The following is a 144179-nucleotide window of genomic DNA, read 5'->3' as shown; positions in this document are numbered from 1 at the left end:
GCTAAATAGTTTTGTTTTCACGGAAGTTGTCATCTTCCCCTCTTTTTTCCTCTTTTGTTTGCCTCTTTGGGCATCCACTTTGTTTTTGTTTTTATTCAGTTCCCTTTCTTTTTTTTTTTTTTTTTTTGTATTCATACTTGTTTCCTTTCTCTTGGTTTTCTTTCACTTTTGGCCCTTTCTTTCCATTTTCTCTCTTCCTTTTCTCTCCTTTTCCATTCTTTCCTTTACTTTCCCCTTCTTTTTTTCTTTTCCCCCTTTTCCTTTTTTTTCTATTGTCCTGACAAAGTTCACTGCACAAATTTTAACAGGGTGGGGAAGTCGCCCACCCTTAGCTACACCACTTTGTGTTACCACATGATAGTCAGCCCTTCAGTAGCATTCTTCATTAGGTCGATGAGAATAATTATAAATAAAACTAGATGGCACAGCTGTGCTTGAGCATATACTATTACATTATAGCACATTGCATGGTCATAGTCTATCAATCAAGGTTTATTATCTGCAAGGTTTATTAAAGAGTCAAAGTATATCATTGGTTAGAATTATATGAAACGTAACATGTAATGTCTTTTAGCAGCGATACACTAGGTTCAGACAGAACCGTGATAGACTGGTGAGCCCCGCCCCCATAAGTTCTGTCACCAATAAGCCAAGACTAATCACATACACGGGTGATCACTCTCCAATTACAGGCATTATAGTACAGCCAATCATGTCAAACGAGTAATGGTTGGATGCTTGGATTATCCCTCTACATCTATGTAAAATGAAAGGAACCGGCACAAACTGATCATTTTGTGATATGTAACAGAGCTGACAACACCATCATGGCTAAGCACATCTGTCATTGGAGTATCCCTTGTAGACTTTTAAGCTATATAGGTATACCACTGGTTTTATATTTGCTTATATTTGTGTGTGGTGAGATTCCAACCGATAGTGGACAAGACAAAGATGAGGTGACCTGTGAGCAAGACTATGAAGCGGACATGAATAACAGCTTCATATGTGAAGTGAATTGCTCATTTAACTGTATCTGTACCTTGGATAATGTCACCATAATCAGTAATTGTACTGATGGAAATGTGTCTATGACTCAAGTGCTGTATCCAACTGATGATATGTATGCACTTGACTGGCATGGCAGTACTTTGCATAGTGTAAAACCCATGGCACTTAAAATGTTTGGCAGCTCCCTACAAATACTGAATCTGAGCGGTATTGCATTACATGAAATACAGCCTGGAGTGTTTGAAGGACTGACAAATCTGGAGTGGTTATACTTGGAAAACAATGCATTGCAAGAGATACAGCCTGGTGTGTTTGAAGGACTGGCAAGTCTTGTGAAGCTATCCCTGTCCTACAATGCATTGCAAGAGATACAGCCTGGTGTGTTTGCAGGACTGGATAGTCTGGAGTGGTTATTCCTGTATAATAATACATTGCAAGAGATACGGCCTGGTGTGTTTGAAGGACTAGATAGTCTGCAGCGGTTATACCTGCCTTACAATGCATTACAAGAGATACAGCCTGGTGTATTTGAAGGACTGGCAAGTCTGCAGCAGCTATACTTGCCTTACAATGCATTGCAAGATATACATCCTGGTGTGTTTGAAGGACTGGGAAGTCTGGTGTATTTATCCCTGTCCTACAATGCATTGCAAGAGATACGGCCCGGTGTGTTTGCAGGATTGGCAAGTCTGCAGAAGTTATACCTCTATAACAATACATTGCAAGAGATGAAGCCTGGCGTGTTTGAAGGACTGGCAAGTCTGGTATTGTTATCCCTGTCCTACAATGCATTGCAAGAAATACAGGCTGGTGTGTTTGAAGGACTGGCAAGTCTGCAGCAGTTATACGTGCCTTACAATACATTACAAGAGATACAGCCTGGTGTGTTTGAAGGACTGGGTAGTCTGCAGCGGTTATCCCTGTCCTACAATGCATTGGAAGAGATACAGCCTGGTGTGTTTGAAGGACTGGGGAGTCTGCAGCGGTTACATCTGCATTACAATGCATTGGTAGAGATACAGCCTGGTGTGTTTGCAGGACTGGCCAGTCTGCAGAAGTTATATATGTATAACAATACATTGCAAGAGATACAGCCTGGTGTGTTTGAAGGACTGGCAAGTCTAGAGAGGTTAGATCTGGATAACAATACATTACAAGAGATACAGCCTGGTGCGTTTGAAGGACTGAGTAGTCTGGAGTGGTTATCCCTGTCCTACAATGCATTGCAAGAGATACAACCTGGTGTGTTTGAAGGACTGGAAAGTTTGGTGTTGTTAACCCTGTCCTACAATGCACTACAAGAGATACAGCTTGGTGTGTTTGAAGGACTGGAGAGTCTGCAGCGGTTATACATGCCTTACAATGCATTAAAAGAGATACAGCCTGGTGTGTTTGAAGGACTGGATAGTCTGCAGTGGTTAAGTTTGAATGGAAATTTCTTAAGTGAGCTAGTGCCCAACATTTTTGGACCGCTGAGGAGCCTACAATTTTTGTGGTTAGAAAATAACACCCTACACTTTCTCCATCCTAACACATTTCAAAACCAAACCAGTCTGAAAGAGCTGAGACTTGATCAAAACCAACTTCAATACCTTCCTAAAAACATTTTTGACAGTCTCATTCATTTACAGATTCTAAACTTGTCTCATAATTATTTGGATCAAATTCCAATACTGTCAAAGTGTACTTCTTTAAGAACAGTAAGCATCCAAGCTAACCCACTGCTGTGGATACACAGTGAAGTATTTTCAGGGTTGAATAATGAAACAGTCTTGTTAGTCACCACTGCGGCAACTTGTTGTTATGCATCATCTGTCCAGTGTGAAAGTGATGAGTCACCCTCTCCATTCCTAACATGCGAGCGCATGTTGGTGTTTGACCTTATTCGAATTGTCATGTGGTTTATGAGCATTATAGGCATCTTTGGAAATATGTATGCACTTTACACCAGATTTAGGCACAGGCGGGAAAGTAACAAGGTCCAGTTTCTTCTCATCACAAACCTCTCTATATCTGATCTCACTATGTGCATATACCTTATCATTTTGCTTTCAGTAGATGGGTATTATGCAGATTTTTTTCCATCTCATTCCGAAACCTGGCGAAAAAGTGTGCTGTGCAGATTTGCTGGAGCAATATCTGTATTATCTAGTGAGGCTTCAGCTTTCTTTATAACACTTATAAGCATAGATAGGTTTCTGGGCATTAAGTACCCATTTGGTGGTCGACGCTTGGGTACAACATCATCTCGATCTATAGTAGGCATGCTCTGGTTGGTTGCTATCAGCTTCAGCATTGCCTCATTTGTATTCTCAGGGACAGATTCTGATTGGTATAGAAATTCAGAGGTTTGTGTTGGACTGCCAATTTCAAACCTCAAGGTTTATAATGAAAGTTTTACTGCCATTAAGGATGATACCAGACAAGACGTCTATGATGAAATATTTTACTACACAAACAACAACCTTGATTCTACAAAAGTGACCATGTACTTATCCACAGCCATGTTCACTGGTGTCAACTTTGTCTGTTTCTTAGTAGTGGGTTTCTGTTACATGAACATTTTCATCACTGCTAGAAAAACTAGCAAAGATTGCGGACGTTCTCGGCAATCAGAGGAAGAAATACGAATGGCTATGAAAATATCTCTTCTTGTCCTCACAGACCTTTGCTGCTGGATACCTATTGGCTTTGTATCGATCCTTGTCCAGGCTGGGGCAGTAGAAGTTAGTCCTACAGCTTATGCCTGGATAGCAACATTTGTTCTGCCGATCAATTCCACCATCAACCCATTTCTGTACACCTTTGCAGGGCTTTTATTTAACAAAGAGAAATGCCCATGTTGTAAAAAACAGACGTCAAGATGAGAACATCCCAATGCGGGAAATTATGGTCGAGGAAATTAAACTGAAAAAAAAAAAGACAAAAGAAAAATTCGCTACTTGCAGACAAAGTTGAGGTAAAAGTGAAAATAACATTGTTGTACTCATGGCATAAATTGCATCCAATTATAAACTATGTGTATTTTTTCTCTCAAAAGAGAGTATTGTTACATATTTTCTTTCAGTTCATGTTCTGCATGCTAGTCATAGGCTTCAACATACAAAAGTCCAAGTTTTGAGATATGTTCTCAAAATATCAAGAGAGATCTCAAGAACCACTGACCCAGTACTAGGCTTGTTTGTACTCATTTTAATGCATTTTTTATGCTGAATCGAAATATGTTATTAAAAATGTACAATTCTAAAATTTATGAAATTTTCAAGAAACTTTGGAACTTGTTGTCTGCAGTCGACACCTGTGTGGAGAGGGTTAGAGACATTTTTGCCTCGGTCACAACTTGTGCTCATGTGTTAGGTAAGGATGGGTTATTATAACTGTAAATGTGATTTTGTGCATCATATACTTCTTAACCAGAAATCATTCATTCATCAAACAATTTAGTTGTTCCTAATTTAATTCTAATTTTGTTTGTTATTTAGCTTTAGTTTGTATAGATGATGTGACTTCTGACGTCAATGCCTGACAGTATGCGCACGCATCATCACAATTTCCATTGTTTTTTGCCTGACAGTATGCGCGCGCATCATATTTTGTTCAGGGCTCGTGTTTTTAAGACTCCCGCCACATCACAATAAGACTATTAAACAGTGTAGTGGTTGCATGGGGTTTATTCAAGCATTAAAATATACCAGTCCCTTGCCTTTGTTGATAAACATTGAGGTCACCTCATCTATACATTGTATTTTACTGTAAATGTTTTAATAAATATTAGGCCTACTCTGTACGTTTCTAATTATATTGTTATATCGGGCCGTTTCTGCCTGATATACTGTGAAGCTCCAAAATCTTCTTTCTTAGTGTCAGGGATCATTTTCCCTGAGTTCCAGTTCAGTCGGAGCAACTTTAAATTTGACCAGACCTTTGACCTCAAATGACCTTTGCGGTTTCATAAGCCCCAAGTGCCGGGGATTGTTTTTTACAGCCTGATCTGAGCAACTTTAAATCTGACCTGACCTTTTGATCTTGGATGAATGTTGCGGTTTCAAACTCACCAAGTGTCAGGGATCAATATCCCCTAAGTTTCCCTCAAAGTCAAAGATCAAGTCAAATTTAAAGTTGCTCCGATCAGGCTGTAACTCTGCGAAAAAAATCCCTGGTACTTAGAGAGTATGAAACCGTCAAAGGTCATCTGAGGTCAAATTCAAAGTTGCTCTGATTGGGTTGCAACTCAGGGAAAATGATCCCTGACACTTGCGGAGTATGAATCTGCCAAGGTTATCCAAGGGAAAAGGTCAGGTCAAATTTGAAGTTGCTCCGATCAGGCTGTAACTTGGGGGAAATAATCCTTGACACTTGGGGAGTATGAAACTGAAAAGGTCATCTAAGGTCACAGGTCAGGAAAGGTCAAATGTTAGAATGGGCCTGATTGGGCTTAAATGTGATGCAAATTATCCTTGATTTGAGGGAGCATGAGTATCAACTTGAGTTTACCTAAGGTCAAAGTTCAAATGAGGTCAATCAGAAGCCACTGCCTAAACCATGTTTAGGGTTAATATGATTTAAAACACAATTAATATGTGACATGATCAAGGGAAATGTTGCCTAATGTTGCTAATACCTATTTTGATTTTTCACAAAAAAGTGCTCAAATTTTTTTTGTTTCTTATTGCTCTCAGCAACTGATAAATGAAGTACACTACAAGATTCCTGGCGACGTAGTACCTCTGCTGCAATGTTACTTCGCGGCTACTACCGCTGCTACTACCGAGTACCCAATCCCTTTGTGGCCGACGTTGGTACTACACCAAAGTACCAACGTCGCCACCATACTGTAGATACCCCGTAGCAAAGTACTTACATCGATACTCCGCCATGCGCCACCTAAGAGTCAACTCGATGCACCGAGTAGGTGACTTATAGGCACACCATAGTCGGGGTACTTCAATGGCCCTTCAGCGGAAGTACCTGCACAGTAACCGCATACATGGTGTACCCATGTGTCAGCAGTGAAGTAGCAGTGAAGGTACTCACCCGCGAGGTACTCCGTCGCCAAAATCATTCGATCGTAAAGTTCATTGACTTCAAGGCGCTGCGCCTATGATACAACTACTGCGGCCGACGCTGCGTTCAACAAGGTTTACACGAACGCGTTGAAGTGGAATTATTAATTTGTTATGATGGATGCAATAATGCTTGTTGCACAATGCAGTTTTTCCCAGACGCCGGCGACAGTGTTATATTATAATCCCGCCCGTTTTTCTTTTGTTTTCCGTTTTGTTCTGTTAAGAAAATAACACTTTAATTTGTTAATACCAAATTACCATCATCATTGTTGTTATGTTAATAATGTTTTAGCATGTTACCTAGACCGATGTTATGTGAAGAGTTCCTGTTTTAAATTGCCTTGTTCCAAAACCTGCAGATTGTTATTTATTTTCTTGTGCTTTGATTTTTGTATCGGTTTTATGTTTGTTTACTTGGTTGGTTAGTTAGCCGTTTGCTTGACTGGTTGCTCAGCTTGGTTGTTTTTCATTTGTAATTTTTATCTTATTTAATTAATTAGGCTATTTAGTAAGTTTATTATTTTTCAGAAATGTTTAGAAAAGATTGGAATCATGTATTTTATTAACATGTTCATATGTTTTTTATTCATTAAATCATTATTTGCTTTAGTTATTTACTCATTTATTTATTACCTATTTATTTATTTGGTTAGTTATTTACTTATTTATTTATGTAGGCCTACTTATAAATTTACTTTTTCTTTACTTATTTCACTATTTTTTATTTGGTTGTTTATATACTTATTTATTATCTTCACTTATTTATTTACTTACTCATTTAGATATTTATTTACTTAGTTGCTTATTTACTTACTTGGTTATTTTTTTATTTCCTTGTTTATTTACTTACTCATTTAGTTATTATTTACCTAATTATTTACTTATTTTTATGATTAGTTGTTTACCAATCTCCTTATTTATTTATTTATTTATTTACTTCAAGTTGGGTAATTATTTAATAACTTATTTATTTGTTTACCTATTGCCTTATTTATTTACTTACTCCTTTAGTTAGTTGTTTACTTACTTATTTACTTATTTATTTACTCATTTACTAATAGGCCTAGGCCTACTTAACTTATCCGCTTAAAAATGCCCCAAAACAAATAAGAAACATAAATCAAGAACATATTAATCAATATAAATCAATATGGCAACAAAAACAAATAAGAAATGGCAACCCGCTTGCCCCATTTTTTCTTGCCAGAGTACCGACGTCGGTACTCAGCTGCATATTACCTGGCAGGTGAGTACCAGTGTCGGTACTCAGGAGTACCTTCAAAGTACCACGCCACGAGGTATTCGCGAGATGCAGCCGGCTTGCTGGGCCACAAGGGTCTAGTGGCCGACGTGGGTACTCGAGAGTAGCAGCGCTGCTACTCTCATGAGAATCCCGTAGTGTAGATAGGTGTCTTGACTGGAATTCATAAATAAGTTACTGTATTTTTAAGATTACACCGTTGGTTTTCACAGTAACGGTGCAGCCGGTCCCTTGTGTGAGTGGTCTAGCTTTCTGCAGATGTGTCTCTAATTTCATCAGTAGAGATAGATTGAAGTGACTTAACTGATATAAAAAATTTTAAAATTGAATATTTTTGACATGAAGACCCCTTTCCCTCGATCATGCCACATGCAAGGATCGCAAATGAAAGATGTGAGTTTATTTTCCCTAGCATACCTGTTTTGAATGCATACGGACTGTCACCTGTCCGTATAAGTTGCTCTTATTCAGGAGCTCTGTGCATCGAATATGAACCACCCGCGGTTTCTCTATTGATTCCAGAAATTTCCATCTGATGGTTTTGTAACGATTACCAGACACCATTTCCTATACAGAAAAACGACAAATATATTATGTTAGTCATACTAAGGCCGACAATCATCTCAAATGTTCCATCCAGCGTTCAAAATAAGCACCAGCCACTGGCCTGTAACTTTTTGGCCTGGCCAGTAACTTTCCTGATTAGCAGACTAGTTCCCGGTAACTTTTTAAAGCTCAAAGTAACTTTTAAAATATTTATGAATGCATCGTCAATCTGTCATTAATTATTAAATCACTTACAATGCACAGTATAATGTAAGTTTTTTGATCCTAAAAAATCCTGATCTTGCAAGAAACATTTCAACGATTAAACCGCCGCTTTGATTTGATCAGCCTAAGTTTTATTCTGTACATTATATTTAGAACCAACATATTTTGCATACTTGATTTGTATTCACGAGATACCCGTTTTCAAAATGCTTTGGTTAGTGGTTCTCCGTAACTCAATGCTTCACGTGTAGAAGAGTAGGCAAGACAAGTCACGATATGAACTCTTTTGTGATCACGCTGTATAAAATAAAAAGCACTACATCTTGCAGTATACTTTTTCATTATTTTCATCCCGAATCATACCCCGGCTTAATTTCCATTTAAAAGCTCTAAAACGTTTCACTGAGGGTCTGTAACTTTTCAGAGATACAGACCCGGCTGGCCTGCAACTTTTTTTCTAACACTGGTTCCAACCGACATATTTCTAACACTGGTTCCAACCGAAAACCAACCACAGATTCCAATTAAAATCCACATATCCCCTATGGAAGACATGACCTTAATCTCCCAAACAGGGGGTGTAGATTTCAAATGCAGTCCCCATTCAGGTAATCCCATTTGAAATTCACACTCCCTGTATGGAAGATTAAGGTAATGTCTTACATCTAGGGGCTGTATGGATTTCAACTGGACTAGTGCATTATGCAACTACATGTAGATGCAGACACAATAAATGTCATACTGATAGTGATTCCGACTTGTTAGGTATAGATACAAATTACTTTGATCTTTTGATCGACCATCAATGCTTGGTAGATCCTTATTTATGAAATTAATTAATTTACTATTGTTAATTGTGATAAAATAGTAATTTGTACCTGTAGTGATATTGGACAATACAAATTTAGCGTTAATTCTGACTAATAACAAGCATCGAAGCAGCATTGACGGTCGATCCAAAGATCAAACAAATTTATTTCTGGTGCCTTAATGATATGACTATCTAAATGACTGTTGTAAAACTTACTGGGAAACATTTCTCAGTCACCAGTGAATGCAGGAGATTCTTGTTGAAACTGCAGCAAAAATATAAAACAATACAAATACACTGATAAACTTTAACAAAATAAATTATTAATAAAAAAAACTATAAAAATTACTGTTATTTATTTACAAATATGACACAAATATTAGATAAAATAACTAAAATTCATTTATAGGGTATATTGCTGATAGCGATTGATAGGCAAGAATGATGCATGCTGGGAATGAAAAGGGTTAAAAAAAAGATCAAATTTGAGCCCTCTTCATTCCCAGCATGCATCATTTTTCCTATCAATCGCTATCAGCAATATAACCTATAATGATCATACATTTTGGCGTGAAGTAAACTTACTTTTGCAGTGCATTATGGGCATCTATGAATATCTGTTGAGCCTGCCAGGCAAATTCTGAGTTGGAGTACTCGGGCTCGTACTTGCGGATTTTACGCATGCTGAGGTGCGCTTGTCCTGCGTTCTTCACCCTCTCTAGCCTTTGTTTGGCACCCTGCAAGGATAAATCACATTTGAAAATGTAAAAGGATATTATTTACACCAAGTGTAATTACAAACCTGACATTTTAACCACTTGGACACTCATCATCATCATCATCCTTCGGCTGTGGAGCAGGCGACTACAAGTTTTCTCCAGCTACATCGGTCTTGAGCCATTGCTGATAGTTGACCTTGACTCAGCATGCTGTCCATATCCCCCAAAAGACACTGGATGTATTTCCAGAACAAGGTTCGTTGCCGTCCGGGTTTCCTCTTGCCATGAGTTGGACATACAATGCATACTGTTTTACTGGCTCATCATCAGGCAAGCGGAGTATATGCCCTACAAATTTCAGTTGACAAGTCCTGGCTTTCTAAACAAGTGACGCTGTCTCTGTCAATATTGTACATGTACATGTAGATGGTAGAATTTGGTACTCTGTCTACTCTTTTGGTGTTCAGCATAATACCGTAGCAGGATGTGCCAAATGAGTTGATTTTATTTTCCATATCCTTAGAGATAACCCACGACTCACAGCCGTATAGTAAAACTGTGACTCGGGTTGTGTGAAACAGTTTAACCTTGGTGGCAATTGGGATGGTAGGACTTTTCCACAGTTGCTCTAATTTCCAGAAGGCTGTCCAGGCAAGAGCTTTCCATCTCTTCAGGTCACTAGCACTGGACCCCATCATGTTTGTGTGTGGCTCATGTTAGCCACTTAATATACCTCCATATTATTTCGCTATGCGCCCAGCAAACTATGACTTAACATGCGTGGTTGTGCAACTCGTTGTGCCAAAACAGCGCTGTGTACGCAAAGCCATTTACCGCTCATACTTAAAAGATGCAAATCATTGTTAATTTTGGGCTTTTGCCGAAATATGCCGGAGATATATTTTAATACCACTTAAAAGTGGTCTCCTTGAGGGTTAAATCAAAATGGTTGGATTTGCCATAGCGTTACGTATGGTGCAATTTTGAGTCTGTAATCTTTGAGTACAATCTCTTTGGCTCTGTTACAAACATAACCTACCTCTTTTGACACTGATGATGATCTGCCATCCCCTTCAGGAGGCACATACGGCTCAAATACATCACCTACAGGCAGAACATGAAAGCAACATTATAATAAAACAATCATCTCATATTGGTACAAAACATTGTATTTAGGACATAATGAATGTTTGGGTTGATTTGTATGGATTTGACAACCCTGAATAACCCAAGAAAGCCTCTTCTGAAGCTTATTTCTGTTGGTGTCCATTAGAACACCAAGGTGGGTTGGTACAGTCAGCAGTTAACTCACAACTTTTCTTGAAACTGACTGCAAGCTATAGGCATGGCTCTTCTATACATAGGACCGACAGTTTAACATCCCCTCCAGAGGACGGAATCATATCATGGTTCATTTACCCAACTCTAAATGCACCATGGGGGGAGCGGAAGTCTGAATTTAATCTACAGATGTTGCCAACTAATTTCAAGGTCACTAAATAACCTAGTAGGCGTCAATATTTAAGCGACTCCTGCTTATTTTTTGTATACATTTGCAGTGGAGCAAGCAGATATACTGCAGTGCATGATGGGATAATCCCTTCAGCTGTTGTGGGTAACATGTCTATCTCCTCATGGCTCATTTAACATCAATTAAGTAAGTGAACAATGAGAGGAATCGGTCTTTTGGAGGATATTACACAGATAGCGTGGACCAGTTGTCCTAGCAACGATCGATTTTGATGCCACACTACGGAGGGGTCATATTTTTCAAATAAAAATCTAAAAAACCCTGATTTACGGGAGTAATTGAAAGTTGAAATGAGGGATTTTGTGTACATTTTCAATGGCCTGTGCAGTTCCATTATGGTACTGCAAAGTATTTAATGGGATACTCCTTTCAGCTGCTGTGGATCTTACCAATTAATTTCGTATTTGGAAGACTTCCTGTGCTTGTGGCCCCTGAACATGTTTAAAACAAATCTGCCAACAGGAGGTTTTGCTTCAAACATGTTCAGGGGCCAATAACACATAGGGTTTTTCCTGCCCAGCGACGATTTGAACCTTTTCCCCCCAAATCAATACCCAAACAAGTCTCCACCACCCCTACCTTTAACCCGAGACCTCACAAACCAAAAGTGGGTACCCTAACCACACCGCCACATTCTCTACTTACTTGTACATGTGATAGTAATTGGCCTTGATGTATCTGGCATGCCCATTTTATTCCTGCATGTTTCAATGCATACATCATGGCCTCATTAGGGTTCTTCCTATGTTTGGCTTGCAATTCCAACTTCTCCCTATCCTTCTTTGTCAGCATAGCTTTCTTGCGACGTTCACCTTTAAAACGTTCACTTCCTGACACACATTTGGTGGGAACTGAACACAACACCGGAGTGTACGGGGTGAGCAGCTGTCTTCCGACTTGCAGGGCAGCTGCAGCCGGAGTCATCATCTTTAACAAAAACAACAGAAGGTTTGTAAAAGCACAACCACATTCAAAGTCACTTTATCCCCATGAGACACAGTGTCATCGCCCCAATATCTTCATGGTAGAAATCGCCATGGTAGGTTGAATCCACAGCCATGCATGGCCATTTTATTCCGACCTTATGAGACGCATAATTAGCCAAGTGACCTGACTAAGGCTACTGGCAATAGCCGGGGTAATTGATTTCTCGCTGTGTGAGTAAGCTTGTATACGACATTGCGGTCAATGGTCATACTGCCTCCACTGGAGTAGTGAGTGCAGCTATAGCCTGCGCGCTGTAGTCCCTACAGGACCAACGCAATATAAAATTAGAATTTTGGTCAGATTTCAAGACGCACAGCCTTTTCTCAAGACGCAAGCTAACGACTATCATATCTGTTCAACACATATTTTCAAGTGTATGAGACCAGATCTGGTTTCTTGAGACGAAATCATTTACGGGAGATATTCATCATTTTCTACCCCGGAATCCGAAGATTTTCGTCTGATATCAAAATTGTGCATTGCAATTCATGTGTATCGATCCCGGGTATTTATTTTAGTATCTCTGCTGCACCAAATAATTATTAGCCAGGCGATGTCGGTGTGTGAGAACTACTTGCCTATTGGTCAAAAAGAAGTTTTCATTATCAATTGGACCAATCAGCAATATTGTTAGAATAATTTCACCATGTAAAATAATTGGGGTGAATCATTTACAAAGCTCCATACTGATTGGTGATTAAAGTGAAGATATCACATAAATGACCAATCAGAGGCAATGTTAGGTACCGTAGTGCTCAGGGAGGTAAATGAGAAAATCATCCAAAATGAAAGACATTTTAAATGCTGCTGCAAAGAACTAGATTCTAGAAACCTCTGGAGTGTACAAGCTATCACACTATTGTGCCAGATTCGTCTTTCTCCAAATAAAATATGCAATAAGTTGTTTTCACTCCAAGTCCAATGCATGAACGGATGTGACGTGGCCCCGACCGAGAGAATATAATGAATAAAAAAAACCTGTTTAGGGGGTACTTTGGGGGGAGGCGATAAAACCTGTTAAGGGTGATTTTGAAAAACAGGGTAGAACCTGTTTAGGGGTGTTTTTAAAACCGTTGTTCACGCATGTGTACACCAATTAATAATATTGCTGATTGCCCCCCCCCCCACCCAGCCAGGCAAAATGTGTTAAACTTAAAGGTTTTGCCTCTCATACCTAGGCTATTAATTTTAAAGGACCAGACTTTTTTACTTGCACCCTGTATATATGCACCACAACTTTGACAACGCGCTATGCACTAGAGCATTCTAAGTTATTTCCTTGGCTCTACGTACGTACCAGACATAGACTGTAAGGTACTAATTTCGAGGAGCATAACAAACACCAAATTGGTGTCATCTGACATAACAAACACCAAATTGGTGTCGTATGACCTGACATGCATGCATTCTTTTGTCGCGAGTTGACATGGTCTTTCAATCCGTGCCGAGTGTCCTTGGCAGACTTGACTATGGTATGCTTAGGTATGCTAGGTGAATTCAAATTTGCCATCAAATTGCATCATTTTATATATCAAATTAAAGCCCTTGAGTAAACTAAGCCAAAACTGAAAACCTTTTTTTTCATAGCACTTTCTGTAGCAAAGTTACATCTTGTTAAAGATTGACTTTCATCAAAAAGATTCAGCTAGCAAAATTCCCCAAAACGGCATTTCGTGGGGTGTTTCTAGATCTTAGTCTCATGGCGATGGCAGCTTTTTTTTAATGGAACTGCTATCAAAATCCTCTAAAATTCCATGCGACTTGATTATCACCATAAAAATCATATATTTGGGTCAAGTGAAGTATAGAAAACATATTTATGTAGGTTTCGTCACCCACCTATTCTCGAAAAAATTCAAATTTCTATGTAAATATGCATTGTGTTGGGGCCCCGGTCTCGGCGAATTCGCTGACTAATAAATGTGTTAACTAAGGTTTGCCTAGGTTATAGGTAACCCAGGCAAACCTTAGTTAACACATTTGCTAGTCAGTCAAATTCGCCGACAATGTCAATGCATTTTTACATAGAAATTTAAAATAACTTGCACGAAGAAAGAAACCTACATAAATATGTTTTCTATACTTCACTTGACCCAAATATATGATTTTTTATGGTGATAAGTCACCCAAGACATGGAATTTTAGAGGATTTGGATAGCATTTCCATTAAAAAAGCTGCTATCATAATGAGACTAAGATCTAGAAACACCCCGAAATGCCGCTTTTGGGGAATTTTGCTAGCTGAAACTTTTTGATGAAAGTCAATCTTTGACAAGATGTAACTTTGCTACGGAAAGTGCTATGAAAAAATGGTTTTCAGTTTTGGCTTTGTTTACTCAAGTCAAGGGCTTTAATTTGATATATAAAATGATGCAGTTTGATGGCAAATTTAAATTCACCTAGCATACCTATAGGTTACCTAGTATGCTTCAGTGGTCATGAAAGGATTCAATAGATAACCTGGCTCTGCCCCACTAATCCCCAGCTATTGTCTGAAATTGCACCTCGGAAGATATATCATAACAACTCAGTCCCCAAATGATAGTCATATAACGACCAAAAGATAAATGACTGACTATCATTGAGGACTGAGTTCCGCAGTCTACGTACGTACATGTAGATGATGTAAAGTTGTTTTCTTTAAACTTCCGTGGTCGTGCCTGTGTGTATCGCGTACACGAGCGTAAACACAAAAGCAATAAACAATCACGCCGATTGGCTGATCATTGCATTTGACAACAAGCCGGCTGACCCATTGGTCTTCGTCGCGGCGCGTAGTAGGCGACCTTGTCACTTAAACGCGATCGCAATTCACCAGCGCGTATCCGGACCACGGAAGTTTAAAGGAAACAACTTTAGTCTAATGCAAATGCATGTCACGGTTTCCGAATTCTGTTCTTGACAATTTCAAACTCATTTCTTGAGCAATTAAAGTGCTCTCATTACATTTGATTGGTAAAATACGAGGCGGACATTCTTAAATTTTACAGGATTATGTTTTATAACATTATTATTTATTGTTTGAGCCACAAATACCTGTACTTTTCGTGCACATGATGATACGCATTGCCTTCCTATGTACGTCGCCATTTTTGTTACTACTTTCCATGCACTAGATTGATAATTAATAAATTGCCTATAAATCGGATCTAAAATACAGAAAAATAATATATTGTAAAGTTTAAATAAAATATTATGATTATAATGCTGCTACAATTATTTTTACGTACATTTATGATCGTAATGTTGTTAACAAAGAATATATTTTGTCTTTTCTATATAAAGTTACAATGTGCCACTCCATTGCACGAAGTCAGGATGGCCGAGCGGTCTAAGGCGCTACGTTCAGGTCGTAGTCTCCCCTGGAGGCGTGGGTTCGAATCCCACTCCTGACAAATATTTTTGCATCTCTTCAGTATTGATTCTTTTCAGTATTCTCAGTTTATTTATTTAGAAACTGAGCTATATTGAAAATAACTAATATTTCTTTTTTTACCTCTTGTTCACTCAATTTACATGTTTTTCTTGTACTTTTTTACATCTCCGATATTTATTCAAGTAAAAAAAATGTAGGCCCTACAAATTCACAAGTCTGGGCATTTCAAATTTTGCCAGCTTTTATTATATTTTGAAATTGATTTTGATAATTGGTTTCTATACTAAAGCAGGAAAGTTTCCTAATAAAAGATATTATAAATTGTGTTTTCCGAAAATTACTATGCATGAAAATATGTACAAAAATGGGCTATATTATCACAGCATATAGGCCTACAAGGTGTCCCAAAAAAGGTTACCCCGGTACTATTAAATGTAGAAAATGAACCGCATTTTACGAGGGTACAACATTAACAAAACACTGTCATTTTTTCAGGTATTTATTCATCCTTCTTGTATAAATTGTCTGCTAAATTTCAACTCAACTTAACTTATGAGCGCAAGATGACATGGATCAAAATATTGTACAACGAAATTTGAACACAAGCACATCTTTGTTTTCTATTTTTCTCTTATTTTTTATTATTATTTGTTCTTGGTTGAAAAACGTATTGCAGTAAAGAGCCATATTCACAATTAAATATTACACATCTTTTATATATAGAGCTTCTTGACTCTCTTGGTGGTAAAAATAAGGAAAATGGTCATGAGAGAAGAACACTTTTTGGTGAAGGCATTTCTGCCATCAACATAACGAAATTAATAACAATTTGCATTTAGGCTTTGTTGTTGTTTTTTCATTTTTTTGTATTTTAATTGGAGCTGGTGGGGAGAGAAAGCATAAAATACATTCAGAAAAAAATACAAATCGAATCAAATATCAAGACTCCATTTCAAAATCATAATTATAAAAACCAGACAATGAGCAGGTTCAAAGACCCACTGAAGGAAGACGAAGAAACAGAGTCCTGGCCGAATCCTGTTGTTTTGGCTTTTACATAAAACATCCAGTGGTAATTAACAAATAATCAGAAACAATCACTACAAAATCACAATCCAATCACAAAAGAAATCACAAATCATTAACAATAAATTTGCACATGAGTTGAAATACACAAATTAAAAAATCAGTCAAAAATGTGTGAATACACTTATTAGGCCTACATGTAGATCATGCAGCCACCAAAACACATAAATTATAAATCAATTCTCCGATTTGCGGAAATCATGGTTAAGAGTTTGTTTTTGCCCTTAGCAATAAAGTATTCTGTCACCCTATTTAACATAGCTCTATAGTGGGGTTTTATTCTGAAATCGCTGCACTGTGTTATAAACTGTAAGTAAGAATACTGACTGAAGTTTCGAAACTACACTGAACAAGTTTAATTATCTGTTCAACAGAAAATATACTGCGCAGTCTGCCATGCTATTATAGTGAACCTCTTCAAATGACCCGCCAAGTTAGTCTCGCGGCCAGACTGTATGTGGCTATCACGAACATAGGAGGATCGACGAGTGTCAGACCGACGCAAACTGGCTGTGTAGGAGACTACCGCCAAGTGTATCGGGGCAGTGAACCTCGTGTTGCATCATGTCACGTAAACATGGTAAACACCTTGCTTAGGAATGCGTGGAATGCGGCTAAATACGCATGTTGTGAACTTGACACCGTGACCCGCTACGAAACTCCCGGGATGAAAATACTTTGGTGGTGGGGGTGATGGAACCTCGGACATCAAACATAAGTTTTTGATCCCCTCTAAAAAAGGGTGGATTTTTTTTTGATCCCCCTTCATGTCCTAAAAAGAAACCATTAACAGTGGCATAGGGTACCTGCAGGGAATATGGGACCATTAAGGACGTTTAGCTTATTTGCATAAAAACTAAAGAAGATATGCCCACAAGAGATTGTTATGATGAACAACCTGTCCTTTAAGATTAATAAAACAGGCAATGTTACCTTGTTTTTATGTTTGTTTGGACGCTATGACGTCAAAATGACGTCATCGTCAAGTGTCCCATATTACCTGCTGCATGTGCAGGTAATATGGGACACTGTGTTATCTATATGGTGAAAATCAAAAAGTTCAGAAAATCACTCTTTTGTTCTAAAAACATTTTTGTTACATGATTTTGAATGTTAAATGCAAATTTCTACAAGAAAATTTAATTTTCTAGATAGTTTTGCTTTTCGCATTGACAATGCACACAATTTCCTATGTGTCCCATATTACCTGCACCCATTCAGTTGAAAATCAGAGAAAATAATCATTTATAAAGGAAAGTACCACTTGTCAGTGGAATTTTACCTGCTGATAAGCTTAACCCATCACCTAAAGATCATAAAAATGACAAATGCCCCTCAGTACCAGAGTTTTTGGATACACAATCATAAAATGTGACGTCATTGATTTTATATCAGGCCAAAAAACGACATAATTTTTGGGCAATTTCACTCTTTTTGGCATTGATTTCCAAGAGTTTGATACACAGACTCCAAAACTGCATTTCTAGAAGCACAATTGATGTCTCTAAATACTTAACAAATCAACTTAAAGTGTTTACCTTCTCTAAGCTACTTTTTGTTAAAATGATAACAGGTGTCCCATATTACCTGCTGTCCCATATTACCTGCAGCTACCCTAGATTTCTTTTTGACATTGGGGTTGGAGAAAATTTCTCCAGTGAATCCAGCTGAGCACCTTTTGCCGACAAAATAAGTTTATGGTATACAAATGCGCGTGAAGCGCACAAAAAACTGATGCCGTATTGAAGCTAAACTGGTGAAATATAGTACAAAACCGGAATTAATTTGCGCGAAGCGCCAAAAAATTGGCACTTTTTAGTTTAAAATGACCAAATATGATGAGATGATTGTATGGACCATCCGCCTATCAAAATATTGGTGGGATTTATTCCCCCATCCCCCAGGATCTACTCCTATGGTCATTAACTCATTAGCTAAAAATTACCGTTTGGAGTTATTACCCAGTAGGCCTACTCATTGGAGTCATAGTGTTACACCCAAATTGTAAAGTGCGCACATTTTGTTGATTTGTAGTTCGAGATTACAAAATTGAATATAGGGCCTACAGGCCTACTTTATAACATTCATGCACGCCGAGCGCGCAAAAATTTTGGAATGCCTTCTCGTAGGCTACATTTTACCACGGAATTTAACCCTCAAATTTTTTTGATCCCCCCTATTAACCCGGGGGGGCCACTCAAATATGACAGTGTACGCATGCGTGACCAAATTTTTTTCAAACACCCCCTAAACAAGTTTTACCCTACCAGCAAATTTAGTCCCTTAATAAGGTAATTTAGTGTAGAATTTACCCCCTAATGAGTTTTTGGCTGGTGAAAATGCAACAAATGTACCCTTTTTGGACTCATAATATACCAAAAATTTGAAAAGGTACCCTAAACAAGTTGTCCAGTTTCAGAAAACTACCCTTATTCTTGAAAATCACTGTTTTTTAGACCCTAAACGCGTCACGCGCGTAACTTGCCTTGCCTAAAACTTCATATAGGCCTATCCCGGAGGCCTATCTGATCTTGTGGTCCTTATTTCCAAAAATTCATTAAAATTTGACTTTTATTTCCAATATTAGAACTAACTAGAAGATTAGGCTCCGGGATTAAGCTTGTTGGCAAAATATGATACTATTATTACCCCCCCATGAGTGCTTTTTCTGTGGAATTGGGATTTAATAATAGGCTAGTGCTTGTAAATTCTGATCATTTGGCAGGCCTTGGAACACAATTTACAGCTTTAAAAGTTAAAAAAAAATCCTACCTGCCCTAATTTTCTTTAATGTTACGCCAATCAAACAATTTTTATTTTTAGGCCTTTTATAATGATGTGCTCCTTACCAAGAAAGGAATTTCCCAGACGAGAAGAACTGCAAGACCATGGCAGCCCCCATGCGAAATTTTCATGCGCTTGGTTGCTGGGTTCGATATAGGCTGATTTCTTCTAAAATAGACACAATTTGCAGACAGATCAAACACTACTGTACACCTACATTTGGCGGTAAGTTTGTTTTGTTTTAATGCACCCAGTATATCTTTTTTTCTTGAAGGAAAATCATCATGATCATGTCAGAGAGTGAGAGTGCAGTGTACATGTATTGTAGTAGTAGACTGCACTGCCAGTGCCACATAAAGGCGCAGGATTGGTCATTGCACAAATAGCCTTCAATTGCAAGAAAGTGTGCAATTTGTATAAATAGCACAAATTGCACAAATAGCCAGTTGCTTAAGCAATTTTCACAAATTGCATAAATAGCCACAGGTGTTGCAATTTGTGGAATTTATGTCAGTAAATTGCACCTAATAGCCTACAGTTGCAGGAAAGTGTGCAATTTGTACAAATAGCACAAATAGCAACGTATGTAAGCAATTTTACAAATTGCATAAATAGCCACAGGTGTTGCAATTTGTGCCATTTATGTCAGTCAATTGCACAAATTGCCTACAGTTGCAAGAAAGTGTGCAATTTGTACAAATAGCCATGCACGTAAGCAATTTTTACAAATTGTAGAAATAGCCACAGGTGTTGCAATTTATGCAATATATAAAAACAATGAGGCCAATATCTGAGTTGCTTCCAGTAAGTGCTATTTGTGCAATTTGTGCAATTGGTGGAAAGAAAATTTAAGGAAGAAATGGTGTACGTACGAGGATGTTTATAAGCAAAAAAAATCCGTCAACAACCCTAATTACGGTTACACTCAACTTTTCCGGGCTCGCGCTGCGCCATTTCTTTCGAGAACCGCTTTCATATCATCATCATCATCGTCATCGTCATCGTCATCGCATCATCATCATCATCATCATCATCATCACCACCATCATCATGCATCATCATCATCATCATCATCATCATTATTGAGTCATCATCATCCTAGGCATCATCGAGTCATCATCATCCTAGGCATCATATCGAGTCATCATCATCCTAGGCATCATCATTATAGTCAAAAGCTGCGTCGGCAGTGTGATGATATTATATACAATTCATCATCCTGAATCTGAGGCATTGACGCAGCTCGGTCCCATTGCTTTCGAGAACCGCCTTATTACAAACCGAGAAAATTTAAGGAAGAATGATACGCACGAGGATGTTTAGAAAGAAAAACAAGTCCGAAAACCGCCCTAACACTAACATTAAACTTTTCGGGCTGCCTTAATCATCATCATCATCATCATCATCATCATCATCATCATCATCATCATCATCATCATCATCATCATCATCATCATCATCATCCAACATCATCATCATCATCATTATCATCATCATCATCGTCGTCAACATCATCATCATCATCATCATCATCATATTCATCATTATCGGAGTCATCATCATCCTAGGCATCTTATCGGAGTCATCATCATAGTCCGAAAACCGCAGTAACTACGGTAACACTCAACTTTTCGGGGCTCCCCTAATTTCAATATCGCTAATAAAATGACACCTTCATTCATTTTGTCATTATGCTTAGGCTTGGTTGGGGAATGCTAATGCACAAAATTTCCGGTTTATTTAGCCCTTATTCCAGCTAATAGCGTAATCATCGTCGTCATCATCATTATCATCATCGTCCGCCGTCTCACATCATCATCATCATAATCATTATCATCATCATCATCATCATATTCATCATCATATTCATCATTATGGGAGTCATCATCATCTATGCATCATATCGGAGTCATCATCATCCTAGGCATCATCATTATATCCAATCATCCGAGTCATACTTAATTTGAGGCATCGGCATCTTGTCATCCTCATCATCATCATCCTAGGCATCATACGGCAAGTCCCACCGGCGAGTTAAGATTTTTACGGCAAGTCCTGCCGGCGAGAAGTTCAAAATTGCATAAATTGCACAAATTGCTGACGGCTAGAAGGGACTTGGCGATCAATGTCATAATTGCTTATATAGTCGGCACGTTAAAGCCCTTTCCACCAATTGCACAAATTGCACAAATAGCGATCATTGGAAGCAACTAGGATATGAGAAAAATAATCTAAGTTCAAAATTGCATAAATTGCACAAATTGCTGACGGCTAGAAGGGACTTGGCGATCAATGTCATAATTGCTTATATAGTCGGCACGTTAAAGCCCTTTCCACCAATTGCACAAATTGCACAAATAGCGATCATTGGAAGCAACTAGGATATGAGAAAAATAATCTAAGTTCAAAATTGCATAAATTGCACAAATTGCTGACGGCTAGAAGGGACTTGGCGATCAATGTCATAATTGCTTATATAGTCGGCACGTTAAAGCCCTTTCCACCAATTGCACAAATTGCACAAATAGCGATCATTGGAAGCAACTAGGATATGAGAAAAATAATCTAAGTTCAAAATTGCATAAATTGCACAAATTGCTGACGGCTAGAAGGGACTTGGCGATCAATGTCATAATTGCTTATATAGTCGGCACGTTAAAGCCCTTTCCACCAATTGCACAAATTGCACAAATAGCGATCATTGGAAGCAACTAGGATATGAGAAAAATAATCTAAGTTCAAAATTGCATAAATTGCACAAATTGCTGACGGCTAGAAGGGACTTGGCGATCAATGTCATAATTGCTTATATAGTCGGCACGTTAAAGCCCTTTCCACCAATTGCACAAATTGCACAAATAGCGATCATTGGAAGCAACTAGGATATGAGAAAAATAATCTAAGTCCAAAATTGCATAAATTGCACAAATTGCTGACGGCTAGAAGGGACTTGGCGATCAATGTCATAATTGCTTATATAGTCGGCACGTTAAAGCCCTTTCCACCAATTGCACAAATAGCGATCATTGGAAGCAACTAGGATATGAGAAAATAATCTAAGTTCAAAATTGCATAAATTGCACAAATTGCTGACGGCTAGAAGGGACTTGGCGATCAATGTCATAATTGCTTATATAGTCGGCACGTTAAAGCCCTTTCCACCAATTGCACAAATTGCACAAATAGCGATCATTGGAAGCAACTAGGATATGAGAAAAATAATCTAAGTTCAAAATTGCATAAATTGCACAAATTGCTGACGGCTAGAAGGGACTTGGCGATCAATGTCATAATTGCTTATATAGTCGGCACGTTAAAGCCCTTTCCACCAATTGCACAAATTGCACAAATAGCGATCATTGGAAGCAACTAGGATATGAGAAAAATAATCTAAGTTCAAAATTGCATTTACTTCTAGCTATTTGTGCTATTTGTACAATTTATATATGTGGCGAAATGTAAAATTTCCCTATACCTTAAGTATAGGAAATTTACTAAAACAACCAATCCTGCGCCTTTCTCGCCACTGATGCCCAGTCAGTCTAGCTCGAGATACTCTAGCTAAAATACAGGTTTACATTACTATCTTACATTATCTTGCTGTATTTCAGCTAGAGCTCCAAACGACAAGCTTCCGGGTTTTTTTGGAGAACAATACTGTTACGTAAGATGAAGAAGAAACCCGCCTCGGAGCCCGCCCTACTCATTATTTCATTGTACTTATTGCAATTTACCTCCACATATTACGTAATCAACACAAAGCTTTTGTGAGGATTAGTGAGTGGATAAGAAATTGACAGTGGAGGATACTGAAGGACACGCCGATTGTTAGTTGTCAATCATGAATTGCCTCAACGTATTAATATTTTACCGCATGGCATTCCGCAAACACCAAGACAAATTATGCCGTATTTTTCCAAAGATCATCTCATATGAAGTAAGCTGAATGCGATCTGTACTTTTGTAACATTCCGATCGCTTTTGATCACCTATTATCGGCGAATTTGCTTGAAAACACGTGAGTTCATGTTGTGTAAACATAATTAGCATAGACACAAATGAAATTACGATGCAATACAATGCAATTTGAATGCGCAGCAGATCTATAGAAATAACGTTGCCCGGTTTTATGCAGAATTAGACCCTGTCTGAGTCAGTCCGAATAATCAGACCCAGAACAAAACTGATGCCCTCGGTCAGTAAACTAGGGCCATACATGATACATGTAGCAAGGTAGACAAATGTGGTGTGGCCATCACAAATGTCGGGTGGCCAAAATGCCAAATCCCGGCGCGATGCCATTAATTCAGTTGGCCCAATACAGGACCAAGTGCGCGCAACTATTGAACTAACAATGGCATGGAAACGGCCGCGGTACATAGACCAGTTTCGGGCTCGTACTGGCGTCATACCGTCAGCCGTGTCCGGTATTGCCAGAAGTAGACCGGTATAAGCCATTACTGGGCCAGTTTCTTAATGTTTGCTGGGATATGCCCAAATTGAAATAAAAATATAACTTAGTCAAGTCCTAAGACAAACCAGCGGCGTAGCTGGGATTTTTTTCCAGGGGGCCAAGCCTGTATGGGGCAGGGCCCAAACTAGGGGGGCGGGGGCCCAAATAGACAATTTTGCCAGGCTTATTGATAATAATCGTATGGTATTGCATATCGTATGGATTCCAATATCTCTCTTTCCCTCCTCTCCCTCTCTCCCAGACATAGACCGTATTAAAGGTACTAATTTCGAGGAGCATAACAAACACCAAATTGGTGTCGTATGACCTTTGACAATGCATGCATTCTTTTGTTGAGAGTTGACATGGTCTTTCAATTTGTGCCGAGTGTCCTCAAGTGGCAGACTTGACTATGCTTCAGTGGTCATGAAAGGATTCAATAAACGTCTGCCCCACTAATCCCCAGCTATTGTCTGAAATTGCTCACTCGGAAAATATATATTATAACAACTCAGTCCTCAAATGATAGTCATATAACGACCAAAAGATAAATGACTGACTATCATTGAGGACAGTTCCGCAGTCTACCTCTCTCCCCTCTCTCTTCTCTCTTTTTTTCCTCTCTCTCCCCCTCTCTTTTTCCTTGCACTAGAGGGCAGGGGCCCAAATAGGCAATTTTTGCCAGGGGGGAGATCCCCCCCTGCCCCCCGGCAGTTACGCCACTGAGACAAACATAACAAAATATCTCAAAATATGTAGTATGATTATTATCGCACTGTGTACAGACAAGCTGTACTTATTTTTTACTCTGGAACCTATAGTAGACATGGTAGATGATTGTATTTTTGAAGTACAGTCAACAGTACCGGGATGATCACCTGCTCTTTTCGAATAAGCCCTTTTGCAATTTCAGAACAGTGCATTGTGTGTAGGCCTATTAAATATAATATCCATGAAAAGAATTGGAGATAAACACAGTGACTCATGCTGTATATAGGTATGCTAGGTGACAGGGTTTGATTTAAATGGTGTCGTGGAGCAAAATGCTCCCCATTTTGGACAACCTGCTACACAAATTTCAGCTTGTATAGCAATTTTTTACAATGTAAACATATGCTAATATTATAAGAACATCGCCTAAATAAGGTTTTTGCTAAAAATTGCTACGCAAATTTTTCCGAGTAAATGGAACCCTGCTAGGTGAATTCAAATTTGCCATCAAACTGCATCATTTTACATATAAAATTAAAGCCCTTGAGTAAAGAAAGCCAAAACTGAAAACATTTTTGTCATAGCACTTTCCGTAACAAAGTTACATCTTGTCAAAGATTGACTTTCATCAAAAAGATTCTGCTAGCAAAATTCCCCAAAACAGCATTTAGGGGTGTTTCTAGATCTTAGTCTCATGGCGATAGCAGCTTTTTTTAATGGAACTGCTTCAAAATGCGTCTAAAATTCCATGGCTCATCACCATAAAAAATCATATATTTGGGTCAAGTGAAGTATAGAGGTTCTCTTCCAGAGGATTTTCATGAATTGATGAGGGAGGGAGGTGTTTTTTTTTTTCAATGTAAATTGGCATTGTCAGTAGTTTTCGGTCTCCAACAGTGCTCGAGGTCAGTCGAGGAAACGATGAGGCCCTTTTTTTTTTTTTCAAATGTGAGATTCTGAGGGATAAACCACCCTAGAGTACCACAAAAAGACTTAGAAGTGATGCTTGTTCTCTAATAAACTTATTTGTATGTATGAAGATTTCATAAATCATTCCAAAGTCTAAAAAAATTGAAAAATCTAAAAAAAAAAAAAAAAATCTGACAAATCCCAGAAATTGAGGAGGAGGGGACGAGAACCAAAATATTAATTTTACACGGCCTAAATATGCATTGTGTTTGGGCCCCGGTCAGGCGAATTTCGCTGACTAGCAAATGTGTTAACTAAGGTTTGCCTGGGATACCTACAGTATATTTCAATGAGAGTGAACTTCGCACTTTAAAAAAAAATGCTACCTACTTGTGTTTTTCACATTCTCTGGTCCAGATGTCTTCTCAATACTTGCGTATATGGTACTAAGTATTGATTGTGATTGTTTCAAATGGCTAATCTTGTAAAAGAAAAGAAAAATCACAGGGGATTCCTTTGAGTCACAGTTCATTCACACGGCCGTCAATGGGGGGAGATTGGTTCTGTTTATCTCTTGTCGAAGAACTGTGTGACGATGTCTGAGCATGCGCAGTTGCAATTTTCCGAAATTACGAAAGGGCTAGCCTGTGACGCGTACGTTCTTTTACGTGCACACTGCATAAAATGTCATACATGTACAGGCCTTATATTAAGTATGCCTGGACCAGGAGCTAAAATGAGCTCCTGGTCCCCCCAAAGGCTCCTGGTCCTATAGTTTGTAGTGTCAAATATTGGATACACTAGGAGCCAAAACTGGGCAACCATGGGGTAAAAAAAGCCTGGGTGCCTGGTTAATATAAGCCTTGTACATGTACACAGGACCGACGGCTTAAAGTGCCCTCCGAAGCACTAACAAGTAGAGTGAAGTGCCCTAAATGGCTCAAGGAGAGCCAGCCGAGATCAGGCGGACCTCGGATTTGAACCCTCAACCTCGACCCTTGGATTTGGATTCACAGTCCAACGCCTTAACCGCTATTTCTTGCCCCTTCCCCCAAGGGCTCATTATTATTGCACAGCCTTACTACAATTGTGGCTGCATCAATGATCAATCTAGTCACACCGTATTATTATACACACTGGCACACTCATTCCTGCACCGCTCATGGACAAAGTCCCTCGGCTATACATCCACATGTGGATCCTAGTAGAAGTAGAAGAAATTTGTTACATCATGAATGATAAACATGTATATTAATATTTTGTAACCATTCTGAGCCTTATGGGAGTGGGTGGAGCTAGGATATTTTAGTGCTGGGTGGCATTTGATGAAAATCATGCATATTTGGCAATTTGTTGTCAAAATTGACCAAATTCTTGACTAATTCAATAAAATTTGGCAATTTTGGACTCTGATGAGTGGTGGGCTCCAGTGCCAAAATTGCAGCTGAGTGGTGGGCTCCAAAACCAAGTGGTGGGCTCTGCCGCCCACTGTAGCTACCACCCTGGGTGGCGCACAATGCTTGTTGTAATGTAATGTGATGTGATGTCTGATAGTGAAAAACACACACAAAAAAATCTTCATGTTTTCAGAAATCTCATTGTTTTACAGGTGTACAAGGTAGCAGGCAGAACCAAGATGGAAATGGAACTAAGCCAGATGCATTCTGGGACATGATGGAATGTCGTCTAGACCAAGCTTCACATAGCTTACTACTTCAGGTCCCAAAGAATGTCTCCATAGATGATGTACAGCGATATGTGGAAGATGAGGTTGGAAGAATATCATATTGCTTCCCATATTCACAGAAGCAATCGGAGGTATGCTTGTATAAAATTAAAATGATGATATACGAGTGGATATTCATACGTAGTGGTAGATAAAATGAATTAAAGTTTTAACTTCACCATCTGCTGAAGACGCTAGTCGGACTAGTGAAAACGTTCCAGGTGAGCGAAAAATAGTGTAGTGTTGAAGTTAAAAACTTTAATTCATAAAATGATGATGATGATGATGATGTTAATGATGATGAGGTATGATTATATAAAATTAAAATGATGTGGAATTAGTTAAGTCCAAACACATTGCATGCAAAAGCATGAAGGATGTAATGTATGTGTATGAATAACATCTGTTGAGCAATTTGATTGGTGTGCAGTTATTTATATCTAATCGGCAAACTGAAAAGTGGAGGTGAAAGATCATTATCATTTCATTTAAAAACAAGAGGAATAAAATTGGACCCAAATTTGAACCTTGAGGAACTCCTGATGTAAAGCCCGATCCCGACTCCACATTGCAGCGCGATGCGATGCTTTTAAAACATTGCAGCATCGCACGATGAAATTAAAATGTACATTTCAATTTCATTGTGCGATGCTGCAATGTTTTAATTTTCACTGCTGAGCTCGTAAAAACCTGGCTCAGATTACAGTTTTTGTTGTATTGCTGCATCGCATCGTGCTGCGATGTGGAGTCAGGATCAGGCTTAACTGGTACCTACCTCTAAATAGAACTCTCTGTAATATGACAAATCACAGCAATTTGTACATTATATGTTAGGCAAGGTAATCTGAAAGAATAACATGTAACTATTCCTTCCTATACATGTTCATTAAATATTTTCCTTTTGTGTTTTGTATTTGTTATACTAATAGGGAAAAGTCAAGCATTATGCTCTATTGGAAATGCGTAAACACCACGCAGTGGCAACTCTCTTGAAGAAATCAACTCAGAGGGATTTCCTCAAACATAGCAAGGCTCAAGGGAGAAGTAGGAGCAAAGACTCGTCTTCAAATTGGGCAGAAATCAACAGAGTTTTGGAAGAAAGAGTACTCGCTAAGGATCTGAATAAAGCAGAAACTGTAAGTATTTGAGATATAGGCAAATGATATAATTGGTTAAATTTAAAGAAAATACGATGAACATATGTGACCTGCTACCACATAATTAGCGTAAAGTTGCAAGTTGGTAGTTTTGAGACATCTTGGCTGCTGAGTCAATGTTTTTTGTTTGCCGCACACCTGTACAGGTCAGAAGTATGTCCTTTTTGGTGCATGAACCATTGTGCACAAACAACATACAGACATACATTATTGTTTTGAACATGTGCGTGTCAAACAAAGAACTCCAACGCAGCAGCCAGGACGTCCTGAAACCAGTGATCGATTTTCGTATATTTTTTTGTGTAGCAAAGAATGCTACTCACTTTCAGATTTTAGTAGCAATTCCAAAATTGTGAGTAGCATTTTGCAACATGCTAATCCTGAATGTTCCATTTTCAGTTCAAGTCAGTGGCCAGTGATCGATTTTTGTATATTTTTATGTGTAGCAAAAAATGCTACTCACTTTCAGATTTGAGTAGCAATTACAAAATTGTGAGTAGCATTTTGCTACGCTAATCCAGGTAAATCGAACACTGCCTGAAACTATACCAACTTTTGGCTTTACGCTCATTTCGTGGTAGCAGGTCACACTACTTTTGATCATATTTGTACAGCTTCACCTTGGAAGTACTATCAGGATGTCAATAATTAAAGCCAGCATTATTAGAGTAGATGTTGGTGACCTTTTAAAAGGTCAAAACGTTTGAAAATGGTGGTGTTTGTATGTGCACACATTAAAATTGACTGAATTTTACACACACAAAACTTATGGGAATTAACTTTGCCATCATCGATTTCCTACCAGAAGCCATTAGATTACCCACAATACTCATAGGGGGCCCATTACCCACTAGTGCAGAAACAGATAGGTACAAGAGGAATTGATTACTTCCAGTGACATAGCCAGGACTTTTTCATAGAGGTGGGGGGGGGGGTAATTAGGGAACAAATGTTGTTAATTTCACCTGCCATCAAATGCCAGAGTAAACTGAAATTATACCTTCTAAACCTTCCTAGGATTATGATGTTTTTGACAGTAGAATCACTGACATAGACTGTATTTTGAATGTTTATGCTTGTAAATTCCCATTTGTAACTTTCATTTCATAATTGTAATAAGCGCCCCCCTGAATCGAATATGGTACTAAGATTTTGGATGAGAAATTACATAGCTTTGTTATTTTTTTTCAACAAAATTGTAGATTTCTGAGCAGCTGAAAATCTTCCACGAGAAGCACAGGTTACAAGAAGCTGAGGTGCGTCTTCGCTTTCTCCTCTGTGTACTACTAGAAGAGACCTTCCAACACGTGCTTCCTGATTGCCGTGTCTACCCCTTTGGGTCATCGGTCAATGGGTTTGGAAAGCGGAACTGCGATGTAGACATGTATTTAGATAGAGCGTTACCAAGAGGGATTGTTCCTGTGAGAAAGGTAATTGGGCTATTCCAGGTGAAATAAATACACCCCCTGGAAGATATTCCAGGTGAAATCCATACATGTACACCCCCTATGGAAGATGTGACTTTAATTTTCCACTTAGGGAGTATGAATTTCAAATGGGAATTCATTTTGAATCTACACTCCCTGTGTGGGAGATTAAGGTCATGTCTTCCATAGGGGTGTATGGATTTCAACTGGAATTGCTCATTGTGTAGTATAATTACTGGGCATTTGAGAGATGTTGACCTACAATCATTGGTGCGAATCGAAAAGTTTCAAATTCAGGCTGATTATATATGAGTGTAAGATGGCCGAGCGGTTTTAAAAGGAGTGCTGTCAGCCGGGAGAATACGATCGGCAAGGGTTCGAGCCTTGTCCTTGACTTAGGTGAGAATTCTCTTCCTCTCCCAAAATGTTCCGAAAGGTCGGAAATCCTGCAATTGCGTTCAGTTACACCACAAAATGTAATTGTAGAATTTCTTCTATATACTGTTTAGCATGTGCAGGTATAAGCAGTGTATGTGCGACGTCTCATGGTTCAGAAGCCATGTAAAGCCGTTAGTCCTGTGTACAGGACAAGTCGCCCCTGTGTTTGACAATCCGTTGTAAATGTTTTTGCTGCTTTTGTGTATAATTTTCTGGTTTTTAATTGGTAGTTTTTAAGATGTACTTTTAAGGTTGTAATTTTAAGTTTTATCTTTTGTAAAGCGCCCAGAGGCCTTTTGGTGTTGGGCGCTATATAAGTGTGTTGTTGTTGTTGTTGTTGTTGTTGTTGTTGTTGTTGTTGTTGTTGTTGTTGTTGTTGCATGTTAAAGTGTCAGAGCTATTCGAAAAGAGAAGGGGACCATCCCCGGTTCTGATACCTGTACTCAACCCTCTAGGTTCAAGAAGACAAGATGGGCACAATACAACATACAAAAAAATAAATCCAGTAGAAAGATGTACAATATTATTGCTAAGCCGCTTATGTTGCACTAGCCTAAAAAGAGCAACGGTCAGTGTGTGTCATCAATCAGTAAAATCCCTCATTCACTGCAGTCTGCAAATTGTGTAGCATTGGGCTTTTACATTTAAAATCCACATTACCCCTGTGAAAGATTTTGGAAATATTTTCTACAGCAGGAGTATGATTTTCAAATGGAATGAACAAATTAGTTAGCTCCATTTGAATTCCATACACCCTCTGAGAAAAATTCAACCTTAAGTTGGGTAATATGCTAATTCCATTTGAAATTCATGCTCCCTCTGATACTTCCAAAATCTTCCACAGGGGGTATGGATTTTAAATAGAATAGACCATTATGGTATTTCCTTTTACAAAGTAACAGATGTAACAACTTTCAAATTGCACCAATTTTCATAAAATTATTAAAGTCAGGAAGGTTTTTTTTATTTCTTTTGACACAAATGAACTCTAGCTAACAATATTCTTTACACGTTCCTATCAATTTTACTGTATTTAATCAATCGTATAAACATTATAAAGACCTTCTTTTGTGTTTTGTTTATATACTTTATTCGCAGGCGTAGTGCATGTTAGAATCCCAGTTAGAATATGACCGTTGCTAGGTCAACTGACTCACGCTTTCTTTGTTAGGAATCACTGATTGATATGATTACAACACAAAGCCTATGGCATATCATAATTCAGAACAGGTATATGAGCCCAGGCTTGAACCAGTAACCAATGGTGACTAATGGGCACTACGGCAGCGAATACACTACACTACTAGCTGCCATTAGTGATCCCCTTCCTTTAATTTGTGCCCAATCTTTGATTCCTTTGATTAATAATGGTCTGGTTTCCATATGCCCCATCATCATCTTGAGATGAAGAAGGATTTCCTTGAGGAAGAGGGGGAGGGGAATTTACTGATGATGTATTTGGTATTGATCCAGTAGGTCTGCATTCAACATATCCACCATCTTCTGAAGACTGCAGGACTGACAATTGAGTCTCATCAGCAACGGTGACCTGAGATTTGTGGTCTGGGATTATGAAAAAAAAACACATAAAAGATGAAAACAATAATTTCTTGCCTACTTCCTAAAATCTTTTTTACCAAATTAATAAGGTTTTTGACAAATTATTCTTTCCTTGTTCAGAAATCAATGTTCAACACAAAATAGACAATCATAAGAGGTCTAATGCACAGTTTTAGAAATAAGGCAAGTGCTGGAACCAAAAGTCTGTACAAATTGATGAGAACCCTTAGATGGTCTAGATCAAAATTCTTGCAGAATAATTCTGGTATACTATGCGCACAAGTATAACCCTAACCATCCTAGCCCACCCTGATTAAAATCCTAACCCTAATCCTAACCCACCCTAATTATAACCCTAATAATAACCCTAACCTAACCCTAACCCTAAAACACAGGGTGTGGAGGGTTGTCATTGCATATTGGCACATACCACACCCCATTTATACCACAAAATTTGATATCTTTATAATGTAAATTAGGATAAAGGATACTTACTTGGATGTAGTGGTTCTTCCAAGTTGAGGTCTTTCACCTGTTCATAGAGTCTTGTGTCTGATTCTATTCTGCTTCTGCAGAAAGAATTAAATAATAATAAAAAAAAAAAACATATTATGTAATGTATCAGGGTGTCACAATGAAATGCAGTCAGACCAAAGTCAGCAATAATGAAATTAAGTTATCTACTCACTATTGTTAAATATTAATTGGTAAAATTTCGAACTTGGGACTTTTTCATAGAATTTGCTTTGTGACTCCCCAGCAATACAACTACATACGGAAGGTGCTTCGCTTCCCGACATCAAAATCTCTGTGTCTTTTGATCAGTTCAACTTCAAAGCATGTCTGGAAACTGAATAACCACCTGGACACTACTGGTCATCTAACAGCATTTCTGATTGGTTTATAACTTGAAATGTTCATTTCAATTGCCAATTGTGACTAGGCTTTGAACTATTTATGGTCAAACTTGCATTTGCAGATGATCTTAATACCCTCCTTGATTGGTTCAAAATTGGACACAATATTAATTTTGGCCAATCGGCAGGTAGTTCTCATAGGATTAAATTGGCCTGTAATGTTTAAGCTAGGGGATGTCATGGTCCGTAGCACCATTTGTTCTTTTGTGCATTTACTTTCCATTTTATTATTGCATATTATCTAAGGGTAATCATTTTTTTAGGGGTAGGGGTTCAGCTCATTTTTTTACAAAAAATCTGTGCAAGCAACCAAGCACACTTCTCACTCAAAAATGGTTGCCTTTTTGGAAGTCTCACAACCCACACCCCAAATAAATCCTGTGCATGGGACTGACTATGGTAATTGCTTTTTTTATATTTATTTTTTTCTTGTGTATTTATTTACCTTTCTTGTTGATCTTGGTTGATGTCTGGTTTCTTTTCTACTTGTCTATGACATAGACAGCAGACAAGCAAAGCAACCACTATGACGATCAGAATTGTTGCACCAATAGTCGTACCAATTATTATAACAACATCTTGCTTATTATCATTAGTGCTAGGAGCCTGAAATTGAATGTTTGTTTAAATACATGGTTTTAGGTTAACCATTACACTAGCTTCCAGAGAAGTATGGCAGTCTTTTGTTCTAATGAGCAACATACACAGAGCTTTGTGTTCCGTAATTGGCCAATTACTAATTATCGGTTTGTTGTTATGATTGTCAGGTGATTGAATCAGCCAATCAGAACCCACTTCCATGTTTACGCTGTGCACACTCTCAAAATGTGAACAAGTGCCATTCTTCTCTGCCAGAGACTGTAGTATAACATTTATGTACACTTGATAATATGTTTGTGATTATAGCCAATTCAAGAAAGTAATTATTGCAAATGTTGCCAGTACGGTCATTTTAACCAAAGCCCTGTTTAAATCTTGCCCTATACGCTACAGCAATACTTGGACTTTTGAATGAGTGGCCTGGACTTTTGAATACAAAGGAAACATTTGAAAATTAAGGCTTCCCTTTACAAAAGCAGGAATTTCCGATCAAAAGAAAAATGACACTTAAATCTAAAAAGGTGGTTAGCAAGGTTGTTAGAGTTTACTTTGTTGTGGGGAGATGGGGTAAAACTTGCACATGGGTGCGTACTATGATGAATAAAGTGATAAAATACTCACCTCTGTAGTTTGAGGGACCAATTGAGCAGTAACCATGGTAACAGATGATTCTGAAGAATTGCTAAAAGATGATGAAGTGAGCGCTGCTGAAGCTTGGGTTGGTGGTGTATTAACACTCACTGATGATGTAGAAGTACACCTACAATATAGGCTATAGCAACTCTGGTCAACCCGGACATCTCCATATGAGCATGTAGAAGTCACATCAGAGGTGAAACATGCCACTGACGATTCAAGTTTGCAACAACTCCAAGTTGTATCTAGACAAGCCGTATAACCACCTCTAATGAAAAATGTCCTATAGTCACTTGTTTGACACGTAGCAAGAGAATTTATATCACATCCATAATTTTGTGGAGAGAATGGGGATGATACTTGGGATGATGAAACTGGAAACAAATAGAAATAAAGATAGGCGCTAAAAACTGATATGGGGGCAGTATAAGGATTTTGTTCGGGGGGGGGGGGAGGGGCAAGGGGGCGGAAATGGGGGCAAAATGACTTGGAAAGGGGAATTTGACAAAAATTGTCAAAAATTCCTACAAATCTGAGAAATTTCCTGCATCCTACAAGGGGTAAGAGGCGGTAAGGTGTTCTGTGGGGAAAGGCAGTTCCCCCTTGCCAGATTCCAATTAGATGTAGGCATTGAAATTAGATGTAAACATTACAAATATACATGAGGTTTGAAAATTGTTTTTAAAGTTTGTATATTGGCTTAAAGGTAAATAAGATAAGAAGGTGAACAATATGACTATTACCTGGCTCTGCATAACGTTGACATTGATCAGTCAAATCTGTTTTCTGGCAAGTACATATGCTGAAATATTAGATTACCCTAACCCAAACCCTAACCCTAACCCTGATCCTACCCTAACCCTTACCCTAACCCTAAATCCTAACCCTAACTCTAATCCTATTAGTATAAACCACTTTTTTGGCCTAATCTCTTTTTTGAAAAATCCCATCTCTTTTGGAAAAATCCCATCTCTTTTGGAAAAATCCCAGAATGTTTACCAAATTCCATGAAATTTGTGGCAAATTTTGAAAGTTGGTATACCAGATGGCTGGTGCCAATACCACTCCCCCAGACTTACCAGTTATATTTGCTCTCCAGTGCATAATTCCCATGAAGTAATAATACCAACAGTAATAGGGACTCCTTCATCATTTTGTCTTGATAGAAAACCATTTATTTCCTTTGATCGGTTGAATTCAATTATATAAAGATGTTTTTTGAGTTACACAGTTATATATGTTTCATGTACCAATGATTGAGCCACATGTCTGAACAAACAAACAAATAAATCAATGAAACAAAGGATGTGCATGTCATTACCATTAGGCCAAAAAAAAAAGATATTTGCTTGTCCTCAACCGACCGACCCTAATTTTGGAAATCAGAAAAAAGGGTTTTTTTCTATTTACTGTACAAAAGAATACCGACCCTATTTTTGGAAATTCCTGAAAAAGTTTTTTTTTTCTTTTCAAATTTTTGCATTCTGAAGATGTAAAAAAATGTATTTTAGAGCTTGTGTTCAACATTTTAGCTGTTTTGCATTGTTAGTTGATTCATTTTAACACCAAAATTGTCTAATTTGTCATATTTTGAGCTTTAATTAATACAAACAGTAGAGTTTGCTAGTAATTAAAAAAAAAAGAAATCCCGACCGACCTACCCAATTGTTAAAATTCATTTGAGGGCAAGCAAACAATTTTTTTTTTTTCTTGGCCTTAGTTTGGCAAATTGGGACTCCCACATTAGTCCTCGGAAGAAGGTTATGAAATGAAGTCATAGGAGGTCCTGTGTCACAACCTGGGGTACCTTTGTGTTACATAGTAAAAAAATGAAATGGTTCATACATTTTACCTACACATCTCATTTGAAGTGGTTCATCCTTCTGAGCATTTTGACACCTTTTTATGGAAATCGGTTAAAAAATGAGAGAGTCTTGGCAAAAACAATCACAAAGTAGGGAGGATGTAACCCCACCCCTTTTTTCCACATTTACAATCATTCTGAGCAAGTATTGGTCTTTTAAATGAACTTTTGTATTTATTCACTTGGTTTAGATGTCTGGGAGTTCATTTAGACATTTTTTACTAGATTCAAATTTTTAAAGGGGTTTTAAATCAAATTTACAATATGAATCCCTCCCTAATCCTCCTCCCCTAATCCTCAGCCACCCTTGGCACATTTCATGCCAAACGTCATAAGAAAATAATTGAAAAATATTTGAAAACAGGATAAAAACATGAGTAATATAGAATAAATTAGCCTCAATTTAAGACCTAATTGAATCTTCTAAGTGAAGGAATACTCAAGAGACAGTGTTTTGAAATCCAAACTGCACATCAAAATGTAACAAAGCCACCTTTTTGTGTACCCCAGTATATGACACAGGATCAGGAATAAACCTTTGATTTGACAAATACACCCACATATTGACCTCATTTAAGCTTCAAGGTAACAACATATTCAGGAAAAAGCAATAACCAAATGTTATGTTTCTGTACCTGAGCATCATGTGGCAAAATCATACTTGTCCATTGTTACTGAAGCTTACTCATGTTTTTAACCAGTTTGAATTAAAATTAGGGTAGGTTTTGTATCGTACAGTAAAAATGTTTTTCACTGGTTTCAAAATTTGGGGAGGTGATGGGGGACAACCAATGACGTAGAAAAACATAGATCGCTGAGCTCGAGCTGGTACGTTGCCGTTTCATTGACAATAACACACTGAATAAGCCATTATGAAATGAAGGGACCTAACAAAATCAGCATCAAATACAACTAAAATGGGAACTGAATTTACTCTAGCATGTATGGATTAATAAAATAAAATAAATTACTTGTTTTAGCATATTCAACTTTACTGTGTACCATTTTTTATCAAAAAATTGCTGAATAATAAAGGCAAGCACGCTCCTAAATCTAGTTCATTCGCCCGTTGCCATGCAGCGCTACAGGAACGGCGACTGAAGGCGAAATTTCGTAAAATGGTAGAGTTGTTTAGCGTGGCAACACTGCTGAAATACCAGATTCAGGCGTGTTTGCCTTTATAATTCAGCAATTTTTTGATAAAAACAATGGTATACTGGGAAATTTAATGCGTTTTAATACATGATTTGTTCAACTTTGTGTATATACACTATACAGCACCCAAACCGGGACCCAAACCGGCTTCACAGATTCGGCGAGCAGGGCACTCTATTCTTTCTACCTCATTGGGGACAACCAAACAACTTCATTTGTGTGCCTAAATGATGGAATGGAAGAACTGCATGTATGGCATGCATTACCAGATTTATTAATAATAAAATATATTTGGTTTAATTGGCATGCCTTTATCAAAATTTACCATTATTTTTGTTCTTTTTATTTGTTTATTGTGGTGTTTATTTATTTGTTTGTTTGGTGTTTGTTTGTATATATATTTATTGAAATACCCATTGTTGATTGGTTCAAAGGGGTACATTATTTGGTCATAATGTCATAAGTTGGTACAAAAAAAGTTAAATTTTGCTGGGTGATGGGTGATGGGTGCACACCAGTAAATAGCTCCCATTGACTTTCTGTACAAACAGGGTCCAGGAAAACGTCATTTTCTTGACTCCAGAGCGACTCAGTTCTTCAAAACTTACCCTTTCTGCAAGTCGAAGGTCAGATGAAGTCATCTATTGTAGAAATTATATACGGAGTCCAGCATTTTTTTTCCAGAAAAATGCCGACTAGATCACCCAATAGCCCATACAGCGTACACCACCTTACGAATAGCTTGGTGTTTCTGAAATGTAACACATTTTGAAAGTTTAGCCAAAGTGTAATAAAAAGTCAGATCCTGCTCATTTTTCACAGACAATCTATTTCCCAGGCCTAAATGAGGATTAAATATGAATCAGGGCCTAATAATTGGGTTTTAAGCCTTTTCTAATGGATTTAATTCAGTCGTATTGCACATTTCCTCGTTTGAAACACTGATTTTTTTTCTCCCTGGGTGTAGGAGACTTGTATTTACTGGTGTGCACTCTGATAGAAAAGTCACCAACTCCAATTGAAATGATCATTAGTTTTATTCTACACATCCAATTGACATGAAGTAAATATATCCCAAAAGCTGACACTATAAGGATACAGAATATGTTAACATCAAATGTTATTATACAGGGTGTGTATGAATTATACAGGGTGCAACGTAAAAAAAAATCTTTTTTTTCTAGTTTTAACATACCCATCAGGTTTTTTTTCTCTGAAATCATCCCTCATAATCATCCCTCCAATCATCCCTCAATGACCCTCATAAAAATATATAGGGTGGGCAAAATCATGTATAATGGGAAAAAAAGAGTTAATATGACAAAAATTAGATCTTTGGTTACAAATGATGCTTCTTTATTTTAAGGTAGTTTGACTCGGATACTGTACCCTTGCAAGATAATAGCTCCTAGTGTCAAATCAATCAGGTCTATTCATATTTTAATCATAAAAAGGAAAGTATTTTTCCCCACCTGTTTTAAGAGTCTTGTAAGAATTGTAACAAGTCTTACATTTTTCTTTAATTTTGGAGAATTCCCTAAATTTGACCAGTTTTGAATTGTTTTAGCCCACAAGAAGGTACTTTGGGTGCCAAACTTTCAGGGGTGGTAAATAAGCTTAATAATAACTTAATTCATGTAATTTCAATTTGGAGTCGGTACTCTTGTGGTATAATGTCTTTGCATGCAAGCACTGGAATACAGTGGTACAAGACTACTTCGCTCAAACACGGTATATTTATCTGTTGAAATATGTTGTGCTTTTTTTCAGAGAAGAACAGATTCGTACGAACTGAGGTATAACGAAGATGCGGCATCATCGGATCGAGTCGGCACACAGCTAACTCTGAAGGCCGTCTCAGACTACTTACGGAAAGTGCCACAGTGCTATGGTGTTACCAACATTCTTCATGCCACATGCCCTCTCATTAAGTTTAGACACTACACAACGGGTCTGCCGTGTGATCTGACAGCGGACAATAGGTAGGTGGATAGGGCTATTCAAATTGAAATCCATACACCCCCTATAGAAGATATGACTTTTAGTCTACTACACAGGGGGTATAGATTTCAAATGGAGTCACCCATTCAGGTAACTTTATTTGAAATTTATACACTCCCTGTGTTGAAGATTATGGTCATGTCTTCCATAGGGGGTGGATGGATTTCAACTGGAATAGCTCTGTCCTGGTTAACCAGCCATATTGGATTGTCACACATTGGGATATTCCAGTTGAAATCCATACATCCCCCTTGGGAGAAATTACCTTAATCTCCACACAGGGCATGTAGATTTCAAATGGGGGCACCTATTTGAAATCCCCCCTGTGTAGAAGATTAAGGTCATGTCTACCATAGGGGGTGTATGTATTTCAACTAGAATAGCTCATTAAACCTGAGAAATGAGTGGTAAAAATGTGTGAATTGTGATTGGATATTTTCTTAGCTATTTTGAAGCCCATTATCCATGTTTAACAAGAAAAGCCTTGTTTGAAAATAAAGTTTTCTAACGTGAAACAGTTAGAAAACAAATTTGACCCCACGCGGAGGCAATTTCAGTTCATACCGGTCAGGTCTGTGTTTTCCCGGGTGTTGCCATAGCTGTATGACAGCATCGTGTGTTGACCAATGAGAGCTGCCCTCTCGTCTGCGCTAGGTCACCGTGGTAGGTGATTTGTTTTCATTACATTATTGGTTACCAGAATGGATAGACGAAAATTTTAATTCCCACCCACCGCTCCCAATTAAAGGGGAGCTTAGGTGTTTGTCAAAAATGTTAAGGCAAGCACATAACTTTATTTCAGGCAAATCATAAGTTGTTTTTAAAAAATAGGTACTGCTTTCCTTACATAATTAAGGAAAACAAGTTAAATAGTTGCATGATATATAGCATGCTTTAGGCTAGACTGGCCCCCAGTCTCGGTTCGGTTCCATCTCTGGATAATGTAACAATAAATAATTACGTAATGCCCTATGAAAAAAAATGCCAACTCCCCCCTTATTTTCTTCAATGCCAAAAACCCATTCCTCTTCATCCCCAAATCCACCGCGACCCCACTAATTACACCCACCACAGTCAACCATGCAGCAATATAGAAATATATCAGTATTATAAGTGAACGCGAAAGTCCATTGAGCGCTGATTCCGAGACTGGTCCAATCTGTTAGAGATCTCACTTCCAAATATTCGTTCAACGAAGCACGGTGATTCCGATGTCAATTACGTAAAGCCCCGCCCCAGTTTCAATTCAAATATGGTAGCACAAAGCTATGCCGCGGGATGTGACGCAAGATCGGATGGGACACTTGTCAACAACTGAGAGGTATTGAGCTCAAGTGGCACGCGCCTGATAGACCCATGGTACGCGAATAATAAAAGGCAACCACTCGACTCGGACTTAGGCCTATTGTCCATATTGCGTATATGATCGCGTGCAGTTTGCTAATGTTTGCACATTATTTAGCTAGGGACGCCTTTTCAACTATCCCCGCGCTGCCCAGCTGCGTTGCTTGGTCGGATACAATATCGTTGTTTAGTCGCTACACAAACGTTAATGTAGTGAAAACATGGACGTGGTATATAGAAAGATTGCGTGACTCCAAATCCGTAAAAGTGAACTCCCAGCATTTTGTGGGAACTGGAAGTCAAATTGCTTACAGACTGGGAGGGTCCATGTATTGGGTTGATTTTTAATGCTATGTAATCTACATTACCAGTCGTTCTCCATGGACCCGAGGGAGGGTCTAGCTTTAGGCATGCTATTTGAGCACAGATAATTATATGGGTAAAGAAATTTTTATGGGATTTGGATTCTTCAGTCGGGTATTCGCTGTAGAACAGAAATTTGGTTGTGTATTTTTGCTTTTATCTTGGAATCCCATGAGGTTTTGTATTTCCACTTTGGATTTGCTTTGGGATTCAGATTCTTCAGTATAGTGTTACTGTGGAACAGAAATTGGGTTGAGCATTTTGCTTTCATCTTGGAATCTCAAATATCCTTGTTGCAATAGCAAATAAATGATAAGCTCCCGACATGCTCGGTCAAAATTCATTATAATGCTATATAGCAGCAGCATAAAATTTAACTGCAGCATATAGCATTATTACAACAGATCTGTTTTCAAAAAATTTCTAACATAGGAAGTAGTCCTCACAGAAGACAGACTTATCAATCAAGAGTTAAACATGTCATGTTTAATTGAATACCTGAGTGGAAGAAGGGCCCAACTCCAATTTTTTACAAAAATGAGTTAGACCCAGCATTTTATTGCCAGCAGACTGTTCTTCCTTGTGTGTGAAAGATGAGCCCAAATTCACTCTCTAAATAGTCTTCCACAATCCACGTAAACTTAATCATGGTTTTCATGGAAGAAAGGCCCAACTCCATGGAGTTGGGCCCTTCTTCCACAAATATTGGATTAAAGAGGAATTTTGTTCATCCATGAAATCTGCTTTTCACTACAATAAACTTTCTTGTTAACATATTACATGCTTCTACTTGTGCAATTAATGGATGATTACCTAATTTCTGTAGCTATTTATAACACATCTGCTTACGGAACTGGCACTTGCAAGTATATTAGTGGAAGAAGGGCCCAACTCCAGCTCGTATTAAGACATGTACCGTTGCCATGGAAACATCATATATAATTTCGAATGTATGTAATATTGTATTTTCATGTATTAAAGGTCCCCTAAAGATGAAAACATTCTGTCTATAAAACTTTTCCAAATATTAAGTTTATTCTTAATATCTCAAAAACAGTTTTGATGGAGTTGGGCCCTTCTTCCACTCAGGTATTCAATTACATATTACTTAGAGGACAAACCACATATTAAACAAGGAGATCTTTGTTTTCTTTTATCTTGCATCTTCCATTTATATGCACCTGTACTCTATATTTCTCATTAATCTTCTCTCACATTCATTATTTCAGTCATTGTAGCTTCCAGGTATGTTACCTAGAGGCTTAACTCCAAGGAATGCAGCCTTCGGAGCAATTGATTGTATGCACTAATTATAGAATGAAAATCTGATAGAGTGGAAAGTTTCTGCCATTATAAAAATTCCCTTTGTCGGGTTATTTGTGGGCTCCACGTTCCTCAGTACTGCTTGTTGTAGAATAGAAATTGGGTCGAGTACTTTGCTCTTATTAGGGAGTTCCCCTTTGAATTTGCGATTAGATTCAGATTCTCCAGTCGGTGTTTGCTGGAGAACAGAAATTGGGTTGAGTATTTTGCTTTTATCTTGGAATTCCATCCTTTTGATTTTCCCTTTTTGAATTTGCTTGATTGCGATTGGGATTCACGATTCCTCAGTCGGGTGTTTGCTGTCGAACAGAAATTGGGTTGAGTATTTTGCTTTTAGCTTGGAATCCCATCCTTTCTGATTTCATTCCAGGGTTGTGTACAAACCCTTTGCTTTTAATGATATAATGGCTGAAATCTTTGTTTATGAAAATAAAATTATTGTCTATCCTAATGGCCAATGAGTATTGCCAAAATTTGCTGTTGCCTTGTGTTTCATTGTCTCCGTCTGGGGTTAACTATGAAATCAGGCTATTGATGCTAAAACCAGTGATGTGTTTAGCCTTTGACCTGCATTTGTTGCATCTTATTTAACATCATACCATTATTTTTGGCATAAAACAATTTATGGCATATATACCAACTTGGCTCGTTTCTTTTCTTAGGCTTGTTGGGCTGCATGTATTGCCTATGTTGTATGCTGTACATTTTTATGACCATCATATGAAATGTGCATTAAAATGAGTACAAACGAGCCCAGTATTGGTTCAGTGATTGGGGTAATAACATTGAAAGATGGTATTTAATACTACGACTACTACTAATTATAAATGGTTCTTTTAAGACGCAAAATCTTCTGAAAAGCATGAAAAAAACAAACAAACAAAAGTGCAATTAATTCTATGAATCTGGAAAAGCTTGACGGAAGAGATGGGTTTTAAGCTGATGTTTAAATTGAGAAAGTGGTTACGAAGGTTGTTTGGAAGTGAGTTCCAAACAGTTGGAGCAGCAAAATGAAATAAGCGTTCATCTGCTGATATTGAGGTTAACCTGAGGAGTTATGAGTAATTTTTCAGATGATGTTCGAAGGGAGTGGGATTTAAGTGCTGCATGCCACATAAATATGTCCTTTGAAATGCTTCAGAGCATAAAAGCATTACAAACATGTTTTCCTATGAATATCACACATCCGCATAACATAGAGATCTGTATAAAAGAGGTTCGGATAAAAGAGTTTAGACTGTATTATTGAAACATTGATTTTGTCATTTGTCGCTTACATTATACAGGTTAGGACTCACCAGTACAGAGCTGCTTTATCTCTACAACCAACTAGACGTCAGGTTACCTCAGCTAGTCTTCTTTGTACGCCATTGGGCTCGCGTCAATCACATAACCAACGTTCACCCAGGCAGTTGGATCACCAATTTCCCTCTCACATTGCTGGTCATATTCTTCCTACAGACAAGGACACCGGCGGTGGTGCCTTCGTTAGACTACCTGTGCAGTATTGCAAGTATGATCATTGAGTTATATCTGTGATGTAATTGTAGTGTGGGGATGTCTCAGGGAACTGTGGCACAGCTGTACATGCTCTGCCTCGCAATTGGGGGCTTGCAGGTTCGAGCCCAGGCGCGGCCATCATGTTATGCACTTAGGCAATGTAATTGCAAATATGATTAAGTTTCATGATCTTGGGGTAGAGAAGGGGTCTGGAAAGGACTAGCCTTCTTCATACAAACAAATTAACAAAATTTGATGATGTCAGCGGTGTGCCATCAAATTTCAGACCAACTATTTTACATTGCAAATATGATAGAGTTATAGACTTGTAATCCCCGGGGGTCTGAGTCACACCCTTCCAACAGACAAGAATGTTGATGGATGGATGTGCCTTTGTTGGACTACCTGTGTAGTGTATTCAGGTTTTCGGAACTGGGGGACAAACATATGTACCGCCGGAACTATTTTTGCCGTCAGAAATTGTGAATTGTTGACCCCATTTTTTTGCCCAGGGTGCTCAAGAATCTAAAAGTGGGGTGGGGGTGGAGACCAATATAATTTCCTTTAATGTGGCAGATTAACGCGGCTGTGTACTCAAGACGTTGTTTCTTTCGCAAAATTGAGCTTTTTTGATATTTGTTACTTTGTTATGTTTTTTATAAATACAAGGAAAGAAAATCCAGATTTATAAACTCCAACTGCGCTATTTTATGGATTTTATTTCACTCTTTCATTCGTGTTTGCAATTTTAAAAGAGAGAAAATCTTTGTTGTATCAGCGGGTGACACGCACAACAACGCATCAAGCGCCTGCGTATCGCGCAATTTGTTAACGCACAGATACGCTACGCATACGCTGACGCTTATCTGCATGCGTGGCGCAGCCTAGGGAAACACTAATTGCAAGTGGCCACACGGCTCCGAATTAGCTGAGAAAACGTGGGTTTTTTCAAGTTCTTTTCCTCGATTTGAATATCAAGTTATTAATGGATTTCGCTCAAACTTCTCAACGGGCTGTGGATTTACCCGATGTTCACATAATATAAGGTAGAAAAACGAAAACTGCCGATTCTCCTGTGAGATTCGATGAAAGGGCAAAATGTAACCACTTTAAACTTTAACGCCATTATTTCAATGTTCATTTTCTCGGTAAAATGACGATTTAGGTACACGATAACTCAATAAATACAGCAACTATAGGTAAGCAAATATGATCATCGTAAAAAGCATGATCGACTCAAGAAACGGTTTTCTCATTTTTTTATGTTTTGGTCTATTTCCGATTTTAGGCATCATTTTGTGCAAATAGGCGTTTGTGAATTTTAAAAGTTCAATTTGATGCCTTATATGGTCAATATCTCAAAAAATAAGGCCAATATCAAAAAATAAAAAACCGTTTTTGGAATGGAGCCTCAAGATTGAGCTAAAACAAAATAAAATATTTTGGAAAGAGTGTTTTTTTGTTATGATGTACCTAACAAATATTGCCAAAAACTCACTTTTTGGTGATTTTCTTCATAATTGTTGTTTTTACCCCAAATCTGTATTTATATTAAGATTTATTGATGTCTTGCCTTTATAAAATGTATACTTTTATATGTCTTATGCGAATAATTACAAAGTTATTGCACTTTTACTACATGCATGTCTGAGAGTACACAGCCACCTTAAACATAACAGTCCAAATGAATGAATCACACCACAGATTTTTGAAACATGTAGTATTGGTCTTCCACTTGGACAACATGTACACATGAAATTGTGAATTGTTGGCCCCAAATTTTTTTCACCAGGGACCATTCATTTACTGACGACTTGTGATTTACCTCCGGTCCATGATTGTGGGAGGGGGTCACTGCATGGCCCCACCTGCTATGTTACTGTGTGAAGTATTACTATATTATCAAAAATGACTAATTTCTGTGACATACTCTTGGAGCGTGGTTTTGAGAAGTTAATCTTGGGGATGGGTTTAGTGTGGTTGTTTAGTCAGGTTGTTGTGTATTTCTTCAGACTAAGTATGATAATGTTTCATGATCTTGGAGAAGAGCGTCTTGGGCATAAGGTTAGGTTTTAGGTTATGTTGTGGTTAGGGTTAGGGTCTTGGATATAGGGTTAGGTTTTAGATTATGTTGTGGTTAGGAAGAAGACAGACAGGTTGGAATTCAGAGATTTTAGTTAGGGTTTGTGGTGACATCTACGATTTTAAAGTTGCTTCAGAAATGGATTTCAGTTTATCTTGAGATATACAGATACTACACCACCAGATTCCTATTGGGGCTGTCTACGCAGGTACGCCATTGCCAAACTACTTGGCTGGTACTCTGCTGTACCAATGTAGTACCATCAGTGCCACTGCTGGTGGGTTTCTGTACAGATGTAGCATTGGTGCTGTGTAGGTACTCTGTGTGTACCAGTGAGGTACCTTGGTGATGGTGTACCTGTGCAGGTGGCTGCTATATAAATTTTGTAGTGTAGTTGAAATAACATTATTTATGTGGAACTATAGATTTTATTATTTTTTTCCTTTTTCATCAGCAAAAGTTGAAAGAAGCAAAGTGAAGGGTATAGACACAACTTTTGTAGGAGATATCAGCAAAGTACCAGTGTCAAAGAACACACAGTCTGTTGGTAAGTAAGCATGCTTTATGCACTTATCAAGTCTTTCCCCGGCCCTGGGGGACCCGGGACATAGCGGGGAACATGCCAGGACGTAGCCGGGAAGTACACAAAATCATTGCCCAAGGCGGGAAGTTAGCCGGGACTTGGCCGGGATGTACAGTAGATCGTCCCGCTATGCGGGCCAATCATTCATGTTAGCGGGGGCTTTTGCAGGGGTGTACAATTTTTTTCCCCCGCACTGCCGAGACATAGCTGCAAACTTTAGCATGTGCTATTAAAGTCGTTGACCCCTCTCCCGCTACTGACAAAATGCAATATTATTGCCCTAACAAGTTGAATTAACTTTGAACTATTCTTCTTCTTCTTTTTATCTATGCCCGTATACCGTATATTAAACTCTGCAAGATAGGCCAGGGCATAGCCGGGCTTGTACATTGTTTCAGCGCAAGTCCCGGCCCATGGGGTCGGGGATTGTGCGGGATTGTCACACTGTAGCCCGGCTAGCGGGGCCGAGTCATAGCGGGGATGTACAGAAAATTTATGCCCGTAGGCGGGACTTTAACGGGTCAGTGCGGGATGTCACGTTGGCAAAATGTACTGCCCCGGCTAAGTCCCCGCTAGTCCCGGGTCCCCCAGGGCCGGGGAAAGACTTGATAAGTGCATTAATACTAGGTACTGTAGGAGATAGAGGCTGTATCAAAATGATTGGTATACCCATCAGTTTTGATGGTTATTGAAAAGCATGCCTCTTCCAAATGCAATATAGGGTCTTCTTGAAATGACTGTAATTTTGTATATCACTTGTTGGGAGTGAAATTGTACAAAATAATGCATGCGTACTGAGATGTTGATGTGTCTAATGCACGAGCCCTGAAGGTGGAGGGGGAGTGCATTAGATGCATCAACATCTCAGTACAAGTGCATTATTTTGTACAATTTCTCAAGCAACAAGTGATACGCATTTATTAACCTATTCCATACACAAGTAATTTTCACTATTTTTATAACAAAATTGTCACTAAAAATGTTGGAAAATGCAAGCAAATATAAATGCACCCACCTGCAAAAAAAATGAACTGGCGTCCAAAAGCACTGCGCATACTACGCGGAGTTCGCGCCCGTGCAATTTTTCAATATTTATGTACGGCTAGTAATTTACTAATGTGTGCTCTGATTGGTTCTCACTATCTAGGAGTGTATGAATAATAGTTAGGCCTATATGACTGTTTAATCAACAAATAATGTGGATCCTACATTGCATTTGATGTGGCAGTCATGTCCATAATCACTGGAAACTGGTACCAGTGTCAAAGAACACAAATTGGTAAGTAATCTTGCTTTTATATGTGGGACTGGAGGTTAACTATTATATTATTATAGTGTGTATCATCTCAAATTGAGAGTAACACCATGTTGGATTTTGCAGTGACAGATTCGAATTAGTGTATTTAAGCAGTTGCGTCACCTGTGTACATGCCTCATGGGATTAGGTTAGCATGTGCAATTCAAATCTGCCACTGCGAAATCCATCATGGCCTTATCCTCATCTTGAGACAAGACATGCTACAGGAAAAGTGGGAAGAAAGGGGATGTGTGTGTATTTGTTGGATAGTGAAATTTAGTCCTCTGTGGAGGGTGTATGGCGAGCATTCACAGTGGCTAGCAAAAACCTGTAGGGGTGGGGTGTGCTTGCATGTGTATGTCTAATAATAGTGTGTACATGGTCCTTGTTTGATGGCAAATATGTGGGGGTGTGCACTTAGAAGTGCATGTCTGTTGCATGGTAACAGATATACAAATTTCATTTTCTTTCAGAGGATTTACTACAAGAATTCTTCCATTTTTGTGCTACATTTGACTTCTCACGTCACACATTATCGGTTCGTCGGGGCCAAGCTATTCCCCATTCTCTCACCGAGAAGTTCAGCCTTCTTGTAGAAAACCCATTTGAAACTCATCTGAATACGAGTAAAAATGTTAAGGAAAACATTGTGAACTTAATAAGAGACACAGCCAGGGAGTCTCTCCGTGTTATGGAATTAACTGATCATGCCAACCCGTCGTCATCATCGGACAAGACATGGGGGTTGCCACTTTTGTATAGGCATTTGCATGGAAGAAGAAGAAGAACAAAATTTGATGTAGACAAAGTGTTAGATTTGGTTAGTGATTCTGTGGATACCAAAGACCTTAGTAATGAAACAGCTGGAGATGTTGATTTAGAAGAAGGAGACAGGACTGTGGAAGAGATGGAATTGCCTGTTACCTCTTCCCAGGAACTTCAGAGTGTTGTGGACAATGGTGAAGATGGTGTTTCTGTTAATCCTTCCAATGTAAGTAAAAGAAATATGGGTTTTCAATTATTTTCATGTGATTTTGCCCACTTCGTATATGATACACTACTATATGATACACCAATTTCTCATTTTTTTTACCATTTTCTCAACATATGATGGGCATCAATTTAATATTATTCAATTACTAATTAATTACCTAATTTTCATCTTTGGGACTTGGCGTAACTGAAGTGAACGATATTTAAAACCTGCATACCAAAAATTGCAAAATCATACAAAACCATGATATGTCACCATGTGATGAACCCAACGATTTTGTGGTGGACGGTCACATTATGTTGAAATTGTAAGCCTCAGTCACCCAGTAAGAAAAATATGTAGTAATAAATGTACGGGCATACTCTTATTCCATCCCCATATGTTTGACATTTGTCCACTTCAATCACACATTATATGCTTGTTTCACAAATGCAAAATGCAAAAATATGTAAATCATGCACTGATACTCCATTTAGGCCAAAAAAAAAAAATGTTTGCTTGCCCTCAATTGAATTTCAACAATTGGGTTGGTCGGTCGGGATTTCTTTTTTTTTTTCTTTTTTTTTTTAATTACTAACAAACTCTACTGTTTGTAATTAATTAAGGACAATTGGTGTCAAAATGAATCAACTAACATTACAAAACAACTAAAATGTTGAACAAAAACTCTAAAATACATTTTTTTTTACATCTTCAGAATGCAAAATTTGAAAAAAAAAAAAACTTTTTAGGAATTTCCAAAATTAGGGTCGGTATTCTTTTGTACAGTAAATAGAAAAAAACAACTTTTTTCTGATTTCCAAAATTAGGGTCGGTCGGTTGAGGGCAAGCAAACATCTTTTTTTTTTTTGGCCTTAACATGTTTACCCTCTCCACACGGGAGTCAACTGCAGACGACAAGTTCCCAGTTTTCATTAAAAATTGCACAATTTCAGAATTGTACAATTTCATGACCATATTTGGAATCAGCATGAAAAATGCATTAAAATGAGTACAAACAAGCCTAGTATTGATTCAGTGATTGTTGAGATAGCTCTTGATATTTTGAGAAAATATCTCAAAAAAAGAAAATGCTTTGCCTATGACCAGCAAGCAAAGTATTAAGAATTTCAGGACTGGCAAGGCTTTGTGAATTTTTGTGCACATAAATATTTTCTATTGCCATTAGACAATGAAAGAATTTTAATTCTTTAAAATTAAAATTGTGTCCTTTCCCAATCTGGAAAGTTTTCATGCAATGAAAATTATTATGCTTTTACAGTAAATAGATAAATAAAAAAAGGGATTTTGTGCTCAACAATAACAATTTTTTTGATTTTGTCACTTTTATCAACTGTGTCCTCGATTTTCTGTGATTGGGTCATAATAAAAACACTTCAATCATGAATTCTCCGAAGCATTAGTTCACCTTGCTACATGCTGGTGTCATGTGTAATACTTGACCTATACTGTCAAAATCTGACACTACTGGGAAAATGGTGAAACTGTGATGCTTGTGCAAAGTGCATGCTTCAAATGATCTTTGTAATAATTGTTTACTTTAAATAAGAAATTGGACGTTCCCAAGCAAAGTAATGACATTTTGAAATCTGGTTTGGCAAAATTAAGATGAGAGCTGTCACAGCGACAGGTTGTTTCATTTTGAGTGAATTAGGTTGTTCCAGTTGACATCCATTCCCCTATGGAACTTCCTTTATCTCCAACACATGGAGTGTAATTTTTAAATTTCAAATTTAGTTACCTGAATGGGTGACTCCCATTTTATCACTGATTTAAATGAACTTTTTTCATTTTTTTACCATTTTTGATAAATTTAAGTTAATTTCTTTCTTAAATTGAATGTTTTACTTCATTCCTAATGTTTCTTCAACTTTTGGATACAATTAAAATACCTCTACGATGTCACTTTATCTATTGCTAAAAATTCATTTTTATAAGGTGCAGAATTCAACAGGGTTTTTTCCCCATGATTTTACCAATTTTTTTCTTTGAAATTTTCACATGTAAAAACATGTTTTGATTTTTTTGTAAATACCTGGTAGGATTGTGCATATGACTAGTATTCCACTGGTATTCTTTTGACTTTATCATGGGGTATAGTAGTTCTTGGAATCAAAAAATCAAAAATTTAAATTAAAAAAAATCCGATCTATATAAAACAAATCTGATTTTTTTATATTTTTTTTTAAATCAAAAAAATCAACAACCCTGCCAAATATCTTCAAGTGCTGATTCTATCAAACTCCAGAAAGACCTTGACGCTCTCCAAGACTGGGAATCGAAATGGCTAATGAGGTTTAACACGCCAAATGCCAGGTCCTCCAAATAACCAACAAGAGGAATCCCCTTCCAGCAACCTATACAGTTCATGGCCAAGTCTTGGAGGTGGTGGGCTCAGCAAATTGTCTGGGCGTCCACTTGGATAGTCATTTGGACACTATCACCAGGAAAGCCAACTGTACAAGAGCATTCCTGCAACGCAACCTCAGCCATTACACAACATATGTCCGCCGTACTGTGGAATTGCATCACCATCATGGGATCCTCACACTAAGAGGAACATCAACAAGGTCGCACAAGTTCAGCAAAGCGGTGCTCGATTTGTTGTTGGCAATTATCAAGGCACCAGCAGTGTTTCTGATATGATCAGCGCCCTCAACTGGCCTTCCCTTCAAGAAAGACACCTTCAAAGCCACTTGCTGTTCTACAAGATTCATCATGACCTGGTTGACATCAAGTGTGAAGACTACCTCACCCCACTCAGAACATCCACCAGAGGCCACACCTCCCAGTACTTCATTCCATCAACTAGCTCTTCAGTTTATACCAGCTCATTCCCTGATGGTCTTTCCCCAAACCATCAGGGACTGGAACAATCTCTCTGTAGATCCAGCTGAGTATACATCCCTCGACGCCTTCAAGGCCGCCCTGAGGGACCTCCTGCTGAAGTAACTCCATCACCTCATCTCCAGTTTTTACTTGCACCTGGTATATATATGCACCTGGAACAAAATTTCTGTCGTCTTTGAGACGACGCATGTGCACACCGTAGTGCAAGTTATCTTTGTTTACATGCACTACACTTCAAAGGGAGAAAGAATATGTGGTGTGATCAAGCAAAATCAGTATGAAGTCGGACATATTAAATTTTCAGTTTCTTATAGGATTGTAAACAGCATTTGCAAAGCAACATTTTGTAGAAAACCCTATTTAATTTGAACAACCAGTTCCAAAGATATGAGCAATTAAAGAGTTTACAACACAATAGGAAACAAAATGGGTCGAAATACTTCCTTTGTTTGGCTATATTTCAAAATCAATATTTCCGACTTCCAACCAATTTTGATCACATTACATATTGCAAATTGAAGAGATGTGATGCTTACATTGGTATATCCCATGGTTGCAAACATGACTACATGATTTTGAGACCCAGAAAATAACTTTTTTTGAGCTTCTTCATGTCAGACGAAGCAAACAATCTTTATTTTATTGGCCTTAGGTAAAATCCCTGCAGATATAAAATTGTTCCAGAAAGACCCAGTAAGACTGTTTTCCCTAGACTCTGTCCAAGCTGTTGAAATCTGTGTGAAATTCAAACTCATTTTCATTTTCATTTATAGGGTTTGAACAGAATATTAGTGTGACCTACATATTGCACTTTTATCGTACCAGGTTGCCACAGCCACAGGTTTGAAGCCCAATTGGGCTGTTTTTGCACCATTTTCTGTTAGTAGTGAATATTCTCAGTCATCCAGTCATTAAAATCACACATTTTTTGAAATAAATCTAGTACTGTAACTTACTCTTACAACTTGCTATGTTGAAGTCTGATGAAGTCTGATGATATCAGATGCAACATAGCAAGTTGTAAAAGTAAGTTCCAGTTACCCGGTATTAGATTTTCTGTTTAATAGTTTTCAAAGAGAAAAATTCTGTGACATTTTCAACTAGGTTGCCATGACTTTTTACTCTTTCCTTTTTTTTCACAGTTCATATAAAAGTTCTGTGACATTTTGAACCAGGACTGATGCAACTTAGGACTCTTTTCTGTATATACAATAGAAAATAATGGGCTATTCCATTTAAATCCCACACTACCCCTGTGGAAGATTTTGGAAATATGGGAGTGTGAATTTCAAATAGAATGAACACATTATGCTGCTTCATTTGAAACTTCCTCTGTGGAAGATTCGGTTGAATCTTTCTCAGAGGGTGTATGGAAATCAAATGGAGTAAGCAATGTGGTAATTCCATTTGAAATTCATACTCCCCGTGGAACTATATTTCTAAAATCTTTCACAGGGTAGTGGGTTTTAAATGGAATAGCCCAATGGTTGAAAGAACTGTGATAGTTTGAACTAGGCTGCTGTGATTTGAGATTGTAGAAAGTCTATAACAAGTCTATAATGGACTATTACATTTGAAATCCATACACCCCTATGGAAAATGTGACCTTAATCTCCCACACAGTGGTTGTAGATTTTAAATGGAGTCACCAATATAGGTAACCCCATTTGAAATTTACACTCCCTGTGTGGGAGATTAAGGTCATGTCTTCCATAAGGGTGTATGGATTTCAACTGGAATAGCCCAACGGTTGAGAGAAAAATTGTGTGACATATTTTTAACTAGGCTGCTGTGACTCTTGACACTTTCTTGTCATATTGAAACCAAGAAAGCAACATAACCTTTCTGTGTTTTGACTTAGATATGGATGGAAATAATGACAACCATAGATTTATGCTGAATATAGGTTTTGATATACAAAATGTCATGTACTTAAGACAGGTTGGAGCATTCAGGCCATATTTTTTCCAGTTTGGGTAATTTTGCTGAAATAATACAGTTTATTTTCTTGCAAAGTAAATCAATGATCTCATATAAAATGAGTCATTCAAGGAAGTCACTGTTCAGATTGAAATTTCTTATGATGGTATAATGACCAATAATAAGCCAAAATGAAGAGTTTTTGCTATTTTTTCCCTCCCAGGAAAAATCATGCACATGGGATAAAAATGAAACCCATTACGATGAGCCTTGGGATCTGACGTATTGAACCGGAAAGTCCAGACCTTCATTTTTGAGGAGTTTGATTGCACCAGAGCTTCTACTGAGCTCTTCACTACTTGAATCCCTATGTTTTAATACAGATATTAAAAGATTGAGCTCTTTGTTGAGCACCTTAGTAAACTTAGGAGAGTGATTAACAGAGCTTCTGCCATTTTCACAAATGAAGGCCTCGAACCCATACCTTTCCTTGTGTGCGTGGGCTTTATTTTTCTCAATATTTGAGCATAACTTCCGCTAGCCCAGACACCGCTCTGACTGACCTTTAAATAGGTTTTGAAATGAAAAGGTGAAAACTACATGAGAAATGTGCTTGCAATTAATTAATTCTTTTGTTTTAATTATTTTATCTTCCAGTCATCTGCTGCTGCAACTGTTGAAGTTAAACGGAGAATAGGTAAGTTCAAAAGCGAACCCAGGTTGGTGGTTTTTGAAGATATCAGCCCCCTGGGTTTCTGTGCAGTCAAGTTAGATCAGTTGGCAAGACGCTAGAGTATGGTGCATCTCTGTTTGGTGATATGAGTTTAAGCTTGGCATAGTCACTGTTAGACTATGACATAGTCGAATTTCATTAAAAATATGTTATTAGGCCTATTAGTCATGATGAACCCATTTCGTTGAACAAAATTATACTGATGTTTATTAAAATTAAAGTATTCAATAGTAAAATGGTCATAAAGAGTTAAAAATATCAGATGATTAGTTACAATAAAAGTAATTGAATGCAACATTATCTTGCATAATTATAATGGCTCACTTTAATACTGAACAATTCTGATTTTGGAATCTACCAGTTTATTGATAGCGAACCCGAAAATCCGACTATGGACTTGAATTTTAAGCAGAACTTTACCCGGGACTTTGCTCTCTAAAAACACACTGTTAAGCATACTTGTTTATCAGTCCATTAACCACAAGTACTAAGCATGGTATAGTACAAGGCCAGCTAGATGTTTCATGAGAGATTAACTTTGGCGTCAACACAAAAGCGCCGCATAAATACCACAGATAGTTGTGTATGCGGTGTAGTTAATGATAATGGCGCGGGCTCGGAAGCTTTTAACCATAGTGAGATATGGGCAACCAATCACAAGGCAGATCCATTTAAAGATGCATTACATCATGCCAATTTTAGTTAGGCCAGAAATTGGCCTAACTCTCCATAGAGTCCTGTGTTAAAAATCTTAACCGCAAGGCAATGTCAGTAGTCCACTTGGGAAGCTAACAAACAGAGGGAGTGCGGTGACTGAAAAGATCAGATACAGATGTGAAAATCTATCAGTTGCACACAAATCAATATAAATCACAGTTTTATGCTTAAATGTAATAGCCAGAGTATGCAAAATGGGCAAGTGGACTACGGAGAAGTCTAAGTCACTGTTTGTTTTTGTAAAATAACTGAGCAAACTTGAAATTCCCCTGGATAAGAAAGCATATGCTTATTGCTTTAGTTACCTGTACTAGAAGCAGATCCTGGCTGTGATGGTTCATTGTAGTATGTAGAAGGGCATGTGCTTCTTAACTGCAAGTCCTCGATGGCTTAATTTATATGATGTGTCTTTGGCCACAGTGATCAGCAAATTCCTGTTAAGTGTACTGAAGCTTGTGGATTTATGCCTAACACATTATAAATCAACTTTTTTTTTGTTTGGGCATATGTTAGGTAGTACATAGCCCACTGGTTTTGGACACGCCCTTGTAAGAAGTTGTTCAACATCTTGTAGATGTATGGGTAATATTTCTGAGAATTCAAGTAAAAGTGCTCCATTTGTATAAAAAAGTATGAAAGAATACTTCCTTTCAAAGAAGAATAGAAAAACCTCACCAATCAGGAAATCCATAATCGTAGTCTAGATCTGTTCATGACCTTTTGACCTTTTGATTCCCTTATTCCTCTTATCTTTATAGATGTGCAAGATTCAGACGTAGTACCAGATGACAAGTGCCCTCTTCTTCTGCATATGTATGCTGGAAGTTGTAAATTGCAAGTCAAATACAATGTAAGTTGTCATCTCAGTTTGGGGGGGCGCTGTGAATTCACAGACTCCTCTGAATTCAGAGACCCGGTCTGTGAAATCGCATACCCGGGTCTGTGATTTCACATACTTTTCACTAATTGTTTCAGTTTTGGCAGTAAATAAAACAACTGGACAGTCTGTTTGGTCAATTAGATAGTTAATGAGCTTATTTGCTTCAAATTCATCTGTGCAAATTAAAATTCTATCCGTGCTATTTTTTAAGCAGATTAAAATGAAGCAATATAAAGCAGAAATAACTGAAAAACTTGCAGCATAACTTTGTTCACTGCTTTTTAAAGATATAATGTTGTTGTAGCACATAGCGAATGTTTAAACCACAACAATATAAAGAACAGCATGTTAAGCACCTTGAAACAAAACTAGCTAAATATGCAGTAAGAAGTTAGCAACAGTAACAGTAAAGAGGAGTCTTTGAATTCACAGCGCCCCCAAACCGATATTCATCCATATTCATTCATATCATTATGAATTCGGCAGACGGCCGAATCCGGATTCTGCTTTTGGTAAATTCATGTCATGCATGCATTATTTTTGAATTAGAGAACAAGGGATCAATGCTTTACCTATAGAGGGCAGCATATCAATTTTTTACAGTTATCACCGTCGTCCGTACTGCAATGCACTGTAAGCTAATCCTGTATGTCGCTCTCTTTTGAATGGTAGAACTCAACGAGATCTACACGGACATATATAGTTGTCCATACTTTAAATGCTTTCTTCAGCCTGATTAACCCTTGCAAGTATCACATCTGACCCTGAATATTTTCTTTGAATAAATGCGATTTCTTTACATATTTGTTGTTTTTTAATTAGATAACGCACCATCATATTGTTTATCAACATTATTTTTTAGTGATTAAAACGTCTTTGTGTAATTCTAAAATAAATTGCACTTTCCACCAAAACAGAGGTATCAATGTAATTTGCGGTTTTTGAAAGGAAACACTCGTAGGTTTTTAAAAATCACAGTAAAAATTGTGATGCTGTAGCATTTTTTGGCATAGAAATGTTGTAAACATTGAAATTTCGACCGACCATGTTAAGATTGGTGAGCTACGTTACCAGGATTCTATAGTATGCACTTGTATTAGATGTACTTCCTAATAATATGTGAAAGCTACCAGTGGTGAACCCCATTTATATTAGAATTAACCGACATAACGTTCTAACGTTCGCAAATCACATTAAAAACATTAAAAACCTGTGAACTACGTTACTGTGAGCTACGTTACACACTCATTTACGTATCTTCAAAACTTCTATGAAATGGTGAAATCGGTTTTACATTTCACTCAAGTGATCTTTAGTTTGCTTTTTATGACCTTGAATTGAGTAAAACCAGCCCATTTTGTAGTCGGTAACGTAGCTCACATTACATTTAGTTTTAGTGTTACAAAACATCATGACTTCCTGAAAGAAAAATATGCAAGTGGTGTTGGCAATTTTTTACATAGTAGTGATACATTTACTCTTACAAACCACAAAAAGCTGGTCTTTTTGAACAACTTTTATTTTTTCAATTTTTATAGTGGATTGGCACCGGATTTTGTAGAATGAGCGATATATACTTCATCCGTGGAATGCTTCACAAGATGCTTACTGGGGCTAATCCCGAATAAGAAAATTGTGGAGGATATCTTGAATAATCACCATAACTTCTCTTTTCATTTACAGTTCACAAAAGAGGAAGCAAAGTCTAATCAGGTTGTAGCAGAATGTCACATGGGTGGTTTCAGAACCCAAGCAGCAGATAACAGCAAAAAGAAAGCCAGGAATCAGGCTGCCAAACTGATGGTGTCCAATATACCAACAGAATATGTGAGAGAACATTTGGTAGAAGTATTGAATCACAGTTGAACAGGAAGAAATGCTATTCCATTTAAAATCCACACTACCCCTGTGGAAGATTTTGGAAATATGTTCCACAGGGGGAGTATGAATTTCAAATGGAATTAGCACTTTAAGGAACTCCATTTGATTTCCATACACCCTCTGAGAAAGATTCAAACTGAATCTTCCACAGAGGGAGGGTGAGTTTCAAAAGGAGTAGCATAATGTGCTTATTCCTTTTGAAATTCATACTCCCCCTGTGGAACCTATTTAAAAAATCTTCCACAGGGGTAGTGTGGATTTTAAATGGAATAGTCCAATTATTATCAGTGCAGGGAATGCGATGCCGAGGTATTGATGTGGTAAATGCTGAAGGGCTACTGACTGCATGGAACAAACATCCAACGTTCAGTGCATTGGGGTATTCCAGTTGAAATCCATACACCCCCTATGGAAGACATGACCTTAATCTCCCACACAGGGAGTGTGAATTTCAAATGTGATTACCTGTGAATGGGTGACTCCATTTGTAATCTACACCCCCTGTGTGGGAGATTAAGGACATATCTTCCATATAGGAAGGGGTGTATAGGTTTCAACTATAATAGCCCATTGGTTTGTGTCATTTCTTGAGCAACAAATAGTTTTAAACCAATACTGTAAAAACTCGATAGTTAGCATATCGCTCATTCTACAAAATCCGGTGCCAATAGCCGTTTTTCCATTCTTTGGTCCACAAATACTTTGTCGAGCATTTAGGGCATCAAATATGTTGTTTTTCTGGTAGAACTCAACGAGATCTACACAGACATATATAGTTTTCCATACTTTAAATGCTTTCTTCAGCCTGATTAACCCTTGCAAAGGCTCAAAAATCGCTCAAAATGCGTTTCCACTGCTCAAGTGTCACATCTAACCCTGAATATTTTCTTTGAATAAATGCGATTTCTTTACATATTGGTTGTTTTTTTATTAGATAACGCACCATCATATTGTTTATCAACATTATTTGTTAGTGATTAAAAGCGTCTTTGTGTAATTCTAAAATAAATTGCACTTTCCACCAAAAGCGCTGTGAGCTACGTTACCCTTTTTAACACACATTATTGGAAAGAAGTAAAACAGAGGTATCAATGTAATTTGCGGTTTTGAAAGGAAACACTCATAGGTTTTTAAAAATCACAGTAAAAATTGTGATGCTGTAGCATTTTTGGCATAGAAATGTTGTAAACATTGACATTTCGACCGACCATGTTAAGATTGGTGAGCTACGTTACCAGGATTTTTTTAGAAACGTGCAGTCTCACAGTCTATGCCTGCTGTATGTAGCTTCATGCTTGTATAAACCTTTTGATACAGGGTGTCCCTGAAAGAACTGTATCATCGGAAACTTAATTGTTTGGGTATTTTAACACCACAACTAAACATAACAAAATAACTGGTGTGGTTGAGGGATAAATCAGCTATCACATACTTTTTGAATTTTGACAATTGACCCACACTGTTCTTGAACTATAAGAAATTTACGAAACTCCCCCATTTTCATTCCTTTCCACGGATTCTAAATCTAATGTCAATAGATGATCTGTATTCGGAGTGATAATCACAGCGAATCATCAGCACATGAGACGTCTATTGTCATTGATAGAAATTTGACTCTGGTGGAATGGATTGAAAATTATTTCAAAAACAGAGCGGTCAATTGTCAAAATTAAAAAAGTATGTAATAGCTGATATATTACTCAACCACACTGGTTATTTAGTTATGTTTGGTTTATGCATTAAAATGCCCCAAAAAAATCAGTTCCCGGTGATACAGTTCTTTCAGGGACACCCTGTACAAGAGCCTTGAATTTGAAGGCCTTCATGTAATACTATAATGGTTTAAACCACTTAGACACATTTGGGCAAAATCCAAACAATTCATCTTTCACGGGATCAATGAGATAAACATGGACTTTCTACTGATACAAAAATCTCCATTTTAATGGAGAAAAGTGGGGATGTTGAGGTCTTAATCAGATCATCCTCCTTTAATAATGCTTTGCATGCAAGCCATAGGCTTCAACATAAAACGAAATGAGATATTTTCTCAAAATATCAAGAGTTGTATCAAGAACCAAAGAACCAATACTTAGCTTGTTTGTACTCAATGTCATGCATTTTTTATGCCGATTCCAAATATGATCATGAAAATTCTGAAATTTTTTAATTAAAAAAAAAATTGAAACTTGTCATCAGCAGTCGACACCCACGTGGAGAGAATTAAGTCCTTCAGAATATAGGAAATGCATTTGACAGATTTAAAGTGTATTCCTGTATTGATTTAGATTTATGAAATTTCGCCCAGAAATTGTTATAAAGTAAATAAAGAGATACACATTTGTATGATAGAGTATACATTATTGTTGTTATTTGTTGGTGACTTGTCAGATTTTTTTGTTTGTTTTAGAATTTAACAAATGAAATGTTAGAACTTGAAGTATGTTCTGTTAATAAGTTAAATTATTTCTATTACCACAGTACTGGTGCAGCCGGTCTCTATGTGAGTGATCCGGCTTACGTCAGATTTTAGTTCACTGTAAACATTATATTTACTCCCCATTCCAGAAAAATACAGAACTAATATTTTTGGATTAAAAAAATATATTCCTGTTTTGCCAAATGAAACATAGCTAAATCCTAATCCTTTAGTTAGTCCTAACTGGCAATAAAAGTCAAATTTTAATATTTGGCCAATTTGAGGGAAAATTGTCCAAAAACATGCAATTTTGTATGTTTTCTTACAATTGTAGTCACAAATTTGTAAGACTTGGCACAAGTCTAAGTATTCAAAATCTTGAGTATAGGTTAAGAATTAGCTCATAGGTTTAATATTATAAGTTATTTTTGCTAATTGGTTATGAAAAGCATTGGAAAATGTGTTTTTCAAAAATTAGAATGCATAACTTGAAATTAGTCTTTGTTCAAGTCTTTGGACTTGATTGTCACAGAATACGAAAAAAGGTCAAAAAGCACCCTAAAAATGCATGTTTTGGCCCTTATTTCCAAAAATTGACCAAAGATTAAAATTTTACTTTCATTGCCAGTTAGGACTAACTAAAGGATTAGGATTTAGTTATGTTTCATTTGGCAAAACAGGATAATATTTTTTTAATCCAAAAAAAATAGTTCTGTATTTTTCTGGAATGGGGAGTAGGAAGTGTAGGGTATTATAGTGGGGAGGGTGGGGTGTTATTTGGGGGGGTGGACAGGGCATGATCATTTGGGAAAAGATTTGGATCTAAATAAATTAGGTCACCCAGGACTCTACAAGGGCTTTTGTGCAAAACAAGGTAAAACAGTTCTCAACTAAGGGGCTATCATTTTCTTCGGAAGGGGGGGGGACCCAAATTTACAAAAAGATGGTGTCAATAAAATTGCGACACCCACTATTTCGTCAAAAAAAATTGTTACCCCCTAAACAGGCTGAAATTGTATTGAAATCAGTCTTTTTGAATAAAATGAAACACTATCTTGTGACTGCCTACATTTTGGTCATCAAAAATTTTTGACCTCCCTATTTTTCTTTCCAAAAATTTATGACCCCAGTATATTTGGGACCCCCTCCCGAAGAAAATGATAGCCCCCACTAGAAAGGGTTTGTCAAATAATCAGGTCATTGTAAAATAGTTTATCAATGACCGTTGTTTGTATTACAAACGCTACAAAGAATATTGATCCAAAACAATCTGTCTTCTTTTTCTATTCACATTTTATTAATTATTCAGTCGACAGAAACAAACTTCATGAGACCAATACACACATAACCTGTTATGTAATGTCTCTTATTAAATCCAAAACCCAGGGGCATTTTTTTATATTAATCCTGGGTAATAAAACCAAGAAACATAACTTTATTTGTCGCAATTTCAGACATATAAGACACCATAATTAATAATGGCTTGTATGGTTAAGATGATGTCGTTGTAGGCTTATATCGAAACAATATTGTAATGATTTTTGCATAGCGACGAATAAGATATGCAAATTACTGAATTCTTCTGAGAATAGGAATGCTACAAATACTGCACTTGAGGGCGGTCTATCAATTAACTGGCAATGATCAGGCGGCGTAGGAAGCGCAACACGTGACTTACGAGGCTGGCGAAGATACAGGGCTGACAGCCCCATTCGAAATACACGGTTAGCCATTACAAATGGAAAATTAACATACTTGCAGTGGGGTACTTTGTCGTACCCCGACGGTTTTAGAGTAAGATAATTTTGCTTTGACAACACATAACAAATTTAGAATTGTTTGTGACGATTTCATGATTATGTGTTAATCCAATGGCGACCTCAAAATTGGCGATATCGCTTCCATCACCGCCTGCAATTTTGTTCTGTTCATTGTGAACTATGATTAAGTGGAGGATATGAGGTTTATTGATGGTAATACATTCAACAGAATCCCGTGTGTAACATGATTTTCATATGTCGTTAACTACCTCATTCTTCGCCATGCAAAAGCAAGTCGGACAATCGTTTTGAAGGATCCAAAACTGCACACTACAGTGATAATACTTCTAAATTAATTACTAGAAACAACATGTACATTAACTAAATCGGTTAACTTGACATTTAAACCAAAGAAATCCATGACAGCTAAATAATGCACATAGTTAATTGTTTTTGTTTTTATAACTATAGTTTACAATTAACAACTCATCAACATAGTTCAATGTTGCTCACAACAGTTACACACAAACATACTTGGGGCTATTCCAGTTGAAATCCACACTACCCCTGCGGAAAATTTTGGAAATATCTTCCACAGGGGAGTATGTTTTTTAAATGTAATTGGTCAGGGTATATCATTTTGAAACCCATACTCCATCCCCCTTTACCTGTAATATAGGTATAAGATATTATCTTCCACAACTGGAGTGAGTATTTCGAATGGAAGTTACCCAACTGACTGTTTTATTTGAAACTCACACTCCCTCTGTGGAAGACTTTAGCTAAATCTTCCACAGGGGTAGTGTGCAATTTAAACGGAATAGCCCATTTACGACAAACGTAATGTCCAGTAATTAGAAAAAAGTCAATCAAAACCAAACAAGTGTTTTGCCAAATGTAAAACACATGTTTTCTAAGGAAATAAGGTTCACTCGCCGAGATAAAATACGAAATCAAGATTATCTTAAGTGACTTGATCACGTCACAGAATGCTGAAATAAAAGTTGGTTTTTCAGAGAAAATGTGGTTTTTCATCATACTGCACACACGTTCTGTTGATCAAATAACTTTATTTGTAATAATTGGACATTAAGCCTGACATGGCCGTGTTTTTTGTCTTAGATTAAATACAAACGAATCATAATAATAGCTTAACTCGTATACTTCTCACACTTCACTGATAAAAATATGTTATTGTTTACAACATTTGTGATTGTGTTTCTGTATTCACACGTCATGAGTGGTTTCAAATTTGTTAGGAAAATGAATTAGCTCTATACAATTCTCCGCTCAGCACTGTCTCTGAATTTGTAGTCAAATGTTCAAAAATACTGCCCGTTTAAGCCATTTGGGCTAACTACCAACACGTATGAAGATTCATTGAATAACTGAATATCGAATCTTTGCAGCAGATTTTGGTATAGTTGTAAATAAGCACTTAAAGAGAGAATGAGATGGAGATATAGAAGGATAGAAAGACAGAAAGAGGTAAGATAGCGAGAGACGGACAGATATCGGTTGTTTGATGTGATCATTTATTAATTTTTCTAACAAAACATATTATGTTCAGACCCGGATAATCCCAATAGTATTCCCACTAATATACACATATAATTTATAGCTATTTTAAACATAGATTCTCGTTTCTATATCAAATTATTCATCTTTTCTTTTATTTATTCTATAAACTGCACATTTGTGTGAAAATTGAGGGCGCTATTTACATACATTTTAAATTAAAATTAGCCAAATAATATGAGTTATTCCTTACATTTCATGATAAAAAGTTTTTGAAAATTTCCTTGCCATTTATTAGTCTTTTTCTGATGTTCTAATGCCATTATACAAGTGTTACCCTTCTAAAGATGCAAATAAAATTTACGATAAACTAACGCCATCATTGTTCGCCTTTTCTTTAAAATGACTACAGTTTACATGCCATCAAACAACCGGTGTTGGAGAGAGAAAGGCTCAGCAGGGGAGAGGGGAGAGCAATTAAGAGAGAGAAAGAGCGAGCGAGAAAGACAGAGGGATATGGGAGATACAGAATATTTCACCCATACATGTTAAGACTATTATAATACCGAGCTACACATTAATATAGTTTATGTTTTACAATAAGCCTACGCTATCTGATCTCAGAATTAAATTGTTCTTCCTGTAATAGCTGCCGTGTGTCAAAGTTTTTTTTATTCATTATTTCCATTATTTCTCCTTTTGCTTTTACATTATATCGACGGTACAATTCTTGTTTTCATACAAAAGTTTTCTCTTATACATTCAGCTTCAGTTTGTATGATATTTTCTTCTACGTTTAACATGGATTTTTCATAAGGTATCTATTGCAATTAAAACAATTTAATCTTAAGGTAGCGAATAGCTCCTTTATTTTATAATGAGTCACAATGATATGAATTAGCACCTTAAGTTAAAATGTTTACCATCCAGATTCATATGTGATTCGCGTCACACATGTTGATCGCAAAAATTTGCCACTTAACCACAAACTCTTAACCTGCTGTTAAAAAACTACGCCCTTTCCCTACAGGAAATGCCTCAAACCAAAATCGCACTTACACCGCTATCGCCTCTGCCATACCACTAAAGATACAGTGCTTGGATTTTGAAGTCATTCCCTTATATTAGCATTATTTCATTATTCATATTATTGAAACTCAATGGCTGTACTTACCAGACTTGTAACGACTGAGTCATGACTCGAGACTCGACTTTTCAAAAATGTAATGACTCGACTCAGATCTTGTAATTTTCTCCATAGAGATTGTACAGTAGCTTACAGTGACTCGAGTCATTTGACTCGACTCGACTCGAGCTATTGCTAGAAATGACTCGACTCGGCCATGAAATGACTTGACTCGTTACAACTCTTACAACATCACTGACGGCTTTACCACTATGCAAACGGTGCAGGTTGTTACAACCGCATAGTAACGAATCCGAGATAACTGTCTTTTTGTTTTTGTCTATAGAGGGCGACGTTTACTTCTTTTGCCATGTTTGCTTTTCAAAGCCGTTTTTTGCCAATGTCGCTGCTCGCTTTCGGCGAATCGCCCAGTGTGCACTTCAATAGGACCGTATCATTAATATAGTAATCTGCTATTCGTCCGAGTATGCGAAAATTGCGACGAAGTATGAAAGAGTCTCTTCAATCCAAATCGCACGCATACCACCGTAAAATTAAACGATGCATCTTCCATATTCATTCGGGTTACGTAACTATACGGACCAAGCTTAGTTCAAAACTGGTCCAATTTATACTATATAGACGAATCCAACGAGCCAAGTAATGGTCAGGATTTGGTCGGCCATCTTTGGTTTCCCGCTAGCACCAACCTGGTGTTTTGAGCGCCCAGTTGTGCAAATAAAAGCCGCCGAACTCCTAGAGAAGATGCAAAGACGAGGAGGGTTAATAGAATAGTATATACAATAGACGTAATCCTGTCGCATCTATTCATACATAGTCCTTTTGTTCATCCATTTGTACATCTATGAATAGATGCGACGGGATTACCTGCGGAATTATCTCTATTGTATTATTCTATTAACCCTCCTCGACCTTCTCTAGGTGTAAGGCGGCTTTTATTTAAACAACTGTTGGAACTGTATTGTGTTGTAATCATTTTATTTGTCTACCTGTGTTTTCGCGGAAGGTGTAAAACGGGTGATGGAATGCAGTTTAAAATTTCCGCCAAGGCCGAATCATTTCACATTTTGGATGCATTGTGGCCGACGGGGACCCAACTAAAGGCTGCTGGTCAGGTGTAGGAATGCGTGTATTTGGATTCGTCTATAGACGAATCCAACGAGCCAAGTCATGGTCAGGATTTGGTCGGCCATCTTTGGTTTCCCGCTAGCACCAACCTGGGGTTTTGAGCACCCGATTGTGCAAATAAAAGCCGCCTAACACCCGGGCCTAACACCTAGAGAAGATGCAAAGACGAGGAGGGTTAATAGAATAATAATATACAATAGAGGTAATCCTGTCGTATCTATTCATACATAGTCCTTTTGTTCATCCATTTGTACATCTATGAATAGATGCGACGGGATTACCTGCGGAATTATCTCTATTGTATTATTCTATTAACCCTCCTCGACCTTCTCTATGGTTTAAGGCGGCTTTTATTTGCTGTTGGAACTGTATTGTGTTGTAAACTTCTTTTGTCTACCTGTGTTTTCGCGGAAGGTGTAAAACGGGTGATGGAATGCAGTTTAAAGTTTCCGCCAAGGCCGAATCATTTCACATTTTGGATGCATTGTAGCCGACGGGGACCCAACTAAAGGCTGCTAGTCAGGTGTAGGAATGCGTGTATTTGGATTCCTCTATATCCGCCAGCGAACCATTGTGTTGGTTTGAAGTTACTCACTATTTTAAATATAGTATCGTCTTTAATGTGTATTATCCCAGCAAACATAAAACGTTTTACAGAAAACGTTTTTTGTCGGGTAAAAGATATAAAAACGTTTTAATAACGTACCAAAAACATTTGTGAAAGCTTGATGCAAAACATTCTGACATAATCTTATTTAAGAGTTGACAAAATATTTTGCAAAAACGTTTGCCAAAAATATTTTACAATAACATTTTGACATTTTTAAAATGTTGCTGTACCGTTTATTTCAAATAAAACATTTTAAAAACGTTTTCACGACCTTTATATAACCTCACATTTACATGTTATTAAAACGTTTTGAATAAACCCAAAATTATGTTCATAACACATTTATAACGTTTTAAAAACATTTTTATGTTTGCTGTATAACCTAATTAACGTTTCAAACGCCAAACCACACTTACACCATCACCGTATAGGCAAGTTATAGCCTTTGACGAAGCACCACTAAACCGTAGCCATATGGTGCGTAATCTCAGTAAACAACGTTCGTTGTATCTGATCCAGAAAATGCACTTACTTGTATACGTTTCAGCAAACACTGTTGCCTTTGTCAACACTTGATGAGGAGTGACTAACTGCGTCTACTTACAACCGACGCTCGATCAGATACAACGAACTTTGTTTACTGAGTTTACTCTACTGATCCTGATGAATTTGTTCAATCATTTGGTGCGTAGGTTTTGAAGCTACCCCTTATTATCAGCATTCAAAACCATACGTAACAACAGCAATAATTCGAGATAAATTTACAACAGAATATAATTATATTATTATTAAGTTGTTTTGTTGTTTTTTCAACCTCTCCGAAAAACAACGACCGTGAACGTTTTATCACCACATTCTTTCAGCGCCTAGATATTACACGATTCACGATTACTACATGAACTATTATGTACATATAAATTGAATTTAACAATTGTTTGCAAAATGACCACATCATATCAAATAATTATCCCACCTTTTATACTGACATACAAAATACTCATCAAATAACTATGTTTAAGATCACAAAAACGAGACATCTCAATCCTCTACGATAAAAATTATTTTCTAATAAATATACTATCATGGTAATCTTCGGAACATTATTTTCATGATACAAGCATAAGAAATAGCACCTCTTCTGTTCAGTGGTATAGTTATTTTGAAATAAACACTACTTGCTCTTTTTATACAACAAAAGATTTACAATCTTTTATCAAATATTATTATACACTGCAAAAACAAGTGTTTATATTTAAACACCATATTGTGTTTATCAGAGCAACACTTAAAAAACACATAATTCATGTTAATGGTCTAACACTAATGTTAATTTTTCTAACACTAATGTTCATAAATTAACACTTGGTGTTATATTACAAACATTAGTGCTTGTAATATAACACCAAGTGTTAATTTATGAACATTAGTGTTAGACCATTAACATGAATTATGTGTTTATTAAGTGTTGGTCTGATAAACACAATATGGTGTTTAAATATAAACACTTGTTTTTGCAGTGTAGTCTTTCCTTCATAGGGACTCCAAGCAGTAGAGACCACAACATATTAATTTTAATCCAGTCGAAAAAACCACTGTTCAGAAAGTGATACATACGTTTAAATTTCAAAAAAAAAAAACCTTCACTTGTACAGGGAATGGAAATTAAATGTTTTTAACTGTCTTTAATTTCAACTCAACTCATCTGATGGTTTTGTCGAGAACTGAATGATTTAAATTCAAATCGCAGCTGCGTAGTACTTTTTAGACTGTGGATTACTCGTTCGTCCACTTACTGAATTCGTCCGTGGAATAACCTTGAAGCGCATTCTCCAGAATCTGAAACAATAAGAGGTATAAGAAAACTACAATGTTAAATGATTGTTAACCCCCTGAGCACTACCTGCCGATCTAACATTGCCTCTGATTGGTCAATTACATGTTTTCTTCACTTTAATCGCCAATCAGAATGGAGCTTTGTAAATAATTCACCCCAATTTTTTTGATTGGTAACATTATTCTGACAATGTTGCTGATTGGGCCAATTGATAATGAAAACTTCTTTTTGGCCAATCGGCAGGTAGTTAAGAAAAATGCGAAGTTAAAAGCAAAATTTGGACAAAAGTGAAATTCGCGGTTTTCTAAAAAGACCACTAATCTCAAGTAAGAATGCATCATCTTCTTTGTTCAGGAATAAAAATCAAAACTCAACCGGCGGTTGCCGCCGGTTCTATCCGGTCAACAGCCGGTCGAGTTTTGATTTCATCCCTTAGCAAGTGTTAAGTGTTGGCAAACATGTCAAAATCAGGCATTTTTAAACACAAATATCAGGCTGATTCCATGCAGACATATACCCAGCAAACACAAAAACGTTTTTAAAACGTTTTAAATAAGTTTTTTGGGTTTTGGTTTAGGTAAAAACGTTTTAATAACATTAAAATGTCGGGTTATATAAAGGTCATAAAAACGTTTTGTATGAAAACACACTACAACAATATTTTTAAAATGTTTTCGAAATGTCATTGTAAACTATTTTTGCAAAATATTTTTGCCAAATATGTTGTCAACACTTAAATAACATTATGTTAAAATATTTGCACCTAGCAAACACAGAAATGTTCGTATTATGTTTTGTATAAAACGTTTTAATAACATTTAAATGTCGGGTTATATAAAGGTCGTGAAAACATTTTAAAACGTTATTGTAAATATTTTGGGCAAACGTTTTTTGCAAAATATTTTTTCAACCCCAAAATAACATTCTGTTTAGAATGATTTGTACCAAGTTTTCAAAAATGTTTTTGGAATGTTATTAAAACGTTTTTATACCCATTATATAACCCGACATTTAAATGTTTTCTGTAAAACATTTGTGTTTGCTGTGCAGTAAATTACCAACAAATGTTATTTAATGTTATGAAAACGTTTTATACCATTAATGTACCCTTTATATAACCCGACATAAAACGTTTTCTGACAACTTTTTATAACCTTTTGCGAATGATGTCGAAAACGTTTTGTGTTTGCTGGGTAGCTCCCCCTCCCACAAAAACACAGTATTCGCTATTTACTTACAAAACTACACGTTAACCGATTTTTTTGCAAGAAAATTCAAAATACCCTCCTTTGGGGATTGGTGCTATTGCGATATTGGCTGGAATATGGCGAATATATATATGACCAGTTATTTTTGTTTTTTCGCTGGTCTTTGCCACGGGTTTTTAAGGCACTGTGCACGCATAATGAAAATTTAAAAATAAATAAATTTTGACCTAAATTGCTCCAAATTATATATTATGGCTACAATATATGTTGGTGTTTTAGAACATGATCGTATCAAAAACTATAGGGGAGACCGGGGCAAGTTCGCCCTCGGGGTAAGTCCGCCCACCCCCATGTTTCTGATCTCGTGACTGCTGGAAAAGTACAATGATGATGTAATTAGCTGGCACACGTCATAGCTACATTAAGTACCCAAGAAAACAAGACAGTCCGACACTTCTCGCCACAGAAATTATCGTCAAAAAACGTTTTTGAGTCAAGGAAGTTTACATTTTTGAATTTAGTAATATTGTAATAATCTCAAGACCTTGCAGAGACGGTATTCGTTCTTATATTTATTTGGAAGGTGAACGTTTTGCCCAACATATTATGCAATTAAAAGATCGACATATTGTGTTTAGTAGGCATAACACGAGGTAAAGAAAAAAAGTAGCGTTGGGGCAAGTCCGCCCTGTATGTGAAGGGGCAAGTCCGCCCTGTGTTTTCCCCAGGCGGACTCCCGGGGCGGATTCGCCCCATCGGCGTATTATGCAAAATATTGATAATAATACCTTTAAGAAGAGTAAAACTACATGCACGCATATTTTCTAAAGTTAAGTGGTATCAGTATTACTCATACCACCGTTTATGCCCTAAAACCATAAATGCCGAAGTTGTAAATAAAGGTTTTGCTCATTTTGGACCCCTACATTTATTAGCTTACATTATACCCCTCCATTAAATTTATAATTGTTTTGCAATATTATAACCTTTTCTTTTTATCAGGGCGAACTTACCCCACCATAGGGGCGGACTTGCCCCAGCACGGGGCAAGTCCGCCCTGTCATCGTGATTTATTATTTTCCCTTCTCCTGTCGTTACTGAAAGCTCAATGTCCTTACAACTGTGGTAGTATTTAGCTATAGTATACAGCTTAAAAATGTAAAAACTATAGCCTTCTAACATGAGAATTGTCCTCTCTAGGCGAGATTGAAGAAAATAGGGCGGACACGCCCCGGTCTCCCCTACCAATATAACATTCCCGGCCATAAGAACGTACATTTTGTAAAGTATAGGAATTCCGTGAGAAATTCTCTATGAACTGAATGTGTCACTCCCATATATGAATGAAAAATAATCAAAATTTTGTTTGTTTTATTATTTTCTTCTTTTGCCTGGGTTACTCATTCAGTGGATGTTTTAAAACATCTTCCATGCATGAGACCGAGGTGTACAAAATACAAAATATTTATTTAGTACCCCTCTACCCCTCAAAAAAACTAAAACATGAGAGGAACTGATAAAATCATTTCTACAAATGACTAATGGTATACCGTAAAACATTCACATTGCATAATGAAAGACGCTCAATTACCTACATAATGAAAAGGCTCTCAATTACCGCATAATATGTTTAAAAACCCGGTTAAACCAAGAAAAAAGGAGTATCATTTCTTGGCATTTTATGCAAAAGTAAGTCTGTGGTGAAATGCAGGTCAAAATTCAAACCAATTCTGACACGGAAATCATCATTCGTCGTCACGAACTAGAACCTCTCTAATGGGAATGTAATGGTTCCAATGTATTTAAGGCGAATTGATGACAGGAGCTTTAATGTTCAGTTTTAGTCTAATAACTAGAAACACTGAAGTATTTATTTTATAGGAAATTAGTCAAGGGAGCCAATAATCGTATTTATATTTCCATAGGTCTTGAGGTTTCTAAGGTAAGGCTAATAATATATCAAAACGAAACAATTTGGGCGGTTTCTCCCTCCCGAGAAAAATCATACACATGGTCACTCTAAAATTTTAAACACTTTTTTGGTAACAGTTCTTGAACACCATAATATGTTCCACTATTGAACACTGGTGTTCCAAATATGAACGGCAGTGTTCAAGGTGGTGTTCCAAATATGAACGGCAGTGTTCAAGGCGGTGTTCTATATAGGATAGGTTTGAACATCAAGTGTTCAATAAAGTGGAACAAACCTAGAACGCTATCTTGAACACTGCCGTTCATTTGAAACACAACCTTGAACACTGTCGTTCATTTTTGGAACACCACCTTGAACACTGCCGTTCATATTTGGAACACCAGTGTTCAATAGTGGAACATATTATGGTGTTCAAGTGCTCTTACAAGAAAAGTGTTTTAAAAGGTGTTATTAGTGTCCTAAAATGTTAGAGTGAGGAAATGACACCCCTTATCAAGCCTAGACTGCTGGATTGACGACTGAGAAAACTACGTGGAAAAAAAGTGACGGATTTTGCAACAGGATTCCTGTGGCATAGAGCATGCGCAGTTGTGTCCAAATTGACCTTTTGACCGAGTTTGTTGTTTTTAGAAGTTCAGAGCGCGATCTTGTCACATCGGCGCGGTACAGCGACGCAGTACGCGGGGGCCGCTAGTCAGTCGCGCTACGGCGCACAACTGAAGTCGCATTGAAAAGTTTTCAGAAGTCCGTCATGATATTGGCTGTAAGATAATCAGTCAGTCGTCACTACCATAGACATATCACCTAGACCTGTAACTGCCCATCCCTAACCATGGCAGTAGGTGAAGCCTCGTATCCAAGGTGATTTTGGTCGGGTGGTCGGACGCGTAGAAATTAGCGTTCATGTCTGGAGAGAAAAACGCGCTCGTTTGCGTGATTGTTGGCCATTATCGCTCGCGTCAAATGCAACATGTTCCATACACGCGAACAAATCTGCTTGCTTGCGTCCGGGTATGCGTCTTTGTCAAACTCAAAGTCGTTGCTAAGCAGTGTCGGCTTCACTACGCGAACCAAAGTTCTAGGTCTAGGTACTTGTTTGTCTGGGGTCACTACGAAGCATACACAGTACATGCGAAGTGTAGACGGCTGATTGGAATTAGTCTATATCAAGCCTTGGGATCTCCTTTATAGAACCATGTCATGTCCATTGTGTGTCAACTTTATTTGTCTCAATATTTGAGTGCAAACACCACTAGGCCATACTCCCTTCCAATCCGCCTTAAAGACGTGATTGTATTATACATGTATACGGGGATACAATCGAGCAAAATATGTATACGCAAGAAGCGTCCATAACATCAGTTTTACTTTTATTAGTTATTTACCAAAACAGAGCCGAATCTCTAGACATTAATGTAAATGTGGCAAAAATGTTGTCGACATTTTCAAGTGCTTTTGGCAAATGAGTTGTGTTATCTATTGGGAATGCAACTGCATAACAATGTTTGGGCTGATTTGCGTTTTTTTAGGAAAAGTTATTTACATTTTCCTCTTAAGGTCACGCGACACAATAACTCAGTTTTTGAAGAGTTTATTGGAACATTTTTGTCTGAAAGTAACAGTATCAGTCATCTTAAAAGTAACAATGGTTCTATAAACTGCGCACAAAAAGTATCCGTACACTTAAAACAAAAGCAATATCTAAACCTAAATTACCAGCATAGCAAACACGAAACGTTTTCGACATCATTCGCAAAAGGTTAGAAAAGGTTGTCAGAAAACTTTCAAATGTCGGGTTATATGAAGGGTATATAAAGGGTATTTACATGCACTTTTCTTTCGAAAACACGCTAATTATGCGCACAGCGAGTGAGTGTTGATCTGTTACGCTGTAAGGAACCTGTTACAAAAGCCGATGGGAATCGCCCTGAAGGCAGAAATGTACAAAATGTGTCATTTTTGAAAGGCTCTCAATTTCCATTTAAATCGGTATCACTTGAGGGAAAAAATCGCATAGTTGCGAATGAGGTGTCAAAATACGCAGTACAAAATTATTGATTACTTTAGGCTGAGTAAAAAAATTAACAAGTTTAGTGTCCCCGCCCTCCTCCTTTTTTGGAGAATTTCCAAATTTCTTTTTATTTGGTTAATTTTTATTTTATTCACAACTTCTTCTCAAAGATGTTTGAGAAGTTGACATTTTGTATACAGCCTTACAAATGTATAAGACACATTTCAGAAGAGTTTGTGATCACAGGAGGGATCTACCTTCCAAAACAAAATAAAAAGTGTCTCCTCCTCATTTTCGGATACGCTACACGTGTTTTTATTTTTACTTGGCCTTATTTGGTTAGGTTTTATAGTGTCTTTAAGACATTGCTTTTGTTTGTACGGATACTTTTTGTGCGCTTAGAGGCTCTAAGTAATTCAAGAAATTCACTTTCAGTGCAACTGGTCTTGCATGGTCTTCGGAAATGTGTGCCAAATATTCGAAAGAAAGGGGTTTTTGGCACTTATTCGGTCTTCACGCACGCATCATATACAGGAAAAATAAGACATTCGTTGAACAGTTCGGAAATCCTGAAATCCTTGACATATTTTATTTAAAAAAAATAATATGTGCCATTTCCGTGGTTTTAAAATAAAAATTCTTTACTTTTCTGAGGATATGTCAAGAAGTTTTCAAAAAGGTCTTTTCTGTTTAATCGTTGCTTTAAAACAAAAACGGAGAAACTTGGTTCTCGAGTTTCGCGTTTGGTTAATCGTGGTACTTCAAAACGATTACTCAGCTGGTCTGTGTAATGCGTGTATCACTCAAGACCGGAAAGAACTTTGACTAGAGGACTGAAGTATTTCGTGATTCTAGCATCCTCTTTTTATACAATGTTTCAGTAGATATTCACGAAAACAGCTTATTCCCAAAATTTCAGTTGATTCCGACTTTTGCGTTTACGAGTTTATGCATATGATTTTGTGCATGCTCCATAGGCCACTGTGTTGTAATTTTGTTATGTTAACATTAAGGGATCTAAAATGAGCGTTTATTGCGTTTCGACAGTATTTTTGTGCGACATGAGAGCACCTCAGACCTATCGAATTGCATTCTGAATACGAAGCAAGTCTTTCTGATATCAAATAATTTTAATTTTTTGAAAATCACAATATAATACAAATTTTATCACAAATTATAAAAATTTGATATTTTTCAAATTTTTGATATATAACAGTCCTCGAAGTGAATTATATAAATCTAATGATATATTCTTAAAGTGTATGTAGCAGGGAGGAAAAGCCGACGGTCAATTGAAAATTTTGACCTTTCATATTGAAGATATGGATTTTTTTCCCAAAAAGACCTAATTTTTTTTGGTGTTTTGGGAAAAAAATCCATATCTTCAATACGAAAGGTCAAAATTTTCAATTGATCGTCGGCTTTTAATCCCACCTACATACACTTTAAGTATAAATCATCACATTTATAAAGTTCACTTCAAGTACTGTTAAATATCAAAAATATCAATTTTAATGATTTGCCATAAAATGTGTATTAAATTGCGAATTTCAAAAATCAAAATTATTTGATATCAGAATGACATTCTTCGTATTCAGAATGCAATTCGATATGTCTGATGTGCTCTAATGTCCCAAAATAAATACCGTCCAAACGTTCATACCCCAGCCCTTAACATACCAACGTATAAAATTCATTTGACGATACTTTTACCAAGCGAATGAATCTGAAAGAATATTTTTTCAAGAAGGGGGGGGGGTCGAGTGAGTATGTGGATCATGAAATGACCTTTTATGATTTAACAATACTAATTATTTGTAACAAGAAATGTCTTTGAAAAAGACAACGCCATGGATGAAGTTCATGTTTCATAATTTTACATTGACAAGTACTTGGAATGCTAGTAATTTTTCAATACTAATTATTTGTAAAAATCGAAGAAGTAAAATCACGTAAAGCCTGAACCAATGGCATGATTGTTTTTATTAAAGAGATTAAGATCATTCACAAGGTCACTTCTTGTATAGATCCGACAAACTGATGTGCAAAATTAATTAAACATATATCCGACTGAATTCTTATCGGAAATACGCACATCTTTTATACTAAAAGAAAAAATTGGTACTTTCAAAGTTTTCATTCATTTCATTCATAAAATATTTATAAAAGTTGGTATAGGTTTTGCGATTGGCTTTTAACCACTTTCATTTTAAAGTGTTCAAAGATGAAATCATGTCCAGGAATCATGTCCATGCATTTTAGTCATACTCTTAGTCCAGACACACGAAAAAACATCCAAATGTCACTTGTTACCTACATTTGACAATTTCCGGTCAATTTTAATACAATTTTATGTTTTGATTGTGGATGTGAATTCCACAAAATGTGCTATTCCATTTAAAATCACACTACCCCTGAGATATTTTCAAATGTAATGAACACATTAGGCAGCTCCATTTGAAACTCACCCTCCCTCAGTGGAAGATTCAGGTTGAATGTTTCTTAAAAGGTGTATGAAATTCAAATGGAGCTGCCTAATGTGTTCATTCCATTTGAAATTACCTCCCATGTGGAAGATATTTCCAAAATCTTCCACAGGGGTAGTATGGAATAGCCCGATTACAGTGCAGCATATTATGTCAAAACTCACCATCCAAATTTGATACGAAAACTTAAATCAGTCATGAATTTAGAATTCATTAAGTATAGTCGAATGTCAAATTCTCATAATATTTCAGTGACTTAAATAAACATGATTGTTCACGATATTAATATCTCAATTGAAAATGGACATCTTGTTATCAAATATCTGTCGGAAAATATTGACGGAGACGACGAGACGTCCTGTAATGTGTTGACTTTCGTGTTCCTATTGTACCGATTGAACATAAGAATAACATAACACGAAGATTCTGGACATCTGTAGCACAAATTGGTCACTTTTTAACATTTTCATTTTAAGGTTAAGGAATGTCCTTCTGATATCAAATGATTTCATTTCGCGATATTTTACAATTTTTTTTTCAAATTATTAAAAATATTTTTGACATAAAACAGTCCTCGAAGAAAACTGTATAAATGGGAGGAAAAGCCGTTCATCATTTAAATATAATATTAGGTGTTTTGGGGAAAAATGTAGGCATATGCTATATCTTCAATACGAAAGGTCAAAATTTTCAAATGATGGACGGCTTTTCCTCCCAGCTACATACACTGTAAGTGCATATCATTAGATTTATAACGTTTACTTCGAGGACTGTCAAATGTCAAAAATATAAAAAATATCAATTTTTAATAATTTGCCATAAAATTTGTATTATGTCGCGAATTAAAAAAAAATCAAAATTATTTGATATCAGGAGGACATTCCTCATATTCAGAATGCAATTTGGTGTGTCTGATGTGTTTTCAGGTCCCACAAAAATACTGTGCAAACGTTGCTTTCCAATTCCTTAAGTAAGATATATTAATTGAATCAATTACATCAGAATAGTAAGCTGTAAAATTTTGTTACATCCGATACATGGTATATAGTCAGGTTCAAACAAAGGATCAATAGTAAACAACAAACTAAATATAACAAACAAACAAACAAGCAAATAAATTGTTTAATAATAATATGTCAATGGGTGAAGAAACAAGATTGAATCATAAATCAACTGACAATTTTACAGTGCAATATTATTAAACAAAAAGGCGTCAGAGGGCAACCAATGTGTTTTCTGTAATTCCATTTGTTTTCATATGGTTCATTAGCGGTCCTACAAACGAGTATTGGCCATCGGCGGACATGATTAATGGAATAGGGTGCGACAATTACAAATGAGTATTGGCCATCGGGAGACATGATTAATGGAATGTGGTGCGACAAATAAGGATACTGATCTACTTTAGACAAAACTGGTTCACAGAATATAGACCCGTTGAACAGATACCAATCAATTTGGGACATATTTCGATTCAAATGCGTAAGTAGAATACTGAAGATAGGGGCGTAGTCAGCTTTCTTAGTGGGGAGCAGAGGGGGGGGGGGGGCAAAATTCAAATTTGAAAATAATTTTCCGGTTGCATCATTTTGACCCGGTATTATCGGTGGGGTGTATAGGCTATTATAGCGGGGTTTTAGAGAGACATGTAAACGTCTTCATGCTTCCAAAAAGGACTATTGTGACAAAAATGTGCGCACGTAACCATGGTAACACTAGTGTATTTTACACTATTTTGACCAATGAATTGATCATGATGATCGGGGCGAGCTTGCAATGGGAAACGGGCTCCGTGTCCCCCTTCTTTTCCTTCGCATTCCCGATTTTCTCTTTCATTTTGTTTCCAGAGGGACACTTTTCTCTTTCTTTTTTTTGTCAGGGGGACACTCTGCCCCACATAACCCACCCATCGCTGACTATTATACTACTATACTTATGGGACAAAACAAAACTAATCAGTGTCGAAGTGCGAACAAGGTGGAAGTGCATGGATTTAGACATGTTTTAGGATAGAGGACCACAACCATTGCATAACAGCAATGGCATGGACTCCTGATAAAAAAGAAAAACTGGACGCTCTACATCTCTAAAACAACTTGTCGGCGCACAGAATAGAAACACTATAACAGGGTGGAGGAGCCGGAAAGATTGACCATGGATAGGGTGCGCTGGAAAGAGAGGACACTGTAGCTTCATTATGGGTCACTTTAAGGGAACGTTAAGGGAACGTTTAGGGAATGTTAAGGGAACGATAAGGGGAAAATAATTTTCCCTATCTTTATGGATAGATCACTTTATGGATAGATCACTTGCTGAATAGATCACTTTATGGATAGATCTGGATATGTGTACTTATTAACGTTCCCTTAACGTTCCCTTAAAGTGACCCATAATGAAGCTCAATGTCCTTGGTGTGGGTCACTTTATATGGGTCACTTTATGGGTCCCTTTATCGGTCACTTGGTCCGAGGAGAATGTGAGGTGAGATCTTACGTGTATTGGCCATCATAAAGAATAAAGTAGTGCGACAACTATAAGGATACTAATCTACTTCATACAAAACTGGTTCACAGAATAGACCCAGTGACCGTATTCATAATCAATACTTTCTTTAAGTGCAATATTTCCCTTAAGAAGAGTTTCCCATATTATACAATAAGACAATAGTGGAATCCTTACATTTTTGCGCTGACAAAGTACAAAGTATACATTTTAAGGTATGACATGTTTTAAAGGTGTGTGATTCGATTCTCAGCCTGAACACCACACATGACCTCATCAAAATACAGATTTTGGTATCAGTGAAAGATCATACAATCGGACCCCCCTTTAAAGGAAGTCTCCGGCAATCATAAAAACAATTATGCTTTTAATGTACTGTTAGAAAAATAATTATTTAAAACAAACTCATATTGACCATAAAAACGAATAAAAACAGCCAGCTCTCAACACGCGATATTCAAAATTCCCGCGCCGAAATTGTCTAGTGCAATGACGTAATGGTTATTTGTGCTCAATTGTCGTCACCCTTCATTGTATTACTAGAACGTCATTGCACTGGGCAATTTCAGTGCCCGGGAATTTTGAATATCGCATGTGAGAGACGGTTTTTATAATTATACATTTTGATGGACAATGTGAGTTTGTTTAAAATAAAATCACGTGATTCGTGCTTGATAATTATTTTTCTAACATATAAGGCAAAATGTTGTGATTTGCGGGCGACTTCCTTTAATGGACGTAGTATTATTATGAGCTCCTTTAAATAACGTTAAAGGAGTCAAATCTATAGCAATCGCTTTCATTTGTTAAGAATTCACTTATATGATAAAGGAAATCCATATAGAAATAATGCACTTAAATGTCGACTATGAACATGGCCACTGTACCTGAATTATTTCCGTTCTTAAGCGAGGTGAAACTCTTCTAAGTACGTTTTCTAAAATGCACGTTCTGGATAGATCTGGATCTGTGTACTTATTAAACTGTATCAAGAAAAGATGAAAAGATTGAATTTGTATTAGTATGACGAACCTTGTAAAAGAGTGCCTATATACCAGCAAACAGTATAACGGACACGAACACATACATTATTGGTCCCAAGATGATGCAAGTACTTGCATAACGTAGTTTTACCGCAATACGGATTACCACTGTGTTGTACTTTTTACCGTAAGTTCGCATGTAGCATTCATATGTATATGGATACGTACAAAAAACGAATACAAACACGCATTTATTACTGTAACCATATACATTAACACCCTTAAACGCAATAATCTGGATCATTGTACTTATATAAACTGAAAAGATCAAAAGATTAAACTTGCAGTATTCATGGCAAATGATCTGGAATGTAGCCCCATAAGCCCAACATTTAGATATTATGGTTTATAGTCTTCCCATACCAGTAAATACTATTACTACGTATTACAAAGATACTATGTTGGTCCCGAGATGAAGCAAGATATAGTACTTGCATAACGTAATTACCATTATGTTTATTTGTTTGTTTGTTTACCAAGGTTGGTCCGTAAGGGACACGCGCTTTGTACTATTTATAAGAAGTTCACGTATAATCCCCGCCATAAAAACACATACAAATACCCACGAAAAACTACATTCAGTATATACACTCACCCCCATATCCAGCCTTCACATACTGATTGATACCGGTACTTATTATTATGTATCAATCAAAAATATGAAAAGATTGAATTTGCATTAGTATGGCGAACCTTCTAAGAAAGCGTATAATAGTTGTTGATTCTTAATATTTCCCTTAAAAGAAAACACGTGATTGACGTAGTTTTACCACGGATACCACTGCGTTGTAATTTGTAAGTTATACGTAAACGCACATAAAACACGTATATAAGCATATACTTTTAAGTAGTTGTGGGAGAAGACCCCCCCCCCCCCCCCAGTAACACCATTGTACATCAACACACTCCACACGATATTCTTGCTCTTTATACTTATTAAACTGTATCAAAAAAAGATGAAAAAAATATGGAATTCATATTAGTATGTATGGGAGAGCATACATCATTGTAACAGTGGTGGATTTTTAATCCTCATACTTCTAAAATATTATTTTCAGAGACATACCTCAGTCATACTTTTATTTAGCAGGAAGATATTTATATTCATTATATGATCTAATTTTACTAATAAAAACATTTTGGAAAAAAGTCCATTACTTCCTTACAGTCATTGAAGGGCAGCATAATAAATGTTATGAAGACACCAAGATAGACAATACTATATTGGTCTCAAGTAGAAAGCAAGTATTTGCATAACGTAGTTTTACCACAATACGGACTACCACTGTGACGCGACGAACTTCGTAAAAACGCACCAACATGCAATATTTAACACTCAAACCCGCATTCAGAACGTAACCAGAGTAAATGTTAGGAATAAATCTGAGACAGACATACTATTATTGGTCTCAAGTCAAGAAGAGTGCAGGATTCATTAATGTAGTTTTACCTCAATCCGGATTACCATTGTGTTGTACTCTTATAACATTAATTTGGGATTGTACTTTTTATAAGGACATTTTAGCTTTAGCTTGTATTTTGTATAATCTTTGCCATATGAGTTCAATACCATTTAATATGTTATTGATTTACCATGTGTAAGATGTAAATTTACTATGTATCAATATGTATTACAGTATTTTATAATTGTATGAGGGCCTGCTTGGAAAGCAGTGCTTGACACTGAAGTGGAATTACCCTCAATAAAGAAAGATTATTATTATTATTATTATTATTATTATTAAGTTCAAGTAAGTATACGGAAACGCATAAAACATACAATACAAATATACTCAAATTCAGGCTGTAATAACAGGCATCCACACCCACCCCACCCCCACACACCCCCACATACCTCACACACCCCACCCCACAATCATTAATGTAATAGAGTGAATAGAATAGAATGCTCATTGATAGATCATTTGGAGTGATTTATTTACTCTTTTGAGAGTGGATGTTACTTCATTCATTATTATTTTAGGAACTTTCTATCATGAAATAGCTAAAATTTCACTATTTTTCTAGACACTGCTTTGGTATATTAATCTCGGCTTTTACATTTAGGGCACATCCCCACCACCCACACTACAAATACAAATACGTGTAACACCTATACCCACATAGTCACCCAACACAATCCACACACGTTTAACAAAATCAACAAGAACTATTTGAATGGCATAGACAATAAATATTTGAATGACGAGAAAACGTACGCTCGTAGTGCATGTAGTAATTCGCCTTAAAGGGACATTCGGTGATTTTGAGTTTAAACAAAAAAATGTTTGCACAAATTTTGTTTTTATACAAGATAACTACACAAGCTTACACAAACACACGACAATGTGTGAACTTGAACAAAAATTATTTTGACATGTCACATGGGTCATTAATTATAGGTTAATAAATGCATATCACACTTGTTGGGAGTGAAATTGTACAAAATAATGGGAATAATGCACGCGTACTAAGAAGTCGATGCGTCTAATTCAAGGGGGACTGTATTAGACGCATCAACATCTCAGTAAGTGCATTATTTTGTACAATTTCTCGAGCAACAACACGCATTTATTACCCTATTTCATACACGGGAAAAGAAACCGTGATTTTTGCTGTTTTTATAACAAAATTATCACTATAAATGTTGGAAAATAGAACCAAATATATATCCGTGTACTTTTCTAACCGCTTTTCTGATTGGCTGCTTTGATATAGAAGTGTATGAATGTCTTTTAAGGCACCCTGCTGGGATCACAATTGTAATTATGTTATTGTATCTAACAAACTGAAGCAGACGTTGGAAAAAATGAAAAACACAGTGTTCACACAAAATAGCATAACACTTTCACAGATCACGATATCCACAACTTGTGAGTATTATACAAAGCGTCCAAAAACAGAAACCCTTTCACAGAAAATGTCTTTTTATCTAAGTGTGAGTATTACACAAAGCGTACAAAAACAATTCCTTATACAGGTGATATTAGTCCACACAAAATGGTAACAATATATAAATGATTTGCACTTCAAAAACATGTTTTTAACCAAAACCCTTAGCTTTCGAGTTTTAAGTATAGTGATCAAAAAATGCCAGGTCCTATCATTTTCACAAATCATGCTGTTTTGTACAAATATACATAATTGTTGCAACTTTTCTACTGTTAATGGTTAAATTATGGTTGTACCACATCATCAAAATTTGACATCTAAAAATCTAAGAATTTCAGTTGACCATTCCCATCACAAAATCTGTAAATGTACCTTTAAAATAAATTCCAATGCATGATTTACCCTAACTTGTTCACGCACACATAACATGTTCTAGTTTGGGCACTCCATGTCATTGCGTAAATGGTTCTTTGTAATTTGTCGCTTCTTGTCAACACATTTACCGTGTCTACAGGAAAAAACACCATAATTGACATGCAATTTTTCTATATTCAACATTATACTGGTTTCATACTTTCCTGTCGCTTGCCGCTCAGACGATGAATTTGCTTCACTGCGCAGTCGCACCAGAAACGCTATAGCCGCGGTGATCAGCGGCAAGCCGATATGCACCGCTCCGACGTATGAGAACAAAATACGATTTTGGAGCGGTGCAGAGCGGCAACATTGGCTTTCAGAGTCATGCCGTTGCCGCTCGACGGTGTGCCGCTCCCGGTGCCGCTCCGCTTGCAAAAAATACAAGCCGCATGGTGAAGTGTCACGCGGCAGGAAGTATGAAATCAGCATTCTAATGGATATTCGACCCTTTAGCGATTCCTGATAGCTATTGTGGCATTGTTAACCCAGCACGTATACCCCGTATCTGTTTCATTTTTATGAATTAAAAATTTGCAAAAAATTAATATACAAAGTCTAAAGGCACTTAAGATAAACATTATTGAAAAATATCATTGTTTGCAATCAATATTTATAGAATTTGCTGGAGGGTTCTCTCTCCAAATTCTTATTAAGCCCAATTATTAATGACGCAAATGATATTTTAACCTGATATCTGAAAGCAAGTATTTGTTGTCTCAAATGATTTTGTTCAAATTAACAAATGTTTAAAATTTTAAAGCAGTTTTAAAGTATTAATATTTTGTCAGTTACAAAGTCAAACGTTTATGATTTACAACAGTGTTAATGTTATAGGGGTCCATTTCTTCAGGTGCATATTTATCGCAGTATAGTCTTTTTATTATTATGTTTAAAACACAAATAAAATCTCACGGAAACAATGCATGGCCACAGGCGTAAATAAAGTTTCTTTAAAAACAAACTTTATTCTTTCCAAAAAATTAACAAAACAGAAAAAAACTAGCTTGACGAATTCTACTTTGCTGATCAATGTACTCATAATGGGCTATTCCAGAAAATAGATGCACACCCCCTATAGAGGAGTTCGGATATCCAGACTTTTTGACCGGTCAAGATTGTTGGAAATCCAGGCTTTAAAAAGAGTTCACAGGCGAAAAAATCCAGCAGAAAAGTAGTTCAAAATCTGAAATCCTCAATTTGAGAGGCTCATTAGAATATTTCCGAGATTTTTCATTCATTTAATTACATTTCCAAGCTTTTCCCAGTAACATTGGCTACTGGAATTCCAGTCATTTTCAAAAAGCAAACTTAGACATCCAGACATTTCATTTATTGATCAGTTACTCCTCTATAGGGGTGTGCATTTATTTTCTGGAATAGCCCAATGTCAACGCCCGCCGGAAATCTTCGACTTGATCACAACGTTTTCGGATAGAAACGTTTGCACGGAATTTGTTGTGGGACCTGAGCAAATCACTATTCAGACACATTGCATTCTGAATACGAGGATAAAAATATAACAATTTTTAATTATTTGCCATAAAATTGAATATCGTGAATTTCAAAAAATCAAAATTATTTAATATCGGAAGGACATTTCTCGTATTCAGAATTTGGGGATATGTCTGATGTGCTCTCAGGTCTCACAAAAATACTGTGTAAACGTTGCTGTCCGATTCCTTAATCAATTTCTAAATGCAATAAAAAGTGTATTTTTCCAGATAAAAAGGAGATCTTCATCGAAGGTCATCTATGCCCGTTATACCCTTCTCATCAATTTCTCTTCGCGTACAAGAAAATAATGATCTAAGCAGCTACCGTACCCTATGTAAGTGCTTCATAGTTCATACCCTGAAACAAAAAGAATTTGCCCATTATGACATGCACGTGTATCCACAGACCCGCCTCTGCCTATCACAAGTTCTTCCAATATACAGATCTCATTAACAGAAAAAAGTGCGTGAACATGGTGAAAGTGCGTGAAAATCTAAATTTTCCGCAGGGTGTTATAGTAATCCTACTCATTCATTTAAAAATAGAATAAATCTGTATGGATGTAACGACATTCCATTATTTATATGACTGGTATATTTTTTGAATGCATGAATAATGAAAGAGCTTAATTTCTAGTACACTATTTTTTTCCGCTCACCTAGAACGTTTTCCCTAGGTCGACTTGCGTTTTTCAACAGAAGGTGATGCTGTGATGATATCTTGTCTACAATCGAGAAAGCATTGTGAACATGGTTAATGTTTATGTAATGTTTAACTTTATGTGATGTTTAATGCAGATCATTCGTAAAAGACAAGTTTTATGTGAGACAATTGATAGAAATGTAAAAGAAAACTGACGATGCCATTGGTATCGTAATTTTCATAAACATCTCAAAAAAAGTAACTAACCTCCCTTAAATAATGGCCATTATTCAAAAAGGAGCTATCGTATTACAAATCTGTAAAATGCGTTGGGCGCAGAATTTATTTCTACGCATTTTGACACCTCATTTGATACGATAGCCCAGAAAACAATAAAACACCGGTCAATTTAATGTAGTGAGGTCCAGATTTGAAAGTTGCACTTACGTACAATACAAAAAACACTCAGATATCATTACACAGATTTCCTTTCATTATACTGAATACAAAATCAATGCAATTTACTGCAACTTTCAAATCTTGGGTTACATTGATTTAAATGTACGCTGTGACGTCAATATTTAGTCAATTGCTACAAATGAGGTGTCAAAATGTGCAGAAATAAATTCTGCTTCCAACGCATTTTACAGATTTGTAATACAATCGACCGTTTTTGAATAATGGTCATTATTTAAGAGGGGTTAGTTACTTTTTTTGAGATGTTTAGTTGTCCTGCATGCGTGATTCTCATACTAGTATCAAGCACACAAGATAACTAATCCTATATGATGTAATAAATTGTGTCACATACGGGCAGTGTTTAATGTTTAAGACAAAATGTAATTTTGGGATATTAAGAATCTTATATTATATTTCAGTAGATATAATTTCATTTTGTTTTGGTAATGCCCAAGTGTCATTATCAATCAATGTTTTAAACATTAATGGAATTGAAAAATCAAAAGTGAATTATATTACGAGATGTTTGAACGAATGACCGAAGGTTTTTAGGTAATTCTTTGCAACCACGTACAAAAGTGAATCATATTAAGACAGGTTTCACTTGAGACCAAATGTAAAAGTGAAGGTCTTCGCTAGGGTCAATGATTCTTCAATGAATGCTGTTGTTGTGATTTGAGTCGAATTATTTTTGTTGGCGATTGCTGCAATTAAGCATCTCAACGTATTCCAGCCTTAATTCAGTTTGAGATGAAAATGTTGATGCATCAAAATATATTAGCTAACATTGGTAGACATTTTTAATTTGGACGAAAATTGTTGGAAATCTATACGTCCGATTCATTGTTAGACCTTTGGATATGTTGGATACCGTTGGATTTAATATGTTCCTGACATTTGCCAGAATATTTGTTCTTATCGTATATATAAGTAACAATGCGTTCCCATTCTCCGCAGTGAATTTAGATTTCTCTTTCCTCGGATGCGCCCACACATAATATGAATGCGTAAATTGGTCAATTAGGGAAAAGTGAATCATATTAAGAGAAGTTTCACTTGAGACCAAATGAAATGTAAAAGTGAAGGGCTTCGCTAGGGTCAATGATTCTTCAATAATAGCTGTTGTTGTGATTTGAGTCGAATTGTTTTTGTTGGCGATTGCTGCAATTAAGCATCTCAACGTATTCCAGCCTTAATTCAGTTTGAGATGAAAATGTTGATGCATCAAAATATATTAGCTAACATTGGTAGACATTTTTAATTTGGACGAAAATTGTTGGAAATCTATACGTCCGATTCATTGTTAGACCTTTGGATATGTTGGATACCGTTGGATTTAATATGTTCCTGACATTTGCCAGAATATTTGTTCTTATCGTATATATAAGTAACAATGCGTTCCCATTCTCCGCAGTGAATTTAGATTTCTCTTTCCTCGGATGCGCCCCACATAATATGAATGCGAAAATTGGTCAATTAGGGAAAAGTGAATCATATTAAGAGAAGTTTCACTTGAGACCAAATGAAATGTAAAAGTGAAGGGCTTCGCTAGGGTCAATGATTCTTCAATAATAGCTGTTGTTGTGATTTGAGTCGAATTGTTTTTGTTGGCGATTGCTGCAATTAAGCATCTCAACGTATTCCAGGCTTAATTCAGTTGGAGATGAAAATGTTGATGCATCAAAATACATTGTTAGAAATTGGTAGAAATTTTGAATTTGTATAAAAATTGAAGGAAATCAATACTTCTGATTCATTAGGCATTTGGACAGTTGGTTTAAATATGTTCCTGACATTTGCCAGAATATTTGTTCTTATCGTATATATAAATAATAATGCGTTCACATTCTCCGCTGTGAATTTCGATTTCCCTTTCCATTGTTTTCTGATCGATAGGATGCCCCACATTATGAATGCGAAAATTGGTCAATTAGAGAAAAGTGAATCATATTAAGAGAGGTTTCACTTGAGAACAAATAAAATGTAAAAGTGAAGGTCTTCGCTAGGGTCAATGATTCTTCAATGAATGTTGTTGTTGTGATTTGAGTCGAATTATTTTTGTTGGCGATTGCTGCAATTAAGCATCTCAACGTATTTCAGGCTTGATTCAATTGGAGATGGAAATATTGATGCATCAAAATATTAAAAGAAATTGGTAGAAATTTTGAATTTGGATAAAAATTGTAGGAAGTCAATACTTCCGATTCATTGTTAGGCCTTTGGACATGTTGGATACAGTTGGATTAAATATGTTCCTGACATTTGCCAGAATTATTTTGTTCTTATCGTACAATGCGTTCCCATTCTCCGCTGTGAATTTCGATTTCTCTTTCCTCCGTTTTCTGATCGATAGGATGCCCCACATTATGAATGCAGAAATTGGTCAATTAGAGAAAAGTGAATCATATTAAGAGTGGTTTCACTTCAGATCAAATGAAATGTAAAAGTGAAGGTCTTCGCTAGGGTCAATGATTCTTCAATAATAGCTGTTGTTGTGATTTGAGTCGAATTGTTTTGGTTGGCGATTGCTGCAATTAAGCATCTCGTCGTATTTCAGGCTTAATTCAATTGGAGATGGAAATATTGATGTATCAAAATACCAAGTACATTGGTAGAAATTGGTAGAAATTTTGAATTTGTATAAAAATTGTAGGAAACCCATACTTCTATTCATTGTTAGACCTTTGGATATAGTTGGTTTAAGTATGTTCTTGAAATTTGGGTTATTCCTTCATGTAATTTTACACAAAATTAAGGTTAGGGTTAGGGTTAGTTTAGGGTTAGGATTAGGGTTATTGTTAGGGTTGGGATTAGGGTTATGGTTAGGGTTAGGATTAGAATTATGATTAGGATTAGGCTTATGGTTAGGGTTAAGATTAGAGTTATGATTAGGATTAGGCTTATGGTTAGGTTTAGAGTTAGGGTATATATTTGCCTGAATATTCTTTTCCTCATCGTACTTCCTTTCAAGTAACAATGCGTTCCCATTTTCCGCTGTGATTTTCGATTTCTCTTTACTCCGGTTTCTGATGTAGGATGTGCCACATTATGGATACGAAAATGATCGATTAGAGAACAGTGCAGTGAATCATATTATGAGAGGTTCACTTGACACCAAATGAAATGTAAAAGTGAAGGTCTTCGTTGGGGTCAATGATTCTTCAATATTAAATAGCTGTTGTTGTGATTTTGAGTTGAGCATCTCAACATATTTCAGACAACTGGACAATGTTAATCTAATTGTGTACATCTGCATCACATTTTGATGATTGTAATCACATCACTATCGCCGAGAAATGTCATTATTAATTTTCTTTGTTACGGCAATTTCTGAGGAACTCACAATTCACAGCTCAAAAATCACTCAGAGGATTTCATAAGCTCTAGCGTTTGTTAATAAAAAAATAATGACACGTAGTTTTTATCTGCATGAAATGTTATTAAGTAAGTGTGCGTACTACTTTTCACCAAATGTATTGTAAATTTCGTAGTCTATGTACGAGAAGAATTGCCACGTATTACTTTTTACCACTATTAATGTGCCATTTTTAAGATCCTAATAACTTTAAAAATGAGTTACTGATCGGTGTCACGTTTAAGAAATTGCATTGGGCTATTTGAAATCCATACAACACCTATGGAAGGACATTACTTTAATCATCCACACAGGGAGTGTGAATTTCAAATGGGGTTACCTGAATGGGTAACTCCGGTTGATAATTCCACCCCCTGTGTGAGAGATTTAAGGTCACGCCTTCCATAGGGGTGTAAGAATTTCAACTGGAATAACATATTGCATTTTCTGCAAGTATCTAGAGTCTGTAGTCATTGAAATGTGTCGAAGAAGTCTCCATTTGATATACCCATCTGTTCCACTTGAGTGAGAGAGGGTTGGTCATGTATCATATCATGGACATCGTGCGGGCTGACAGCTTAAAACCCCTCCAGTGGAACAGCTGGAGATGTCGTATAGATAGCCTTTTTTAAACATGTTAAGGGATGGGGTATGAACGTTTGGACAGTATTTATTGTGGGACATGAGAGCACATCAGACATATCGAATTGCATTCTGAATACGGAGAATGTCCTTCTGATATCAAATAATTTTGATTTTTTGAAATTCGCAATGTAATACACACTTTATGGCAAATGATTAAAAGTTGATATTTTTTATATTTAACAGTACTCGAAGTAAACTTTATAAATCTGATGATTTATACTTAAAGTGTATGTAGGTGGGATGAAAAGCCGAGGATCAATTGAAAATTGTGACCTTTCGTATTGAAGATATGGATTTTTTCCCCAAAACACCAAAGAAAATGAGGTCTTTTGGGAGGACTGTTATATATCAAAAATATCAATTTTTAATCATTTGCCATAAAATGTGTATTACATTGCGAATTTCAAAAAATCCAAATTATTTGATATCAGAAGGACATTCTCCGTATGCAATTCGATATGTCTGATGTGCTCTCATGTCCCCCCGAAAATACTGTCGAAACGCTCAAAACGCCCATTCCAGATCCCTTAAAGCCGGCAATTTGTTAGGAATATCAACCAAACAATGTATATAGTATCTGGGACACGTAATAAATTCTTGAAACAGTCTGAAATGCAAAAATATTTTAAGCAAACGATAAGCACAGCCTGGATAAGCATATGATATTACTTTGGTCACGTGGGTAGATATCTTCAAAACTCAGATACAAATCATATTGCGTGTATATTGATTGGGGATAATGGTTGCAAAGACCCTATGCCAAAAATGAAAGTAGAAAAATTAAGCATTCCCCCATTTCAATTTATAAGTTTTGGTTCCTCTTTTGTTCAGAAACCAATAATCAAGGGATTAAAAAGTAGAGCAGATCTGGTCTGCAATCTACTCTGCTGGGAGAACACAGTAAAGGGTATATAACCATAAGTATATAATGGCCTATTGTGCTAACATTATTATTATCGGGTATCTATCACTGCGGGCGGTAGTTGATGATCTTTGAAATCTGATTTAGTCTTACTTCAGATAAGTCTGTCGTAGATGGCATACTTTCATATCACCGTGTAATTACACCCCGAGTTCTAGGCCTAGAAATCCTACGCGTATATTGAGGGGAGAGGAGCTTTGTTTGTATGAAACATAAACGATGCAAAATGATGGAGATTTTTCGCCTTTTGACACTTTAAAATTCTGGATTTCCAACAATCATGACTGGACAAAAAGTCCCGGCGTCAGAATTCTTCTATAGGGGATGTACATCTAGTTTATGGAATTTCATTTCAAGAACATACTTAATCCAACATTTTTGAAATGGCCTAACAATGAATTGCAAAAAAATGCATATCTTCAATACAAGAGGTCACAATTTTTAAATGATGGACGGCTTTTCCTCCCAGTTACATACACTTTAAGTATTTATTTAGTTTACTTCGATGACTGTTAAATATAAAAAATATAAAAAATATATCAATATTTAATAATTTGCCTGCTTTGCCATAAAATTTGTATTATAGTCCTATCGCGAATCTAAAAAAAAAAGAAAAAATGATATCAGAAGGAAATAAATTCCTCGTATTCAGAATGCAATTTAATGTGTATGATGTGCTCTCAGGTCCCATAAAAATACTGTACAAACGTTGCTATGATTCATTAATCCAGTTGGAGATGAAAATGTTGCTTGCATCAAAATACATTAGCTAACATTGTATGTAGAAATTGCGAATTTGGATAAAAGTTATAGAAAATCTACAAAATTCATTGTAAGGCCTTTGGATACAGTTGGATTAAGTAATGTTGTTGAAATTTGCTTGAATATATTTTGTTCTTATCGTACTTCTTTAAAGTAACAATGCGTTCCTATTTTCCTTCCGATTTGATTTTTGGTTTCTCTTTCCTCCATCTGATCAATAGGATGCGTCACATTATGGATGCGGAAATAGGGCGATTTTTAACAAGTTTAGAGAAATCGCTATTTAACGATATACATGATCTACAGATTGTACGTGAGGAGATGAATGGAGATATATCCATTCAACATAGTAGGATATTGACCCCAGGGTAGGGTGAACGTGTCGCCCCCACTTATAATTGTAGGACCTCCATTAACCTCTCCAAACTACATTTCATTATCCATCAGTAAAATTAATATTAGAATTTAAGGGTGGAAATCAGCGGCTTACACGAGATCCATTACTGTAACGCGTGGGTAATAGTTGTTATTCAAAAAATACGTAAAGAAACATAGACCTTCATCTGATGGATATGACTCGAAGCAAGAAGCATTGTCCTTCAACTTGAAATGTTATCTATCATGTTGTAATTAATGTTGGTGAAAGCACCAAGCCTATAACCATAATGTAATTATATCGGGTATCGATAGATTCTATTTTAACGGACGTGTTGGTATCTGAATGAATTGAAATGGTGAGAAATCGTCATGCCTACGATAATTGCGTAAGTCATTTCTTGTAATTTTGAGAACAAGTACAAAATTTGTATTCGTTCAATGGAAAGAATATTTTCATTCGGTGAAATATATATGAACCGTTCGATTCAACTCGACAAAGCCTCGTTGAATGGAACAGTCCATATTTCACCTCATGAAAATATTCTTACCATTGAACTCATAAAAAACATTCAATATTTGTACACCATTTCATAGACTAGATCACTGGAATTGCTAGTCTCCGTTGCTCCATTGAACACAAAAGGAATAATGATACCCTACATAAGTATGAATAATTACTAAAAAGAATAGTTTGCATGACCTACACATTTTAATTTTTTACATGCTTTTTGTCTCAAGTGTTAGTCCTGAAACGCTTATTACCTAACATTATTCGTGCACAAATATTGTACTGTGTTTGTATTTTTGGGACAACTAATATGCATTAGTTGCAAAACGGTTTATAAATGATAACACTTATTGTACTCAAGCGTTGTATGTATTTGTATTTTTGGAAAACTATGTGTTAGTCAAAAAGCGTTCGCATACCATCACTTAGATATTTGACAAACGTTGTATGTGTTGGAAACATAGGACAACTATGTGTAAGTTGCGAAGCGTTGGAAATTTTAGAGCGAAGATGTGGATGATATAATTTTTTATATACTATAATGCCGAGAACGGAAGAAAACACACACAATACAACCAGTAAAACATGCTGATTGTACAATAAAAACTAGACATTGTACAATGTTAATGAAATTAATGATTTGATTGCATCTAAGAGCTTTTAGTAACACGTGATGTTTTATTCTTTTCTTTGTGTCACATAAAGATCAAAACGCTCAAATTACACATATACGCATGGTGCCCTCGATACTAAAACAAAATAATCATGCTGTTCAACTTCCCACTACTAGATAATAAAATGTGCAAAAATATTACTCCCGAGGTTCAAGACATCGTTACACAGATCTCAACTGCACTTAAAACACCATTTATGTATGTTTATTTAATACGTAATGTTCAATGTTACGTTGGCTACGGTTCTCCCTCTTGACCAATTGTGTAATATATCGCCACGCTCACCAAAGGACAAAGCCTTTTTTTTAAATCTCATTGTTACTATTATCAGGACATAAAAGAAACTAATAACGAAAAGAGTGAGCCGACGCCTAGATCCCGAAGGACATGTCCTGTTTTCATGTCCTGTGTCTCATCAAAGTGTCTTCATTTAGGACCAAATTTCACAGGGAGGCCATAAGTGTCCGTGCATGCGTGAGCCAGTGAGGTAACAAGTACTATGAGCTGTGATAATCTCGTACCCAGTGGCATAGTTCAATGATGCACATTAAACAAGCAAAACTCAATTATTGTTAACCCAAATGGTCATTCTTTGAGTGTGGAAGTGTATTGGGGTTAAGGAACTGTGTCCTGGAGATTGTCATGTTTGAGATCCTAGTGTATGCTCGCCCTCTCATTATTTTGATTTGAAAAAAAACCCCAACGTAACAGTTGTCAGATCTCTTTAGAACCCTCTGAGCTCTGTTCAGTTTTGACAGATGCATACATTTAAAACAATCCCGCATCAGACTATTCCAGTTGAAATCCATACGCCCCCTACAGAAGACGTGACCCACACAGTGGTTGTATATTTAAAATGGAGTTACCCATTCAGGCAATCACATTTGAGATTCACACTACCAATTGTTTTCATACCGGCCCGTCATATGTGTTGTGATCAAGCATAATCAGTCTAAAGTCGGTCATATATAATTTTAGGTTTCTTATTGGATTGTAACAGGCATTCGCAAAGCTACATTTTGCAGAAAACCCCATTGAAATCGGATAACCAGTTTAAAAGATACGAGCAGTTAAAGAGTTTTCAAAACAATAGGAAACAAAAGGGAATATTTTCTTTGTTTGGCTATATCTTAAAATCAATATTTCCGGCTTCTGACTGATTTTGCTTGATCACATCACATAATGGTTACCATAGACCATCTACATAATGTAGTATCTGACCATTGTTGTTACATTTACGGATTTGTGAAGGTGTCTGACAAACATATTTCCCCCCCAAACTGCCTTGGTTTCGTCAAACTGTAAGATTGGCAAATACGCTGAAATGAATGACCGATGGTTTTTAGGTAATTGTGTGGCCATTCATTGCAATAATTTTAACGTAAAAATAAAAATATGATACACTCTACCCAGGGTAGGGTGTACTCCCTTAGTCCAAAATGTGTGTGTGTGTGTGGGGGGGGTAATTAGTCACTAGAAAAAAATCTATACAGTATATTTTTTTATCTGTACAGTATTTTTTACATTAATAATAATATACTTCACTATCATTTAAAAAACGTGAAATATTTTTAAATTCAGGAATGGTTTGGCTACTGAAAAAACTTAAAATGGTCGATATTGAAGATAATGACATCATAATTGGTATCTTTGGCTTTTGGGATCAATATACTTAGAGGAGACCCACCAGTACAGTACTTAAATACGAGAAGGCATATATACTTAGGACAGTTATTCAGGAATATTAAGGTAGTAGGGGTTGTAAACACCTCTTCCTTGGTATAATAAACAATGTTACCAAAATAATTCGGTAAAGAGGAGGGTTATATACCTAACCGACACGTTTTGACTGCCAAAAGGTACTAATGACGCATGTTCTTCATTCTAATCAGCACACAACAGTTCATGACACTATTAAGCAATTACATTTTGACCGATATCAAACATTCAACTCGTTTACTTTTAAACATGGAACAAGGACTTGTTTTTCCCAAGGTACATTCAAACAAGTGAGCGCTATCCACGAGGATTTTAGAGTTCAAATAGCTTAATCGCTATACTCAAGTTATCGCTGATTAATCATGATGAACTATACCCGATCGTTTTAATTGTTTCGAACACTAAAAAGTAATACATTTATTGATACGATTGATATACATGTATCTCAATAACCAAGTAAAATATTTACAAAAGCTATAAAGCTAGACTTTTATGTGTCAGGGGGTTACGATCTGTTGTCACGTGACACGAAATCATCTGATCAATTGGTGTAAGTTGACAAATAAACATTGAACGCCTGACGTATAATATTTATAGTTAATTCAGTGACCGGATGCCAGACTACAGGCTGTGATTCTCAGACAGATTATTATATTGTAGTGTATTGTGATTGTTTACTCAGTGTTTAGCATGCAGGGACATTTCAGTGCTTTTGAAACTAATCGACTTAATTTGACACCCTTAACGTTAACAAAAACAAAATTCAACATGGTGCGGATAACCCTATTCGTCGCATCGCAAAAAAATAAAACAAACAAAAAACTTTTTCCCGAAATAATGTAGACCGTAAAAGTTTTTAGCGTTACCAGTTCACCAAACTGCCTAATGTATAATAGATTATTTGAATGCACCTAAGACCTTTTAGTGTGCGAAAATGATGCTTTATTCTCTCCTTTGGACCACAAAGATGAAAACGCTCAAATCAGAGCTATTCGCAAAGCAAGAAATGGTGTATTAAGCAAACTACAATGAAACAATCATGTTGTTCAAAGTTTTATAATATAATCATGATATTAAAGGTTGAGCCAAAATGTGCACAATATATTACTCCAGAGGTTCAAGACATCTTTACACAGATCTCAACTGCACTTAAAACACCATTTATGTATGTTTATTTAATACGTGATGTTCAATGTTACGTTGGCTACGGTTCTCCCTCTTGACCAACCGTGTAATATATCGCCACGTTCACCAAAGGACAAAGTTTTTTTTTAAAATCTCATCGTTACTATTATCATGACATAAAAGAAGCTAATAATGATATGAGCTGACGCCTTCAACCTACATCCCGAAGGACATGTCCTGTTTTCAACCATCGTGTCTCATCAAAGTGTCTTCATTTAGGACCAAATTCTACAGGGACACCATAAGTGTCCGTGAGCCGATGACAACCATATGTCATATGCTCGCCTTCTTATTATTTTGATTTGAAAAACGTAATAAAGTTGTCAGATCTCTTTAGAACACTTTCTGTTCAATTTTGACGCATAAATTTAAAACAGTCTTGCATCGGGCTATTCCAGTTGAAACTCATACACCCCCTATGCAAGACATGACCTTAATCTCCCACACAGTGGGAGTAGATTTGAAATGGAGTCACCCATTCAGGTAACCCCATTTGAACACTCCCTGCGGGGGAAAACCAAAGGTCATTTATTCCATAAAGGGAGTATTAATTTCAACTGGAATAGTCCATCGAGTCGGGCCAAAGGAGGCACTAATTTTAAAATTTTGAACTTTTGTCATCATCAACATGTTAAACTGAATTGCCGAGTAAGCCAGTTTACTATTGCAGCGATCCTTACATCACATCTTATACTACGGGTACGAAGTTACAAGATTTTTATAAGGCAATTTTTAAACAAAGTATACTTTTTGGCCTGAGTCTCAATTTCAAGGTTGACTTCTTTACCTTGGTCTGCTCTGATATAATAATATGAATGTGATTTCCGTCATCAAAGATCTCAAATTTATTTCGGACCTTTCTATGTACAATATTGTTAAATAGATTTAAAACTAGTCTTGCATTGTACAAATGCAAGAGACACAACTATTTCCAAATTCCTTGCCCTGATAACGACAGTAACACCCCGTCATTATTGTTGCTCGATTTTGATTTGAAATTGGCACAACGCTGTCAAATATATTGCAGAGGGCTATGAGTATCGGAAAATTGATGTTACATTTACAGATTTAGCGATTCTTAATATAACCGTGAAGGTATCTGACATACATATTTTCTCCAAACTTCCGTCATTATATCAGACTAAGTTTGGTACTTACCATCTCCCTTGCGCAAATACGCTGAAGCGATGACCAAAGGCTTTTAGGTAATCGTTGGGCCATTTGTGCAACAACGTCAACGTAAACAATAATGATATAACATTCTACATAGGGTAGGGTGTGTTGTCAAAGTCCAAGAGGAGGTGGGTGGTATCCCGGGGGTGATTTGCCACTCATATAAATGTATACAATATTTTTATCGAGTTATTTCAATAATATAAGGAATATATTGGTTTATAAAAGAATAGCTTTTTCCCACTGTCGTTAAAAATACCGTGACATTTGTCAAGAGCAAGAATTGTTGGCCAATTAAAATGTAGAAATTGTCGACTTTGGAACTTTCATAAAGATAATGACGTCATAAATGACATGGGGTGAATAGAATTAGAAAGAGGAGACTCACCAATACCTAAATACGAGAAGGCATACTTAGGACAGTTATTTGGGAATACCAAGGCAGTAGGTACCTCCTTGGTATAATAAACAATGTTTATACCAACATAATTCGGTAAAGAGGAGGGTTAAATACCTAACCGACACGTTTTGACTGCCAAAAGGCACTAATGACGCATGTTCTTCATTTTAATCGGCACACAACAGTTCATGACACTATTAAGCAATTACATTTTGACCGATATCAAACATTTAACTCCTTTACTTAAAACATGGAACAAGGATTTGTTTGTCCAAGGTACGTCAAAACAAGTGCGCGCTATCCACGAGGATTTTAGAGTTCAATTACCTTAATCGCCATACTCAAGTTATCGCTGATCATGAACTATTATACGCTTGCTTTATTTGTCGGATTTAACGGTAAATCATGAAAATGTCAAAATACTTTTAAAATGTATGGAACACTAAAAAGTAATACATTTATTGATATACATGTATCTCAATAGCCAAGGTAAATATTGATAAAAGCTTTAAAGCTAGACAATTCTTTAATGTGTCAGGTTCAAAGGCGTTACGATCTGATGACACGCGACACGTAATCAACTCTTTCATTGGCGTGAAGTATAGATATTGAATGCCCGAGGTATAATAGTTATGGTTAATTCAGTGACCGGATGCCAGACTACAGGCTGTGATTCTTGACAGATTATTGTATTGTAGTGTATTGTGACTGTTTACTCAGTGTTTAGCATGCAGGGACCTTTCAGTGCTTTTAAAACTAATAAACTTAATTTGACACCCTTAACGAAAACAAAATTCGACGTGGTGCGGATAACCCTATTCGTCGCATCGCAAAAGAAACCGTTTCCCGAAATAATGTAGACCGTAATAGTTTTTAGCGTTGCCAGTTCACCAAACTGTCTAATTTGTAATAGATTATTTGAATGCACCTAAGAGCTTTTAGTGTGCAAAAATGATGCTTTATTCCCTCCTTTGTGCCAAAATACTCAAATCAAATCATAGCTATACACGAAGCAAGAAATGGTGTCTTAGGCAAACTACAACGAAGCAATCAGGTTCTTCAGGTTAATCATGATACTAAAGGTTGTGCTATAATGTGCAAAAATATTACTCCCGAGGTTCAAGACATCGTTACACAGATCTCAACTGCACTTAAAACACCATTTATGTATGTTTATTTAATACGTAATGTTCGATGTTACGTTGAATACGGTTCTCCCTCTTGACCAGCCGTGTAATATATCGTCACGTTCACCAAAGGACAAAGTTTTTTTAATCTCATCGTTACTATTACCATGACATAAAAGAAGCTAAATGATATGAGCTGACGCCTTCAACCTATCCCGAAGGACATGTCCTGTTTTCAACCATCGTGTCTCATCAAAGTGTCTTCATTTAGGACCAAATTCTACAGGGACGCCATAAGTGTCCGTGAGCCGATGACAACCATATGTCATATGCTCGCCCTCTTATTATTTTGATTTGAAAAACGTAACAAAGTTGTCAGATCTCTTTAGAACACTTTCTGTTCAATTTTGACAAACGCATAAATTTAAAACAGTCTTGCATCGGGCTATTCCAGTTGAAATCCATACACCCCTTATTATAGGAGACATGACCTTAATCTCCCACGCAATGGGTGTAGATCTGAAATGGAGTCACCCATTCAGGTAACCCCGTTTGAAATTCACACTCCCTGTGGGGGAAAACTAAGGTCTTGTATTCCATAGGGGGTGTGCATTTCAACTGGAATAGTCCATCGAGTATGGCCAAAGGAGGCACTAATTTTGAACTCTTGTCATCATCAACATGTTCAACTGAATTGCCGAGCAAGCGAGTTTGCTATTGCAGCAATGCATACATCCCATCTTATACTACGGGTACGAATGGTACGAAGTTACAAGACTTGATAAGGAAATCTTTAAACAAACTGAGTCTCAATTTCAAGGTTGACTTCTTTACCCTGGTCTAATCCAATCCGATATAATGATATGAATTATGAATACCGTCATCAAAGATGTCAAATTTATTTCAGACTTTTCTATGTACAATATTATTAAATAGATTTAAAACTAGTCTTGCATTGTACAAATGCACGAGACACAACTGTTTCCAAATTTTCTCAGATTCCTTGCCCTGATAACGACCAGTAACACCCCGTCATCATGGTCATTATTGTCGCTCGATTTTGATTTGAAATTGGCACAACGCTGTCAAATATATTGCAGAGGGCTATGAGTATCGGCAAATTGATGTTACATTTACAGATTTAGCGATCCCGGGTTAGCGATTCTTAATATAATTGTGAAGGTATCTGACATACATATTTTCTCCAAACTGCCATGATGTGCCATCATTATATCAGACTAAGTTTGATACTTATCATCTCCCTTGCGCAAATACGCTGAAGCGATGACCAAAGGCATTTAGGTAATCGTTGGGCCATTCGTGCAACAACGTTAGTGTAGACAATAATGATATAAGATTGTACCTGGGTAGGGTGTGTTGGTAAAGTCCAAGAGGGGTGGGTGATTCCTAGGGGTGATTTGCCACTCATATAAATGTATACAATATTTTTATTGAGTTATTTATATTTAATATATCGGTTTATAAAAGAATAGCTTTTTCCCCACTGTCAACATAGAAAAAAACCGTGAAATTTGTGAAGAGCAAGAATTGTTGGCCAATTAAATTGTGTAGAAATTGTCGACTTTAAACTTTCATAAAGATAATGACGTCATAAATGACATGGGATGAATAGAATTAGAAAGAGGAGACCCACCAATACTCAAATACGAGAAGGCATACTTAGGACAGTTAGTTTGGAATACCATGGTGGTAGGGGTAGCAAACACCTCCTCCTTGGTATAATAAACAATGTTTCCAAAATAATTCGGTAAAGAGGACGATACCTAACCGACACGTTTTGACTGCCAAAAGGCACTATTAATGACGCATGTTCTTCATTTTAATCAGCACACAACAGTCCATGACACTATTAAGGGCTGGGGTATGAACGTTTGGACAGTATTTATTTTGGGACATTAGAGCACATCAGACATATCGAATTGCATTCTGAATACGAAGAATGTCCTTCTGATATCAAATAATTTTGGTTTTTGAAATTCGCAATTTAATACACATTTTATGGCAAATCATTAAAATTGATATTTTGATATTTAACAGTACTCGAAGTAAACTTTATAAATCTGATGATTTATACTTAACGTGTATGTAGGTGGGATGAAATGCCGACGATCAATTGAAAATTTTGACCTTTCGTATTGAAGATATGGATTTTTTTTCCCAAAACATCAAAAAAAAATTAGGTCTTTTTGGGAAAAAAATCTATATCTTCAATATGAAAGGTCAAAATTTTCAATTGACCGTCGGCTTTTCCTCCCTGCTACACACACTTTAAGAATATATCATTAGATTTATATAATTTACTTCGAGGACTGTTATATATCAAAATTTGAAAAATATCAAATTTTTATAATTTGTCATAAAATTTGTATTATATTGTGATTTTCAAAAATGAAAATTATTTAATATCAGAAAGACATGCTTCGTATTCAGAATGCAATTCGATAGGTCTGAGGTGCTCTCATGTCCCACAAAAAATACTGTCGAAACGCAATAAACGCTCATTTTAGATCCCTTAAGCAATTACATTTTGACCGATATTAAACATTTAACTCGCTTACTTTAAACATGGAACAAGGACTTGTTTTTCCAAGGTACTTTAAAACAAGTGCGCGCTATCCACGAGGATTTTAGAGCTCAAATAGCTTAATCGCCATACTCAAGTTATCGCTGATCATGAACTATGTATATACACGCTTGTATTAATTGTTGGGTTTACCGATAAGTTTACTGACACAATCGAATCATTTTTAAAATGCATGAAACACTACAAATTAAATAAATTTGTTTATGATGATATATACCTGTATTTCAAGAGCCAAGTAAAATAATTACAAAAAATGACCTTGCAAATAAAAAAAATAATATCAAATTACACGAAGTGATCTGAATAGTAACCGAGGAGGGCACTAAGGAAGACGATATTCTTTCATGTGTCAGGGTCAAAGGCGTTACAATCTAATGGCCTGTTCCCAGGAGCCTGTTACCTGTAATCATCTCATTCATTTATCCAGTCATAGTAAACCAACAAAAGTGATATATGACACATGAGGATTCGTTCAATATTTCTCTTATGAAGTTTAAAAAAGGATTACCTTAATGCGAAGATGAGTTTGTTGTGAAAAATTCAAGATATTTTTTCGAGTCAAGTTGCTATAGTTAGTAACAAAACGATGTCCCCTATACACCTCCGTACAAATCCGTACTATTTTCGTCTTTTAACACCTGGTCGTACGTTGATTTTGACGACTGGCGTCACAAAACATTTTATCATCTTGATTCTCAACCAATTAACCCGAGGTACTAAACCCTCTTGTCTGTAAAATTACTGATATTATTGACAAATGTGTCGACACCTTCTTGTTTTGATCAGAAAAGATAGGTGAAACATCTTTCTGGTCAGACCACGCTCGAAGGCTATAAGCGTATTGATCTTGTGCATGAAACTTATACGAATGATTTAATATCATACGGGGACTACTACTAAGATGGTGTTTCGAAGTGTTATACAATCATAAGAATATTAAATATTATTCAAAGAGCAGAGTTGTAACGAGTCAAATCATTTCATGGTCGTGTCGAGTCATTTCTAGCAATATCTCGAGTCAAGTCAAATGACTCGAGTCACTGTACAATCTCTATGGGGAAGATTTCAAGATCCGAGTCGAGTCACTCCATTTTTGATAAGTCGAATCTCGAGTCATGACTCATTACAAGTCTGTCAAAGAGCATAGTAAATGGTTTGCAAAGTTGTTTGTAAAGGATGTCTGATTTTCCATACAATAATTCGGTTGTTCACTATCATGTCCTAGTCACTTATTACTTGTACAAAATTAGTGTTGCCTGTTCAACAAATTAAACCTCTTGTTGTCATTTTAGTTATTTTATTACAAAAATATTACATGGGATGGTAAGACTGTCCCCGTTTATTGCCCAGGTAACAAAATCATGTTAAATGCATAAAGCCATACTGTAACATTAGTTGAGGAGGACGCCCTCGATGTTTTCTAAAATTCTGGGTTTTTTTACACTGTAAAAATTATGGCTTTAGGTCCTGTAGTTGTGACAAAAACCGAGATTTTTAATCAAACGTATGAAACGACGTGTAATTATTACGATGGAAAGTCGAGCACATACGCGTCGATGTTCATAAAACAGTACGTACACACAGTGCGGGACATCAAAAGAACCGACCCGAGTCACATTCGAAGGAGTGGCTCGCATTGATGACATATGCACTGTTATTTAATAGCAATTTATCTAACTGTTTGGTATATGGGCCAAAATTAAAAGAGGACATATCTGACACTGAAAACTAACATTTTGTGAAAAATACAATTTATTATGGAAATGTTAAAATACTGTATGGTACGGTGTCTGATCTCCGCCAAACTCCCCTTTTATAATTCATATCCCCAAATTTTAGTTTTCCCTTTTGCGAAATGCTTTTCCCCTTTTCAAATATTTCCCCCTTTTAACTTTCCCCGTTTTCAAATAGTTTCCCCCTTTTCGACTTCCCCCCCTTTTCGACTTCCCCCTTTTCCAATAGTTTCCCCCTTTTCAACTTTCCCCCTTTTCAAATAGTTTCCCCCTTTTCGATTGCCCCCTTTTCAAATAGTTTCTCCTTTTCGACTTTCCCCTTTTCAAATAGTTTCCCCTTTTTGAATCCCCTTTCAAATAGTTTCCCCCTTTTTAATTTCCTTTTACAAATAATCCCTTTTAACTTTCCTCCCGCTTTTCACAAATAGGTTCCCATTTTAAATAGTTTCTCCCTTTTTAAATAATACTCCCTTTTTGTTTTTAATGCTCTGCGTGCTAGTCATAAGCTTCAACATAAAAAGACCAAGTTTTGCGAAATTTTCTCAAAATATCAAAAGCTATCTTAAGAACCACTGAACCAATACTAGGCTTGTTTGTACTCATTTTAATGCATTTTTCATGCTGATTTCAAATATGGTCATGAAAATTTACAATTCTGAAATTTTTGAAAAATTCAAATAAAATTGGAAACTTGTCGTCTGCAGTCGACACCCGCGTGGAGAGAGTTAATACTCCCTTTTTGTTTGGGTACTCCCCGTTTTCCGTGCGTAGGCTTTACCAGTAAGCCTGGACCCTGGAGAGTACCGTGCACTCACTAGAGCTCATTTCGCTACATCCATTATTGGAAAGGCGTTCTACATGAATTTGGATACCAACGTAGGTAGATTTATAGCCTGTTGTGCAAGCGCCGCTAAATTCAATGGGTTAGGGATCCGTCAACTTTTATGCACGTTTATAGAGGGGCTGTACAAAGAGCAAATCCGATATGATTGATAAACCAAATGATGTTCAGAATGTTAAACGGGTGAAATGGCATGCATAAATATTTATGCTGGTCAAATTCATAGCAATGATGTTTGAAAGTCTGTGAAGAACTTGTCTATAAACAGGGATATGTCAGAGACAACAAACAACTGGCTGCCATCGTTACAGAAGCCTAGATAATAAGAATTGTTTGTGCTATATAATTATTCAAAAGTGTTTTTTTAAAGTTAGCACCAAAGTTTAAAACAAGCGGTCTTAACAGTGAAATGACAATAAAAGCATACATTTATAAAACGGGCCTGGACAAAATGGGCATTGCATATTTATGACAAGTGTGGCTGTGTGATTTTATGCAACTTTATTTTTAAGCCAGTTCCAAGTAATTTTCGCTATTCTTTGTTTGTCAACAATCCCGTTAACAATAAAAATGTGCTTTCTAATCAAAGGCTCTATGGCGTATATTCAATTGACCAGACAAATGAACCAGGGACTTCGGTCAGTGGTGCACGCCTCAAAAATCCAAAAAGAATTAGTAGGCCCTATATGTTAGATGAAGAATTAAGTAGCAATTAAGGGGGTACTACACCCCTGCCCAATTTTGTGCCTATTTTTGCATTTTTCTCAAAAATTATGGCGCATTGGGGACAAGTAAGATATGTATATTGGCAAGGACTACAACTACTGCACTGGAAATTTTATTTCAGCACAGCCAACAGTTGTGGAGTTACAGTCAAAAATGAGGGAAAACCAATATTTGATCAATAAATCAATAACTACTTGCTTTGTGTTGCTGTATTTTCAATACAGTAGTTGTAGTCCTTGCCCCTATAATATACATATCTTACTTGTCACCAATGTGCTATAATTTTTGAGAAAATTGCAAAGATAGGCGCAAAATTGGACAGGGTGTAGTACCCCTCAAGCCTAGTCTTTTTTAAAGTCGAGACAAGTCCAAAATAATAACGATTAATAAGCCAATCTAATTGATTCGAATTCTAATCTCCTGGCCTTTTCCTGGGTCTTTATTTAGTTGCATGATATAATTCAGATTATGATTTTTCTTAAATGTAGATCTATATCCGATAGAATTCATAAATTACATAATAAGTATCATTTTATTCATTTTATTTAGCTCAAGAATTTGTATCAGACAATCACGTGCTTTCAACGTGTAGGCCGGACCTATTTCAATATCGAAGTACATGGGACGTGAATGCACGGTACTATAGATGGTCCGTGCCTACTGGTAAAGCCTACGCATCGTGAAAAGGGAATACAAAAAAGGGAGTAAAAAAAGGGAATAAAAAATAAGGGAGAAACTGTTTTAATGGGGGAAAAATCTGTAAAATGGTATTATGTAAAAGGTGAAAAGAAAATTCGAAAAGGGGGAAACTATATGAAAAGGGGGAAACTATATGAAAAGGGGGAAACGGGGAAATTCGAAAAGGGGGAAACTATATGAAAAGGGGAAATTCGAAAAGGGGAAACTATATGAAAAGGGGAAACTATATGAAAAGGGGAAACTATATGAAAAGGGGAAATTCGAAAAGGGGGAAACTATATGAAAAGGGGAAATTCGAAAAGGGGAACTATATGAAAAGGGGAAATTCGAAAAGGGGGAAACTATATGAAAAGGGGAAATTCGAAAAGGGTGAACTATATGAAAAGGGGGAAATTCGAAAAGGGGGAAACTATATGAAAAGGGGAAATTCGAAAATGGGGAAACTATATGAAAAGGGGAAATTCGAAAGGGGGAACTATTTGAAAAGGGGAAAGTCGAAAAGGGGGAACTATTTGAAAAGGGGGGAAAGTCGAAAAGGGGAACTATTTGAAAAGGGGAAAGTTAAAAGGGGAAATATTTGAAAAGGGGAAAGCATTTCGCAAAAAGGGGGAAAACTGAAAATTTGGGGAGATGAATTATAAAAGGGGGAGTTTGGCGGAGATCAGACACCGTAGTACGGCTTTAAAATAGACATTGACTAAATAGGTTTATATACACATCTGTCCTCATAACAGCTACGATTTCATTGATATGTTGTTTGTCAGCATAAAAGTAGTGATATAATTATCATTATAAGTTGACATTGCTATTATATGATATTAATACCGTAATTGTTAATGACAAATGTGACGACACATCAGAAAAGATAGGTGAGAATTTTGTAAAATAGAATATTTGCTTAAAGGAGTATTTCGTGATCCTAGCATCCTCTATTTATGTCATTTTTCATTAGATATCCACGAAAAAACCTATTCCCAAAATTTCAGTTGATTCCGATTTTGCGTTCGCGAGTTATGCATGATTATGTGTATTACACTGCTCCATAGACAATGCGTTGTAATTTCGTTCTGGTGCACCAGACATGCCAGAACGAAATTCAAATTTCACGATATCTTTGCTAAACGAATTTTCTGCAAGAAATATTTTGTACATAAACATTATGTAGCCAGAGGTTTCCAGTGATATAAAAATCTGAACTTTTTTGAGAAAAGTGGGGGGATGAGGCTGTGGATCGCGAAATACCCCTTTAAGAGATCCTGATACCCATATTTATTCCTTGGTGAAGAAGTCTTAAATAGATGTTCCTTTTAAGTGACCTATTTTGAATCAGCCAGCCTACCACACACACAACCCAATATAAAGTTACTGAAGAGTTATTTCCACACTCATAGAAATGACTTGTTCGCCTTGTTGGCGCAATTCAAAAGGAGTAAGTTTGGACAACTCAAAATAGTGTTAAAGTTGCCAAAACAAAATTCATTTTAGTTATCCGAACTTAAAAATGCTGAAATAGCTCAAAAGTTCCGTCAACTAATCAACTTTGTTGGCATTACTTAAAAGTTGATGTAAGTCGTTGCGTCAACTTTTTAAGTAATGCCAACTTCTGAATTCAAGTTCAGGGAACTTAGAAAATAAACAAGGTTCAAAGAACCAATTAGTTGAGTTATTGTAACTCAACATGTAAGTTGATGTAACGCGTTCATATTAAGTTACTGGTACTTATTGTTTTGAGTTATTCCAATTTGGTACTTTGTTACTTAATTCACGTAATTGGATCATTTTCTGCACAATTAGCAGTATTCAAATATTTATTTTTGTAATCAGTGCAAAATTTTGTATACTATAACACACTTCTAGAAAATTATGCTAACCTAGTTTCATTTTCTGAGTTGTAACAACTCAATAAAGTAAGTGCAAATGAGTGCGACCAACATAATGATATCGAGTCAGCGTTACTCAAAATTGTACGCGTTGGCATTACTCGGAAAGTTGACGCAACGACTTACATCAACTTACTGAGTAATGCCAACGAACAATTTCTATGCGTGCAGGGGTGTGTTTGATGTACGTGTAAACCCCAATGCAGGACGATGCGACGGTAAACCGTATTGTGGAAAAACTGCATTGCCAGTGTACTTGCTTTAGCTGGTATGTACACATTTACACGTATAATTGAATTTGGACATGATTGTAAATTGGTTGAATGATACTGCAACTGTGTGATTGTAAAAGGTGTGTTTTGTTCTGCACGCTATTCTTATTTGGAAGGTTTTTGGTCAAAGATACCGGACCCCCCTAAGCTGATCTTTTTTCTGCTTTATATTGAATTCGAGTTTGAATAAACATTGTTGATCTACGGAATGAGTATGATTATCATATACTGAACAAACAAATCACCAGTACTGTTTCGCATTATTGAGGTTATTAAAAAACGAATTGGCTTTAACAAAGCAAAAATTACCATTGGTCTTGCTAGCCTCTGAATAGTGAATATCTACGGGCAATGCAATTTAACACAGTTATCTTTCAAGATTGTCCAGAAATGGTCGGAACAACTTCTCTGTTGTCTGTTATTCGTGTGGGATTTTTGATGAAGCTCATCTTTCGATGATTCAACTTGTTCAACAGAACCCTTGAGTTACTCGCCGCAAAATTCATACTCTTCCGAATTCTGACCACGACTAGCAATCCTAAAGAATTTGACTGTGATGTGCATGATTTGTCAAGTAGGAAGCTTTACCCACTTTCTACATTCATAGAGTAAGCAAATCAAGTCATAGAGCAAATACACCAACATCACTGAAGTGTCGGGGATTTAATAGCTTATGATCACTTTATACACACAGGTGTGAAACGGAAGCATTCAAGAATAAAATAAAGTGAAATGCCTTTCTTGTTAGAGTAATCCAAGAATGATTTACAGCGAAAATATCATCAACCTAGTTAAGTTTAAATGGTTTAAAAGATGTGTCACGGGCCACACACGGTTGTTTGATGTGATCATTTATAAAATTTTCTAACAAAAAACAATTATATAATGTTCTAACTAGACGTGGACAATACCATACTAATAAACATATATATTTTAAAGCTATTTTGAAGATAAATTTTCGTTTTTATATCAAATTATTCATTTTTTCTGCTTTTTTGTGGTAATTTTTATTCTATAAACTGTACATTTGTGTGCAAATTGAGGGCGCTATTTACATATAACTTAAATTTAGATTAGCCAAATAATATGACCTAATCCTGACATTTCATGATAATAAGTTTTTGACAATTTCCGATTTCCAATTTCTGATATTCTAATACCATTATAAATTATAAGTGTCTACCCATTGTAAATATGCAAACAAGATTTAAGATAAATAGCGCCATCATTGTTCAACTTTTCTTGAAAATGACACAGTTTTACATTACATCAAACAACCGTGCACAGTGTTCAGTGAATTCTGAATATTATCCTAACCCTAGTCCGAACCCTAGTCAGGACCCTAGTCCGAACCCTATAAACCCTAACCCCTACTCTCGGACTACCTTTCGGACTAGCAAACCATTTTTTTCGGACACGATACCTTAGATATTTTGGTACCCGCAAACCTTGGGACTATCGCCTGTACTTTATGCCCGATGTAATGCACCATAAATCACAACGCCTTTTTTGAAAGTTACTTTAAGATTATTATTCTCACAAATTAAAGAGCACTCAAAATGGTTTACGTGCGCAGTTCGCTTTGTTTAATATGCGATCTATTTCTCTGCCATTATGTCAATAAAATCTGTTCTCCTGTTACTTCCAAATAAATTTAGAGTAGTTTTATAATATGCATAAGAGACAAAAAGAATATTTGAATTTAATTGAGTATTTTTTTCTCTTGATTGAAGTTTAAAACTTTTAATCCCTATTTAAATAAAACCGAACAATCACATCTTTAAACAAATCTTTTATTGTTGGACAGCAAATTGTAAAATGGGCTAAAGTGACCCCCTATGAAAGACATGACCCTAATCCCCACCTTTATCTTCCACCCAGGGAGTGTAGATTTCATATGGGGTTACCTGAATGAGCAAATCCATTTGAAATCTACACCCCACCCTGTATCTTCCATGGGGGTGTGTGGATTTCAACTTGAATAGGCCAAATACTCAGGAGTCCCCAGGACAATAACGACCGGGATAATGACACACACAAAATCACATTTTGTGTAATTTGACACCAAAAGTAAAAGCACTATTATACAGTAAGAATACAATGTTGACGAAGCTGCGCATAAATCAGGGCAATAAATACATTGCTCGTTTAAGGGCTGGTGTATGAACATTTGGACAGTATTTTTTGTGTGACATGAAAGCACATCAGACATATCGAATTGCATTCTGAATACAAAGAAAGGTCAAAATGTTCAATTGATCGTCGGCTTTTCATCCCAGCTAAGTACATATCATTAGATTTAGAAAGTTTACTCCGAGGACTGTTAAATATAAAATTTTTTAAAAATATCAAATTTTCATAATTTGTCATAAAATTTGTATTAAATAAAAAAAAATTGATATCAGAAGGATATTCTTCGTATTCAGAGTGAAATTCGATATGTCTGATGTGCTCCCATGTCCCACAAAAAATACTGTCTAAACGTTCATACCCCAGCCCTTAACCTTGAAATAACGTGGGGTATAAATATAAGAAATTCAAAGGCGGCGATCAGATTTTATCACGTGACATTTTACCTTATAGGCATGGATGCCTATCATGCAAACATTCTTATTCCAAGCTTTGAATTCAATCGTTCCATCGGTTTGAAAATTATAAGCATACAAATAGCGTGTTTCGCAATAATTGTTCTTTTAACATGAATATGACAACATAAGTGGTGGGGAATATCAGAGAACTGAAGAACAATACATATTATCAATGTCATGAAATTTCAGTGATTTTACGATTTAGTATTGAAAACTGTTTCAAATTCATGTAGTATCCCGATTTGCTACTGTTTCCTTATTGTTTGTTTGTTTGTGGCGTGGGTGTTTATTATTTGCACAAACCAAATAGGAGTGTTCCAGAGGAGGAGCGTTAAACGCTTCTAACTGTTTAAAAACGCCTCAATTACGTTCTATCTTTGTACAAAATTGAATAACATTATGCTTGATGATAATATGAATAAGTGACAGTACAATGACCTTGTCTAAGATACACAAACACGTTTTGTTTTTCCAAAATTCTGCTTTGTCCCAGATAACAATGGCGATCATTCTCATCTATCAGGAAACAGTTCGTTAACACCCCCCACCCATATGTTTGTAGATTGACCTTTGATCTTGAATGTGCCGGGTGCAAAAACTCATACTCCACAATTCGAGGTCACCCTTTGAGCTATGTTTGTTGAATTTATAGGTCATTGAATTAAGCCATCTAGAAATGAGACTATAGGTGATGTCATATCCTCGAGTGTGATGTCAATGACATAATCATGATAATGTGATGGAGTGGTCTTTCTCCCCTGGCAATTTTACTGTCATCCTCTGGCCTCAGAGGAAATTACCAAAAGTACACAATTTTGAAATTCACAGATTACCATGGTAAAGAAACTCAATGTAAAACCCTAATCAATTTTATAACACCCCGCCTCTGGCACTACAGTGGGTCACCATGATCTTTAAAGGAAATCTGTACCATAAACTAATCAATGGCTAATATAGTTATATACCCCTAAATTAAACATACCAGACGGTCTATATGAATTTCGGAATATTCCTAACAAAGAAAAAGCACTTTTAATCCTTCGTTACTGCGATTCATGGACGCCGCCATGATAGCTGCTTCTGCCACAAGCAGTAGCGTAACCTTTCACACAGACCCACGGCGAGCGTATGTTGCTATGGCATTCGCGACCCCACAGCGAAATTTGGTTTTTAGTGCTATTTTTACTTTTCGTTCTCAAAAGACATTGTTGATCATAAATATTACTTAAAATACATTTTTTTATGTTCTTCTGTAGTTTTATTTTTTTGAACGAATGTTGAATCTGAACTTTGGTAGTATTCGCTTCGTGTCGCCAAAGTTCACGAGCGCGAGTGCTGGTGGCACGGATTTCGCTGGTTTCAATATCGGGGTACCGTTACAGCGTAATAAAAAATACATCGGGTATCAATATGGCCGCCGCCATGAATTGCCAAATGACCGTTGATCGTCGTAAGGAATTAAGAATTTCTCCTTTATTTGTACGTATATAAGCTTGGGACTTTTACTGTTTGTCGTTTTTATTATTACTGCAACTATATAGCCATTGATTAGTTTATGGTACAGATTTCCTTTAAATAGTATCACAGAAATAGAGGTAATTTTTCAAGCGTTGGTAAAGACCTCGAAATGGAAAAAAGGGGTCCTACTGTCCGCTAAGCGGCATAAAGAGGTACATTGTAAGAGCTTGTAAGAAAATCTGGTGATTTGATCGCACATTAGATAATAAATCAGAGAAATTTGAGTTATCCTTGGGCCAAGATATAATGGCAAATCATGCTTTAGTAGGGCTCTTCTACTGTCTATAAAAATGGGGTAACTTCTAGATTTGGTAAGTAAAATATCAAATAAAAGGAAAATTCATTTTTACAAATGCGAACAAAATATGACCTGCTTTCCATACCTTATAATTTCTATTCCTAACTATAATCTTGACCTAATCCATTAATACTAACCCTGTTCTTGATCCTGATCACATTTACAAAAAAAAAATAATAAAAAATAAAAAACAGTAATCGCTGGATTTTGCTGTTGTTCGATGCACTAACACAAAGTTTTACATGTCAAATTTTCATCCGCGAATAAAACTCTAGGCTATTGTTTGCAGCGGTGCTCTTACAAATCTTTGTCTACTCTCCATTCCAGAAAAATATAGCATTTATTTTTGTTTAATTAAAGAAATATTATCCTGTTTTGCCAAATAAAACATAGCTAAATACTAATCCTTTAGTTAGTTCTAACTGGCAATGAAAGTAAAATTTTAATTTTTGGTCAATTTTTGGAAACAAGGGCCAAAACATGCATTTTTAGGGCGTTTTGCGACCTTTTATGTATTCTGTGACAATCAAGCCCAAAGACTTGAACAAAGACTAATTTCAAGTTATGCATTCTAATTTTCATATACAGTAATATAAAAATTATGAGCTAACCCTTACCCTATACTGAAGATTTTTGAATGCTTACACTTACACTTTTGTGACTACAATTGCAAGAAAACATGCAAAATTGCATGTTTTTGGACCATTTCCCCTCAAATTGCAAAAATATTAAAATTGGGCTTTTATTGCCAGTTAGAACTTACTAAAGGATTGGGATTTAGTTATGTTTCATTTGGCAAAACAGGATAATATTTTTTAATCCAAAAAATAGCTGTATTTTTCTGGAATGGGGAGTAGATTAGTTGAACAATATAACTAAACACTCCATATCCACACCGTGCACGAAACGTATAATGTGCTGGACACTATACGAATGAGCCGTAAACTGTGTAAAATGTGCGCGAAGGTCGTAATCATAGGTATCTCAATTCGGTGCGACAAGTATCTCATCAAACATTGTTTAAACCAATCAATAATTCTATTGCTGAAGAGGATAAGAAGCTTCCACCTATTTCTATAGAATCCTTAAATAGTTCTTGTCTTTGTTTGCTTTGGCTAGTAAATCCTGTTCAAGTGGTGGATAACAAAGCATTGTATTTTGTCTAGGTATGTATAACCAACAATTAACAATGAGAGGGTATTCCTGAACCTCGTTGACTTGGGGATGATTTGAAATGACCGCCAATTATGACTGTTTAATATTTATTACCAGAAATGTGGAAAAAGAGACACACGTAGAACCGAAAAAGGTACAATTTTGTTGAAGGAACAGAGTTCAACAAACCATAACCCCGCTTCTGGATATCGTTTGAAGTCAAATGATATACCATTTAAAGCTTATGATATATATTTTCTAAACACAAAATAAAACAAAATTGACCGGGCCGACTTTGTAGCTGATTCGTGGTGTCCAAATTATCACATAAAGTTTTATTAAAATCAGATACAATTGCAAGAAAATCAGAAATGCCATGAAAATAATTAGCAAGTGGTTATGGGCATTTTACTACCTTGTTTAATCATATTAATTCAATATAAACTTCATTTGAGTAAGAGAATGGTCATTTATATAAATTTAGCATATCGCTCCTTAATAAGAATAATAGTCTTCCTCTTAAAAAACTCTAATTTTCCCTAATCAAGCATGCAATTAGTATGAATTTCCTTAGTTTCTTAAAGTGTAATTACCGCTTTTGTGTATACGTAGTATAAACACACTTATGAGTTTCAGTTGAAAAACGGAGCGGATACACTATTAGTCAGATGAATGTCTGACCCAATTCAGTGTTTGTATGAACACGATCGAGTCCAAAGACCAGTCTCCATCAATTCTTTCATCAGGATAGTTCATGTAGATTAGCAAATAAAATTTCTTGAACATATATGTTCAGTTTTATTGGGCAATATCAAAGACCCTAGATACAAAATCTACCATTGTGTACCATGTGTACAGTGCACAATGGTAGATTTTGTATCTAGGGTCTTTGATATTGCCCAAGAAAATTGAACGTGTATGGGCCGCGAATCTAGAGACCAGTTTACACAAATTATCGACTTCTGACGTCATCTGCATAGTACAATCCACTTCGCGTCTTAACTGAAACTTGTTATTACAGTACTGTCATGACTGTTAGTGTTAAAATAATTAATCTGAATTGACTGAACTGTTAGGAATGAAATCAAAACTCAATCGCCGATTGACCGGCGATTACCAGCAGTTGAACAGCGTTCCATTGTTTAGAACAATAGAAACCGGTTTCAACCACCCGGAACCGATGGTCGACAGCCGATCGAGTTTTGATTTCATCCCTTAGGATGGGCTCATTTCTGCCTACCTGTTCTTCATCGGTGTCTTCTAATCTTGCAGCAAAAAGTTCTCTTACACTTTGTGGATCTGATCTTTTACCTGGAGCTGTGTACATAAAACAAAAGAATAATAATGAAGTGTTATTGTCTTGTCATTTCTTAAGCGTATAGACAATTCCTAAGCTTGTATATATAATCATGCGAAGCAAACATACCATAACTGAGCGAATAATAATGGAATATGAACAAGCGTAGTATCCAGTCGGGTATCCAGTGGGCACGAATTAGGAGAAACAAATACAGGTTGTTTGTTTATTCACAGAGTTGCTATGGTACCTATTTGTAGTATTTGTAATTATGCATATTCCATATCAGAAGTGTATAATGGTAAATATGGCATACTTTTTTGTACTTTGATAGTTATTGTGCTCACTAGTGAGGTGAAGGTATAGTTTGAGGGGCCTCGCATCTGACATCTGATTAATATCAGGGAATCACATTGTTTCAGACTATTATTGTTTGGGTTTTCTCTGTTGTATCTTTGAGTTTTTTGTTATCGCTTAGCGCTAGCAGATGCTTCGACTATATTTATAAATACGTTTTTATAAATATGCACGTGACCACCTGCGCGCTGCCATAACAGCTTGTAGACAGCAAGTCTCAAAGTGATCTTCTACATAGCGGTGGTCTTCATATACATTTGTATGCAAAGGCGGAACAACATGAGACTACTGTGCAGCGAAATCGTCTATTTTGTTAAACTTTATGATTATATTGTAAACGTTTCCGTCGTTAGATATTTTTTCCGTCGTCAAATACTTTAGAAATGTTGTTTTTACATATTACAAATTCGGAATCTCCCCAGGTGTAATGATTTTGCTATTTAATTAATACTTATATTTGATGATATTTATCTACAGAGATCCTATCCTTTTCTGTATAGTGGTTAATGCATGAGGATTTGGTCACGCTTGCTGGTCTTGGTATGTCGTGCCCATGGGTCACGTGCGTATTTATAAATACGCATTTATAATTATAGTCGAAGCGTACTGTTTAATGTAGGTATACGATATGTGGGTGTAAGTATATGGTTTTTTTTCTACCTGACATTGATATTGGCATGCATTCGATATTCCTATAAGTGTTGCGTAATTACTTCAGTAGTTTGGATGTTATTAAATGATAAGCAAAAACACTACTGCAATTTCCGTTTACATCTAAATAAGACCTACAATAATTGTAATGGATTAGAATTTCATAATAAAAATACGAGCCTTCTTCTGATGCCAAAATCTCTATTTTGTTGGAGTAATCAATGGTAATGAGGAAGAGTAGATGATACCAACCAGGTCAACCACGCTTAATTTCATTCTTCATTCTATCTTACTTGCTAATCCGTAGAACACTAATATACATCACTATCATTGTTTCGTCTTTTGAATGGATTATTCCAGTCGAAAACCATACCCCCTGTGGAAGATATGACCTTAATCATCCATAGATTTCAAATGGAGTCACAAATTCAGGTAACCACAATTGAAATTCATATAACCCGTGTGGGAGATTAAGGCCGCGTCTTCAATAGGGGGTGTATGGCTTATAACCGGAATAGCCAAATTTGCATACCCTATAGGTATCTGGTTTTGACCCGTCGCATCAATTTTGCTCCACCTTAATTAATTTGTATCAGCAATACAAGACCATTGCTATGAAACAAGGTACTCATGGGCCCGTGGGTTAATTCATGGTCAATTTTACCTGGAAACACGCATCAGTTTGTTTACTATTTGTTTTAACTTGTAAACAAATATCTGTTTGAAGGTGGATTGCAAATTGAATAAATTTCGCATCACGCTCATTTGTTTAATTGCTTTGAGAAGCAAAACTTTATATCTGAAAATAAAAGGGCTACCAAACTTAATCAACTGTGTGTGATGATAATAAAGATAATCCATTACTGGACATCTAGATTGATCCATAAAAATCAAACGTAACATTTTCAGACCAAAAGCAGACAAAGAATTATTGAAGTACCCGTGTAGCACCGACTCTAAGAGCATGAAGAGCGTAACAGCTTATATTATACCTCGATGTTTTCCCATTTGAAAACTTTTTTTTTCATTTGAAAAGGAGAGTAACATATTATGTTATTTTCAAACTTAAATCAAATGACAAAATGTGTTCACTGAATAAAAATTATGATAAAATGATTATCATATAACATTTTACCGTTTGGATCAATAATCCACATCATATCATTATTTTTTTTCCCACTGTATTATTTCTATACATGGAATTTGAAAACAAAATGTTAGTTTCTATACCATTGTCTACGTATCCTTTTAATTCGTTTGTTTTAGTCTATGAGTATTTGCCCATAAGCGATAATTATGACTATTGATTGAAATCAGAACATGAAGATATTGTTCGACTATTTTTTCGCGTTCTCCTCTCCTCTTCTTCCTCTTTACTTAGCAACAGAGCCTTAGGGTTAAATCTAAACACAGAGATCGACTTTGTAAATAGCACACAACTATTGGAGTTCGCCAAAAACAATTCTCAGAAATCTGGCAGACTATAAATAGTTCAATACGCCTGCACGGAGGATGGGGAGGGGGCGGGTAGCCTACTCAATACAAATGACCATACGAGGATGGGTCGAAAACATTAGGCGGATGCGCCGTATTTAGCGTTAGCTTTGGATATTTAATTTTATTTATTTTCCACCCGACTTACCAGGGTGAAAAATCAATAAAAATGTCCAAAGCTAGCGTTAAATACGACGCCTCCGCCGAATATATGGGTCTCATCTTTGGGCCTCTGATATGACAACGGCCCCTTTTCGGTCAATTTAGGTATAAAATGGGTCATTTTTTTCAAAATCTTCCCGCCAAAAATATCCAGCACATTTTCACCAATTGGGCCTCGGGAATAATTATGAGTCGTGCAAGATAACACAGTGCAAATTTTACCGTTATAAACTACGTAGATTGCCCTATTCTAGGAGAATATATTCTATACATCTTTGTGAAATTGGCCCAGGCGTAGATTCCTACGCAATAACGAATTTATTTCGGTTATCAAATGTAAAGATAGGTACATCTTTGAGGAATTGGCCCGGGTGTTTTAAATTCTAGCCGTGTTTATTCAAGACACCAATTCCAACGGCAATAAGAAAAAAAAACCCTTTAAAATTAACATTTTCTGTTTGAATTAACTTTTATTATTTTGTTTTTTAGAGCAGGCTTACATTTCAACTTACATAAGTAGGTCGAATATGATCACGACGGTAGACGGGTCGATGTATATCGGCCTAAGACCATAACCATGTCCATTTATTTATCATGTTTCCATTAAAATGTACAGCATTAATGTCATGAAACTAATGTTGAACTTTGTAAGCGGACGTATCAATGGTTTTTGTTGTGGGTAAGTTCACAAACGATTTTATAAGTTGTTCTGAATAACATTCTTTTATTTTTTGCAACGTTTGTATGGAATACGATTTAGCTTACTTTTGTTGTGGCAGACAATAATATCAAAAATTAAAAAACTATATTGCTAAATGTTTTCGAGTGGCCAGTCACAACGCTCTAACCTAAGTATAAGGCAACGGAAAAATCCCTCCTTAACAGACGGACCTGTTAGTTTTATTATTATTTTGTTTTTGCAAATGACTCTAAAACATGCCAATTTTTTTTTCTTTCTTTTTGCACGATTCGCTCTAGTTTTTTCAGAGTCAAAATCAATCAAAGGTTTGCAAAAAAACGGCTGATTTTACATGCATAAAAAGAAATCCACCGGAAGGCAAATTCTGGGTAGATAGGTTTTTTTTCCAGGGTTAACCTAAGATATTTGAATTTGATTGATCTTTTAGTCACGGAAAGTAGAATGATATATTTCTTGGTGTCAACTGCAGACGACAAGTTCCAAACTTTCTTTAAATTATATTTTTTGAATCAGCATGAAAAATGAGTACAAATAAGCCAAGTATTGGTTTAGTGGTTCTTAAGAAAATGTTTCAAAACTTGGACTTAACGTACTTTAAGGGTATACGAGGTATTGTTGGTCGAAGCAGCCAAAAAAATTTGGTTTGCTTTATCTGAATCAATATATTATTGAAAAATAACACTTTGGTGTTTTGCAAAAGTTCATTCTACAAGTCATATACTTTGAAAACTTGCTTAATTTATTGTTGTTAATGAGTTATGTACGTTTTACAAAAGCGTTGTTGTTTCAGCCCTCTTTACAACATAACTCAAGAACCACAGGACCCACAAAAGTATATCTGTGATATTTGAATTCTTCTACACGCTCGCTATGAATTGAGCAATGCAATTTTTTGCTAAAGCTCACTACCATTCGCAAGATGCTGTGAATTACTTTTTTTCTGCTGCTTCGACCAACAATACATCGTATACCCTTAAGTGTATGTTGCTGCATGGGAGGAAAAGCCAACGATCATATGAAAAATTTGTTTGACATTTCATATTGAAGATATATACACATTTTTTTTCACAAAAAGGCCTCAATCTTTTAGGTGTTTTGGGAAAAAATCAAGATCTTCAATACGAAAGATCAAAATTTTCAAATGATCGTCGGCTTTTTTCTCCCACCTATACATACACTTTAGGTAAATATCATTAGAGGACTGTTAAATAGCTAAAACATCAATATTTATTAATTTGCCATAAAATTGTATTATCTCGAGAATTTCAAAGAATCACATTTATTTGATATCAGAAGGACATTCTTCGTATTCAGAATGTAATTCGATATGTCTGATGTGCTCTCATAAAATTACTGTGCAAACGTTCAAACGTGGACGCCATTTGCTCAATTATTACCATAGCGTATAACAAAATCCAAAATGATGCCAGTGGTACTAAAATGATACCAGTTTGCAGGATATTGTCCAATTTCAAGAAATTTCAATGAGTTGAATCATACAGTTGGAAAAGTATTAGGGCTATATTTGTGAATTTTCTCAATCACACAGGTAGACACAAATATCTACATTTATCCTGTTAATCTGGACATCGCCGAGGAATTTTCCTAATTACTGCCTCACTCCTGTGACGTCACTCCGACATTAACTCCGTAAACGTGTCAACAATTTACCGTGAATACCGTCAGCCCATTCGGCGTAACTAAATACGATGGGCAGTTCCGTAGTTGCGGACATACATTCACAAGACTTTGAGGACCCAGAACTTTAAATTATTAGGATAATTTTGGATTTTGAACTCTTGTATTTGAAGTATCGCTGATAGAAGTGTAAAACCTGAAAGTTTAATTCCAAACCCATTCTCAGTTGGCATGACAGGTCACAAAAACACCTCCGTTTCGAACGTATTCACAGAAAGTGGGTTACTTGTGTTTCAGTTACAATTGCTCTGTGGTGTTTAGATCGTTGATGGAAACTGATACAGTTTTGTTTGCAAGAGGGACAAAGCTAAAGAAAACCAACAAAGAAAAAAATCAGAGTCTTTATCTTTTGGTCAAAATTTCTTAATGTTCTACGTTGCGGACGTATATACATTTTTTTCGTTGCGGACGTACAAATTGAAAAAGAAAAATGACCATTTGATTGAAATAATTAACTGACATATATTGTATCCATCACAAAACGCAAGTCAATATGAACAGATTTATATTTGTTTTAGGAATTTGGACAACACTGTCTATGATCTCTGCAAAAGTAAAAGACGTTGTCATAGCAAAGTAGAGTAGAAAAGGAACGCAACATTTATCATGTTTATAACTGACTCCCCCTTAAATAATGACCATTATTCAAAAACGGGTGGTTGTATTACAAATCTGTAAAATACGTTGGAAGCAAAAATTTTTTCTGCACATTTTGACACCTCATTTGTAGCAATCGACTAAATATTGACGTCACAGCGTACATTTAAATCAATGTAACCCAATATTTGAAAGTTGCAGTAAATTGTATTGATTTTGTATTCAGTGTAATGGAAGGAAATCTGTGTAATGATATCTGAGTGTTTTTGTATTGTAAAAATTTGTGTGTAAGTGCAACTTTCAAATCTGGACCTCACTACATTAAATTGAACGGTGTTTTATTGTTTTCTAGGCTAACGTATCAAATGAGGTGTCAAAATGCGCAGAAATAAATTCTGCTTCCAACGCATTTTACAGATCTGTAATACAATAGCCCCATTTTGAATAATGGCCATTATTTAAGGGGGGGGGGTCGTTACTTTTTTGAGATGTTTATATAGATACAAAGTAACGTGTGGCAGAAATTGGGGCGATTAGAATTTCAATACAGAAAAAATCTGACGTGAGATAGAAGAGATTATTTTAAATCCGTAATTTAATAGGGCATAAATCACTTAATAACAACCCTACCACATGAAATACATCACGTCACTACCAAGTAAACACATTTTAACGTCTGTGCTAACAATGTAAAAACTTGGGTAATATTCGTAAGGAGAGTGCTAACCCTTCACATGAGCGCAGGCGATGCATGTAATTTTGTGTTTTTTACTACGATTTTGAATCAAGGTCCTTAATACCGAATAAGTACAAAAATACCGAACTAGGCTCTTCGAATTCATCTCTCCATTATATCTATATTGAGAAGATAAATTGATGTAATTTTGGGCGAGTTTATACAAATTCTTGTACGCATAAAACTAAAGCTATGTTTGGGAAGTACTCAACAAGTCTAGTCAATCGATACCACCGTACTCTAACAGTGCTGCATTATTGCAAACTCGACTTATTTCTGTCTTTTTGCCTTACAGCAATTTTTATAAGTATACACCACGACCCCTTTTAACCATATACTACGGTTAGAGTTGAATGAATTCATTGAGTTCGGTTAATAACTCATTCCAATCATTAAGGCTGTTGTCATTTAACATTATAAAGCTGTACTTGGCCCGATAAGTGCGTGAAATAGTACACTGTGAAAAAACACAGCGTTTGGCAGTTTTGTTAACAATTAATTTGTATTAAAGGATTGCTTATATTGTTTGCATATTAAACACATTTTGTAAATGTATATTTTACACGCCCACACCATAAACACTTTATCATGTTGAAACAATTAATTTGTATTAAGGGGTACTACACCCCGGCCAATTTGGTGCCTATTTTTGCATTTTTCTCAAAAATTATAGCACATTGGTGACAAGTAAAATATGTATATTATAGGGACAAGGACTACAACTACTGCACTGAAAATTCAGGAACTCAAGGCAAGTAGTTATTGATTTATTGATCAAATATTGGTTTTTCCTCATTTTTGACTGTAACTCCACAACTGTTGTCTGTGCTGAAATAAAATTTCCAGTGCAGTAGTTGTAGTCTTTGCCCCAATAATATACATATCTTACTTGTCATCAATGCTCTATAATTTTTTGAGAAAAATGCAAAAATAGGAACAAAATTGGGCAGGGGTGTAGTACCCCCTTAAATGATTGCCTATAATATTGTTTGCACATTAAGCATGTTAAACACATTTGTAAATATATATATATTACACGCCCATACCATAAACACTTTATCATGTTGAAAAATAACACTTTAACACATCATTGATACACAAAGACAGATATTCACGTGTTTAATAAATGACAGCATTTCATACGTTAATAAAATATATAGTGTTTAAATATCACTAAAACCTGCTTAAATGGGAGGTGCATTTTAGAGTACTACTAAAGTAGCTTAATCAAACACTCTAGAAAAATAAATAAAGTTGACTCAATATTGATTCTTTAAATCGCACTATTTTGAGGTAATACTAATAGTCATAGAATAGAAATAACGGGTGTAGCATCATACCCAAATATCAAATGTGTTCTCGACAGTTAAAACGTTTAAGGTTATTAATTATTTTAAACTGTTGTGATTTGGTAGTTCACAGCATCTTACGAATGTATGAGCTTTGGCAAAAACTGCATTGCTCAATTCATAGCGAGTGTGTAGAAGAATTAAAATATCACATATATGGTCAATTCCAGCGAAAGCGGGACAAAATTCTCTCTATGTTAACTTTCCACTTTAAAATGTCATTAATAAAGGAAATCACGTTATTGATGGAGCATATCATGTCACGTCCAATGTGCTCTCTTTGTGCATATAGGCCTTTACTAGCAAGTCATACCAGGGGACAAGTTATGATAGCTTAAATGAATTGGCGTTACCCACGAATTCAAAGATAAAGCACCATATATGTCATTGAATGTCCTTCAATCAAAATGAAATTATTACCGTTAGAAAGACGTTTGCATGATCTCTCATCATATGTAAAACGATTGAATTCCACCAAAGTTTGTGGACTCTAGAGGCCATTAAGTCAATTTGGCTAATAATTTTGTTACCCGCGTATCAAAAATAAAATGATCGTTCTGAAAAATGTTAAGTGAATATGCCATAAATGACTATATCATGAAACGAAGTTTCGTTCTATAATTCTGAGGTCCAAGTGATTATTTTATGCAAATACGTTTTACCCATAAAATTCATAAAATCAAATTTGACGTTACCCACGTATCAACTGTTACCCACGAGTCCAGCAAATATAATTGCCATAACTTAAATTAACATTTAATGACTTTGGACACTGAATTTAGTTTGACAAGCGCTTAAAATTGTAAATCGTAAAAATACGTTCACCGCTTAAAAAAGAATCTACGACGGTTTAAACTTTTGTTACCCACGAATCCCGAATAGATGCTAACCTTGAAAAATAAGGAGATTGTTTATTTTAAGTTTAAATCAGCACATATTCAAGCCATGGGTATGCTATAATTTTGACAGTACTTACAGTTTATACACCTAAGAAACGCAAACCCTAAACGGTACTATAGTACTTATAGCTTTACCCACGAATTCGGCGTTACCCACGAATCCAAGGATTTACTCGTAAATTATATGTTTCTTATGCATCTTAACATTTTGAAAACATGCGAAATAGGTTCCAAAACAGTCCTGTTTAATAGCGTCCTCTTGAAGGTATACTGAAGCTGCATCATGAAGTTTTGATTGATTATCCTAAATTACCATTTTTTTTTTTTTTTTTATTTGTTAGAGAAACGGGAATCATTGAAACACAATGGAGGAATAACCGCATGGTGGTTTCCAACCTTCTGTAATATTTTCTATTTTGCCGCTTACCAATACATACCTTCAAATTTGTGTTACCCACGAACATTTTGGTTACCAACGAATCCCTACTTAAATTATAGTTAACAATGTATTGATAGTGTTTTAATAACACGAGTTAATAGAATATTGCTGCATGAAAATATGGAATGATTTTACTAAAATAATAATATAAAACTGTTTGCTCTGTCTATTTGAATTTGGCAACTTTATTATTCTCAAAATTTTTATACCCAAAATGCCATAATGATCCATTCTAAATATTCCATGTAGTCTGTATTTTGATTAAAATTCATTTTAGTGCCATTGCAGCCTGAATTATTGACATACGGAAAAGTATTTTTATTTTTATTAAAAAAATTAATAGGAATTGCTATTTTCCAGACGCTGTTACCCACGAATCCATCCGAGATCCTCATCCTGCGACGAGATACAAAATCTAACTTTATATTAATATGAAGCATTTATTCTAATCTTTCGAAATAATACAGTAATGTTAAATGACAGCCACTTTGGAAAGAGTTCGAAGAATTGACACAATCTTAACTGTACACCTGGTTCTTTCTTAAAATTTGTAATAACCAAAATATTTCTGTATAGATATATGTAATAAAATTCTATTTTACGTTCAAAGTCTTCACCGATTTCTAGTGTATATGAGTCACACATAAAATATTGAAAGATATTAAAGAAAGTGAAATTTCATGGCGTACAACAGGTGAAAAATGCTTGAATTCGTGGGTAACATGCATATGCGCATTTAACACTTTATTTGGTCTAGCAAGAAAAGTTATTTTTCAATCCGATGGCACTTCCACCTGATGATTCACTAGACATGATCGTCTCATTTGATAAGTCTAGAATTGAAAAGGAAAACATTTTCAAAATGGCCCCAGAGAGAATTTTGGCCCGCTTTGGCTGGAATTGACCATATACTTTTATAGGCACTGCGGTTCTTGAGTTACGTTGTAAAGAGGGCTGAAACAACAACACTTTTGTAAAACGACAATAACTCATTAACAACAATAAATTAAGCAAGTTTGCAAAGTATACGATTTGTAGAATGAACTTTTGCAAAACATCAAGGTGTTAAGTTTCAATAATATATTGATCTAGATAATGAAAATCGATTTTTAGGTTGCTTCGACCAACAATACCTCGTCTACCCTTAAATAATTGGTTATTTACATTTTCTCTGCCTCGGACACATTATTTGGGTGTAAAGGATACCGCATGCAAATAATTATTATATTATGTGATTTGACACCAATTACTATTTCTCTTGGACTTTATTATTGATCATTTTTCAAACCTACGCAGCCACTACTTGTTTACTGCCGCATGCCCTTTATTTCTTTAAAACAAAAAAAGGACCTTCAATATTCATTGAGTAAGATCGACCTATACTGGTTAAGTAAACAAATTGAAATTAACATCGTTGGGGAAGATTTTGCTAATTTTTGTGTATAAATTTATGTTGAGTAAACTGTTTTTAGAGTGTACTCATGTCTCTCACATTATTGTTTTACTTAGAGCCGGTGCAGCTGCAATGTAATCTAACACAAATGCAAATTTTAATATTATATTGGCCTTAAAAATGATTGAAATGTATGAATGTATCAATCTTATAGGTCAACTACCTAAAGAAAGTCGTTGAAACACGGTGCAATAACACTCCGCTTTTCATACTTTTGAAACTGGTGATTTTAAAGATGACAAAAATAAAAAAAACCCTTCACCATCCGGTCTGTCTCTGTTTTTCTTATAATGGTATTTGACTAACAAGTGTAGCAAGTACGCTAGTCATGTACCACATCGCGGATTTCCATTGTCAGCTGATTGTAATAAACCGGGTAATAAACACACTACATATACAGACTTTAGCACACCCCTTGTGGTAATCCAGTTTTAAATGGCCCTAAATTAGGAAGATAGGTTTTAGATGAATACAGCATAATGTAAGGGTACAATTACGGAAACCCTCCACACTGAGAAACGAAAGGGGGTGATGCCTCGTTGTGACTAAAATTGCATACACGGGATACGCTACGTACAGCTAATAATGTGATTAGATATACATGTAAGCCTGGCAATAACGGTTTAGGTCACTTCACCAAGTTTGATGGGCCTCGAAGGATGAGGCTGCTGCAGGCTTCAGATGATGAGAAAATCATGCATAGCCACACTGTATACATATCATTTGCACCGCTTTGACGTATGGGGCCCATATATTCAAATTAATATGAGGGATTGAGTGCTATTTTTTAAAGGTTTTGGACCTGACACTGCCCTTCGTGCTTGTGTTTGCAAACTTTATTTTGCTATATACCTATATTTATCTCGGGGCCTTTGTAAATGTCCCATTCTATGGTCCAAATGCAAGTTAGTAAACCTGTGGCCCAATAACTTTGTTCATATATTATTGGGTCCCATTTGGACCCCTGGAACCCAAATGTCTAACTCCACGGAAATAATAATATATATAACTAAACAGCACAATGTCAACATTTAGTTTGCTATATTATTTTCTGTTTGATTTTGTTATAGTGGATGATATCACATGCTTTGATTGTTTTAAAAGCTAGAAAGCTGCATGTCAGCGAAAGGATTGTTGTTACAAAAAAAGCAAGAGACCAAGATAGCAAGGGGGCCACGTGAGCAACTGATGCCTAATCATACCTTGCTGACAGCTTAAATCCACCACTGCTTCGTAGCATGGTGGCATATTTACCCTCCTATTACAAGGAAATACACTGCATCTTTACATCGTTAAGAACTCGCAAATACAGCTGATGCAAATGTATTCAACCTCAAAAACCGCCAAAAACAAACAAACAAACAAAACCAAAAACTGAAGTATATGCTATGTTTATATGATTGCGATTTTATGAATGTTATTAAAACTTTTTATAGCCTTTATATAATCCGACATTTAACCCTTTTCAACACATGTGTTTTGCTGGGATATTTATACCAAAATTATAAGCATGTAGGCCGTGAGTAATGCAGTTTTACCACATCGCGGGTTTACATGGTTTAAAACTTTTTAAATATATATTTATAATATTGCCTTATATGGGGTGTGCTATGGTGTTTGGTGGGGGTGGGTGTTTATGTGTGGGTGATGGGGGTGGGGGTGTGTGGGGTGTGGGGTGTGTGGGAGTGATTTTCAAATTCGTCGGTCAATTTTTTGTACATACGTTTGTCAATCAAATATGTATCCTCTGTTTACATGGTCACTTCGTAAAAGGGAAATGGATGGAGCTAAAGAGAAAGAAAAGAATTAGAGCAAAATAAAGATATCTTAAGGGATGGGATATGAACGTTTGGACAGTATTTATTGCGGGACATTAGAGCACATCAGACATATCGAATTGCATTCTGAATACGAAGAATGTCCTTCTGGTATCAAATAATTTTGATTTGTTTGCAATGTAATACACATTTTATGGCAAATGATTAAAAATTGATATTTTTGATATATAACAGTACTCGAAGTAAACTTTATAAATGTGATGATTTATACTTGAAGTGTATGTAGGTGGGATGAAAAGCCGACGATCAATTGAAAATTTTGACCTTTCGTATTGAAGATATGGATTTTTCCCCCAAAAACACCAACAAACTTAGGCCTTTTTAGGAAAAAAATCCGTATCTTCAATATGATAGGTCAAAATTTTCAATTGATCGTCGGCTTTTCCTCCCAGCTACATACACTTTAAGAATATATCATTAGATTTATAAAATTTACTTCGAGGACTATTATATATCAAAAAAGTGAAAAATATCAAATTTTAATAATTTGTCATAAAATTTGTATTATATCGCGAATTTCAAAAAATGATAATTATTTGATATCAGAAAGACATTCTTTGTATTCAGAATGCAATTCGATATGTCTGATGTGCTCTCATGTCCCACAAAAAATACTGTCGAAACGCTGAAACGCTCATTCCAGATCCCTTAACATGGTCACTAATTCCTAAAAGGGAAATGGATGGACCTGAAGAGAAAGACGAGGCCAAAATAAAGATAGACCTATCTTAATTTTCTTCTAGTCTGATAATGAATAATTAATACGGTACATCATGGACTGTTCCAGACCCTATGCACCAAAGAGTTCGGAAAGAGAATTGATAAATGTTGGGCATGTGTCTATGCATGGTGCACACTGCTATGAATGTATAAATGAAAATATACAGATGTTTGCAACATATAATTTTAAAGCTTTATATAATATGATATTCAACTCTCTTTGTATAAAACAACGTTAAGAAACAGCAGTTTCAGAACTTGATGGACACTTATCAGAAGAAAATGAGCAAGTACTACAAATAACCTGATAGCAATACAAGACACGGCGGTTAAATGGAGATGTATAAATGATGAGTACTATTTTGAGTAACAAGTGCTCTTATGTTTTGACATAAAATCGTCTAAAGTCAATTAGGAAATAAAGTGGATATACCTTGTCATTATTTGGGTTTCTGTTTTAGCTATTAGTTCAATAGAAGCTTATCCTTGAATATCAAAGCTTCTCGAAAAGAAGTAAACTGCTCATCTCTGCTGCCATGTACGCATCAGATATAGTAATTGCATTTTAAGAGGTTTGGAGTGCCTGTACGTATGAATCAATGTTGATGAAATAGGGTATCTTTGAGGCAGAACGACTTTCTATTATGGTTTCCAGAATTACTTATTTTCTTGACCTGGCCACTACTTATAGTTCATAGATCGTTTCTTCTAGCAAATCTGGGGTTTATAATAGATACATTTATTCATTTACCCACAATGCATCGTATTTTGGATTGAAACTACGTAATAAAATACCAACGTGCGTGCTGCGTCTTTATTTTATTTCGGCAACCATAGTGGGCCGCTGCAACCGCAATACACCTACATTTAGGGTTATAGGGTTAGGGTTAAGGTTAGGGTTAGTGTTAGGGTTGGGGCAAGGTTTAGGGTTAGGGTTTATGGTTAGGGTTAGGGTTAGGGTTAGGTTTAGCGTATTGCGGCCTGCGGCCCACCATGGTTGCATAAAATAAATACACGTCCCGGCTACGCGTCTGGTGTTTCACAAACTTGCATATGACGTAGTTGCAATGCATTGTGGGATTTCACAAATGCCTATAAAACTCTACCTTAGTTCTCCTTTAGAAACTTCGATCAGATCATGACCGACTTGTACGTATTTTGCGATAAAACAGCATGTCCTACATTCTCGGGGTAAATGGTAAATATAGGCATAATTTTCTCTTCATTTTTAAAAGAAATCCCAAAACGTCCAAGCCGCCTACAGGTAGTTCTTGATCTTGACTAGTTTTTGAAATAATTCAAATAACCTTAAATAAAATGAATAATAAATGTTGGTATTTATACAGCGCTTTTCACATGTGCACATATGTACCAAAAGCGCTTTACATTTATTCCGCTGTCGTTAGAATATGTCAGCTGCCATACAATGCCCAAGGCATGCTCAAACCTCTTTGGGCGGCGCTCAATGGACAACATTCATAACTGCTCCCCATTTCACCCCTGGGTAGAGAGAGGCAAGTAAGGTAAAGCGCCTTGCGATGACAACACGATGACACCGCCGGGGCTCGAACTCGCAATCCACCGATTGCAAGGCAGAGACCGTACCGCTGCGCCAACCTTTTACTTTTCTAACGTGATTCGAAGGATGGGGGTTCTCCCTGATTGTAGGTGTAGGCCATACCACAATTTTGGGGTACCTTTTAGCGATTTTGGTATACGAGTTTTTTTGGTGTGAAAACTTGGGTTGCAAAAACAGCAAAAAGAAGGGAAAAACTTACCATCCAAAAGTCTATATGGCACATACCCGTTGGAAAATGTTCGAAGACCTCCGCGTGATTCCCGAGTTGTCAGAATCATGGTTATTAGTTTTTAATAGCGGTCCCTTCCGTTTGTAAATGTGTGTTAACCTTTCGAGTCACTCGTTGTATGTATGAAGTATGTTTGTTTGTTTATTTGTTTGTTTACAAAGATTACGTAATACTCACGTGGTCTGGCACATACTCGGCACATTTGTCTTCCCATGTCAGTCCGGCAATCGATACCTCGACAAAAACTGCCAGCTGCTGGGAAGTAAAAAATAAGACAAACTTTAATAGCAAGAATCTATTCAATTTCAAACAATTTCCTTTTTGAAGTGATCCACATCCTTATCCCCCACTTACCTTCAAATGAGTTGAGATATGTACAATATAGACTATATTAGTAATTCACGAATTTGCAATTTCTGACTGTCGACTGACAACATTTTAAACACAGTGGACTATGAAGCCCGGGCTATGAAGCGGTGTACAATATGTGATGCGATCAAGGCAAATCAGTCTGAAGTAGGCCAGGTCATTTTAGGATTCTTACATTTTCATTTTAGCGTATTAAGGGCTGGGGTATGAACGTTTGGACAGTATTTATTGTGGGACATTAGAGCACATCAGACCTATCGAATTGCATTCTGAATACGAAGAATGTCATTCTGATATCAAATAATTTTGATTTTTTGAAATTCGCAATTTAATACACATTTTATGGCAAATCATTAAAAATTGATATTTTTGATATTTAACAGTACTCGAAGTAAACTTTTCAAATCTGATGATTTATACTTAAAGTGTATGTAGGTGGGATGAAAAGCCGACGATCAATTGAAAATTTTGACCTTTCGTATTGGAGATATGGATTTTTTCCCAAAACACCAAAAAAAAAAAAGGTCTTTTGGGAAAAATCCATATCTTCAATATGAAAGGTCAAAATTTTCAATTGACCGTCGGCTTTTCCTCCCAGCTACATACACTTTAAGAATATATCATTAGATTTATATATTTACAGAATGCAATTCGATAGGTCTGAGGTGCTCTCATGTCCCTCAAAAAATACTGTCGAAACGCAATAAACGCTCATTCTAGATCCCTTAAGAGCTCCACATTTGTGAAAACCCCATGTCAATACGACCTTTAGTTACAAAGTTACAACAATTTGAACACCGGTACATTAAAAAGAAAGAAACGGAGAAAATTCAGTTTAAAGTTAGAGTGCTTTAATTGAGTCATTTTTAGCATAGGCCTATACATGTAAATTGTAAATACATAGTCAATTTAGCAACGATAAATTGGTTTCAGATATTGCTACGAATTTTGGCATAACAAAACGCTAAATCCGTTTCTTTTGGAATAATTTCAAGATTTTTGACAATTATTAAAAGTTGGATTTGGGTAAAAAAAAGTCACTATTTTAAACATTTTCCCTTCGAAATTTCAACATAAAATATTTTCATGTGAAAGAAGAATGTTTTCCCCTCCCATATTTGCAAAAAGTCAATTTTGATTCCCCCTACACACATTATTTTGCCCATATCTCAGAACTAGGATTGCCGAGTTCCGACTGATTTTGCTTTGATCGCATCACATATATGTAAATTATGCATATAGCTCGCCTACGGATCACTCCATATGAAATCAAGGAGGCGCCCCACCTGGCCCCCTCAGATTTGCTTTATATTTTAGTCATATGTTGTACCTGTAAAAATATTAAAAACCTGCAAATATGAGGTCTGTAGCTCTTACGGATTTTCTGTGGCAGCCATTTAAAGTTGGAGTAGGGGGGGTCTAAATTTGGACCAAAAAGTTGCCCTTTAAATAAATTTCCTCTTTGGGAGTCTGTGCTTTCTTTATAAAAAGAAAGAGAGGTCTGAAACTTTGTATACACACTAACTGCATGCCCAATTTGTCAACAAATAAAAAATAAAAAGTTTCTGTAATTGCGCGTTGTGAGAATCCGTAAGAGCTACATACCTCAAATTTGCAGGTTTTTAATATTTTTACAGGTACAACATAATGACTAAAATATAAAGCAAATCTGAGGGGGTCAGGTGAGGCGCCTCCTTGATTTCATATGGAGTGACCCATACGCAATTAGTGAAACCAACCTACATTTCGGAAATAAGGTTTTGTCGTCGATATATAAATCGATCCACACTCTTAAAAAGAAGATGCTGAAATCACGATAGGCACAGGATTTTAAAACGACAGTTAACGCGCATATAGTTCACCAAATTAATTTATCTTTAATTTACAAAACAACAGTTGTTAACTGCATCGGCTAATACAAATTTGAAATGATATTTTTAGGCCAACGTATATACAAAACATTTTGTTTTTAACACGCTCCACAAGGGTGTCAACTGCAGTTTTAAATTTTAATTGAAAATTAAAAAATTCAGAAGTTTACATTTTCATGACCATATTTGGAATCAACATGGAAAATGCATTAAAATGAGTACAAACAAGCACAGTATTGGTTCATTAGTTCTTGAGATAATTCTTGATATGTTGAGGAAATATCTCAAAACGTTTTAGGCCTATATTGGAGCTAATGCATGCACTGCACGCAAAGCATGTATTTGAATTTTAAAACAAAAGGTTTTGCACCATCTATAGGAATTGAGCATATGCACACTTGTATGCAACCAACCGTAGTAAATTAATTGTGTCACTTGCAAAGTTGAGATATATAGCTCAGAGGAAAAGGGTTTGGTAACTTTGGTTTAAAACAATAATCTCGTGTTATCATTAATCGCATCTTTTATTTTTAAGAGTGTGTTCTCATTACATGCACGATTTGTGCTGGTTAAGTAATTAACTCATTAATAATTAAGTTCATTTAATAAGTACTAATTATAAATCAAGTCATAATACATAATAGTTTTCAATCAGATCTGCATGCAATCAGTCGTTTCAAATTACGAGCTCTTGACTGACGTCATTATCGATACCTTTGTCTGTTGTCTTTGGCATAACCTTATCACAGTGCACACGAATACTGATATCTCTTTCAATGTGTCAATGAATGTGCTTTTTGTAGCTGCCCCAGTAAGTGTTCTTTCTGTTAATTCCCTCCTTCTTAACATTTGCCTTCATTAATTTTAACAATATAAATAGCAAGCAACATGTTTACTTGAAGGTATTTTCCCGAAAATTCATCAAAGTTCCATTGTTGAAACAAACATAGATGTGCTGCTGAAGCGGACAAAATGACAAAAATGAAACTGGCAATCGTCAGGATAGAGACAAAATCTGACATCTAAGTGAAGATAGAATAAGAATAAAAGTGTGTCTGTTCTTTTATTCAGTATTTTTCTTATTGCGCGAGCGCGCGAGACTGTTGAATTCGACAGCACATCGTCGAGAATAGCAACGGAGCGGGTTAAGCTTAGGGTTATTTGTAGTTACTATAACAATAATTCTAGTGAAGTTTGCACCCATTTTCGAAGTTTTTTTTTGAAAGTTTAAATTGCGATATGATTTTAAAATCGAGACATGTCTATTCTAAATGCCAACATTGAATTATCGTCAACACTTTTGCCACGTGTGTACGGATTAGTTCAGTAGTGTTCCATATTCACGAGGTACATCCGAATACCGGATTTGAATATCGTCAGCCTACTGCCCTAATTGCCCAAGTCATTTAGCTTCATTTTTTAATAATGTTGAGAACAAAGTACAAAATACGGTTCAAGCATGCATTTAAACATATTCATTTACCAATCTTTTCACAAGAACAAATGACCATGATACAAATGCAAAGGAATAATTCGCAATAATTAGGGTGATTACGTAGCTGATGAATGCTTGAACCATATTTTGTACTTTGTTCTCAAAATTACAAAAAAATGACTTATGCAATTAGCGTATGATGATGTGCCACCATGACTCATTTAATAGGGTATCCCATCCTATCAGCAAAAATGACTTCTTAATTGGGTCAATTTAAGTAGGTTGCTTAGCTCAGAATAAGTCAAATAAATGAATAGCCTTAAAGGCCCATTCAGTGATTTGCTCATCCGGACGATCGTAAAAATCATCAAAATTCAGATTTTGGTACCTTTGTAATTGGCATAGATGTGCTAACATAGCCTGCTAGTGGTTCGGTCGAAAGCCGTGTACTTTAGACAAAATAAAGCATTTACATGAATCTGGACTTCTGATACTGACAGTACAAAAAGTCCGACTCGAGATCGGAAGAAAGCTCACTCTCCACCGTACCAACACGCGTTGCGTATTGTTTCTACTACTTATTACATCAGTAGCTACTATTTTAAACAAAATACACAATTTTAACTGTTTTTCATATTTGAATTGACCGTTAGTTTGCCTCGGTGACCTTTAATTGCTTATTTTGTTTTCTACTACAAAAATTAAGCGTCTGTTTTAAATCAATTTAGACTCTACTTCCCCGTGTTAGAAACACTGGACTAGGAAGTTTTTCCAGTCGATTGGTGGCGCACTGTACGAAAATCCCGATTTTCTCGAGTCGATCTGAGTTGAAGTAGAAAACCTTTCTAAAACTTCTGTTTTTTGACTAATTTGTCGATGTATTCAGGGGAAAAGTGGTTTAATGAAATCCTGTAGACTTATTCTTTATTTCTAAGCAACTCTGACAAATTTCCATTTTTTTAATGTTCCTGTGAAATCACTGAAAGGGTCTTTAACTGGTCAACAGGCATGACGAAACCCCTTCTTCCTTTACTTAAAGTCTATGAGGCAGTTTATCAGGCATAATAGGCCTAATATTATATAGGCATTGCTCTGAGGAAGGGATAATGACATCAGATTGACCGTAGCAAAAACATGCCCTTCCTATTAACCTGTGCTATAATCCGAGGCTATAGCGGTCAATATCATGGTTGAGAACTGCAAATAGTGGACGAATTCTACGAAATTAAGTTAAATTTAGGGCCTAGGCCAATAGGCATTACTATCAGGAATGATGACACCAGATTGACCGTGGCAAAAACATGCCCTTCCTATCAACTTGCGCTATAATCCGAGGCTCTTATAGCGGTCAATGTGGTTATGGGCTGCATAATTTAGCGGACGAATTCTACGAAACTGAGTTAAATTTAGGGCCTATAGGCCAATTATAGGCATTGCTCTCAGGAAGGGATAATGATTTAAGATTGACCGTAGCAAAAACCTGCCCTTCCTATCAACCTGCGATATAATCCGAGGCTCTTATACATGTTATATAGCGGTCAATATGGTTAAGGTCTGCATAGTGGACGAATTCTACGAAATTAAGTTAAATTTAGAGCCTAGGCCTATTATAGGCATTACTCTCAGGAAGGGATAGTGACATCAAATTGACCGTAGCAAAAACCTGCCCTTCCTATCAATCTGGTGATGAAATCTGATAATGTTCCCCCGGGCTTTTCATAGTTATTGAATATTTATTAGGAAATGGGGCACATGGTACAACGGCTCTTTTCAGAGCCACCGTCTCTCAATTGTATAGGAGGAGAATTATATAAAGAAGTCCGAGCTAATTCTAGTCCCGGGATTCTGGCGCGATGACTTTTATACTTGTTCGACGGCGACCCGTTGAAATACAGAATTTGTATAACGATCACCATCGTATAAAAGCATAACGTGCAATTTATTACAAAAACTATTGTTATGCAATAAGATAAATTTCAACCGACCGATCTAATTTATGTTCACATGTCATCATGTCTAGTTCCCAGAATGACCTTTTCTAGAAATATGTGTAGGTTTGATAAAGGTAGCTAGATTCCAATGCTGAAACAATTTGTATTGATTTTCTACATTCCAATTTCTCATCATTTTGCCTCTTTTTTCTTTCTCGTATAGTTTTCGATAGGAGAGAATGAATGAACACCACGCTTCAATTAGCTGATTAAGCTAATTTCCGAGCATAGGATCGGAGTCATATAGAAGTTTGATATAATTGACCTGGAATTCAATGGCATAACCCTAATATAACCGGCTGTCCGGTCGGAACCTTTTTATGTAAAAACGTTATTTTAGCCAGGTTTATAAAAACTACTAAAAGCTGTGATAATTTGGTTTATCCAAGAAATTGGTAATTAGTTATTCCTTATTATAGCCGCCAACGAAATGCACTACAACGCATCAATCCTCTTTATTCTCAGCTTTCAGTTGATGCTAAAATTCCTGAGGAGGAGGAGGGGGGGGTGGGGTCTTCGAAAATTTTGTACGGGGATGTGCCACGTAGACCATCGGATGCTGACTTCTCCATTTCCGACTTTTTGCTTTGTTGCTATTTTTTGATAATTTTTTCACCCCCCCACACACACAAGACAAAAAAGGTAAATATGGTGATGGGTAAATTAAAATAATAGGAAGTCGGAAATATTAATTTTGAGATAAACCCAAACAAAGAAAGTATTTCCTTTTGTTTCCTATTGTTTTGGAAACTCTTTAACTGCTCATATCTTTTGAATTTGAACTGGTTGTCCAAATTCAATGGGGTTTTCTGCATAAAGTAGCTTTGTAAATGCTTGTTATAATCCAATAAGAAACTGAAAATTGAATATGACCAACTTCATACTGATTTTGCTCGATCACACGACATATTCACCAAACCGTCGTTAATATTCGACAGGGGTCATCATGGCCATTGATTAATTAATTAGTTAGTCTTTTAGAGAAAACAACGGATGGTTGTCTCTGCCTGACCTTCCGTTGACTCCAACGCTTTACTTAATTTAGTAATTTTTTGAAAAACGTATTTACTTTTATATAACAATGGTCACTGAAATAATTGGTAACACGAAATAAGGTTACCGTTGTAAGTAATCATGTTAAATCACGATTCGCTCTGATTGACATGTCATAAGACAAAAATATGTTTTTGATATTGAAAAGTTTCATAAGCGAATTTTAGTACATGGATACACGGAGTGCTTACAAATGTGCAAACATTTGTACCATAAACTTATTCTTTCGCCAAAAGGTGCTGGATTCACTATACTTCAATTTTTTTCCAACCCCGTCCCCCCCCCCCCCAATGTCAAAAAGAAATCTACGCCACTGATAACAACATACCTATGTAAAACACGTGATTTTGTTGCGTGTATTCCATATTATAACACTTATCATGCTTATAGTTATTATAGATGATTTTTTTAAATCTGAAAATTGTGTCAAATTTATTTGGGTATAAATTATAGGGATTTAAATTCAAATCCAAAAGACTTACTTTCAAAACTTTCAGAGACTGTAGTTAGGGACCAATCAATATAGGATTAAAATAAGTCTTTACAAAGTTTTATAAATTTCAGTCCCACAGGGATTTAAAAATACAAGTCCATTGGATTTAATATTCAAGTCCTTTAAGATTTACTTTTAAGCATATCTGGGATTTATTTCAAAATAATATAAATCTTTATGGGGGTTTAAATATCGATATTAAATACAAGTCTGTGTGACTTCTTATCAAGCAATACGTCTATTCACGACAGTAATACCAAGTCAGGACTATACCCGGGGACTATATACTTCTTTCATAAAGTTCAAGCAATAGTCTGCAGTGCCATGATAATTCCAGTGTCACTGCAGTGGCTGAGTGTAATCCTTCATGGAAATAAGGTTATAAATTATATTATGTGTATAGGTGAGCTTATACAGCAGAAGCACAGACTACTACCTCGGCGATTGAAGATAATGTTCACATTGGCCCTTTGTGCACAACAATGTAAGCTTTTTCATGGACGTTATAGTCACTGACATTGGCAATTTCAGCATCTGGGATGCCATTCTGCAAAACAAATTCCCGGGACAAATTCGTCCATATCACTTCATTCATTCGCTCGCCACCACACGAAATCGCAAAAGAAAGATGGCGGCTGAGCAGTCCAGGAAAACGTTTCGATTTGATCAAGTGCACGCACCATCGCGTTGTGATTGGTTTACTGTTTAAGTCTTTCGAAAGATTTAAAAATAGATTTTCTTTTTTCCCGATCCCAAAGAAAATTTAAATCAAACCCCGCGTAAAATAAATCTTAAAGACTTAAAAATGTTCAAGTCTCAACTAAGATTTAAATTTTAAGTCTTTCTAATTTAGAGTGTACTTGGACTTACCGAAGTGTGTAAGAATCATATGAACAGATTGCGACAAGTCGTTTTTTGCCGCGCTAAAAAGATTTTTAATTATCACCAGAAGATGCGTTTACATTCTTCTGCACACAATTACTATATCCATTGCTTTGTATACATGCAGCATGAAAAAATCTCCTATACAGGCTGTATCAAAATGATTGGTACCCATAATATTCCAGTGATAATGGACATGACTACCACATCAAATTGCAACATAGTATCCGCAAAATTTTCGATTGTTGATTAATGTCATAAACAGTCAATAAATTATGGACATTTTAAATTTAAGGATCCCATGCATGTTCCATTTAGACGAATCGGGCTTTTTAAACAACCATCAAAACTGATGGGTACCAAACATTTGGATACAGCCTGTATATGGAGCCGTGATCATGAAGACTCCAATTTCCACAGGATTTTGAGTAGTCTATCAATGGAAAAATAATGTTAAATGAAAAATTGAAAGTTGATTTTGTTCGGTAAATGACTCAAAATTCAAACCTTTCAGAATTTTACATTTGCACAACTATATTTGGAATCAACACGAAAAAATGCATGAAAATGAAAACAAACAAGCCCAGTATAGATTCAGTGGTTCGTGAGATAGCTCATGATAATTTTGAGAAAATATCTACCTTGGACTTTTTATGTTAAATCAAATAGCCAGCACACAAATTATATTGTTGATCCAAAGATATCTTGCTCGTTATGTAAAACTTATAACATACCTATATATTACCTATATGTAAAGCACGTTGCGCGTATTCCATCATATAACACAATAATTATAGATGATTTTTTTTTATCTCAAAATTGTGTCAAATTTATTTTAGTACGTGGACTTACGGAAGTGTCGAATCTTGCTTACACAAGCAAGAATAGATTACGAAAGTCGTTTGCAGCGCTAAAAATGACTTTGAGTTAATTTTTAAAAGGAGCTGTGTTTAAATTATTATGTAGGCCTACATCATTTCAACCTATTACTTTGTGCATGCAAAATGAACATAATTATCTCCTATTATGGAACCATGACCACGGTGACTCCAATTTTCACAGGATTTTGAGTATAAAAAATGTTAAATGAAAAATTGAAAATTGATTTTGCACGATAAATGACTCATTTGACATGATCGTATCAGAATTTTGTATCAGGCATTGCTCCACTAGCCTCCACATTCAATTTCGATGCATCGATGTGCAGTCAACGGATGTCGTTATGTCCCCCTTTTGTTTCCACGTGGCTATTCCATTGAAATCTGTCATATCCCTGTGGAAGATTTAAGCAAAGTCTTCCACTGAGGAACTATCAAATGGAATTGTCTACAGTCAGTCTACTCTGAAGTACAAAGTACCGACGCGGACGCACACATTGTACCGAATTTGAAGGGACGCATACCTGCAGCAGAGACGCAGCACTGCGCACTGTTTACGCGAGCGTTGTCACTTTGTACTTTAGATTGGACAAACTGTAGGGTTATTGATTTGAAACACTGACTCCCCCTGTCTATGCACTTTTGAAATATTGTGTAAACATGTTCATTTTGAACGTATTTTAGTGTTTACAAATTAACACCCCTATACCTTCACTGTACAAAAAGTTACCCAATTGATATATGAAACCCATAGGTAATACTCCATCAGTAGAATATTTAAGCTAGATTTTCTACAGGGTGAGCGTGGAATTCAAATGGAATAGCTAGCACATAACATGCATGTAACCGATGAATAATTTATTCTTCCTGTAAAAACGTTTTTCGTAACATCAAGCATGTCAAAATGTTATATCAAGTTAAAAGGAGCTGTTGGAAACTGCTTATCCACAAAAATAGCCTATCAATTCAAATTTGGTTAATGGTCTGAGCTCAGGCCATTAACCAAATTTGAATGTCAAAATATCAAATTTAAATACCAAATGTGAATGCCAAATTTGAATGGCAAATATGAATGTCAAAATGTTGTTAAACATCGTACATTTTTGGATTAGTTTACCATTGATAAAAATGTGTTATGAATATTAAAACAGAAGTACCTATTACACGAAACGATTTTGTGATTTGTTTCTTCATTAAAGGTTTTGAATCCGGTTGAATTTGATATTTAGGCACTCTTTTTTTAAAAATTGTCTATATTTTTAGGCCGTATATATTTACAATTTTGTGTCCACTTTGGTCACGAAAAGCTAAGTACGTCACGTGTTAGCTGCATGTACGTATAACTCTGCTACCACTTTAAAACCTAATGCATCACGGTTTACATAGGGTGCAACTCTACAAGACTGCCCTACCCCAACCCTAAACCCTAACCCTAAACTCCGTAAACGAGGACTGGACTCAAGTCTAGCAAGTTGCACCCTATTCGGTAATTGTACCTATATCGCACTTCACTAGCACGTTCACACGGTAACCTCTGCATTGAACCATATCATGCTGATCACTCGCACCTGTAAGAGTAGTATCTTTGAAAAGAGCGGTATCGTATACAGTCTATGATTGCAGACATACATATGTGATGAGTGCAACCTGCTTGTAGTGCAGCGCGATATATTCAAAAATTGTTTTACACTATTGTTATGGTAGTCAATCCGATTATCACGTCACTTCGATAACGAATAGTAAAAAACATATCAAACTATAACACCGTTATACAATTACTTCGTTTATTAATACAGGTAAGTGCATATTCACAAAATATCGTTTAGTTTCCTACAAAATCAGTCGGAACTCGGAAAATTTAAAATTTCATTTTCTTATAACACAGTAAAAAGCATTTACAAAGCTGCATTTTGCCAAAAAACCCTCATTGCAATTGAACAACCATTTCAAAAGATATGAGCAATTAAAGAGTTTTCAAAACAACCGGAAACATTACTTTTTTTGGCTAAATCTCAAAATCAGTATTTCCGACTGATTTTACTTGATCGCATCACATTTGTTCAGCAAATTACAACATAGGTTTCTAAGTAGACAATCTATCAAAATAAAGGGACATTTTCTCATTTGATTTTCTTTCAAAATCTCTCAGAGCCCTTTAATATGCATATCCGTGTGTAAACACGTGAATTTTTTAGATTTCGCATAATTTCAAGTACTTTTAAACTTTTTTCACAAGCCACTACAATTCTGTAACTCTCAGAGCCAGGAATATTGAAGGTTTCATCAATTCCTGATTATGAAATAATGACAAATTTCTTCTGCCAAATTATTCACCGTCGACAAGGACAAAACCGCTCAACAAAAAACCAACAATAATTATTTTTGAAATCGCAATATAGCTACGTTTTTCATTCAAAAATCCTTATTTTGTGATTATTTATTCCATTTCATGAGGATCATTCCAAGCATGTATAACAAAATTCCTAAAATAACTGCCAAAGGTAGGAAAGAATCTCAATTCAATATAACAACCCAACTTGCGTAATTTTTGTCGTAAATAATGTCCCACTGGAATCCGAACATGTTTCCGTAGGCAACTGCAGTTTAAATATGTATATTAACACGGAGGGAGGATTGGTAAACAAACATTAGTCAAGTCATCAACAGGTTTACAGGGTGTCCCTGAAAGAACTGTATCATCAGAAACCGAATTGTTTTGGGTATTTTAACGCATAAACTAAACGTAACATCCTTATTTAATTTTGCCAATTGATCGCTCCGTTTTTGAAATAAAAGAATTTTACGAAATTACCTCATTTTCAGCCCGTTCCACTTAGTCAAATATCTATCAATGACAATAGACGCCGCATGCGCTGATGATGCGCATTGATTGCGCTCCGAATACAGATCATCTATTGATATTTGAACATGTTGAATTCGTGGACAGGTTTGAAAATGATCGAGATTCGTAAAATTCTTATATTTCACGAACGTACGGTGTGGTCATTGTCTCAATTCAAAAAGTACATGTGATAGCTGATTAATTCCTCAACCACACCAATTATTTGGTAATGTTTAGTTGTGGCGTTTAAATACGCAAACGAATTAGATACTCAAAGGATTATGTTTCTGATGACACAGTTATTTCAGGGATGCCACAATGCTAAACAAGCTCATGGTAACTTCAGGTGGATATCATCGTACAGGAAATAGCAAAAGTGTCTTTAGTTTGAACAAATTAAGAGCAATTTCAGAAGAGAGACACAACTCTCTAAAACCCTAGCCATGCGTATCATAACCATTTCCCAACCATTGTCTCTTGATTTTGAAAGTCGGGGCAAATTTGGGGCAAAATGATGATATACTAGAAATTCAATTCTCTTGCGCAGGGTGCACAAGTATTCCAACATGAATCGTTTCATGCGGTTATTTAAAACAAAACTTTGACAATTAATTTTCAAATCGTCTATTTCTTTATATTAGATTTAGCAGCCAATTACAAAAAAATGCTTTTAGTATAAGAAAAGTTAAGAGTACTTAACAGGAAATGCTAATGTAAAATGATAATTTGTGCTATAGCGATAAGCGATGTACAAATTATGTTGACTTGAGAAGAATTTATTCTCAACCCGTCAGATACCAGTTGATTACAAAGACAGTCAGTGCAAAAACAATCAAAACCTACAGCGGTATACAACATTTTTTAGGTATATATTTAGGTATTTTGGGGGAAAATGTATATCTTCAATACGAAGGGTCAAATTTTCATATGATGGGCGGCTTTTCATCCAAGCTACATACACTTTCCATGTTAAGTATATAGATTTATAAAATTTACTTCGAGGGCTGTTAATTTTTAAAAGTATAAATGTTTAGTTATTTGCCATAAAATGTGTATTATATATATCTCGAATTTTAAAATATCAGAATTATTTGGTATCATCCGGACATTACTCGTATTCAAAATGCAATTCGATACGTCTGACGAAAAAATACACGAAACGTCGCTATCCGAGTCCTTAAGCCATGTGGAAGTAGAGCTTACTTCCATGCTGAAACAAACATTTATATTCAAAGCATCAACAGGTATTAGAAACGAAATAAGCTCCGAGTCAAGATGAATAGTGCAGTAGAAAGTGCTCAAAATAAAGCAAATTAGGGTCAACTCCCAAAAAACGACGCAATCCACTTCGGCCCCCGGGCTTCGACCCTGAACCCACCGTCCTTAACCCTCTTTCTAACCCTACAGACCTAAGCCTAAAACTTTATCCTAATCTTTTTTGCATTTTTGACTCTTCATGTGGCGTCTGTTATTTAGAAGTTTTGGCGCAAAAAGATGATGATAAATGTTCCTAAAAATGCTTCTCTTGGTACAAGCATCCATCGCTTCACACAGTATCTGAAACAATTTGAATTTTGAACAATTTTTCCCTTTAAGATGTTAAAAATTAGTCACAAATTAATGCAATCATTTACCCTCTCCACGCGGGTGTCGACTGCAGACGACAAATTTTCTTAAAAAATTCAAAAAATTCAGAATTGTACATTGCCATGACCATATTTGGAATCAACATGAAAAATGCATTAAAATGAGTACAAACAAGCTTAGTATTGGTTCAGTGGTCGTGAAATATCTCTTGATATTTTGAGAATATATCTCAAAATTTAGGCTTTTTATGTCGACGCCTATATGGCTAGCATGCAGATCATTATTAAAAAAAAAAAGTTGAAAAGAGTACTTACCAGCACATGCTAACTTTGATGTGATAAGTAGTAATACTAACGATGTACAAATTATTTTGACTTGAGGTGAGTTCATTCTCAATCCGTGAGAAACCATTTTAGTACAAAGACAGTTAGTGCAAAAAAATAAAAATCTACAGCGGTACACAACCGCTTGTTGCCAATCTTATTCTGGTGTAGTCAATAAGTGTAGCCTCAACACAGATAGACAAGAAGAAGAAACGGTGAATGCTCCTTTAGATGATGATGATGGTGTGTATCTGTCCAGTGTAATATCTGCAAATGGTTCCTCCCGCCCGTTACCAGTGGAGCTTTAATTACAATCACGCGAGCGTATGCCTTTGGAACTCCTTATTTATTTGCGAGAACCAGTTGAGCCCTCTCAGGCCAAACGTAAGGCAATGTGGGCGTGTAGCCTACACTTAATTCACGTACGTCCTCTTGCCCGTTAGCTACTTTTTCATTTCAGTCGCTCGTGTGTTAGCAAGAATCAATTAAAAACATCGAATATTTACAGTCAAACTTCACAAACTTGCGTCTTGGCCTTTTTAACAAGAATATATTACTCCTTTTTAAATGCGCGTCGTCTGCTATACTACTAACAACATATATGTGAGTTTGCCGTGAAATACACACTTTGCCACGCGTGGAGCTAACTCCCAGTTGACCCTTAAAACTGACTAGTTTATGAAAATTTAACACGACTGATATGAGATAGGCAGAACGGACGATTTCGTTTGGTCCCTCGAGATTTAGTAATGGAGTTATCCTCAATTGTACGTTAAACACAAGGGTGTTTTACGCCTTGTGTGCTATAACCGGTTTTACCGTTCTTAAACACCATGATTTACTCATACAAATATTTTAACAAGAACCACTTGTGGATTGTTGTTTATCTGTAATTTTATATAGTTGTAAATAATTTTATTTCCAGAACGGATCATTAAAATATCGTATTTAAAAATTTTAAAGAAATTTCAATTCTTGAGACCACTTTGAGCACTTCCGCCAAACTTTGCTTTATAAATGTTAGATTCTGCGTATTTATTTATCTGAGAAGGACGAATAAATTGATGATCAAAAAGTGCTGCCCACAGCCCATTTAACAAATTTATTACTTATTGGCTGTTGTGTTTTTGTTGAAATCACTTAACGTAGAAGAAGAGATCGTTTTACAATAGATATATAATACATAAACGTGTACGTGCAGTCTGCCCAATATTAACGACACGAATAATATTTTTTAATTTATAGCAAACACACGGTTGTTTGATGTGGTCGTTTATTAATGTTTCTAACAATACATTACATAATGTTCGACACTAATATACATTTTTTAACTTGATTTTATTTTATTTATCAAATTGTTCATCTTTTATCTGCCCTTTTGCAGTAATTTTTGTTCTGTAAACTGTACATTTGTATGAAAATTGAGGGCGCTATTTTCATGTATTTTAAATTCAATTTAGCCCGGTAATAATGAGTTATTTCTTTCATTTCATGATTTAAAAAATCCTTTTATATGTTACTCATTTTTATGATGTTTTAATGCCATTATTCAAGTAGCTACCCCTTGCAAAGATGCAAACACGATTCAAGATAAATAGCACCATCAGTGTTCAACTTTGCTTTAAAATGAATACAATTCTACATGCCATCAAACAACTGTGAACACTTAACCATAAATGTGACAATATCCTTGCTTTGTGTCATGATATAAGTGTATACCAGGTATTATCGGGTATGTATTCTCAGAGAAGATGCCTTCTCTCGTACCCTCAAATATCTATATTTTTGCAAGTTTTCTTTAGACAATGCAGCAGTGTTGGAAATTTAAGGCGGGCACTCGGGCCAAATGCCCCTGAAAATCACTACGGGCCCGCCAATACACCAAGAAGTCAGCAAGAGTTTGTTTTTCACTTCAACATTAGCCCTTTTCCAAAATTAAAGCTTCCGTCCTTATTATGTCATTATTATTTTTTGATCTCCGTGTCTGAGATATATATATGTAAGGCCCCAAATACGTAACAAAAGCTAAATACGTAACAGTTTCATACGTATTGGGTTAAACTTCTAAACTGGCAAAAATAGACCATCCTGCACAACATACGTATCAAATTATTACGTATTGGGCTTTTGTTTGTCCTCATTTTGTTTTATTGTACAAAAGAATAC

At 36.1% G+C, this 144179-nt stretch overlaps 4 protein-coding genes and 1 non-coding gene across 6 annotated transcripts in view; 2 read left to right on the top strand and 3 right to left on the bottom strand.

Annotated features, from left to right (window-relative positions):
* LOC140142644 (large ribosomal subunit protein mL45-like) overlaps positions 1-15246 on the bottom strand; it is a 35538-nt gene extending 20292 nt beyond the window's left edge. The window contains 7 exon segments of the mRNA XM_072164646.1: positions 7756-7905; positions 9137-9185; positions 9506-9657; positions 10679-10743; positions 11816-11860; positions 11863-12097; positions 15194-15246. Of these exon segments, the coding sequence (XP_072020747.1) occupies positions 7756-7905; positions 9137-9185; positions 9506-9657; positions 10679-10743; positions 11816-11860; positions 11863-12097 (696 nt within the window). The 5' untranslated portion in view covers positions 15194-15246.
* Positions 15247-15469: 223 nt separating this feature from the next.
* On the top strand, positions 15470-15552 carry Trnal-cag (transfer RNA leucine (anticodon CAG)). The gene has a single exon. It is a non-coding gene; the product is annotated as a tRNA-Leu (tRNA).
* Positions 15553-19492: 3940 nt separating this feature from the next.
* Positions 19493-54006, top strand: LOC140142188 (poly(A) RNA polymerase, mitochondrial-like). Its single transcript, XM_072164155.1, has 9 exons — positions 19493-19628; positions 27086-27294; positions 28132-28338; positions 29562-29789; positions 38727-38938; positions 43274-43500; positions 46025-46117; positions 47924-48441; positions 53872-54006. The coding sequence occupies exons 1-9, from the start codon at positions 19508-19510 to the stop codon at positions 54004-54006; spliced, it is 1950 nt and encodes a 649-aa protein (XP_072020256.1). The 5' UTR covers positions 19493-19507.
* Positions 31245-35192, bottom strand: LOC140142869 (uncharacterized). The gene is made up of 6 exons (XM_072164891.1): positions 35017-35192; positions 34681-34739; positions 33923-34311; positions 33147-33307; positions 32280-32353; positions 31245-31787 (listed from the first exon to the last, which is right to left on the bottom strand). The coding sequence occupies exons 1-6, from the start codon at positions 35109-35111 to the stop codon at positions 31555-31557; spliced, it is 1011 nt and encodes a 336-aa protein (XP_072020992.1). The 5' UTR covers positions 35112-35192; the 3' UTR covers positions 31245-31554.
* A 13432-nt stretch (positions 54007-67438) lies between the features above and the next one.
* LOC140141813 (uncharacterized) lies at positions 67439-142614 on the bottom strand. 2 transcript variants are annotated; one of them, XM_072163678.1, is made up of 5 exons: positions 142005-142614; positions 128467-128544; positions 113332-113408; positions 78869-78964; positions 67439-67843 (listed from the first exon to the last, which is right to left on the bottom strand). In XM_072163678.1, exons 1-5 carry the CDS (start codon positions 142099-142101, stop codon positions 67781-67783), a joined length of 411 nt encoding a protein of 136 aa, XP_072019779.1. In that variant the 5' UTR covers positions 142102-142614; the 3' UTR covers positions 67439-67780. The 2 variants fall into 2 exon arrangements, with proteins under 2 accessions (XP_072019779.1, XP_072019780.1); XM_072163679.1 differs by having other exon boundaries at positions 128467-128541; positions 142005-142609.
* Between the last annotated feature and the right edge of the window lie 1565 nt (positions 142615-144179).

This window comes from Amphiura filiformis, chromosome 20 (genome assembly GCF_039555335.1).
Source record: "Amphiura filiformis chromosome 20, Afil_fr2py, whole genome shotgun sequence".
In the NCBI taxonomy this organism is placed as follows: Eukaryota; Metazoa; Echinodermata; class Ophiuroidea; order Amphilepidida; family Amphiuridae; genus Amphiura; species Amphiura filiformis.
Note: the sequence above shows the minus strand (reverse complement) of the source record. Positions and strands in the feature narration are given on the sequence as shown.

Excerpts from the sequence above, each read along its gene's own strand:
- LOC140142869 (XM_072164891.1), bottom strand. The coding sequence starts at position 35,111 with ATGGTTTTCTATCAAGACAAAATGATGAAGGAGTCCCTATTACTGTTG. Across the intron at positions 33,308-33,922 it reads TGGTCCCTCAAACTACAGAG|GCTCCTAGCACTAATGATAA; the intron begins GTGAGTATTTTA and ends ATTCAATTTCAG. Across the intron at positions 31,788-32,279 it reads GGAAGAACCACTACATCCAA|ACCACAAATCTCAGGTCACC; the intron begins GTAAGTATCCTT and ends TCATAATCCCAG.
- LOC140142188 (XM_072164155.1), top strand. The coding sequence starts at position 19,508 with ATGGCAGCCCCCATGCGAAATTTTCATGCGCTTGGTTGCTGGGTTCGA. Across the intron at positions 38,939-43,273 it reads GATCTGACAGCGGACAATAG|GTTAGGACTCACCAGTACAG; the intron begins GTAGGTGGATAG and ends TACATTATACAG. Across the intron at positions 48,442-53,871 it reads TTTCTGTTAATCCTTCCAAT|TCATCTGCTGCTGCAACTGT; the intron begins GTAAGTAAAAGA and ends TTTATCTTCCAG.
- LOC140141813 (XM_072163678.1), bottom strand. The coding sequence starts at position 142,101 with ATGGTTTCTCACGGATTGAGAATGAACTCACCTCAAGTCAAAATAATT. Across the intron at positions 113,409-128,466 it reads CCGAGTATGTGCCAGACCAC|CTCCAGGTAAAAGATCAGAT; the intron begins GTGAGTATTACG and ends TTATGTACACAG. Across the intron at positions 78,965-113,331 it reads AAGACACCGATGAAGAACAG|TTTAATAAGTACACAGATCC; the intron begins GTAGGCAGAAAT and ends TTCTTGATACAG.